Below are 144,179 nucleotides of genomic sequence, written 5' to 3' on the forward strand. Positions count from 1 at the left end.
CTTCAGAATGTATGAGCAACAGAGAAAAAAAAAATAAGGACATAATGAAAATGTCTATTTTGTGATTAATGTGGAAATTTCGGCTTTAAACTCGAAATGTCCACTTTAACCTCTTAGTTTACTTTATCATTAAAGTAGACCATCGTAAACGTCATCTTCAAACTGACCCAGTTGTTAATTGCTATGAGCTTCTGGGGCTTCCTCCTGATATGACAGCAGCAGCAAGCAGCAATAGATCGCCACACAGAGCACATAATGTTTCTGATATTCCAGCTCTCTGCACATTTAGAATTCTTAGATTTATACTTGATATCACTTTCATGATGAAATGCATTAAAGTATGTATGTTACATTTTACAGATAAATCGTTAACTTTGTTTAAATAATGAATACTGTTAATAGTTACACATATGGGGTGGCACGGTAGAAGAGTGGTAGCGCTGCTGTCTCGCAGGGTGTCACGTACCTTGTGATTCCTGCCTGGAGTTTGCATGTTTTCTAGGTGGGTTTCCACAGTGGGCTCAGTTTTCCATCCAAAGATATGAAGGTTTCGGGATTTGATGAAGCTGCAATGACGCCAGTGTATGTGTGTGCTTGTGTTCACCTTGCGATTAGCTGATGCCCCATCCAGGGATTTTGTTTCTGCCTCGTGTCCAATGCTGCTGGAATTGGCACATCCCCGAATTGATGGATGTAATCATTAAACATCCTTTTCAGAGATATTGTGGCAAGGTGTCCTCGGAATTTAATGGATGTTTCGGGCACACGCAACTCATCGCGAGAAGTATAAACCGACCTTAGGCGCCTTACTTTACAGCTGACGATCTTGACTAGGGCTTATTTTTGGGGTAGGGCTTATATTACAGAGCAGCCTGAAAATCATGCTAGGGCTTATTTTTAGAGTAGGTCTTATTTTCAGGGAAACACCGTACCAGTTGAAGCTCACCCCTAAACCAAGGTATAGGTGAATACTCAAGAGCTAATAGAACAAGGGAACAAGTAGATTATGAAGGAAGATTCTATTTTAGTTACAATGGTTTTGGGAAACATTTGTAAATTAACAATTAATCCTAAAGTGGAGTTAATTATGAAGTTAATTAGTGTGATTAAAAGGCACTATATTGCACCCTACCCGACACAGATTCACACTGGAGGCACATATAAAATAAACAAGACTTTTATTTTCTTCAGCTGGAGGGCACATCTTCCCCGTAATCTCTGCAGCCACAACACAACCCTCTTATTGCACACCCGGAAGTGCTCCTGGTGCTTGATCACCTGTTTCTGTTTTCACCTCTGGGCGGGGCTGAAGATTCGTCCAGCCAGGCTTAGGGACCCATGCAGCATCCCCTGACGGCCACCCCAGATCATAACAGGGCTGTGGAGAACTCCATCTCCCATGGAGCCCTGTGGGAAACTGAGGCACCCTTGTCAGCCAGGGAAGCTGCCAACAAGGGTCCCAGGGGAGGTACTGAGTAGCCCATGGTTGCTCCCCCGGAACATACGTTGAAGGGATCTCTTGGCCGGGCATGGGACCCAACCACCTGCCACAATAGCCACAATGCTTTTAGGAATCTCACCTCAGTTTGAGTGAGCTATGCAATGGTATAGCACTCTATGACTGCTCCCTACAGTGTTTCTGATGGTACTCAGATAGGATCTCAGCCCACCAACCCCAACAACCAGCGATTAGCTTGAGAATATTACTTTGTCTACATGATGTGATATGTGTATGTATACGGCATTCATTAATTATTTTTTGACTTCTGTTATAAGGTCCAAGGTAGAAGACAATCCTGAATGGGACATCATTCAACTACAAGACACATGGGCATAATGTCACAAATAAAGTTCCAAATTATAATGGTCAGTCAAATATAACAAAACAGACAAAAATAAAGTTAAAGGGTCGGGGACTGTCCCCGTTTAGTAGAGTAGACTGATGCAATGAATAAGTCTTTACAGACCTAAGTCCAGAAGTCCAGAATAGCACTGATTAATACAAAAATGACAAACACACACACATATGTAAACACATCAGATCTCAATGGGAAAAAGAAATCCTCCTGGATATCTATACTGATATAGACTGGGTAATGTGTTAGGAACGAAAGGATGCCACATCGTTTGATGGAAATGAAGATGATCAACCTACAGAGCCCTGAATTCAAAGACGCCCCAAAAATCAGAGTGAAAAAATTATGTGGCAGGCTAGTCCATTTTGCCAAAATTTAATTGCAGCAACTCAAAATTGTACGCAGCACTTTGTATGGCCCCTGTGTTCTTGTATACATGCCTGACAACATCGGTGCATGCTTCTAATGAGATGACAGATGGTGTTGTGGGGAATCTCCTCCCAGATCTGGACCAGGGCATCACTGAGCTACTGGACAGTCTGAGGTGCAACCTGGTGGCATTGGATGGACCAAAACATAATGTCCCAGAGGTGTTCTATTGGATTTAGGTCAGGAAAGTGTGGTGGCCAGTCAATGGTATCAATTTCTTCATCCTCCAGGAACTGCCTGCATACTCTCACCACATGAGGAATTCTCGTGCACCCGGAGCCACTGTACCAGCATAGGGTCTGACTATGGGTCCAAGAATTTCATCCTGATACCTAATGGCAGCCAAGGTGCCTTTGTCAAGCCTGTAGCGGTCTGTGTGACCCTCCATGGATATGCCTCCCCAGACAATCATTAACCCACCACCAAACTGCTCATGCTGAATGATGTTACAGGCAGCATAATGTTCTCCATGGCTTCTCCAGACCCTTTCACTTCTGTCACGTGCTCAGGGTGAACCTGCTCTCATCTGTAAAAGCACAGGGCACCAGTGGTGCATCTGCCAATTCTGGTATTCTATGGCGAATGCCAATCGAGCTGCATGCTGCTGGGCAGTGAGCTCAGGGCCCATTAGAGGACATGGGGCCCTTGGGTCACCCTCATGAAGTCTTTCTGGTTGTTTGGTCAGAGACATTCACACCAGTGGCCTGCTGGAGGTCATTTTGTAGGGCTCTGGCAGTGCTCATCCTGTTCCTCCTTGCCCAAAGGAGCAGATACTGGTCCTGCTGATGGGTTATGGACCTTCTATGGCCCTCTCCAGCTCTCCTAGAGTAACTGCTTGTCTCCTAGAATCTCCTCCATGCCCTTGAGACTGTGCAGGGAGACACAGCAAACCTTCTGGCAATGACACGTATTGATGTGCCATCCTGGAGAAGTTGGACTACCTGTGCAACCTCTGTAGGGTCCAGGTATCGCCTCATGCTACCAGTAGTGACACTGACTGTAGCCAAATGCAAAACTAGTGAAGAAACAGTCAGAAAAGATGAGGAGGGAAAAATGTCAGTGGCCTCCACCTGTTAAACCATTCCTGTTTTGGGGTCATCTCATTGTTGCCCCTCTAGTGCATCTGTTGTTAATTTCATTAACACCACAGCAGCTGAAACTGATTAACAACCCCTCTGCTACTTAACTGACCAGATTAATATCCCATAAGTTTCATTGACTTTATGCTATACTCTGATTAAAAGTGTTCCTTTAATTCTTTTGAGCAGTATATATATATATATATATATATATATATATATATATATATATATATATATATATATATATATATATATATATATATATATATAAATGAAATAGCAAGAGGTGATGTAACAAGAAAGTGGCTTTCTGGGATCAGAGTGACATTATCTGGAGGTGGGACCTTGAGGGGTGGAACCGGAAGTGACATCATAGGGTGTTCTTTAGCCGGAAGTGATTATTGGACTGTTTTTCAGTTGTTCTGTGGGTAAAAGAGGAGAAACAGTTAGACTACAGCACCATCCCCTGGTCTGGTGGGAACATACAATTATTTGAGCCTGTAAACTGTCTCCCAATTGCATGTGTGTGACACAAACTAATAAATAAAAACACTGGTAGAAAATTGTGATTTGAGATGAAGATGTAAACTACACATCTTCAATACCATGGTCAGCAGTTATACCACCTGCACTTCAGAACAGGTAATCCACCTGAAGCTAAGCTTGTTTGGCCAGGCCAATACTTGTTTGGGAGATCAACCAGGAAAGCTTGGGTTGCTGCTTGATGGGGTGTTGATGAGGCCATTGGGGGGTGCTTACCCTGTAGTCTGTGTGCAAATAATAATGCCCTTGTATGGTGATGGGAACACTGTGCTGAATAATGTTGCTTTCCTACAGATGAAACATAAAATCTGAGGTCCTGATTCTCTCGGGTTAAATTGCCCACCTCGGCCCGGTCATTCTGGAGCCCTAACCATCCCAAGTTTCTTATTGACTAACTGTGTCTCTCACCCTTTCATCACCGAACAGCTAATGTGTGGTGATTGTACAGACACATGAATTTCCATTGCATAATGTAGATTCTACACATTGGTGGTGATTAAAGTTGCTCCCAACGGTCTATGTAAAGTGCTTTGAGTTGGCTAGAAAAGTGCTATATAAATGTAATTAATTGTTAATTAATTATTTTAATTATTATTATTATTAAACACAGTGTACAGGATGAAATTCAAACACAGATCCTATGATTGGCTGGCTATACGTAAGTATATTGCACATTTAAAATGCTTTTAGAATACATATGTGTTGTTAAGGACAATAACAACATGTAAGAAATTCTATAAATAATGTAATATTTATCTCCAACTCTAGGATTATTTAACATTTGCCTCAAATTGTATAATTGCATTAGTTAATTAGCATTGTTTGGTATATATGATGCAGAACAGTAATTAATAGATAACTTTTTGTTTCCTAGCAATGTTAAGATAACGGAAGTAAATTAAATGAAATTAGAATCTTGCACATATTCATTAAATATTCATGAAAGGCAAACTTATAAATAATTAATAACTGCAAGAGGGCATACATAAAAAGATAAGCAAAGTTAGGTTTTGTATTGCTGCTTCATTGCATGCGTTCAGGGATGATGTAAATAAAGAAATCATAATAAACTGCTCTGGGGATATATTGATCCCTAACTTCACGTTTATTTGGCAAGTAATTGCCCTTAATTGAGCTTAATTAATGAGTTCTGCATCATCATAGTTTTTTATCGAAATATCACCACATTAATTGCATAGGAAGTGTATTAAATGCGCTGTCAATTTTCTTTTTTTAATAAAACGTCATAGCTTTGATTAAGTAAAAGAGAACTTACCATCTACTATTTGGAAAGAATGCAATAAGACACTACCCAACCATAGTGATTATTTGCATGCTTAATCATTGGCTTGAAAGAGTAGCTGGGTTTTTCTGCTGAACATAAAGGAAGTTCCTGGAGGGAATTTTTTACTGTGTGTCATAATGGGTGACCATTCTGCTTTTTATTGCTTGTGTTTGGAAGAGGCTGCTCTGTGAACTTGACTGGTTGGATCAGTTCTTTGTTTTGCAATACTGTGGTTTTCTTGCTTCAACAGGGTTCCCCTGATTTGCAGCCAAGCATTCAGTAACAGTTTATTTGTCTGACTAGAAGAGATCACTGCAGCTGCGGCTAGCAGGCAAAGACCATAAGGAGCAGTAAAGCATAATCTGGCCTTGAGCTCACTCATGGTGCCAACTTTAAGAAATATGAATTATTGCAGAAGATGTTATAAAGATGAATGTTGGAAGGCAGATACTATTGTAAAAACTGGGATTTTGGAAACCATTGATCCTTGTGAGATCTTCCAAGAGGAAATGAAGAATGAATCTTCAGGGGATGTAGACAATGTATAGTCGTGCCAGCACTACAAAATATAAAGTAGATACTTTACACTATTTTGAAAAATGAAAATTGGCCTACAGAGAAGCATAAATCAACGCAGAAAATAATTTGTAAAATCATAAAGTAAAGTGAAATAAATGTAATTTTCAGAATAAAAGCAAAGTCTTTATTTCTCACCCAGCAGAACATCTTCTGAAGTCTCCAAGAAAATTAGAGGTAATTATTAATTTATGAAAAAGAATCATAAAGGGACACTCTGAGAGTGTCAAAGTCCTGAAGGGCTACCGTAACTCTTTTCATGTCATTAGTTAGTAATTTATTACTGTGGCTAATGGAGTTTATGTCTTTTGGCCTAATTAATGTTTTTTTGAAGTCCCAATCGTTTCTTATTTTGAGTAAGCAGCCAAACAATTATGCAATACAAAGCAAGCCAGCAGATGACCAGACGACCGCTTTCACTCAATTCTTAAATGGAATGTATTTTTAAATATATAGATTATTATAAACCTCATTCTGTCACAAAAGACATGTCCAAAATTGTTGGTTTACATTTTGCTAAGAGCACCATCAACATGTTTATTTGACCAGAGTGGCTCAATATTTCACTTTTTCTTTTCAAATCCTATATAGAGACAGGTAACATATAATAGACGTATATTTGCAAAGGGAATTATGTTAGTTGGTTAATGAGATGACTACTGGAAAAAAACAATAAAGGGTTTGGAATCTTAAAACGCAAGCAATTTAAATTGAAGATGAAAGAAGGAAGAAGCAATGGGTTACTAATTAAGACAATGGCTGTAATGAAAATGTGTAGCTACTGCGGCTCTCCAGGATCTGAGTTTGACACGCCAGTGCTAACCAAAGAAATAAACATTGTAGTGTTCAAATGGCGTGCCCAGTCTGGCTAACAGTGAGTAGTAGGATAGTCGATAAAGCCTTTCTTTAAATGAATTAATCAAAGAAATGTTAAGGATGTTGCTGAGGTATACAGACTTTGTTCAATTGTTCAACCAAAGGTGAAAGGGCAAAACTAAAGTCAAAACCAGAAGCTTTTCTCCAAATGATTTATTTGCCTGAGCACAATTCTCTCATGAGGACTTTCCTTTAGTTACCTAAAGTTTAGATGCTGTTTCCTGTGCATGGCCAGCTGTTATAGCATCCCTGCCACAACATCATGCCCTCACACAACATGTGCATTACACTCATGATGAAGTGTTGGTTGCTCCTTTACCTTTTCTAAGGATGCTGAGCTGAGTTTGTTTGAATATACTTAATTTTAACTAGTTCTCATCACTTTATTTTAATTACCTTTTTTATTTCCTTTAGATTAGATAGTACAATGAACATAAAATATAAACACTATTGCTCTATTTACCTTTCATATCTATACCCAGAGTCACACATGTGCATATGGGAAACAGCTAAAGGGCCTAAATAATAGTAATTCTACAGCAGACCAGAGGGCGGTGGAGTGTGCTAACTGTTTCTCTCAGTCTCTTGCAGATCTTTCTCAGTAAATCTAGCTTGGTTCCGGCGCCGACGCTGATGTCACTTCCAGTCACGAAGATGTCATTTCCGGCTCTGGCTCCGATGACTTAATTTCCCATTATTTCTGTTAAAACCGCCATCTTCTCTCAATATTTTTTATTTTTTATTGTGTCTTCTATTTTTCTATTCTTCATTTTGTAGAGCACTTTGAGCTACATTTTTTTGTATGAAAATGTTCTATATAAATAAATGTTGTTGTTGTTGTTGTTCTGTCCTGGACTCTATTCAATGCACATTGTGCTACTTCAAATCAACTTTTGTAGCCAGGGCAGCCAGGAAAACAATACATGGGTGGCTGCCCCAAATCTTTATGATATCTGTGACTCATTCTTATGACAGTGGCAAAGTCATCAGTGCCGGAACCAAGCGGGATTTCCCGAGAAAGGTCTGCAAGAGACTGAGAGAGACAGTTAGCACACTCCACCACCCCCTGGTAGAATTACTATTATTTAGGCCCTTTAGCTGTTTCCCATGCACACGTGTGTGACACCAGTTAATATCAAAAACATACAATTTCTCAACTGATCAGTTTAAGTGTATGAATTCTTATTCACAGATATAGAACACTCACAGCACTGCACTCTAACGTGAGTCTGGTTGAAGTCAAAGTCAAATGAACATGAACGCTCCACTGTGGGATTGCATCATTGTTAAGCAACATGCCGTAGTGAGGTTTCTTTGGGCAGAGGAAATGAAACCTGTTGAAATTCACCAAGGGATGTTAGCTCAGTATAGAAGTGAAAACAGCATGACTCATTGAAAAGTTTACGAATGGGTAGAAATGTTTAAAGCTGGAAAAATAAATGTAACTGTCAAAGCTCAATCTGGTTGGCCAACAGTGTGCACAAAATCCCACATCGACATAGCGAAATCCTTAATCAGAGAAGAAAAGACCAATGAATTACATTGTCCGCTCTTATTGCACATATGATTTTAGCTATGGATCTGCAAATGTCATACTGCATGATGTGAAGTATTGTCTTCTTAAAATAAAAAGAAGCATCACAAAAACAAAGTTTTGGGGAACGTCCCCGTATATTGTCTGTAGGACAAGGAAAAAACCACAAAAAAAGATGTTTGGTTGATCAAAAGCAATTGTATATAGCAGTTGATAAATGGTACATGACAAGATGGCATTTATATACAGAAAACAAAATGGGGACAGGAAATGGTTGGTGGGATATGACATCGATGCTGTGGGACGGAAACGACATCATCAACATAGGACCAGAAGTGATGTCATCAGGGAGTGTTAAAGGTTTCGTCATGACGTGCACCGGAAGTGACATCTCGGTGGCCATTTTGGAACCCGTAAATACGTTCTTTATTTTTCTTCGGATTTCCTGCTGAGAAGAACAAGAGAATCAGGTTAGTACTATATAATAACCCCTTGTCTCGTGATATTTCACTCACCTTTAGCCTTTTTGACTGCCTCCTAAGCGCACGTGTGTGACAATGATTACCTGGGGTACTGTAAAGTCTGCACTAACAAACAGCTTATTGATCTGCACAAGCTAGCTTCTTTCGTTGAATTTCAGGAGGTTTCACTCTCTCTGCCCAAAGTAATCATGCAGAGGAGGCTCCATGTTCATTTGACCTTGGTTTCAACTAGATTAACAGCAGAACGTTGCTGTCTGTGTGTTAAAACTAGACATAAGCCATTGTGAACTTGTTGTATTACACCATTGTGTTTACCATGTAATTTTCAAATTGCCTTTACTTTTTGATTGTATTAATGACACATACGAATGTAAACTTGATGATATTAAATTAAAGTCCCTGAGATATATTAAATGTGACCCAAAAGGTCTTTACATGTGTTAGATGAAAATTAGTGCTTTTGTTTGAAAACACAATTAGATAAATAAGTGACCAAATCCCAGTTTTTCACTTATTCCAGCAAAAAGAAAACTGAAATGAAAACAGTACCACAAATAAAGCTTTGCAGGCCTGGTTGACAGTTATGAGTGGTGCAGCCAAAACAAGCAGCTTTTTCGCCCCGTAGAGTACACAGGAACTTCACTATGTTGTTCGCAGCCGAGGCAAGATGATCCATAAGGCTGGCATTATGTTAATGATATGCAGACAGTTGACCGTCAGCTGCAGGTTAGCCTGATTTCACCACCAAACTTCAATTTTCACTGTAGTCCCAGTTTGTCCATCCCCTAAAAGACAGCGTTTGTACAGTTCACCGGGTTGTCTCGTATCATCACTGTCCACAGAAACATTTAGCTTCTCGTTGGGAAAGGCTACTTTCTAAATAAACTTCTGGTTGAAGTTGATAACATTAACTTTAGTTATCTGGTTGACAATTTAACCATTCCTCATGTAATCTCTAAATGCATGTGCTACCCATCTAGAAACAACTTTTTTTTCCTCCGTCTCTTTCCTTGACTCCAGCTCCCTTTCTCCTTCACATATGCCTTTTCTCTACAACCTTTAACCTGCCCTATAATTTGTTACTATTACCTCATAGTTAAATTTTTAAAGAGCTACAGGTGGCATTAATAAAAAATAAACAAAAAATGGTGATTCCCATAAAGAATGATTATTATCAAAAACAAAAAGTAATAATTTGGTATTTGGTACACTGTATTAATTAAAGCACACTAAGTTCTAGAAACAATTCTAAAACACTTCCTGTCTGCCTCAAAGTGCATATTAATACTCTCATGGTAATTTGCAGTTGCCGACTAACCCAATATTGTGCATGTGGGCTGTAGAAGGAACAGCACTTTACAGATAAGACTATCTAGCTTGGAATCAGACCAGAACTGAAGCACTGCAAGCACAGGCATGCAAACGCTGTTAATATACAATTAAAAATTTTAAAATTACAATTTGTCCCATGAAATTAGATATGGAAGTTCAATGCAGACATTACTGTAGACGTGATTTTATCAAGAATTTCATTGGAATCAGCTGGCCTTGTTGACAATCAATTTTTTTTACTTTATTTTGTCAATATAATTGCTGGCAGCATCAGTTGATGTTAAGAATCCACTCCCATGATATTGTGTTTATCCATCCACCTATCCATTTTCAGAACATATTCCTTTTTCTTATTTATTTTTCTTGTTTTTAGCTAGCCTTTCAGAATGTGTTTTAACAGAACCTGTAAAGTCTTTATAGTTTAAAAATACCCCTACATTGTTTGTTTCAAATTGTCAAAGACTTTACAGATCCTATTTGTTTTCTAAGTTACTTTCATTTAATAGAGAACTTCTCTGTTCTTAAATTTTTTTATAATAGTGCGTGATAAATGGCCGGTAGCTGAACCCAGCTGGGGACGTCCTGAGGATGGAAAGAGTGGGGGAGGCAGCTGCTTTTGAACGCTGCCTCTCCCAAAATGGTAGATGGCAGCTACCCTGGAGTATAGCATCCTGGGACTTGGAGTTCTTTATCTCAGCCCTTTTGGGTACCATGGGTGCCGCCTGGAGGAGCTGTGAAAGGACCAGAGGACCCATGCCTCATCCATAGCCCGGACGTTCCCCCAGGTCTCAAGGACGGAAGCTCCAAAGTACTTCTGGGACAAAGAAAAAGCCAGTTCTCCATCCGGGTCATGGACTACTTAAAGGACTGCTGGGAACCCAGCAAGCGAGCCGGAGTCAGGAGGCAGAGGACAGAGATTATGAGGAGAGGCAAGGAGAGGAGACGAGTGGAGGCAGCTGAAGAGAAAGAAGAGAGTAGAAGAAAAGGGACTGAGCTTTATTATTGGTAATTTGTGCACTGTGTGCTGTACAGGAGAAGAGAGTTAATAAACGTATGTGTGTTTTGGACATTGTGTGTCTCAGTGTCTGTCTGTAGCCGGGCTGATCTTCCACAAGTGTAACATTTTTACTTTTAAATACCATAATATTCTTAGACTATGCATGCAGCATCATGTGAAAAGAAGGAAGCAACCCTGGACATAGCACCAGATCATTGCTGAGAATCTCAGGAAGGTGCATGCCTTTAAGATGTGGAGAAAAAACAAAAACAGAGAGCCTGCTGGGTACCAACAGCAACAAGGACTAGGGCAGTGGATTTGAACCTGGGCCACTAGATTCACAAGACAGCAGGACTGTCCACTGCGCTGCCACATCACCCGCTTCTACCTTATATAATAAAAAGAAATCAACAACGTATTATTATTTGTAATTTTTTTAGTTGATGTGTCAAGCAACATAAAGAAAGTATGTTTTGCCTGCCCAAGACAGGAGAATACAAATAGAGTACAAAGAAAAGTCTTTTTTTTTTCTTATTTTTATTAGGCAGTAAAAAATGCAATACACTGTCAATTGTGACATCATGCATGTTCTATTCCTAATAGACTGCTATTAACACATTTTTTTTCTTCTACACACTGCACTTGCATAAAACTAATGAAAATGTAACACCTAAAAGCTTTTCTTAATAAGGTATGACATCTTTAAATGTAGTGTGTGATAAGTGCAGAAAATGTTAGTTATTATTATGTTTCTTAGAACCCTAGAGATGCCCTTTAGTGTACTCTAAAGGTTAAGGCACTGGACTTTAATCCACAGAGCTGCTAGTTCAGTTTTCATCTCTGACTTACTGTGTGATCTTCTGAAAGTCAATAAGCGAGTGCTCTAGTTGTAAAAATTAATAAACAATTGTGCTAGGTCTCTGAATTTCTAAATTACCTTGAAGGATTTATTTTAAGTACAACCTGGTTCATCAGATTATTATTAGGATATTCATATTGTAAATAGGTTTTATTTACATTGGCTGCTGGTGTAAATAAATTGCTGCTTGTAGATAATAAAGCTCCTCTACTGCCCTGTACCATTAGGAAACAAGTCCACCACTGGCACACTAATTAATACATGCCAGTTGTTATCAACTTATCTAATAGCATGTGTAACATTTTGGAAAAAACCTGAGCACGTAGAGCTTCAAACATCACATAAAAGCCTCACCAGCTCTCAGCTAAAGAAGAGCTTACATATTCTCTCTTTTTTGTAAAAATGATGTGCAACAAAATAATGCATAGAGGGCTCACCAGAAAATATAGGCGAAACAGGCAATTACCGAGAGTGGCATATGAACAAGGATGGCCAAATGTACCTCATTGAACTATTGTGCAGCCTGTTTGGTATTTGAAGATACGGCAGGTCATCTTTTCTTGGCTCTCCCTAATCATGTTGAATGACCGAGGAGTGTGTCAGTCGCAGCTTGGGCCACCCACCCTGACTTTATCACACTAGTGCTAATTCTGATCACTAGGATGGGAGACTGTTGACCGACAATGATGGCAGCATGTTAAAACAACCAAATCTGTCTGCCTGAGAATACAAAAGAACAGGCCTTCCAAAAACACAAAGGCTCAATATTAAAGTACAGTGTTTTAGATTCATTTAGCTTGGATGGTAAATCCACCATTGTCAAGCATCAAGTCACTGATTCCACTAAAAGCTTTGCTTTGCTGCAAGCCACAGTGGATGTAGAAGATGTGCTCTGTTCCCAAAGACAGCAATATCTTATTCAAAAAAGACCCTGGCCAGCAGTTAACAGTATATGATAAGGAAAGGTGGAATGGTCCCAGTAGCTACAATTTCCAAAGGGCATGCACTGGCAAAGAAAATTAAAATAGAAGATGCAGTTAAAACATATTAGCCATGAAGAAATAGCATGTGTAGTTTTGAAAGATAAGCTGAATGAATATAATCAGGGTGAGGTCAGGTTGGGAAGCATGCACCTGTACAGTTTGTTGCTGCACCCACCGCACGACAAAACAACTCGGGATCCTGGTTGGCAGCCACACAGGCAGACAAACGGTCCAGTCCCACCCTCTAGAAATGACCATTTATCTGCTGCAACCAGATTTTATGTGGGCATCCCCTTGGCCTGTTCCAGCCACTCAAGTCCTCAACAATGAGGATCCTGTGAGCCAGATCACCCTCATAGAATGGCGCCACTTGGCTGTAGTGCCGTAACTGATGCTCCCTCACAATGCAGGTAATGTTTCTTATTTGGGACTCTGTGAGCAGCCACTTGTTTGATGCCAAGTCAAACCAGCGGTACCCAAGGATTCTTCGAAGAGACAGTACCGAAGCAGTCCAGTCTTCATCTCAGGTCACTGGATAGCATCCATGTCTCGCAACCATATAGCAAGACCAGAAGCACCAGGGCTCTAAAGACTTGGACCTTCGTCCTGTTGCATAGATATTGCAAGCACCACACACCACTTTCCATTGACCTCATGACACCCTGTGCTCTCCCAATCTGTATACTGACTTCATAGGTATAGTCACCAGAGACATGAATGTCGCTGCCAAGGTAAGTAAACCTCAAGGTTGACACTCTCTCTGCAGACAGACACACTGCTGATGGCTGTGCGCAAGAGGTCATTAAAGGCCTGGATCTTGTTTTTTTTTTTTTCCAGGACACTTGTAAGCCCAGACACTCAGACTCCTCATTCAGTTTCTTGAGAAAACCAAATCAGAGCCTCCATTGACTCCACAAAGATCACAGCATTGTCAGCCAAGTCAAGATCAGAGAATCTTTCTTCACCAACAGATGTCCCACAGCCGCTGGACCCAACGCCCTTGCTCAACACCCAGTCCAAGCAAGCATTGAACAGAGTAGGAGCAAGAACACACCCCTGAATATAATAATATGAATTAATATAACAATCCCTTTTAAGTTGTACAGTACCAAGTCTAGTTTATACAGAATTTTTACCTCCATAGACTTCAGGTTTGATGATTTGAGAGAGATGATGCCCTTCCTAGACTTTGCATTGATACAGGATGTGTGACTCAAACAATCCTTAAAGCTTTGGAAATCTTGCAGAACTCAAGCTGGCTACAACGTGTGTTGCATAGCCTAGTTGCGATGGTTGAAAGTGGAAGTGCACAGTGCCACAATATTTACTCTGTGCCCAACAACAGGCACTGGGTTGAATGCAGCTTTTACGTGTGTGTATATGTTGTGATCTTGCAGATTCAAAAGGATGGGACAACTGTGTTTTTCCTAAAGTGACAGATTGGCATAAGTGCCAGTCCTGCATACATACAGTATATTCTCAAAAGAGCATAGCCAATTAATTGTCATGGGCGTACAGAGCCTATACCAGCAGACCTAACAATAACTGTGGGAAATAACTGTATACAGCTCATTTTACAGCACACAAACACACTAAACTGGGCAAATTTACAGTCAGCCACAACCTAACCTGCACACCTTTAAAGTATGGAAAGAAACTCAAACAGACATGGAAATAACATTCAATGAATGGTCATGGGATTTGGACCTAGAATGGCAGGTCCAAGAGAAAGCAATGCTATTTTACACAACACCATAGTAATAAAATTTTATTGTCATCACAGCTTGTCAAGAAAATATAACTTATCTGCTCCAAAATGTAATTTTCAGACATAATCAAAAATGTTTGTTGGTAAAGTATAATGCTTAAAATAGGGCCCCAAAGTTTCCTTTTGTTTTCTTCCAAACTGCAGTAGATGAAGGTCATCAAGTCAGCCATCATGCTGTATGTTATAGCTGATCTTCTTTTTATTGCAGCATTTCCATCTAAATACCAATATTGTACACTCAGTCTCTGTTCAGCTGGGCTGCTGAGGTGTCAGGCAATCCAGCTGAAAAGACGCACCAGCAAAACAGATGAATAAATTGTAAAGGTACATTTAGAAAGAACTTGGAATGCAGATATCTCAAATAAGCCCTGAAGACAAGCAAAGCAGTGGTAGACACTGGGTTTGTAATATCTGAAGCATTTAAATCATTCCATTCTAAACAAAGGCTTCAATAATGACACTTCAGACAAGTTAATACATGCTAGATTTTCATTTCAGGACCTTTAATGAAGGTGAATCTCCGCTTCTGTAAAACACACATTATGTTACAGCAGCAGGTTTGCCATCTGCTGATTACACACTTTTGGAGACCAGACCTGCTGAGAATTATTGTTGACATATCAGTACTTCTTGGTGCTTTACAATGCATTTAGTTTTCGTTATCATATGATTGTGCTGAGACAGATATATTTGCATAAAGGGGATTCAGATGTCACAGCTGATCGAGCAATGGCCCTTGTAGACAAACTTGTGGAAAAGCCCCGCTACTATAATCTGTTCAAATAGCAAATGACAGAAGTAGTGCTCCTCCAACATGAAACCAACAGTAGAGCTGATTATCTTTGTGCTATCATTGCTCTTGTAGGCATGGCGGATCCACGTGGAAAGGAGCTGAACTCCGGTTCCTGCTGAACTGAGCCAGTTCTATACATTTACTGTTATCAGCTCAGTAGGCACAGGAGGTTAAGCCCAGTGATTCACTCGACCACAATAACATGCACTAGTAATTAAATGATCCAGATGTTTCCATCCTTTACAGCCTTCCTCTTTGTGAATGATAGCGAAGATGATGATCTAGATGTTTTCAACATTCAAAGCCTTCATTTTGGATGAGGATGATGATTGAAAATGCCAACTAAAGACAGTGGTGTGTCTAAACAACCTAAAATGGGGCGATAATCCTACCCTATCTAAGTACATGGCCTTCAAAACATCCGTGCAAACCTCCAGCACTGAAATTCATAGCCCATAAATGCAGCCACCGAATGAGTGATTAGGCTATATTTGAAAACAGAATAATTAAGCATCAATTTCTATTTAACACATTTTATTTTAATTGCATCATAAATTGCTCAACAAACTAAATGCTGATACTGGTATGGATCACCTCAGAGCATTATTACCTTTTACTACGTGAGACAGTGACTTAGGGTACCTCCAGCATAGGGTGTGCATATCTGGCTTTGACTTGTGTGGCTTTCCTATTATTGGCCAAAGATATACAGTAGCTGTTAGTGTTTTTATTCATTTTCTCTGGGACTATTTGAGCCCTGTAACCTGAAAGAGTGAACTATGCCTAGATCTGGGCTTTCACATGACTCCCACTAAGATAATGACTGGAACAAATAATGGATAAAAGTAATTTCTTCAATGCTTACTCCTATCCTGCTGTGTGGGCACATTTACATGCAAAGAGAATCAAGAATGCAGTTCCAGCTCGGTTTGTTTTTTTAAAACAATGAGTACTCCAATATTTCTAAAGTTTAAAAAACTATTAATCGTTTCCTCAAAGTCTGGTTTCAATGAGCAAACACACTTGGCCTTGCTCCAGATTTGTGAACCAGATTACATAATTGGTTTGTAGACCAATAAGTCCTGTAGTGACCTGGAATGTAGTAACACTGTTCAATAACCACAAGCACAAAATATTTTGTCCTCACTTAATAGAAACCAACTAAACCCCGACAGCAGCTGCTTAGCAATGATCTGTTAATGGGGCGGGGGTCTCATAAACAGAAGAGGATAGCAGTATATTTTTATATTGCATCATTCAGATTAATTTTCTAATATAGAATTCTGAACAGAGAACATAGTATTTATTTAAAGCAATTATTCTTTAAGTATTTAATAATGAAGCAGAAGTTTTTCTTCCCAATAAAACCAAAGGGAGAATTTTCCAGAGGTATAATAAGGCTTTGGGATGGCACTTTTCTTGAAGTTATCAACTTCTTGAGGTCATATTTTTCAATTAAATGAATTTCTCTGTATCTAGTACAGTCAAACGTATTTGATCAATACAATTATAGATAACTTCTGGTACAGATAACACTTTTAAAAACCCATGGGAAGCAATTATTGTCTAGCAGAAATAATAGGACCTCAAAACCAGTAGTTAAGAGTTGCCTAAAATGTACACTTACGGCTCTTGAACAGTAATTTGTCTGACTTGTGAGTCCCACTGGTGCTTTACATGTGTTAGTTTGAATTGTGGTACAATTAGATGCTAGTCTGCATGGAAAATTTAGCTTCCAGTCATTGATGTCTGAGCAGCTGCAAGGGAAAGCAGTGGGAAAAGGGCAATTCAAAAGCATTTATTCAAGGATAGTTTACCTAAAATAGAAGTACAGTAGAAAATGATATCCGGCACCATATTTCTTTGACTTTCCCATTCTTGCATTGGTCAAGGTCATTGCTGTAATAAGTTGGGGGAGAAAAATACAGATTCTGAAAAGAGGTCAATAAAAGACAAGTTTAAACACACACTACAACTGTAATTTTAAGGGATAAACATAATGAAAAAGTAACACCAATAAAGAGAATCGAACCATTTCAAAATTTTTATCTTAGAAAATTCCAAATTAAATATTCTGAATGGAAAGGAAAAAGAATGCTAAAAGAATGTTAACACTATTTTCACTATCACAGACATCAACATGATGCTTTATTTCTATTCAAGTCCTGTCAGCCGTGCCTAGTGTGATGTCTGCAATTGCTGTGATGATTCTCTCTCATTCATACCTCAAGTCACAGATTTGCTCAGCATAGACAACATTTTTCATTAACTCCTCAAATGAAGAAATTGAGAGGTTTTTGTGAAGTAGAAGTGGGAGATTACTCCTTTGTTAAGTGCCAGAGCTAGCTGTATTGATTGGTATGTTGAATGATAAGTGCAGGTAAGCAATTTTGACATCTGTTAAAGTATATTTTAGATTTGTTTTCTACTGAGATGACATTTCAAAAACATTATGTGTCTATGTGTGATGCCCCATGTGTCTTTAACCATTAGCTTCTTCCATATTCCGTAATTGTATCTCATAACTTAGATAAACTATGGCGAATGAGGACACAAACAGCAAGTGCATAGTGCATTTAGTTTAAGACAAACAATGTCCAACATGCAGTGGTTAAATAACATCTTCAATAAATTATTCATAAAAGAAACACTGCAATGCAGGAAGTTAAAAATCCAATTAATACTCAAAATCTATGATAAAAGCAGTCAGAATCGGTTTCCTTCAGTCAGACTCTGTCCCATCACACCCTGCTCATTCAACAAGCATACTCAGCAGAGCTTTGACACTGGTGAATGCAGCCCCCCATCCCTGCAACCTCTGTCGGCACCCTCTGGGATGCTGTGAGCCCGTCTCCCTGTCCTGTCAGTCTGCTATATAAGAGCAAGGCAATCCAGAAGTCTGCTTTAATTCTCAGGCCCACATCTGAAGAGGCCAGTACTGTGTCCTAATAAGCTACTTAATCAACAATTTCATGGATCACGATGGTCCCTTTTACTTTCTTAATCTTCTAGTAACCTTTATATTAAAAGGGGATTGTGTCCACTTTGTATACACACATAGACACACACAAACATGCTTTATATACTTAATGTTGACAAAAGGTCCTGAGCACCCTTTGGTTTCCATATGCGCATTCAATATCATTAGACTTTGAAGACCCCCTCCTTTGATGTTCAGAGTAACCCCGAGTTACCAAAATGACGGCCCTTGGTGTTTTGTTGTCCACAATGCACTGGGGGGATGGATTATGGAAGTCCATGTCACTGGAGTTACATAAACACTGTCCGTTGGTGTCCAGAGTCCACACTTCTTAACTTTCAGAAACTGCACCCTTGCTGGTCACCTATGATGTCTAATGAATTGATCAGCACTGTGTAAGAGTTACTGGGGCACTGAAAGAGAAATGGAATGATGAAACCCAAGACAAAAATAACAGAATTTAACTCAAAATACAGCACCGACCAAAAGTCCTTCCATAAAGTCTTCTCAAAAGCACCATTTATTTTTCACAGTTCTATAGTAAGAAAGCAGAATAAAGTAAGAGATGCAAAGCAAGAATGTCTAGGGAGTCACATCACCATCTTAAACATGTGGTACATGATGACACAGTACACCACATGATTTCTGTATGACCAGCAACAGGCATAGCAAAGTATAAACATGACCACTGCCATCAAAATTCCTCCCAAAATGGCAGAGACGGTATTAAAAATAAACAAAATGGCGTCAGCAGAATTATGAAAAAATTAAAACAAGAAAAACAAACTCAAAACATTCTAACATGAATTATACCAAATCTCAGACATTACAAACTTGGGCACGTTTCTTTGATTATTCCTACAGTGAGTAACATAAAAGGTTCATTAGAAGAATCATGAATTACTTTACTTGCTCAACCGCTCAGAAGTTGTCAACTTCAGGTAAAATCACTAAGCTCTGGCTCACTCCTCCCATCATTCCAGTCTGTTCCACATTCCTCTGGAACTCTGGTATTGAAGGACATCAATCACAAACTTACCCTACCTGTCTAAACTCTGCAAAGAAAGAAGGCTCCAATTACTTTGATGTGGCACTCATCCCTGGTCCTATTACATTCTCCACCTCCTACAGTGTCAATGCTATTAAACAGATTTTCCCTTTGGGACTGGACTCCAGCCTTTTTAGATTTCTCTGTTTCATTCTTTTTATGACATCCATAGATAGATAAATACACATGTAATTAGATTATGGTGGCTCTGAGGCTAGGAATCTACACTGGCAATTGGAAGGTTGCCGGTTCGAATCCCGTGAATGCCAATAGGGACTCTGCTCTGTTGGGCCCTTGAGCAAGGCCCTTAACCTGCAATTACTGAGCATTTTGAGTAGTGAGAAAAGCGCTATATGCATGCAAATACATATATTTTTTATCGAGTACTACTCAGAAATGAATCAATTTGTACATGAATACATTTCTTACCTACTCTTTTACATGACAGCTTCACTGGAAGCTGTCATTTAAGGTGCAAACCAAAATTTGAAACTTTGATGGTGAGTCATAAGGGATTTACTGTATTGTACTGTAAAAACTGTCACCTTCCTGTGAATGAGATGTAAAAACACAGTCCTAACTTTCTGTGGTCATAAAAGATCCCCAGTCATCAGCTGAAAAAGAGTAGGATGTTTTCCAATATCCTGGCTAAACTGCACACTACGGTCTGGCCATTCTGGCTCCCCTAATCATCCCCTGTCTCTTATTGGCTCCCTCTCTCTCACCACTTCATCACCCAACAGCAAATGTGTTTTGAGTCTATTAGCACAAAAATGGTTGCTGTTCCATCATCCAGGTGGGTGCTACGCATTGGTAGTGGTTGAAGGGATTGCCTGCTGTCTATGTAAACAGCATTAAGTAGGATGGAAAAGCGGTATATAAATACAATTAATTAAGTAAATATAGTAAATCAAACGGCACATATGTCAGTTGTGATCTTTAGAGGTGCCCGTGAGGCAAAAATGAGTAAAAAAATAAATAAATAAAAGGCGTCTCCATTAGATTTGGTACCTCTGTTTCAACCAGATTCTACATAAGTTCTATGTGCTAGATTACTACTGTGTGTATTATTCATGTTACTTCTGACATCATGCCTCAATGTATGTATTCATGTAAAGCGAGCTCTGCATGAGCACACAAAGGTAACGACTAGCACAAAAACATTAATTTGTATTAAATTGTCTTGGCCGTGGCTCACAACCATGAGTCAGTAGACAGTATAATCACACTGCAACAGTAAATTCTGGAAGACACTATTTTTTTCATTTATCGTCTTCTACTACTCCAGCTTCATGTACACCAACCCTTGGATAATTATTTAAGATATTCTCTGCAGTATATGATTCTAGAATAAGCACAATTTATGCATTTAAGGGACTTGAAGAGAACAGCAGATAATTTGAATGCAATTATTAGATGTGATACACGTATACAATCATAGATAAATAGATTGAGATGCATACATGTATCTACATAATGGAAATTGGTCAAGTGCTTGAAAAAATAGATAAAAAGATTAGAGTTGTGAGACTAGAATGAAAAAATACAGGTAACATATATAGACAGGCAAGGAGAGAAGAAAGTTAAGGGGGATGAAAGGAGTGAAAGACAAGAGAGGCTGCAAAAAAGAGCCATTAGAACAGATAAAGAGAGAAATCAAAGATCGACTTGGTGATTTAGCCCTGGTGCAATGTGTCATTGATGCTTAAGGATGAGCGTAGCTTCTTCATTTTTGTTTGACGTGTTTCCTTATAGCTCTGTGAAAAAATATCTCCAGAGAAATCAGTGTGGCTATGATCAAAGAACTAGAAAAATGTGTAAGATTTTTCATCTAAATGACTTAAACATGCTCCTAAAATGATCTGAGAGTAGTCAGCTTTTTTCACCATCGTGTATAGTTAAAAACCTTTGTTTTTTGAATGTTTCTGTTGGTTTATTTAGTGCTGATAAGTTTCTGTCATGGTTTGTTAAGCTTAGCATGACCATTTAATTTCACCTTTGCTTAAACATTGTCATTATTAGAAATGTGTTTATGCAAACACATCATGTCAGTTATATTGGGGCTTCCTTTACATAGCCATTTTCGTTTTGTTAATAATTTATGAACACTTGTGTATATGAAAATGATCAACATCATTGAAATCAATTGTCCATGTACAACAATAAAGGGAGAGCATTTGGATGCAGAATAGCAGGTTTTATATTATTATAATGACAGAACAATAAATCATCCCAGACTAAACAATTTTGAAATCAAAATAGTCTAGAGCAGGGATACTCAACTCTGGTCCTGGTGGTCCACAATGGCTACAAGTTTTCATTCCAATCAGTTTCTGAATTACATACCAGGCCTAGCAGATAATACAACAATGTATTTCATTATAGGGCATGTTCATTCTTTCAATCTTCTAAGACAAATGTTTATTACATTGTAGATTTTTTGTTATCTTAGAACATTATTCATATGTTTTGTGGTCTGGAACAGATTTACACCTCTTGGTTTTTCCCTCCTCATTCTTATATATTTCAAAACATCATATTAACACAGATACTTCATGATGTACATACACAGGCTTAAATGGTGGCACATTAGTTGGAGTGCTGGTGGTTCATTTATCATTTACACCTTGTTATTAACTGAGGGCTAGTTATGATAACAGGCAGCAATTTAAACCTTAATGCAGCTGCTTAAAACTAAAATAGATAAGGGTTCTGATTCGTAACAAACAAGTTAACGGAAACTGAACCCAACAAAACATATTCCTTTAGTAGGAAACAAATGGGTTCTAATTAAAAATGTAGTTAAAGTTGAAATCTGCAGCCTCTACAAATATCCAGGTCTGGAGTTGCATACCCCTGTCTAGGGCATAGTGCCTATGCAAACCTTTCAGCTGGCTCAGTGTTCCAACAAGCAGTGCAGTCTTGAATGGGACCTGGCAGACATGCCACTTCTGCAGCATTATCGTAAGATATTTCCTCAATACTCAAGACCAGCAAAAACATTCTGTCTCGCATTAACCTGCATTAAACATATTTTCATTATAGATAAAATCTTACTTCTTATCCAGGCTTATTAAGATTAAATTATTCTTGTCAACACTTAAAATATACTGGCTGTAAGATGATTTCAATTTTTGGACACCTATACCTGTCAGGAAAAACAGTAATTATTACAAAACATGTCGTTATAAAGACTGTAAAACATCATAGTAATACAACCAAACCTGCTATTGCCCCAAGGGGATATGACTTTTTTTTTTGTTATCATTTTTGGATTTTATTTACAAAAGAGTAAAGATCTAGAAAAATGTGCGTATTCATAAGTGCCAACCAAGGGCTTTTAGGCTTGACAACACTCCCAATATGGCATGCCGTGACTTTGAGTGTAAAACTTTTGGCTTGGAGCGATGGAGCTGGCTGCCTTCTTAACATACCAACATCAAAATGGCACAAGTTTTATAGATAATAGGCTGGTCCTGAAGTCAATAGGCCCCAACTGACACAAGACACTTACCTTAGGCAATTCACATAACTTACCCAAGCTACTATCCTCATTTAGGAAACAACTGGATGCAATTATTGGAACATTAACTAAATGTCTTACTGGAAAACTTAGACGGACTAAATCAAGTCTTGTCATTTGTAAGATTTTTTTCAGTTCCTACTCACTTGAAAATGTAGTTTTGTTTACAAAACTTGGGCATTTATTTCTGTTCAAGATGAAAGCCACAAACTCATTGAAGCTCTGACCTGTATGAATTTGGAAAATCTTACTTCTGCAAACCCTTTCAATTGATATTTCTTGCTGGAAGTACATCAGTCAATGTACAGGATGTTGCTCACAGGAAATTGCGTTTTGAGACGAGGTGGTTTCTGCCCTAAATATCCTGGTTGGTGTAGTTTTGCATTCTTCTGCAGAACTAGAGATTTGCCATTAGCATGTGTAAGTCTAGCGGAAGTGGTCTCAATCACTACATGCACAATGCAGAACATTCACTTTGACTGATTGTTTTGAACTGTGCAATTATTACCTTCCAATACATATTATTGTATTTAATAAAGACTGGTAAAGTGTAAATTAATGTGGTGCATTTAGACAGATAAAGAAATCTTTATTTTCAGAGAAAGCTAGTTAGGCATCTGTGATGGATTCTATCTCCTATATCTTTGCAAATAAATATCCACAATAAAAGATAAGACAGTTTGTTCAGTGCAGTAGTTGGTGCTCCTGCCTCAAATCTCCATGGTCCGTGGCGCACGTTTCTTCCTAGCTAACAAGGATGGCCAACTCTGATCTTGGGGAGCCACAGTGGCTAAAGGTATTCATTCTAACCATTTTCTTAATTTGTGACTAGTTTTTGCTACAAATTAACTTAATTTAATTGATTTGTTATTAATACTCAGACCTTTTAAATCAGGGCTAAGCATTGTTGGTCCAGGATGGCTGCTGTGGCTTCAGGTTTTTGTTCTAACTCAATTGCTTCAAGAGAAATCATTCATTGCTGGTAAGGCACTTATTGCTCAAGTGACATTTTTCTACTTCATTTTAGTTGTCTTGCTTGTAAGATTTTGAACCCTTAATTACTTATTTTAGTCTTAAATAGTGGTATTCATTGTTTTAACTGCTCCTTATTAAAGATAATATTTAAATGACAAGGGAACCAGCAGTTGCACATCTAGCTTGTCTCCATTTCCACTCTCCCTATTTGGTATAATTAAGTACTCAGAAGGAAACTGAGGAGAAAGTGAAGAACTGAAAATTACTCGTCCGTTTCAGGTTTCAAATCACTTGGATAATACATGAATCATTAGAAAGAAAAACAAAAATCTATGATTTAAAAATGAACTGATATGGTAGAGTTTCGACACAAACAAGCCATGAAATTAAATAAGATATGTTATTGGTGAGGATTGGCTTTCATTTAAATGACTGGGTTAGAACAAAAACTTGCAGCCACTGCAGCTCTCCAGGATCGGAGTTGGCCACCCCGGTACTATAAATATGAAGCTCTTGTCTATGGATGATTTACTCCTACATCCACAAAACAAGCACAGTATGTTAGGTGTAATGGTGACTAAAAATTGCCCAGGTTTAAGTAGGCGTGTTCCTTATTAGACCGACACACCATTCAGAACTAAAGCCAGTATTGCACCACATACTGCTCAACATGACCATTAAAGATGCAGCGGTTAGTAATGTGTGCTCACTGTTTCAGCGAGACCTGATTTTATTCTGGGCCCACATGCTCTGTGTGTGGAAAATGGTGGCCTTTACGGGTAGGCTGGTTTCCTCCCACAATTTGACATTATCCAAGTTGGCAAACCATTGACTTAAGTGTGAGATGAGTGTGTGTCTATGAGTGTCCTAATCCGGGGTGGATCCTGCCTTGTCTTTGGTGACTTCTTGCAGACCTGTAAATAAAAAAGCACATTAAGTAGACAGAAAATGGATTATGTCATATTTTATTACATAAATCCAGCACCTTTATATATGAATTGAACTATACTCAGTCAGAACAACATACTGACATATGTGATGCTGGACACGGCAGTGCGCAGTTGTCAACTGCCCAAGGCAAAACAGTACATCTGTGTTGCATAATGTATTAAAGTTGTTACTATCATTTATTATGAATTAAAGAATAACAAAACACAGTGAAAGCATAATCGTTCACATCAAATGCCAGTGATAATCTTGTTGTTTGATTTGAATATAATTCTAACTACAGTCTGACATGCATTAAAGCGTGAAGCTTTCAAACCTCAGCCGACAGAAGGTTTATATTTCAAAAGAACACAAAGAAGCAGTCAGATCCAAATATAGTTTTCTTGACAATTCACTCTGGTGAATTAGTTGGCTTGCAGGGGTTGTAAGTGCTGCCTTTCTTTAAATGATTCAAAAGGGGCCTTCTCTGGCTTTCATTAGATTCATTTGCATGCTTTTCTTTTAGCTGCTTTTTTTTTTTTTTAAGTTTTAAGGTAAGAGACCATTTGGTGTCTTTTTATTGCGGATAAGGCATGCAGTATATAGCATGCATGTTACTCGCTGTTCAAATTTTACAGGTGACTGAATTCTTCATATGTACTTAAAAAAGGGACCCTGCCAAAAGTGTTAAAAAGAGATTTCAGGGCACGGAAATTATATTCCATGCGTCCGGATTGTGGACTGTTAGAAACACTGTAGCGAGAGCTGAGAGTTTTATTTTCCACAGTTGAGACTTGTATATTACATTTCATTGTGGGTCTATAATGGAATGTAGTACACACATCTCTTCAGTGATGTATATGGTTAGCTGCTTTAAATGACTCTGTATTGCATTATCTTTTAAGCACTAATTTAATATATGTATTTGTGAAGTATACATCTCCAGAGACAGATAAAGAGAGAATTTCAAAGGCAGTGAATGTGTGTAAATAAGCCATTGAGCCACAAAGCTGGCAGTTCAGCCTCTGCCTTTGAATCACAGTGTAACCCTGATGAAGTCACTTAATCATCTTCTTCTTCAAACACAAAACAATCATGCTATAGTTCTGTGCTAAACAAAACCCTGCAGAAAAATTTGATGTAAATTTTATTTGCTATGTTGCAGTGACTTACCATTCACTTTGCACTGCTTTTCGGTTGGCATCTTTTCCTGCAGGAGTGATGCTTACAACCCCATAAGAATAGGAGGGTCTGAAAATGGATGAATGGATATTGATATTATTTACTTTTATTAAAATTTACTGTGCCATTGATTCAACAATCTGTGCTAACACTTTTAGACGTATGTCTACTATCAAGCATGGACGCTTAGGAGGCATTTTCAAAGCCCCGAGAAGGTAGGCAATACCAGCCTGGGCAGAGAGGGGGCATTGCCTTTAACTTCATCTTCCTTTTCATTGGCAGTTCAGAAGTTCATCAACCTCAGAATGACTAACCCAGTTTCTACAAACAAAGCTCTGCCACTGCCTGGTTGGCACTATACAAACCTTAGAGGCTAACAAAATTGCTGTTCAATGAGAACCTGCAGCTAAGGTGGTGAAAACTCTCTCACAGAGGCATCTTTTTATTTAAACAGCATCACGCTGTGTTTTGCACCCATGGATGACTGCATTTTTCTTTCCTATTTATTCAACCAACATATTTAGCACAGCTTCCGGCTGGTACCCCAACCCTTTGTTTTTTCCTGACCATTTTCATTCTCTTGCCTCGATCTATCTAAATTAGCAGTATAAAATAGGTGTCAAAAGTCAGCACACTCTCTCTTTGCAACATCATCCACCAATCAAGGCAGTTCATTTAGAAATCTTTTCACTTGCAGTACTGTATGTTGTTTGAAAAACAGGTTTTAACTAAACAAGAAAAAAATGCCTTTCCTATATGTGAAGTATTACAATAAAATTTAACAACAGAGATGAAAAATAGCTAATAAAATGTGTAAAATTGCACTTCATCATCAGTAACTCAAATCAAAAAGAACAGTGTTTAAGGACGGCTTAAGTGACCTTGATGGATTACAGTCTTTGGTAAAAAGTAAGCAAAGGTAAGCTTGGTGCGGATTGTTTGCGTGACTGGTATAGACTTAGTAAAAGGTGTGCTAATATTATAGACTTGTCTGATACTACCCTAGATAGATCTTGCACATTTTTTAAACACCTACCTCTTATCTTAAGCAATTAGAATGTTCAACTGCATCATGGAAAAAACTATATTTTCCAAGTGTGTGATAAAAAGAGCACACAAATCATGCCCAGCTGAACTTTTCCAACATGTGGGTCTTCTACATGACTCTTTTATCCCTGTTAATGTAGCAACCTGAAGTGCAGTGTGATACAGAATATTTCCAATCTGTTTTTCTTCCTGTATGACTGGACAGTAATTTCCAGGATGACATGTGTTATTTTTAAATCTAGTTAAATTCTTCAAGAAGGTCAGCAGTGACAGTTAAAATTTGGTTAAGAAGATGTTGCATGCATAACACAGAAATTCCTTTTCAACACAACTCATATCAGATATAAAATAAGAAACCAACTGCTAAAGTGTGGTTCAAAATATTGCTAAGAATTTTGAGGACATCACTCGATACAGCATTGTCATCACCATATTATTGTTACACAGATCATTTTATGTTCAGTTGATAGCCTTTTCTCATACAAAAAAATCTACACTTAAGTCAGCATTGTTACTTTCAAAATCAATTTCCTTCTAATATTAGCTACACATATCTAGCTTACCTCTTTTCTTGATGAAATCAGTATCAAAGGAGCGGAACTTAGCCACTGTGAACATGCAGTTTCCACAATCTGTTCACAGAACTAGCTAAGTCCTACACCTCTTGAAACATAGAAGGCAAATAGACTGAAGAATATGTGCTTACTCCTTTTACATATTATTACTACATTAAATACAATCAAAACATGCAATATACATTTTAAAGTAGTTGCAGACCTCTAATTCAGTACATTTATAAACCAATCAGGACTTGTAATTTTTAGTCGTTTTAATGCACTTCAGTAGTGTTCTCTCTTGAATTCCACATTCAGTGCTGCCTTCACTTTTAGGAATCTGACATTTACTTGACAAGTCACTGATGCAGCAAGATCTTTTTGCAGCCTGGCCACAGCCCTAAAGTAGAGTAATTCATTGACTGTTACCACTTCCTGCAAGTACGTCGACTGCTTTCAACAAGGTAAAGAATGTTAATGAAATGACCTGGCTTGTCACGTAAAGGAAACAGACTGCTAAAGCACAATGGCTTTTTGATCTTCAAAGCTGGTGAATGAATTACCAGATACCTAACAAAGTGTGAATGGAGCCATATTGATAGCAACAGGAGATAAAATGTGTTTTATTAATTGCCTTCTACAGACAAAGTAATATAAAACACAAAACATTTTAAAGAAATAATTTAGTATTTCTATGTAAATTTTAAGGACAGGTTTTTGCATTGTGAAAAGATTGATATGTATAAAAAATAACTAGACATGTCCTAAAATGGTACACAGTTATACACTCATGCAGGCGTTACTGTATGAAGATAAGATCAATTACACACACACACACAGACACGCACACCTCCCCACACATATATTTTTATATATACTTGTATAGAGAGAGAGAGTCAGGATAACCCTGTTCCCTTTCCTGGTGTGGAGACTGATACAATAGATAATCTGGAAGGGAGACATGGCATGCCCCGACTTAGGAGGCTGGCATGGGATGCCAACATGGTGGGAGAAACAGATGGACTGGCATCCCAGTGGGGGTTAACAGATAGGCCTTACCCGGCCGAAAGACCAGTATAAGAGTAGGATAGCATAATGGGTGCAGCATCTTGTCTGGGGTGGTTGGTATTCTCTTTCCTGATTGGGAGGCAAAAAGAAGTGAGGAGCAATTGGAGACTGCCTCTCACCTGGGCATCTGTCAATCAGAGTAGCATAACTCTGGGTGAGCCCAATTTGGATACCCACAGTGTAGTATGAGAGCTGTAGTTCACTTGGGACTGCCCATCAGGTTTGATGGGTGCTGCCAGAGGGAGCTGTTAGAAGGAGGATCCTCTGTCCGTATTGCCTTTGTAGTTGTCTGAAGGGTTTGGTGCTCAGTTACAGCCCCTAATGGCCCTAATATATTCATACAATCTATATGTAGTCCCTTGGCATGGTGAGAAGTGCTTGTTAACTATCTAGTGATCTCTAGAACCGTGCTGTTTGGAGATATTCACTCCAGTTGGTGCTATATTTGGCAAACTGGTCTAAGTAAAGAGTCCAGCTAAAGAACCATCTACAAGTGACACTTAAGCATGATGAAACCCAGCATTGGAGGACGATTCACCGTCAATTACCAGTTGGCCAAATAATCTATTTAGCCTGGTTGGGCACAGCCTGAAAGCTCTACGTTAAGCACCCATGTGGACTCACTACTGACAATGAGAAGAGTGAAGACCGGGTGCAGTGCCTGTCATCTTGACAGACCCAGGCATTGCAAACATCAATAAGGCAATGTGGATCATAATATCTCTGGCAGGAAAGAATGTGGAACCTGTTTATAAAGTGAACAAAATGTCAATAGATTAACTCACCACTACACAAAGCAAATGGATCTATTTCAAATTTAAGACACTCTTTCTATAAGCCTACAAAACATTATTTTCTCTATTGCTCATTATTGCTATTTATATTCCAATAAACATTTGATCACAAAAAATAAATAAATAACAGTGTAACAACCCAATCAACCCAAATGCATCCTAACCTATTCTGAGTTAAGGTGTAAACATTTTAGGATAACCCAATCACAAGAAAACGGGAAGGTAAAAGGATCACAACTGAACCAAACCAGGTAAAGTTAAGCATAGCAACTAACAAAAATGGAATTGGGGGCAGCATCAAACCAGGATTTAAACAAGTGAGCAGCAGTAGTCAAAATGTCAGTTGAACTGCTGGAGGCACCTTTAATCCGTTATGCAGATAATTCAATGTGGATTAAATTATAGAAGGAAGACTGCCAACTGTCCACAATAATATACTCAGGAGCTTTCCAGCAGGAGGCATGAATTAATTTTTTTGCCAGAGTATCAAGACAGAATAATTTACATTGAGGGGGTTAAGTGGAAGCATAGATAAGTCTAAAAGAAGGAAGAAGTGGAATATTTAATGAAAGAAAAGGAAATAACAAGTGGCATATATGGGTCCAAAATGAAAACACAGAAGGACAATGCCACAGGAAAAGAAAAGTACCATGTGAACCAAAAGGATATAACTGGCAAAGAGGATAGGGGTATGGCCCATCAGATGATGCTTATGAGCTGCAGGATAAAGTCAATGCAGAATTCTAAATTAGGAAGGCTGATAGTTCTGACTTTTTGGGTAATGTCTAACATTGGAGAATAGAGTGTCCCATTAGAGTGGGTGAAGAGTGAGGGGGCTGTCTCTGGACCAAAGAAAAATCAAGGCAAGAGGTTTATAAGATGCTTTACATGGTAAAGAGAAGACTGTAGACCGGTCCCAAGGTAGGTTTGGAGAGTTTAGGCTTTAGGAAGTTGAACAGAATACCCTGAAAAGAAAGATATAATTCAGTATCAGCCTTTAACATTGCTATCTAGTAATTTTACCCACTCTTCCTTGCAAAACAGCTTTCATTCAGAAACATTCTTGGGGTTTCAAGGACAGTCTGCTCATTATAGATCCTGTCACTAAATTTCTGTTGTGTTTAGGTCTGTAGCTTGGCCAGGCCAATCTAAAACTTTATTTTTTCTTATTTTAAATCATTATCATGTGTTGTTGCTTTTGAGTTTTGGTCTATGGTCTTGCTGTATGAACCAACTATACTTCAGGTCCAGATCATGGATGGTTGATTAGATATTGTCTTAAGACTTTTCAGATTTAGAGCACTTAGGTGTTGTACAGTGTTAGCCATTATGGGTGTAGTGAGAAGTCAAGCAAAATTACAGATTTTATAGGCTAACTAAAAACATTAGAATATGCCAGCTTTCGAGGCAACTCAGGCCCCTTCTTCAGGCAAGGGGCCTGAGTTGCCTTGAAAGCTGACATATTCTAATCTTTTTAGTTAGCCTATAAAATCTGTAATTTTGCTTGACTTCTCGCCGGATCTACAGTAGAATTCACTGTTATTTCTAATACAGAATGCCAGCCAGCTCCTGAAGCAATAAAGTACCTCTATACCATCTCTCTACCACTACCAGCATAGACACTTGTTTTCATGTATACAGTAACTCTACTCAGAAGTAGCATTTTAGATATACTAGTGTCAAATCAATATATATGTGTAAGGAAATCAGTCTGGATATAGAGTAAATAAATGAGAGAGATGTGAGCATGGAACAAGAATGATGCAAACATTTAAAACAGAAATTTATGAACTGGTGCATGTATTGAAGCAAAAGTAAATAATACTGTTGTGATGTCTTAATTAATGAGACTTTGAATCAAGCAAATCATTATCACAGAGGTTAAAGCTGAACATCTAGAGAGCTGAAATTCTCTTGTAATTCCCTGCCTTGCAATTAAATAATGCACAATAAACACACTGAATATCTACTACTTCTTTCTCACTCTTACACTTGCTTCAGCTATATAATGTGCCATGTGGTGTGGGAGTGTGGCATTGGCATAACATACATACATCAATCTTTTCTAAAATAGGTTCTTAAATAAAACAGATTCAGAAATTGCTCCGGAGCTTTACAGTAAATGAAAATAACTTCTATGCCACAAGGCGAGAAAGTGCTCAGTCTCGACAGACACAAAACAGCAACAAGAAAAGTTAATTGTTTGTAGCAAGTGTATAAAAATGATTTATCGGTATCTCTTACCTTTAGAAAAAAATAATGGCAAAGTACACCTCCATTTGATGAACAGGTGCATTAAATTAATATACCGATTATCAAACCCTGCTGCTTGTTTCAGTTTCACATAGTGATCTAACACGCACTGCTTATAGTACTTTAATTTTGTAAAAGCAAAATTGCAAGTAATAGAGTTTTTAAAGTGATAATGTAAAATGAGAGAGGCTGTGCAGCAGGATCACATTGCATCCAATAGCTTTTGAAATGTCAATTTGTTTTTTATTTTGTGTGTATTCAACAGGCCGGATTTTGAAAGGCATTTGTAAAAGTAATGGGAGGGGATGATGAGAGGCAAGTTGAATAGATAGATAGATAGATAGATAGATAGATAGATAGATAGATAGATAGATAGATAGATAGATAGATAGATAGAACGCCCCCATAAAATGCATACGAGAATTACAAAGAAAGGAGGAAAGAAATACAAAGTTTTGGTTTTGCTAATGATAATAGAGCAGAAAACTGAGGTGAAATGGGGGGAGAAGGTAGGGATTTTTAAATAATGAAAGACGTTTTTTTGTAAGTGGGGACCCAAACCAATATGAGTTTCAGAATGAAACTGGTCTGACAGGAATGCAGTTCTGGTATAAAAATATGAACAATAATGAAAGCAGTGTCATGACAACAGTAAAGCAACAAAACCAAGATACTATCATAGTATGATGGTGGCCATCATAGTTCTTGCCTGTAAATTCAAACTGATCCATTAAAGCAAATTTAGATATCTAACTATATTGACAGAGTTCTCCCCACTACCTTAGAAGGAAAATGCCAGGAACACAGAGAAATTCCAAAGGGAAAGAGTGAGGGAATGCTGTTCACTATCTTTATAGGTGAAAACCAGAAGCATTCAAAGGAAACCAAGCCTAGTGGAGCCACAAGAATGTCTGGTAGGTTGTATTACTCAAGAAGACATTACCAGATTGTGGAGTTCCTTTTCCAGTCATTTGACCCTAACACCAGAAAAGAAGAGCCTAGCACAAGGGACTCTCAGGTCACACTGAGTACTAAGAAAGAGAAGAACAACATCCTGAATTAGAGAAAGAGTTCTGAATCAAATTCACTAAATGACAAAGTTCCATCTTATAATTGGCAATTCTGCATCATTAATATTTCCCTTATTTTAGATTTTAAGATAAGTTCATTTTCTAGCAAAGAGCTGTTTTTCTTTAAAAGCTTTGAAAAACAACATGATGTTCCCCTCATACAAAACTACTTGTAATCTTAGCACTGTGCACAAGTAGCTATGGCAAAAGGTCTGAGTTTCTTGCTCTTGCGTGTAATGCAGTGATGTTAGTTGCAGAACTATAAAAGAGGTACCAGTCCAGTTTTCACATCAAAATATTTGGATGCCTGTTGATGTCAGACATATTCAGACTAGAAGCTAGAGGACTGAGGTAGGAGAACCCACAGTAACCATATCGTTCTGTTTATAGAGTAGTGAAAGAAATCCTGATTACACCTTTGGTATCACTCCCTTAAAATTAAACGAATACAAAAAAATAAAAATAATATAGCATTATACTCTGTATATTTATTTAAGGAATAAAAAGTAAAATTTTGTTGCAATTGGGCAGATGTCAAATAATCAATTCTTGATGTTTTCTATGGTCTTAGGTGTTCAGTGAATGCTTAGAAGGCCCAGAGTATTCTCCACAACACCGTATGCATTCTTCTTACCTGTTTGATTAAAATTTCTTAATGAAGACTTGTTGTGCTCACCCCATTTGGTTAAAGTGAGGTGTCGCTCATCAGGTTTTTTCACAACATTTATACTGTAAAAGTAAGTGGGGTATATAAAGTCCTCTGATATTTTGTTTTGTATAACCACTTAACTGAATATGCATCATTAACAAGGAATCTGTATAAGTGTGCTAAGGTTCTAATGCAGTTCATGTACCTTTACTAAATAAGGGTATAGAAAATAGTAACAGACACATATGTTGATATGTATATATCAATTTGTAGAAATTACTTTGATGAACAGAGCTTGCAGCTGGTTGGAAATCCCTGGCAATGTGATTTTTTTGCATAAAAACAAATCACTCTGCCAGGAATCCTTCCATCCACAGCAAATGTTTCAGTCAATAAAAGAATTAGCTGTAAAATTAAACCCAGTGTTGTTTCTACCATAGTGCTACAAGGTAAAAAAAAAAAAAAAAAATTAGTACAATCATTTTGCAGGGCATTCGGCTTGTACCATGACTGTGGTAATTTGGTTTTGTAATGAATCAGCCCTCTTCTTAGTCCTTGTGTTTCCTGTAAAAGAAAAGTTTGCTTGCTACCAAGGAAGCCTGATTAGTCACAGCTGACTTCAGCGCTCCTTTTAGATTTGTGTGTCATCTGCTCCCAGCGTCACTTTGCTGAAGACTCTGTCTAATCACGGCAACTTAATATTAAGGTTTTCGTTTTGTATACCAAGTATGGCTGCCATCCTCTGATAAACATTATCAGGTCTCTAGCTAAATGTTTTTCAAATACTATTATACAATGCAATAATATACAAAAAAATCAGACCAATAAGTCAAATTTATTATAGACAATAAATACTTATTGCACTTTTAAATAACTGAAGAATATCCATCCAAATAAAGGGAAAAAATGGAAAAAGGTTTTTAGTATTTTTGAAGCAGAAACAAAAATTAAAAAATGAAAAATAACAGAATAATAATATCTGACACACACACACATATATGTTACACTGCACCTTAAAACCATTGAGCTATTTCCATAATAATCTGAAATAACAATCTTCTTAAAAATGATTTCCTTCCCCTGTTGATGTCAATTTTTCTACGACTACTTGCTTTGCCCTTTCCGATAGACTGCAATAATCTGCAACCTCAAATAATAAGCACTAATTTCCTAATCATACAGCTGCAATAAGAATTGGCTTGTGACACATTTCGGCTCCATTAGTTGTCTTGGTTTTCTCTTTAAAATGACCAGAAATCCACTAGAAAGTGATGGCTCTAATTTAGACACTGTTTCATTCATGCTTTACAAAATGATTAAACGTGACTTAAGTCTTCAGCAAAGGAAAATTAAAAACAACAAACAAACAAATATTAGGGAGTTATTAAATGCTGCAGAATAGCTCACTTTTATTTTGCAGCAAATGGTAATTCTAGGCTAAAACCGTAAGTGGAAAGTTGAATATAGATTTAATTAAAAATGAATTAATAAATTCAAATTCACATTGAATCGCCCCTTTGTTGTACTTCCCTGGGTCCATGGGGCTGACGGCTAAATTATTTGTCCTGAAGTGACTTTAGTCTGTGGTATGTTTACTCTTTACGGTTTATTTATAAGCAAAAGATAACTTACTGTGTATGAAGTTTCAGAATATTGTGAAAGCTCTTCATTGAACAGCCAATTACAAAAATTCTTCACTACATAGGAACAGTGGTAATAAAAAACATACACATTCCATGCTCTTTATACAGTGGTCTACTTTCTTTTTTTTTTTTTTTTTGAGGAAGAATTTGCTCTTGATGATCACCTAGTGCATATTGGTTGACAAAATCACAAGTAAATGAGCACCCCCTGAAGAAGTGTTTTTTTTCTTTCTCAATTTTTGTTATAAATTTACACCAGGGGCTGAAACAGGGTATTAGGGTTAAAAAAAATAGTAATAACCTTCACAGTTACAACTGGATAACATCCATCGAGTGCCTAGCCTGCAAATTTCTTGCTATAAAATAAAAAAAGATCAAAATCTGTCCTTTTGAGATCTACTATCCTGTATTGCTTCACTGAAATGTCCTTATTAGTTCCTCTGATTGATATATGCTGTCTGATGCCTTTTACTCATTTTCTTAACAGCATTTTCCTTAATCAAGGCTGCAGAGATCCAGAATGTATCCTGCCAAAGGACAGTCTTTTTAATGGCTTTTTAAATTGTTTAATAATATTCTTTGCAATTTCGTGTAGAGGAGAATAATGTTTACTGTACATATAAGCCCCCCAAATAAATTAAGTGAATGTTATTCAGTATATAAAACATTACCCAAGCTCTTAATTTATTTATGAGTCTCAGGGAGCAGAACAAGCTTATCTTAGCAGTGCTGGGCAGAAGGCAGGTGCCAACCCTGGACAGAACACAAGTCCATCAAGTACATCAAGTACAAGGCATTATATTCAACACACATTTGACTTAGTAAGAGGTTTCTTACAATATAGCTGATAATGTATGTATTTTTGTGCCATTACCATGCTCGAACAGCAATTAATGAAAATGCTATTGTTTATGATGTGATCTTTGTTAAAATGCACATTTCATGTGATCTTTGTTAAAATAAAATACATTTAGTAGTTAAAGGAGCCACTTTGGGAAAGGAGACGATTTGGCTGGAAATAATACACATGGAATCTTTTTAATCTATGAGAGTTTTTACCTGTATAGTCATATTTCAGCACTGTTAAATGAGAAATGGTCATTTATGTTGTGTATATTTTGTGGAGACCCGAGACGACAGGAAAAGTATTTACAAGTTATGAAAAATTCAAAAAGCCAGTAGAAAAAATATTACCTCAAAAGTGTCTCTAACAAAATGAATTAGTTTGGAAGTGTTAGAGTGTATAGAAGCATTCTATGTCCTTTAAAGAAACTGGCACAAAAGAAAAAAAGGTTTTAAAACATGTCTGCTGTGATGATGCAATTTTCACATTTTTCAGATGCAACAAACCCAATATGTTGCATAATTACTATTCATGGCACTTGAAGTTGCATTTGGTTTAGTTAGAAAGACATATTGACAAATTGATCAATAAACATGCACAAAAACGCAGAAAGGAATGTAAAGGTTTATTGCTAGAAATTCCAATAAAGAATTGACCACAGGAAGCTACTTGAATATACAACTATCCAGGACTGAATTCATTTTTCTTGCACAAGGTAGCAAGTACAATGGGAGCAATTTTCGCATAAGTTAAACAGAAATAAATACATATTAAATATTTTAAAGAGAATAGCATCTGTATCATTGCATAGTTTTTCATGCTCGGTAATTCTCTGGATAATGAATGGAAATACTCAAGATAAAACCATAATCATTGAATACTCACTGCTAGTAGACACTTGTCTTTAAGCATTTCTTCCCAAGTAGAACAAACAGCTCCTGCAAAATAAAAAAGAGCTGCAGGTTAATTATGCACCTGTTATTTATGCAACATTGACCAACGCCTTTGCCTGTGCCTTCCTAAGCACACAGACTCACGCATATTGCAATGGGAAGGGAAACACCGGTTAATACTAGAAGCCTCCTACTTTTAGCTGGATTGACCTGTGGCATTCCATATTAAACCACAAGAACAAATGTAAAATTAAAACAAAAAGTGTTTGATGCCCTTCCTTTCATCCACACAAAGTAGAAGAGTTAACTGCACTAGATAAAGAAAAGGTTCAGGAAATAAGAAGACAGGACGCAGCTGGCAGGTAGGTGAGAAATGAACTCTGCACGCAACCGTGTGTCCAAAGTCAGGATTGGCAAAGAAACAACAAACAGACAACAGACAATTCTGTCGGCCAGACATTGAGGCTCTGGGTGGGATATTTGGCATGCAAACATTAATCTGCTCAGGCAGGCAATTTAAATGCATTTATTAAGAAAAGAGTCCTGAGTGGTACTAAGATTTATTACTAAAAATGATCACACTATTTGCTTTAAAATAAATGGACACACACTTGGTCCTCTTTAGCTTAATATGGAAATGTATAGACTTAATGCTCACTTACTATCAAGTGGATGACATCAGAGAGGTGCAAGAGTGATAGCTGTGGTTTCTTAAGAAAAAACAGTAAAAATCTACTGAATTTTCTTTAATTGACTGGTAACATCCATCCATGAATCCTTCTCATTTGCTATAAGCCTAGCCTATTCCACTTCCAAGCAGTTTAATGGTAAAAGATGGCAGATATTAAGAGGGCTAATTAAAAAATTAGCAAAATCATTTTATTTTTAAATATCCCACAGCGCACTAAAGTCAAAACAGTATAATTTCAAGGAGAAAAGAAAAAGATGGGTCAATACATTAAATGTAGTTTAAAGCTTGCCTTACAACAGACTAGATCTCTCCTCAGTGTTGGTATCTGCAGTTAATTATGCCATTACTAAAGGACATCATTTCTGTTCAATGTAACATATGGTTTTGGGATGATGAGGGTAATTGAAGTACCAGGAGAAAGTTCACAGAGAAACGGGAATAACATACAATCTTTATATGCTATCGCTACTGAGCTAAGCAGACTGACACCTGCATCTGGAGAAGTGTAGTTGCTAAAAGCCTTGGTTCTTTTACCCCACAGATCAGAGGATGAATCAGAAGAACATTGACATCATTTCTGGTTCGGCCCCAGAAGCCTCTTCCATCCCACAGTCTATTTAAAGTGTCACCAGAAGTTAATTATTAAAATATAAACCTAGGAAAAAGTTATACACCCATCCTTAATTCAGTAGCAGTAAAAACTACACCCCTATGCTGCCTCTGAAAACATAATTCTCTCTGTTTATTTAAAACTGAGTAACATAATTGTAAAATTATTAAAACAAATAAAAAAAAGACTAATTTGTACTGAAATGCTGACCACCATCTTAAGGTATTCGACACTGAAACCACAAATTTTCCCCCAAGTAAATTTATAAAGCATGTACTTGCTGCTTCTTAGATGCGTTTGAACCTTTTGTCACTGTCACGTGCGTTTTTCTGAATAAAACACATTGACTTCCAGCAGACCGTTTTCATCGTAATATCGTATGCTTATTCTTCATGGAAGTTTGTGAGGAAAGCTCAATTTTCATTACGTTAACATGAATAGAACACACTACATACATTTCTAAAATTTCAAAACCTCTTGTTTAAAAAGTTTTGATGATTTTTTGGAAATATCTATCTTAAAACAGAGAAACATTTTGAGTAGTCTAGTATTGAATGATTACTGCTTCAAATGTACATTGAAAGAACCTATTTCATGACATGTACTGATATCTGTAGTATATCACTAAATTGACAAAAAACAAAAAGGCTCCAAGTTTGAAAACAGTAAATTCCTGAAGGTTTCTGATTGTTGCACTAAGTGTATGTTATCAAATTGGCTATAAAGGTGGCACAGTGGATAACAAAACTAAAGAATACAAGTAGAATGAATTAAGAATTAACGTGCACTGCACTCAACAGAGCTCTTATAAATTTGCAGTTTGTTGATTTTCATTTCTGTGTGATTAAAACACTTATAGCGTGCTCATCTGTGAACTTAACAAATTGGATAACCACACAAAAAACAGTGGCGTGAAGATGATGACCGTTTGGCTCCGGACAGGAAGTCTTTGAAGATGTCTCCACCTACAGGGATCTAAGCCATTGCAATTTACCACAGAGGTGGCAAAGTGGAACCTGATATGGCAGACATTTTTAAAAACAGATTTTCTTTGTGTGCTATATCATGCCCAGTGGAGGAAGATAATCTCTTTAGGTCAAGATACCAGGAATTTTTCTTCCCTTTAGCGAATCGATGTGGTCTCATCAACCAAATCTTCCAATCAGTGTCCACACCAAAATGAAAATGCATGCATACATACATAAATACATACATACTGGTCCATACAGAGTAAAAGTAGAAACAGACAGTTCCTGCCAAGAGGCTAAAACGTCAATCTATAAAACACAACCTAGATTTGTCAATCCCAAAAGCAATCTCCCTGTTTGACCCTGAGACAGTCAGTTAAGCTACCAGTGATCAAACGGTACAGAGATGGAATAGTTTAACTTTCAAGCCATTTTGAATAAAAAAAATCACTAAAACAAACACATGTAAATGTGACAGATGTTTCTTTAAGAAGTGTAATTTGGGCAATAAAAGAAAAAATGAATATTTTACCAGACTGCCTGGATTTCCTTTTTTTATTCCACTAAATCCAACAACTGATCATAGGAGGCCAGTGACTATTCTGGCATTCTCAGACATAAAGCAGGAATCTACTGTGGAGAGGGCGCTGGTTCATGACAGGGCCCACCCACACTCACAAAAGGCCAACTTGGAATTTTCAGTTGACGTAACCTGCAGTCTTTGGGAACATAGGAGTAAAATCCATAAATACACTTTGAGAATTTGTGATTTTAACGAAGTACCATTGGACTTTTGAAGTACCAATACTAACCACTGTTCCATTCCCTGTTTTAGGCCAAAATTAAAACTGAGTTGATGAGCATCAGGTATGGCATTAGTGTATTAAAAGTTAGAACACTCTAGACGAGAAGAAACCATTCAGTCCAATAAAGCTTCACAGTCCTATCCACTTGGTTCTTCTAAAATAACATCAAGTCTAGTTATGAAAGTCCGTAAAGTCCTTCTGTCTACCACACTGCTTGGTAGTTTATTCTAAGTGTCTGCTTTTCTCTGTATAAAGAAACCATTCTTAATGTTTGTGCAAAATGTACCTTTAACAAGTGTCCAGCTTTGTCCCAGTGTTCTTGATGAGCTGGACTAATTCCCTTTATAACTTTAAACACTTCAATTATGTTTCCTCTTTTGCTTAAACTGTAAAGGTTCATCTCTTATAATCTTTCTTCATAATTCATCCTCTGAAGCCTAGAAATCAGCCTAGTCTTTCTTTTCTGGACTTTTTCTAGTTATGAAGTATTGCATGTTGATTGAATATACAAGAAAAGATTTCACTGTTCTCTGCACATATAACGATACTAGAACTGCTACTACTACTATTACTACTACTGGTATAATAGAAAAACTGTGATGGGAACAGGCCACTCAGTCCAGCGAGCTTGTCCATCCTTTTCATCTACTTTGTACAAACAGGCTTGATCTCAAGTGTCCAAGTGTTATTCCTTGGCTGTCTTAAGGGCCTTTAAACTACAATGTATTTAATTTTAACATAATACCCCTACCTACCCCATTTTAACATATACAGTATGCAATGGGGGCCATGCCTGGGGAAGCTCAATAAAGTAAAGTGACTAAAGAGGCTCTGCTACAAGACTCCTCTCCCCTGTCACACTGTCCGAGCCACTGGACTGTTGCAAAGTGGTTCATCATGTATAAATATGCACAGCAATAGGGCTTTATTATCACTGATGGAAGACGACAAGCTCTTGTTAACTGTAAGTGGCTTCAGTGTTATTTTTATCAAGTAACCTTAGAATCCTTGCATATCTCACATTTCATATTCTAAATAATTAAAAACTTAATATGTCTAATTAGCTATGTATCCAGACTGTCAGACACAATACCCTCCATTTCCAGTAAAAACAGTATAATTGCTGGAACATGCAAGAAGGATAGTGGAGTAAATAAAAATACAGTAATAGTGCAAAGTAAATTAACAATCTGTTTGACTTTCAAAAGGCCAGCAGCTGACGATGAGGCCTGTCAGTCACTAATTTATTTATTTATATATATTTATATATTTTTATGTGAATTTGCCCTTGGGATTAATAAAGTATCTATCTATCTATCTATCTATCTATCTATCTATCTATCTATCTATCTAATTTCATCAAAAACTAACTTGTAGTCATTTCCATATGGATATTAGTTAGCTCCTCAAAAATAATACATATGTGTAGGTGCATCATGGGCATGCAGGTCTTATCTCCTGACTTTGGGAATGGTCTGAGTTTATCTGTCCATGTGTCAGAAATGAGAGCATAAAGAGAGCAGCCAGAGGGAAAGAGAATGGTAATGAAAATAAGTTCACAACTGAAAGACAAAGTAATAGGAAAAGTGATATTAGATAAAAATGATGGCTAGCATCCACTAAATCTCAGTATTCCATGTCCTTTTATTTTTTGCACTGACCTGAAGTAATAAAATTATAAATGAAATGAATAAAATCTGTTTCACGTTTCCAGAAAATATTTTCCATAGTTTCTAAAATAACTACAGTACTGTGACCATACTGTACAAGTGTAATTACTGTGAAATGACAATTTGGGGCAAGGGAAATGGAAATTTTTGAAGCTCTGGTCAGAGTCACTTGGGACAATCTATTTTATGCATTTACTTGATGGAAATAAGTGAAAACGGCTGCAAAACTAAATGGAGCTTTTAATGTTTCTGTCTTGCACAGTAGCTAAAGCTTACTACGTGAGAAGATGAGAAAAACAGAAGACTTGACAGCGGTGAAGGTGTAGAGCAATGCTATGTTTAAGTTAACTACTCAATGTTAAGATCACTTTTAATAAGTGTGAACATGGCTCTCACACAAAGCGAATATTAACAAGGTTTATTCGATGTTACATGGAAAAACTGATATTTTACATATGTTTCAGGGCATGAAAAGAAGAAAAATATTGAAACTAATCTAAACTTGTACTAATTTTAAATATATCTGCGTACCTTACAGCACAACTAAGCTTTTTCAGAAGTAAAAATCTATTTACATTTTTTGCCCAAACAACCTGATTTGAAGGACTGACTTCCTAACAGTTCCAGACAGACTGCTTATTCTGCACACCATTTGTTTTTAATTATTCATGACTGCGTTTGAGTAAACAAGGTTGTCTGTACCAATTAGAAAGAAAGCCTTATTTATGCTTATGTCTTCAAGGCCCACTGAAATCATAAATTAATTATACTGATCAATTTTATTTGCCATATTTTACAGCTGAATAGTATAGTAAAAATATATCATTTAAATGATTTGTTTTCAAAAGAGAGAGCTCTTTGGGATCCCTAGAGAAATATGACTTTTGTTAAGTAAAGTAAGATGCGAGAGATACAAAACCCTTCCCTCTTCAGGTCTTTCCAGAAATTTTAGGAGAAGTGTGCCAGCTAACTGAAAAACTCACATCAGATTCACAAAGCAAAGTCTTTAGAAAAACAACTTTTAAGGGAAGTTTCAGTCTAAAGTCATAGGGGCCCAGTGTAGGGCAAAGCCTGAGACTGGATGAAATTAAAAGGATGCATTTAAAACGTCCTTTATAAAACATGCAACTGTAACTAATAGGATTACATTGGTAGAAATAAATAAGCACAAACTTGAATGTTGCTATGTAAATATCAATTGAAAACATTTAACTCATGCACAGTATGTGCAAAGGCAAACTGATACTTAAAGAACATTCTAAATGTTAATAAGGAAGTACAGCAAAATAAAAAAAGAAAAAAAAAAAACCAACAAAAAAGGTAAATGAGTGGAATGCACGCCATTGCTGCACTACTGAGACAGTGGAGACTTGTGGATCCATTGATCAGTGTATGCAATTTTCATTTCACAATCATTCCATTTATCTGTTTTCCAAGCCAGCGTCATCTGTTATTCCACTGCAGCATCTCAGTGAGCATAACGGGTCCAGCACAGGGTCCAATGATACCCAAACATACAAAACTTCACTCACACCAGATACATGTCAATTAACCAACCATGCTTTCAAGGTCAGAAATACATCTGTAGACTGAAATGGCAAAGATGTGGATGTGCATGGAAGTGGGCACGAAAAATGTGATGTCTGGGGAAGTTCTGCATAAACAGCATGAGACAGTGTTTTTTTCGACATTGCAGGAAGCAGGGCTCAACTGGCATTTTAAAAGGTAATTACCCAAACGCAGCCAGCCAGTCTCTTAATCCATTATATCCAGTACAGGGTCAAGGCAGGTGCAGGGCAGACATTGTCTCTGCACAAGACCAATATATCTCAAATTATATATTTTTAAACTATTTAAACAGCTCCCATTTCCTACTGATTCTTTTGTCTATGATTTCCTGTAGCTATTTTTAATCACTGGACGCATTTATAACCGTAATAGACACAATGTTATGTGTGAGATAAACCACCATCTGAGATAGTAAGGAGGTACACAAGATTTCAATCAAAGTTTGCATATTGAGCTTATGGAAAGCCAGAATAATTCATTTAATTCATTGTCATCAGTGTGTTCTCTTACAATTGCAAAGCATTTTGCAATAAAACCAACTTTCTCTTTGTACTGCATATAGGGCCTTCATAACGTGTTTTTCTGTGGAAACTATGAAACCATCAGAGGACAAGTGATCAGGAAGAAGAATGGCAATGTGGTGGCCTGGGATTTGTAAAATCTGAATATATCCTGTATTTAAATGTATCCTCACTAATATGTTAATTATACTATTCAACATTTCCCCATACTTGCTCTGTACTCTATGTATGGGTATACTGTATATGTTAATGCATATATACCTTACATGTTTAATTTAAAATTATCTTTAATATTTATACATTACAAATACAGTACATATTTTTTACAGCATAAGCCTTTGACATTAGGTGTTCACCTTTACTTAAATGTTTAAATATATGTCTGTTCTTCTTTCTGTTTATTTTAAGACACAACTATTTTCATTCTAATGATGGAGCATATCAAAGGTAGGAATTAATTGTGGGAAGCATATGTATGTCTGCATACACACACACACACACACACACACGCACATACACATATCTTCATTTACACATGTCAAATATAAAAGTCAAACACTAAAATACATGGACTCAATAATGACATGCTGAATGAACTGCCACGTTATGACGAGTGAGCAACAAGGCAGACCGAGAAGAAATCCACACAAGGAGAAACCGCAAACTGCACACAGACAGCAGCTATTGTTGGCCAGTAATCTCACACAGTTGCCTGTACAAACGCTGATCACTGCCCCCCCACCATGAAAAGCACTGAGCAGATTATCACTGGCCTGTGTTTCTTAAAAATCAACATCCTTCACAGACATTTTGTAATGCCTCTTTAGCACAAAGGGGCTTTTACAAGCCACACAAAAATTTCCTGGTGCTTGGTGGTATTTTCCGTGCCTTTTAATGGAGTCACTTTACAGTAATTCTTCTTTAATTTTTCTAGGTGTGGTAATTTTGCAGTATGACACAGATACCTTCTCTACTCACCTATAATGTGATAGTCTTCCAATCAAATGTAAATTTTTTATCACCTTGCCCATAATTGATCATCTGGAACTGAATATCTGCTAACTATTTTTGGCAATTTACTTTTATCAAATCCCAACTGCTTTCTCAGGAACTTTCTGATGCTGAATATATTATGGCACATGCAGTATAGTATATAAGATGCAGTAGCCAAATATTGTATTTCTGTGGGCACAATGTGAATTAATTATTCGATTTTTTTTCTCCAGGCACTCATATGTTCCATGCACATTTTCAAAGAGATGAGAATTAAGTTAACTGGTGACTCTACATAGACCGGCATGCTCACCAGGGCTGTTTCCTGCCTTGCACCAAGAGCGCTACAGCAGGCTATGGCCTCCGGTGGCACTGAGGTGGATTAAGCAGCTTTGCTAATTTAAGTGAGTACCAGTGATGTAAGAACAAGAACGTTTAGAGACCAGAAACAATAGAGGCAGCTGTCCACTGTTTGAAGAAATGATTGAAAATATCTTAAAATAGAAGCAGGTTGCTTCTTTGTATATTTCTGAAATTATGAGTTTACATAAACTATAAAATGTTGTTAGTATAAGAACATTTCTGAATTAAAACTAAACTGGCTACAAAGTCTCTTCAGAGCTGCCTATTTTTCCTTATCTGAGACCTTTTCTTTCAGCAGAGGTTGTTGGGTGGGATTAGGAATTACTTTGTTTTCCTGATTATTCTGAGGATAGGATAGACATTACTTATTCATTTTTAATCTTCTGAAAAACACACAAAAAAAAAAACATGTAGCATTAGTAATGTATCATCATTACCAGAACGACATGAGTGAAACGTCTTTGTGGTGTCATTTCTGTTTCTGTTGTTTGAAGCTGACAATTACTCTGCTCAGTTTAAAATATCACATCAATGATTTTTCATTAGGATGACCTCAGCCATCTGAAATAACTTTATATGCAAATAGTTATCTTGCAGTTAAGCAGAATTGTTTTTTTCCTAAATCACATTCAGTAGTATACATTTACTGCCTATTCAAGTTAAAGTGATATGCTCAGTGACTCCATAGTAGACAAACCTTAAAACAAATACTTGATCAGAGTACTGTACATGCACACCATGACTGTCTGAATATATTGCTTCCTGGTAAAATAGGCCAAGTTTTGATAATAAATTTTCATTTGAGTTTCAGGAACCTAAGCTGGCCCCACAGGGCAAAAGAAAAGAACAGATTGTACGCATAATAAATTATCCAAAAAAGAAAGCAAAAAAAAAAAAACGTGAATTCACCAAAAATGCCAAGGGTGTGAATTTTTCCAACAGTATTGGTTTACAATTAATACATAAACTTTATTTGTACCTGGAAGCTATAGCTTCTTAATTGTGTCTTTCTTAAGCTTCAATACTGCGTATTGGAGGAAACATCAAAAAAATTGTATTTCATTCACTTCAAATAACTTAATATGCAGAAAGTCAACAAATGTTACAGGGGTTGATATTCCTTCTTAACCATTTCCCTTACTTATCACATATTTACAGAAATAGAAGAGAATAATAATTATTAATAAATTGTAAGTAGTTTATTTTTTTTATTAATGTGCAAAAAACAACTGACTGATCTTACAGCTAAGACAGACATCGTTGCACAAACATGCACAGTCCCTATCCACTCTGTCCTGTAAGTTTTATGGTTGAAAGTGTTCAGAATGTCAATTTATTGATTTCATGGATTTTATCAGTATTTATTTTAGTTGTATCGTACTCTTTAGAACTACTGTACAGCTGCATACAATAAGTAGTGTCAGCCAACTGCAAAGACAAGGATGGAATGTTTCCTACCTTAATGTGTTTCATTAGCTCAGTCATAAGTAGACATTGAGAACATTTTTAAAGTTCTATTGTCACTGAGATGCTACGCTGTAGGACCTGAATAATCATTGTTATTATCTACTGGAGCAAAAATAACATGTAGAAATGAAAAATATGACAAACAGAGCTTGCTAGATTTATCTCTCTCTCTTTTTGTAAAGCATTTTGAGTTGCATTCTATTTATGAAAATGTGCTATAGAAATAAATGTTGTTCTTCTTCCCCTTTACTTACAGATGGGAACATATGCGTACATTTACACCCACTTTCATTTGTCCAGTTTTATGTAGAACAACAGTACTAACAGCAATTTAGTTGTCCAACCTTTGGGTGCCAACCACCCCATAACACAATATACCTTCTGATAATTTATGTGTGACTTCAATAATGCAGAGGCGGCCAGACCTGGTCATGGACGACTGCAGTAGCTGCTGCTTTTGCTCTCATTTCTTGGTGTTAGTAGAAAATGTCATTCATTTACACATTCTGTTACCATTACAAAAACTGTCAAAAATTCCTATTAGCGGAAATTTTATTTTTTGGAAAATTAACAAAATATTGTTTTTCCTTAATATTGGATTAAAAGAGTAATTTAATGATAATCAAAATGTTAAAATTGTAGGAATTCCACTAGCTGTTGACTACATTAATATTCGTGTCTCGCTATTAAGATTAAAGAAATTAACAATCCGTCCATTTCCCAAAGCTACATAATTATGTGGTGATGGAGCCTGTCATGGTGGAACTGGTCAAAAGGAACTATTCCAGTTGAGGCGCCAGTCCATGATAGGGTACTGTTATTCACAAACAGCCTGATTGTCTCCAGTTATTCCAACGTGCATATATGGAATACTTTTACAACACAATGCAATTCATTTTATTTTTTTGAGTGGCAGGAATGAGCCCCTGTACATATCATTAGGATATTGGAGAAAACTGGATTACCTGAAGAAAAATCCACACATGTAAAAGTTACACCTACTGGAACTACAGGCAGCTGTGACAAAAAAAAGTGAACATGAATTTCAGAAAGTATATCTAACAGTAACACAAAAACGAAGAAACGGAGTCTTCGACAGTAATAGCCATAGCAATATTTTCTGAATGTGTAAGAAAAGTAAAAGTTACACTGTTATTAACTTTTCAGATTACTGAGAGCTCCTGCAAGCCTAATGACTAAATAGGAAACTCCTGTAACAGAATTGATATCAAATTGTTGGAGCTAAAGCCAACAGCCACTGCAGCCTACCAGGATCAACATTTTACATGTGTACTTCTTCTTTATATGTCTGTTTATCTAACTTTATGAATTTTGTGTCCCTATAGCCAGCTTTAAAAAGCCTGGCTTATATTCGACAATCCCTTTTACAGTGTTTCCTCATATTTCAAGTTATCGTCTTTTTCTGTTTTTAGTCAAAGTCAACACTGAATATGCAAAATAACCTCAGACATATAAGCCAATGTTTCACTTTTACTGTCACACATATACGTTTGTGGGCACAAAACGTACCTTTGCCAGTGTATTATGAGGGATTTTTTTAAATGAGCTTTCCAAAATGTAACTGTCATATCTATGCACTATCACAAATGCAAATTGATGTATTGCAATCATTTAAATGTATTATATATTTTGGCAGGGCCTCACCTGCTTCAAATAAATGCCAGACACCAGGAAGAAGTATTGTGCTCTGTGTGGGTCTGCTTGCACATCTAAGTCTTCCCTCTTGGCCCCAGAACTAACTGGTATCTACTCTGCACACATTACTTAATGAAAGAATCTTTGGACAGGCCCGTATCCTCTCTAGAATATCAAGCATTGTATGCTATATTCCAGATGATTCCACTCTTCTGTTATTTTTCTTTCCTACTGGTGTATTATACCTATTCCCTGGCTTTAAAAAAATAAATAAATATGACAGACGTCTTTAGCAATGACCTGGCCCCATGTGTAAACCAACAGGGCAATTGAAACAGGAAATTAGAGCCTGTTTGACCCCAACGTTCTCCTCCCAGGGCTAACAAAATACGACATAGGACAGCCATATGGAAGGTCAATTCATCACTTTAAAATGTCCCAGTGTGAGTATACTTGTGCATTCCTTGGAATAGACGAGTGCCTTGCACAGAAAAGACGCTGCTTGAATCTCCTTATGTACACTGTCTAAACTATATTAATATGTTTAGTACAAGTGAGAAACATTTCATAAAAACATATGTGTTACTAAAACTCTAGGAGAATTTAAGCAGAAAAATATCATGTTTCCTCTCTTATAACAGTCTAATCATCCTCCAAGTCCGTCTGCTTATTCACAAGGTCATTTTACGAGGCTCATTAATTGGTGTATTCCACACAGCTAATCAGGACCACCTCAGGTTTTAAGCATTGACATGTTTGCTGCAGAAGGAATTAATTGAATTACAATTTTATAAACTCACATAGAGAAAAACCTGCAGTGGGCTGGCGCCCTGCCCGGGATTTGTTCCTGCCTTGCGCCCTGTGCTGGCTGAGATTGGCTCCAGCAGACCCCCCGTGACCCTGTGTTAGGATATAGCGGGTTGGACAATGACTGACTGACTGACATAGAGAAAAAAAAGACACTTGGCAGAAGAGACTCTGTCATTTATTAAATGAAAAGAATGAAGTTTACTCGCATTACAAACATGTAAAGCATCACCCAGTGACTTGTCACTGGTTTATTACTCATTGCAAAAGAAGTATGAAAGGAACTAGGCTGTCAAAACTGACAAAATGTTCCCTTTGATATTTCAGAGGCATACAATCAATTCTTCTAAACTGCTCAGACATTTTAGTATTTGTAGCCCCACACCTGTTTGTCTGCAGACCCTGCAGTTTTCAGCAGAGTTAAAGTTTTAATAGGGCAGGTGAACTAAGCATCTTATTCTTTTGTCCAAAGTTGGAATGCTGCACATAACATACGTGTTTTGACGCCCTCTGCAATAACTTGTGCAGTTTAATAACTGTCATTTAAAAGGCAAATTTGTCTTCTGAAAACCTATGCAAGCGATGTACATTTTTGCACCTAATTAACAGGCAATGTCAAGACCTTAAGGTCAAAAATTCCCCTTTATATAGCACCAGAAAGCAGAGAGTGGGTGAAGATATTGCTGTGTATGCTTTCAATTCTTCCATTACAGCTATGCATAAAAATAGACAAATCAATACTTTAAGTACACCATTATACACATAACTTAAAGCACATCCATTAAGAAAAAATGCTAAAGCAATCAATATCGACTTTTATATGTAATCCATAATGTGCACTGAAGTCCACTAATGACGGTTCAGATCCTGGCTGGGTCACTCTGTTTACATTCTCCACATTTACATTTACGTTTATTTGCCTGGCAGACATTTTTATCCAAAGTGAATTACGAAAGAGGTAAACATAATCGAGTAACAGCAGGCTTGGGCCTGTTTGTTCATCAAGTGTACTATGACAGGTAACACGTTGATTGCCACAAGTGACGAGATGCAATAACTCATAATTTACAATCATAGATTACAATCGTACAGTCCCCAAGTCTTGCATGTTTTGTTTTATTTGTTGTTTTTTTGGGTACACTTGTACCTTTCCCCATAGCAAAAACTTGTGTGGGCTAAATTAGCCCTGTTTGGCTGTGTAAGTGTGTGCAAAAGCATATGGTGTGATGGGCTTATGACACATTTAAGTTTGGTTTTTGCCTGGTGCCTGATGGTTTTGGGATAGGCTCCTGCTTTCACCAACTCCATACTTTTGTAAATGGGTTACGAAAGGGAATGAATGAATAATGCAGCTAATAATGATGGAAATCCTGTGTGAATTAACTCAAACATACAAAAATAATAAGCTTGTAATGTTAATTGAATACATATTATATATTCCATGACATAAAAAGCATCACATTTGTAGTTTTCAACATCGTAGCAAAAAACTTTCCGTAAGGGGAGTAAAGTGTACCTACCTACCCACACATACGTAAAATACATAACTATGAAAAAGTAAGTAACCCTCTTTCACTGTAGGGTTTACATAATAAGATATAAAAATAAATCATTTAGTCTTCACCAATCAGTTATGTTACACCAAACTAACCTCAGGTGACAAACAAGACAGAAAAGAGTTGACTTTGTGCATCTGATGAGACACACTCGGCTCTAATTACCTTCTTAACAAGGGTGAACTTACTTTTTTCACACGTAGCTTGCTTCACGTCAGTCTTTTGTTTTAAAACTAATAACAAAGTAAAATCTGCTCTGTGTCCTTTGCCACCTGAAGTTAGATTTATATCATTATAAAACTTGGTGACAAGACGATTATTAGTTTTATCCTGACACATCAAACCACAAAACTGAATAAGGGTGCAAATGACTGTATGCTATTTATATTTTGCTAAAGTGGAAGCAAGAAAGATTCAGTTTTTACATAAAAATACATTCACATACTGTAGACTGCCTATATGTTTTAGACATTTTTTTAATGATGACAAAATGATACATATTCATTTAATAATCAATGTAATTATACTTTTGCCTATTAATTACTTTTCATTCTCCAATAGTGAAAATATTGAAGTGAAAATTAATTTGATGCGTTTATATTTAGTACACCCAGTTTCATTTGGAATATCAGATAATATTAATCACAAAATGATCTTAAGTTCTAAATCACCTGGAGTGTTATTTTAATTATGCCTGTCACCACGCATGGAGTCACTTTACAGCATGCACATTCCAGTGCAATTCAGTGAATAAAAGCAATAAGGCCATCCTTGGCTGAAAATTTTTGCAGGCTGCAACTCACAGATTAAAAGCTACCAAATCTAAAGAGGCTTTTAATAGGTCCTTTTGAGACAAGTGTCGACCACCTCTTTTTCCCACACATAAATGTAGGTAGACAGGATTCAATGATTTTATTAGTCATGGAAGAATGCAATAAAATGGCTTTCTTTGAGTCCATCCCATCTGTTGGAATTTAAAGGGCTTCCTGTAAACAAGCGCCTCAGAACAAATCCCACACATTGAGTATGCATTCTTTCTTTCTTTCTGTCCTTTTTCTTTCTTTCTTTCTTGTCGTAGGCCAAAAAGCAAAAAGATAAGTCAAATGATAAAAAATGAAAATTGCATAGGCCAGCAGAAAAGTCTTTAACAGCACAGACTGAAGTAATCATACCGTAATCTTATCTTTCAGTTGAGAGAAACTGAAACTAAACTTTTATTTTAAAATACAGAGAATAACTCAGCAAAACAACCTTCATTTGCAATTTATCATTCCTTGCAAATCTGCTTTATTTCAATTAAAAAAATTAAAGAATAGTGGGGCACAGTGGGTAATGCCACTGCTTAACAGCATCAGGACATGGGTTTTAATTCCGTCTTTATAACAGTTTATAGATGGACTTTAAAGAATATTAATATTGAATGTTTCTCTCTTCTTCCACCCTCCATTTTCTTCTACTTCTAAACTTACATATACTGGGTGACTTTCATCATTAATCAGCCTGACAAGCATATCTTTGGGATCTGAGATGAATGCTTAGAGAAACCTCACGTGAAAACATGGAGACAAAGACAGAACATTAGACAAAAAACAAGCTAGAGACTCACAGCTGAAAGCCATGAGTGCTAAACACTTCTTTACAAAGCCAGCAAAGGTTTACCTTCTTATATTCTACGATTAAACATCTATATGAATAACAAAACAACATTTAGGGACCAAATTCCCTAAAAACTGTCATTCTTAACATCAACTCAACTGATCTAATTATAACAAAAATAGCATTTAAAACATAAGAGGTGATTAAAAAGAATAAAAAGAAAATGCTCAAAGCAAATACCTAGTTATTAATACCCTGTGAAGCTTTCTGAGAGCACTAGGACAGGATTGCTAGATTGATGGATGACTTTTTTATGTCTGTTGTGTTTACAGGTTAGCCTTCCATTCAGTTAACAACAAAACACTCTCCCTATGAGCAGTAATGTAATCCTTCATACATGTTAAGGAAAGAATTCACATTTTTAAAGCTCCTCAAGCTTTGAACCAGGCCCGGAGGAAAGAATGCGCAGCTGGACGGTGTAGTCCATGTGCGTGTGACGGTGGGAGGTGTCCCACACCTCGGGAAGTCGACTTCTTGCACCTGTCTTTAGGTTTATAGCCGGCACTCTGTTAGGTTTATGGCTATAGCATACTTCCCCACAGGTGAATGACTCTGGAATGATTCAGATTATAGAGAAGGTGGGAAGGCCACTTACCAAAGGCAAAAATCACATATGGTATGTAGTTTAGCCTTCTGTATCACTGATTTTTAAGAAATGAACAATAAGGAAATCATGATATAATAATGAAAAAAAAACTTGACAAAATATCTCTCTGTACAACTGCAAAAGTTAGCAAAGAACCAAGCTCAACCCCAAATGCAAAGCTAATCTGCTGTAAATTGTTATGAAAGTGTTTAAACTGTAAAGTATATATTCTAAGTTTTATGAGTAACTGTTCTGAAAAAGTCTTTTGAAGGTTGCCAAGTTCAGTGTGTTTGTGTGTGTCTTAAGCATGGGCAAGGTGCCATATAAATAAAATTTCTTATTCTTATTCTTCTTATTATTATTATACAATTCAATGAAACTAGGAAACTTTTACTCTGTCTGCTCAATACCATATGTGGCAACAAAGGTGTGAAAAAAATGACAAGGCAGATTAACATGTGGCAATGCAAACATTAAAAAAACAAAATGTCTTGTCACATTCTACTGTTTATCTTAACAAATGTAAAATCTGATGAATTCTTTACACTGAAAATACTGAATCTCTCTTTAACTTATTTTTATTTTAAATCCCATTGGTAAGTGCTTAATATTTGCTTTTAATTTCTGTGCAATTTATCTTTATCTCATTTTGCATTGGCAAAGTCATAGCACTGTACATATTCCATTCATTTTGTAAACAGAAACAAATAAAAAACAAAATAACATGCAACAAATACAGTAAACACAGAACACACACACGTTATATATATATAGTATATATCATTTAAATATATATATACATATATATACCAGTAACGGCGCACTGAAAGATAACGTGTAGTGAATACACTTGACTTGTGCATTCCTAGTTTTCATCCTCTTTCTCCGTACGTTTAGCATTCATTTGCTCAGAGATTGATGTGCTTGCTGCTTCCTGAGCAGCTCTTCTTTTCTTCACCCTAGTGGCCCGCTTCTTCTCTTCGTTTCATTAAAACTGATTAAGTCAGTGTTTGTATTGCAATTACTTAGTACGTTTACCTTAATTTTTCACTTAAGCTGGCACTTAAGTCTTCAATCTGCCTCAAGAATAATGTAAGATATGAAGAGGTATGGGAAGTGACGGCAAAGGTGGTAAGGATGAGAACAGTGCCTATATGCATGCACCGCACGGCCACCCTGTTGGCTGGTGCCAAGAGTTGATTCTACAATAAAATAAAATAAAGATAAAAAGAGGAATAACCTTGGAGGTCAATCATCACCCCGAAAGCAGATAGTAGACATCACGTAGTATATGTGTACCAAATTTCAGGTCAATAGGCCAAACGGTTTGCGAGCAACGGGTGATTTATAATCCTGGACAGACAAACGGACAGCCATGGTAGTGTATTATATATAAAGAAAGATATATATATTTATTCTGGTTGATCCAGCTTATTGTTGTGTACCACTCTTCACTGAATATTGGCTGTGAGTGCTTGAACATAATTAAAGCTGTAATAGTGTAACAGTAAAGCACTGCAATATATAGATATCTAATTTGGTTACTTGGCTTGACAAAAGATCGATTTATCAGATTCATGAGGATCCTACTATCAGTAGCTTAATATAAAAGATTTTAAAGTAAGAGACTGATTGAAAGAATAGTAACAAGCCACCATTCTATCATGACCATTTAACTGAATAAACAAGGCCCCAAAAATCATACACTTGATACTGTATATGATTGCTAGAACAAACACATGTATAAACATGACAATTGCAAAATTTAGTTTTGTTCATTTGGTAAAAATGTTTCATTTATACAAACTGTTATATTTTTATATAGGTGGAAAGAAATATTTCAGTGCAGTCCTTTGGAGAGACTTCATTTGCTGATTGTAAATGAACAGATAGTAGAAGAAGAGGAGGCTGTCATTGATGACTCTTCCTCTTCCTATTAAAAAAATGGTTGCTGTACACAACAGCTTTCATTCAGGATGCCCCAAACTAAGCATGGATGTGTGTTCTACTGAACACATCTGCGGAAAGCATTATAAAGCCATTTCCATAAAATATTAAGGATTGGGAATATGATTATTTATGTGTCCAGAACTAAAATGCTGTCTTCAGTTACTATAAATATACCAAAAGGAACGCACCAAACTACTGTTCTAAATACATTCTTATTACACTGTAACTTTGGAGCTGTGGCACTGTTTGTTATTATGGTTTATCCTTTTGATCAGCTGAATTCGTAAAAATACTACTTTAGCAGCACACGTTTGATAGAAATGTCAGCATGTTCTAATAAGCACTTCTGGAACTAATGTAGTCAAAATTAAATATCATTGTCCTATTAGTATTCTTAAAAGTGTCAAAGAAAAAATACAAGAAGGTATGTGTCTTTAGCCAGTGAAAACATTACAATTTTAAAGAACTAGCATTACCATCATTATTTACAAGTATTGTCTGATGATCACAAGCTTTCAAATAGTTGATAAGGTCATCTGAAATGTCACAATTAATGCTGTGCAATGCATTTGTCTTGCAATGATAACTTTTGGCTCATATTTAGTTTAGGTCACCTGTATCAATTCTCATAAATGCAAAAACTGAAGCATTTATGACGTTTCTAGTTCTCAAAGAATTTGGATCAATAAATTGAGTGAAGGATTCTCAGGTGCACATTGCTAGGCTGAAACGTATACATTCTTGTATTTATTGCTTGAAAAATAAAGCTTGGAATATATTGCCACAGAATGTCTATCTAACCAGTCTGACACTTACCTGAAGGCTTTTTTTGTGTGAGAGGCTAAATTACATTTAGGCTACTAGAGTGTAATGGTGTCAGCTGTTTGAACATATCAAGGTTATCTTAAAAAATATTTATTTACAAATAGTGCATTATTTATTCAATGTCTTTACCCAATAAATGATTCATTGAAGTCACATGACATTGCAGGTAAAACTGCACTTAAAAAATAAAATATTATTTTAACAAAATAACAAAGCTTGATTTATTTTTGCATTGTTTGTATATAAAACCAAGAAGCGTCATACTAAACAACCCATGGTATTGACAGTTTATTTCTAAGAATTGTTGGCTATCTCTTACTATTTCACCTTACGCTGACTGGATTCTACAACATTACAGCCTGGAACACCTCACACTGGTGAGAAGGGAATTACGCCAGTCAGAAGCACTTGTGAGAATCTTACTGGCTTTCTTAAAAAGAGTGACACCCATGGCCATACATGACAATCAGTGTTTGAATCTAGAGAGTTCTCATCCTGTTTGTCAATGGAAATTGGTTGTTTAACTACACGTCATGATTTTAAGATACAAATATTCTTAAACAGAGACAAAGAACATAAGAAAATGAAAAAGAATCTGTGTCTCGATTTCACATTCTTTTCTCTATTAAAAATATATATTGACAGAGTGAGGCAGAAATATTATTAATTTACCCTCTGGCCCTCCATTAGAAGATATGCAAGATGGAAGTGCCCTTAACAACAGAAGTCTTGGTTGTTGTATGATACCTTGCTAATGGTTCTTTTCAGACTCTTCTTGTCGTTACACTACAAACGAGGACTTCCTCAGTTATGCACTCATTTGTCTCATTTGTCAGTATATGCAGTGCACTGTATATAACATGGCACTCAAAGGTTTTATACACTTTGTGGCTATTCAAATGTGATTGGTGTTATTAATGTCAGACAAATTTAGACCAAATTCACAACCTTTAAAATTCTGCTTGTAGAAATACACATCTGTGGTGACGAGCACATTACAAGGAACAGTGTGGTGAAGTGACCAGTTGCTACACAAGCTGTAGCAGTATGGGCAAACTACAGGCTAAGTGTCTGGATGAAGGTGGCTGTTGCGAGGAACCAGGTATCTCCTACACTGCCTACACCTCCAACGTCCTTGTCATTCTTGGCAGAAGAGTCAAGTCATTGAGTCATTTATTGGTTTGTTAAAAGGTCATGTCTGAGCTTTGAATCAGTCAGGTGGCCTACAGTGTTCTCCTAAAAAATATGTGAATATGATCTCTGCTGCCAGTGTACTACACAACATTGCTCAGCTCTGCAGTATATCACTTGGACAAACTGACTTAGAAGAACTCAAGGATGATCAACTTGACAATAATGAATTTGACAAAAAACTCCACAGGATCAGAAACACACTCATATGAAATAAATATGGCTCACCTTAAGGACTTCCCATCCCAGGAATATGAATAAACACACTCCCCTTGGTCTGAAAGTGTGCACTCTGGGTGTGTCCCATCACCTTTTTTCCCACACTCTCTCTTCAATTACATTAATTTTCATTTAATGGCCTTGCTTCAGTCCACCCATGTTTTTTTTTTTGCCAGATGCCAACAAATCAGTCTTCCACTGCCAGTCTTTGTGGTCTATTTCTATCTATAGCTGTGGTCTCTTCGACACTACATGAATTCCTTTACCTCTAATTACTAAGGTATCCTTGGCTTTTTTACTTCTGCCACTAATAAAGAAATAACACTTTCCATGTACTTTTTTTAGATTGCTTGTACTATCTCTCTCTTACCCCCACTAGAACTTATTTATACATGTTAACAATATGTTGAAAATGACAATTATTTCATCAATGCAGTGTTTAAAAATGACAGCTTTTTGTGCCATTCAGAATTGTTTCTAGAGATCTGCTTACAATTTCCAGTGCATATTAGCATTTTTAATTTAATATAATATTAACTCTATCTATATTTGAAATGCCTTCTTATTATGTTGCTTAATCTGCATGGCTTTACATTAGGTCCCCATTTTAAACTGCTACTTTCATCAAAGCTTTAGGTGACCACACCTCTTACAGGTACATTTTTGGGTGTGCTTTCATTTCACCAGTGTGAAGCTCTCCCTTCTCATCAAATAAAAGCTTTTAATAAGTCTTCCTGAAAATGACGAATGAGTGAGTGAGAAAACAAGTGAGAAGAGCACGAGTGAACCTCTAATAATTCATTATCGATAAAATAATAAATGAATAAGTCAGTAATAAAAAAGAAAAATCATTTAAATTATATAACTTAGAATGTCTGCATTTAAATTTACAAATTCAGAATATCTAACATATCACTTATATTTATAAGCTTTCATTCATTCATTTTTGAGACTGATTTTTCCAGTAAAGTGTCAGGTGTAATGAGCCTGTACCAGCAGCTCCAGGCACATCCAGTACAGGGGTCCACACTAGCCATGGGCATAGCCTCTCCCATTGAGTTAATCTGAAATACACAGTCAACATCACCTGCCTCTGTCTGGGATGCAGGAGAAAATCAAAGTACCCCTACAAAATGTTTATGGACATAGAGTGAAAAGTGTCATTTCCATAAAGACGGTGAACTGTGAGACAGCGGTGAAAGCCAGTTGGCTATGGTGCCAACCTAAAAGATAAAACACTTCAAAATTTTTTTTTAGTAATTTATCTTCTATAAACAGCAGGGATCTTGAGCACTAAAGGGGTCAACCAAAGCAAATAAAGTTATGTGAATGAGTCAAAAAACTGTCTAAATATTATACAAGGATATGTAATTGAAGTTACATCTCATTGATTGCCTATCTCAGCAATCACCAGGCACAAGGCAGGAACAATTCCTGAGTGTTTGCCAGTCCATACATTTATGAATTTGACAGGTTTGAACATGTTATGTTGCATACAGATGACAGGATCAAGGTTTCCAATGTTTCAGATCAGCACCTGTTCTAGACGGTTATTTTTCTTTTTACCTAATAATGTGGAAAGGAATTCAAAATGGAACATACATGAGCTTTTTATACCTTTCCAGATAATATTGTTTTTGGAAGACCTGTCTTTTCATTGTTTTGCAAGTATTGTTTTCTCCATTCTAATTAAAATTTTCTCTTAGCTTGTATTCAAGTGCTCTTAACTGTCTGAAATGTTACCTGCAGTATTTCAGTTAACAAAATTTGCATTATTGATAGGCCTAGTAATCCTTAAAATGATATGAAAACAATTAATAGCAAAAAAGTGCTTACAATGAAAGCCAGAAGACACAGTGGTCCGTTAGTAATGACAAGATGTTAATGATTGATTTTGCTTTCCCTTCTTTGTTAGCAGCTGGCTTGTCTTTGCATATTAAAAAACTACTATTTATTATTACAAGTAATGATGTTTAATTCATGTTTTTTAAATATATGTGGTCTCCAGCTCCTTGTGATCAAAAGGGGTGGATGGATATATATTTTATACAGTATATACATAATGTTCAGTTTGTTATTTCCATTTTAAAAATAAAGTAAAGCAAAACACAAATTGCCATGTAATAAAATATAAAGTTTAACACACAAACACAAATTAATATTTACATAGAAACATACAAAATATATGTGCAGATATAATTTACATTTACATACAGATCTATGGAACATTTATAGGTACATAATACGGGGTGTTTTATCACAATACTATATGTAAACGTGCCCAGTGATTAAACTGAATATTTGAAACCTTATGAGGTAATGCTGTACACCATTAAACTCAAAGTGATTAGACATCATTTAATCATTATTCTTTTTTGGTAGAGCTAATGTGCATTTCTGTTACCCAAATGAGTAACAACCCACAAAGGTTTTAGTTTGGTGGCCTCCGAAGACGATATGGGCATTGCCATGGCAACTGGCATGATGGCACAATATGATATGATGTCTGCACCAGACAGAAGCTTTAAAATCCTGCCCTTATTAAGCTGTGCAATAGAAATGAACAACGTCCAGATAAATCATCCGTCCTTATTGGGGTTTCTGTTCATTTCGGATGTTTTACCTAAGAACATCATCGCCTTTCTGCTTTGTACCCCCTAATTCACTGAACATATTTAAAGTCATTCCTAAATGGTAACATTGCTTATTGAAAGCACACAAGCAGGTTTCACAGAGCTTGAACTGCTGTCAAAGAGCTCTTGTAACTACATCTTTTGCTCTCAATAAATGAGTATAAACTGATCCAATGCAATATTTTACACTATTGTGCCTCAATTAATTTTAAATATTATACAAAAACTGTAAATCCAAATTTACCATGTAAGGTCACTCTTAGGTATGTGAAATTGTGAAGATCCTGCAGATAAAATATATAACATTGCTTTAGGGATTCAGTTAGATGACAAAAAATGTATACATTTCCTTGGTGAATATTGATCCTAGATGTAAACCTTAATGTAATATTTGAGCTCATTTAATGCATTTTTAATCATATTTAGGATAGCTACAGTATTTTAAATTTAAAATATAAATTGTTCTGACTTCTTCCAAGTTTATAATTACTACTCAGAATCAAAGAAATATAAAATATTTTACACTTATAAACTAATAATTTAATAATTTTAATATTTTACTAATACTCCAAGGTATGCCACATACAAAGAAAAATGATTAAAGGATTTGGACTCCGTAACTCTTTCATTTTTGGAAATGCTTTTTGACAAATAACATATACCCTTTGTCTCCTGTGCAATGTGATCAGCTTGAAAATGAGTGATCTGTACCTTATGAATTGAATGTCAAATCCATGCATGTACTTTCATGTTTGCTTTCTTTCCGCCTTTTTCAGACATATGACAAAGGGGACAGGACTTCAAATACCTCGCACTCCATTGTTAGACAGGGAACTAACGACTCATAAATCTACGTCATTGTCTAAAGCAGACAAAGGGCGTAGATGTACAGAATGACAGAAGCATGCATCTGCCATTTGTAATAGTCAAAGAAAATATGTTGTTTATTTGTAGCTTTAAAGATTATATTTCTAGCCATAATGCAATAAATCTGCCAAAAAAACTGGTCTTATTACTTGGTTTGTTAAATGTGCATAAAATCAGCACATTATTTTCTTTATGTCAGCATATAATATAATATGTAACATATTTCAATTTAAAATGCATAAAAGTCTAATAAATGAGTAAATGAACACAATATAGAGCAGATGTTTTAGAATAGTCAGACATGTTGCTCTTTCTCAGCTCCTTGACCAAGAATTGAAATGCTGCTTGTAATACCACCTAGGTAACAAGTATTTCTAGAGTTTGAGTGATGTTTTTCCCCACGACATACTGCTTTACTTCCATAAGTCAATGACCTTATTCTAAACCTAGCACATCATAACGTGTGCTTTTCTGGATGTGTGTGCTCTACAAAGAAGACAGTTCTTACTGAAGGTGTGGTGCAGTCTTGTGCTCTTTACCAATACGCAATGAAAATGTCTGAAAAAAAAGACATTCTGGTGTTATTCTGAATAGTGACTTGGACTCCACTCAATCAGGTTTTCTAGACCGGTTATATGACAAGTTTCAGTTCCAGTTAAGAGATTGCAAAATACACCAAATAGTCTATAATCAGGGTGTAAGAAAAAAGAAAAACAAATTTTCATTGTGACTACAAACCAAATTATGCAAATGCATGATACTTTAATAACTTAGATTAGAAATTGGTAAAATATGTAATGTGTGGTAATCTTTCAATAAACATAAAATGTACAATATTACAGAGTTTAGTTTGGTTGTTATGTTAGTGAACTATACAGTACCAGGCGTAATAATTCAGATGTGCGATAGATCCTAAGGATCTCCGATTCTCATCCAGGAACTTTTTTGATATCACAATAAGAATCGATGAGAACATGTGAACAACTTTTCCATTGAAAGTAGAAAGAGGAGAAAAATCAAAGTAGCAGAAATAATAGTGTCTGCATGGATACCCGCTTACTTTATGAATGATTGTTAACTGTGATGAAATGAAACTAGATTATGAAGTTGTGGTCAAGACATTCATGTGCTGCCATTTCATATTGTACCTTTACCCAGCTTTCCCTCTAAACCATTTTTATTTGCTATGCCTAGATTCTAGGGTGTAAAAATAAAATAAACGTCAACAAAATATCTACTTCAGATTAATATTCACCTTAATGAAAGTTCTAACTTGACATATAACAAAAACACGAAAACAGAATTACCATAGGCACTAAATTACAAAACAAAAAACTGCAAGCATCAGCACTCCACTATTAAATGTCAATATTTTTGAGTTACATTTAGATATCACGTTATTATTTAAATTAGACTGAGCAACATAGCACATTAAAAAGTAAAATAAATCTGCTAAATGTGATAAATAAAAAAAATATGATAAATACAATGTTTTGTCAATTTATGAACTGATTCCCTCCTGATGTCTTATACATGAAATTTAGACTGAAACCTATTTTTTTGCAAAGCTAGTTTTAACAGAGTACTACGAGAGGGTTAAAGATTTTTAGATAAAAATCATTTAAAAAACTAACCACATAAAACATGCATTTTATTCATGATGTCAGTTTTATATGTCTCTAACTGTGTTCATGTTGTTGAATGAAATGAGGTGACTTAAGATCTGCTGGTGTCACTTTCTTGTGCTAGTGCTGGGCAGTTTCTTTTCTGAGCTTTTCTCTTTAATTGGAAATGAGAAAACAAAACTCAAACGCTTCTATTTTTAGCAATTCATCATATCTGTTCTGTTTTTAAATATAATTATAAATAATATACATTATATATTAAGTATAATTTTGATCATGAGACCTGTACCATTTTATTTTTCGATCTTCATTAGTTCTGTTTAATAAAAAGTTTTGAGAATGCCTTGCAGTTTTTAAAGAACAGTCTCATCTACTTCTTTGTTCTTCATATTCTGTATATTTCAGCTCGTAAGAATTCCGTATGATGATGTCATTCCAACAAGCGTGTTTATGTAATGTCTTAAAAATTAATTCAATATATTGGATACTTTGTATAAGAATTATTGAGGAAATCATATAATATACTGTTTAAAATTGGCCTTCTGAAAACTGCCTTTGTAAAAGAGTCGTAATTCCCAGCAACTCCATGTAGGAATCATTGATTCAGATCCGTACATAGTAGTGCCTTATAACTGCAGGGGACTGGGCTGGAATCCTGACCCCAGGTTCTACATGTTCTCCTTGTGTTAGCATGGATTTTTCTTCAGGTACCCCATATTTGTGTGTGTGCTGTTCTGTGTGAATGCGTGACTGTGGGAGGGTCTTCTACGGTGGACTGTTGCTCTGTCTGGAACAGATTCCTGCCTTGTGGCCATTACTACCATGATAGACTCCAGTTCACTGTAATCCTATAATAAAATTAAGCAAGTTCTGGAAATGGATAGAGTCTGGAAATGGCTAGTACACACATATACAACTATTTATGATTGTTATGGCACTACTATTTAATTTTGTTCTGCAGAAAAAAATCTCATTAAGAAAAGAAATCTCAAATACAGCATGGGCGTTTCATGCATTGCTGCTCCTGTAATTATCTAATAATATTCTCACTGGTTGAGTTAAAAATAATTCACCCTCTACTAACAACATTGGAAATATCCTTATTTGAACAGAGCTTAACTGTAGATGTCTCTTTTAATTTTTTAGCATTAGGCATTTTTTTTTAAATTTTGAATCAGGTTAATTGGTATTAGCTACCTAGGATATCTAACAAATATGCAATACTTTCCCCTGCTTATTCTGTTCAGCGTATCTGGGAGCTGGTGTCCATCCAGATAGCACTAGGTACAAGACAGGAACCAAGCCTGGACTATTGTTGTGTACACATCCATACTTACTCAAAATGTCATACTAGGCCAATTTCAAGTTAAACATGCACATCTTTGGGGCGTGAGACGAAAACGGTAGTACCTGGAGAGAACACATCTGCAAGCATACGGGGAAGAAGCAAACTGCACACATGAAGAGCTTAGAGGGATATAAACCCCAAAATCAGAAGCTGTGAGGCAGCTATTCTGCCCACTTCAGTACCATGCCGTCCTCCAAAACCATTTTTTAAAAATTATTCATTAAGTTCTCTGACATATGGTTATCCTAGACGTAATAGGTTCAATACATGAAACAAACCAGCTACACTCGCTCAGCCTTACCCATAATCACTTACACCACCCACTTTAGAGTTACCAGTCAACTTTACCCTCATTTCCACAGGAAATGGGAGAAAACCAGAATACAAGCAGAAGTATCTCATGGGTACAGGGAGAATATGTAAACTACTCAGAGAAAGAACAAGACAGACTCCACTTTGAACCTAGGACTTCTCTTGGTAACTTAGTATAAATTATAAATATGTAAAGTATAAGTAGTTAGAGATAATACAAAAGCAAACAGGCACATGGTCTACTAAATTATAAGTATGTATATAAGGTAGTCATAGAATACGCAGAATAGAGTAAAAACACAGGGTTCAGATGGAGTAGGGCCTTCCTCCTTCATGTACATTAATAAAAAATGGGTGGTGTAAGATCTATGCGACATAAAGTAAATTAGAACAGGTGTCTAGTTAAACTTGAAAATAATTTTTCTTACTTACATAAAAAACATACAAATGGAGGATTTTTGACAGAATATGAAATAATTACTTTACAACACTTAAACACCCTTCCATCCATTTTCTAATCCTCTTTAGGTTTGCAGGGTGCTGAAACCAATCTAAGCAGCATTGCATGCATGCCAGGTACCAACCCTCTTAACACTTGAATATTTTAAATTACTTTATAAAAAAAAGGTGTAATGAAATTAGGAACTTAATAAATTAAATACAAACCTAAATCTAATATGAGTGCAGGGAGTTAGAAACTGGTAAATAATGTGAAAGACACAAAAAATAATTAATAAAGTGTATCCATGAATATAAAATTCACACTCGTGCGCCCTTGTTATTTTTTGTAATTTTAGTTAATTTTTTTTTTTTTGTAATTAGTTTAAATGTGTAATGTATTTCAAGGCTATGTAATTGAAGGTATGTGCTTATTTTTCAATTACTATCTTAAAAAAGGGTTTTCAAAGCTCTCAGTTTTTTGAAAAAATATCTTATATGGTTTGCTGGTTGAAACTTGTTAGCTCTTGTGTAGGTAGAGATCTCAGACAAAGACGATGGTTGATCAATATGAAAGGCACAGCTTTCAGCTCTGCACTCTATAAGACAAACTGCATCTACAATTGGTAATTACAGGGTCTTTGACGCATCTCATGGAAAATTCCATTTCCAGAGTTCTAACGTTTGCCAGCACTACTTTAAGTGTGGCAACAGCAAATGATTATTAACTTTGGTGACTGCACTGTTTGCCACAACCAACAGAACAAAAATGAGCTTTTTCAACAAATGTTTAAGTAAATATATCTGTCAACATATACAGATTTGGCCGGTGCATACGCTACCTAATGTTTTTGATAGATAATGAAAACTAATTCATAGAAAAAAGTCTTGCGGTTAAGTTTAGATGACTGTGAAAAATATATAGTCATTTCCAGTGAATGGCTTTTCTGTCTCCCCTTTGACCAAACAAGACAAATGGGAGTATTCCAGATGCTGTTAATCTTTTCGTTGCTGAAAGACTGTACTTAATCATGCTTTTCCAGTTTATTTTAATGAACATTTCAGGCCTAACATTTACTTGGATTATTAACAACTCTATGAAGGGTAAATTTAAACTCATCAAGATGCTTTCCTTATGCTCAGTAGTTCACGACTACACTGACTTTAAGCACATCTTGATATTATTCATGGTGAAAATACCTTATGATGTAAGTAAGAATGCCAGATTTCAGTTTCACCTCATAACTCAGTATATACTTTCAATGCACAATATGCTTCACTCTTGTGATAAGTAATTTTATTATAAAATGACTTACTTGTTTTTTTCTGGCTTGCCCGTAATTTTATTTCATTGGACACTATTGCTAATGGTGTATTGCACTCACATTTATTATCTTCTGAAATTCACATGAATTCTTGTATGCCAGAATATCACTTTGTCTTTATATAAATGCATTCTTTGCAATTCATTATTTGATCTGCTTATTTACTTATAGGTTACGCAAAAATCTACCCTATACGCTGACGTGGCACCATTTTATTTGTCGCACTCTTAATACACCTTCAATATCAGTTAATACATTTTATTCTTTTGACATTTATTAGTCTCATCTTCTATTATTACAGAGCTACATCTAAACTAAATTAAAATAGCTTAGAAATGTAGTATTACTGTAAATTGGTTAGGAGCATCTAAAAATATATTGTGCATTTAATTTGAGTTTGCATGATTAACATTCTACTTTTTACGGTTTTACAAAGCCTTTGTCTTCAGTTTTTCAAAAAAATATGATTTTTTCCTTCTACTGTTTTGATTCCCATCTCAGTAAATTTCAGTGTGGAGTCTATGTGCTCTCCCCATGTCTGTGTGCTTTTGCTACAGTTTTCCCCAACATCTCAAAGACGTACGCGTTGGGTTAATAGGTGTGCAGCTTGGCCACTGCAGGTGAGCGCAAGTGTATGTGTGCTGCGCTGAAAATGTTCAAATCCAGAGCCATTTTGTGTCCCGTCACCCTCAGTGCTTAGAAAATGGGTAGATTGTACTATTATTTGAATCAATAAATGTAAAAATTGCTGGGAAAAATAACATAAACTACAATGAAAAACAGTGTCTAATGTTAGTGTTCTAGGTTTTGTAAGTGGTTTTTGAAAATATAGTACATTACTTGTATCATTATTACTATGGCATGAGCAGTTTGTTATTTATAATGTGTTAAAATCAATATACCTGAGTCACAAAATGTGAATTTTATGTTCAGTAAATTCCAAAATAAAAAAAAATATTTAAATATCAGTTTTTCTTATGATAACAGGTTCTAATTTTAGGGTTTTACAAGACTCATTTTGACATTTTTTATCATGCTTTTTTTTAGTTTTAATCTTAATGATATTAAAATGTCTTAAACTTATCAATGTCATGTTATACATTCAGTGAAAAGAAATTGATAATAGTTTCTTTATTTTAGTGCTGCTGGCAAAAATTCAGCATGATGTCTGAAAATCAAATCCAATTTCCCCTCCAGCCTTCGTGCATGAACTATTTTGTAAGTGTAGGTGATTAGTGAGAATCTGGAGAAAAGGCCCATTATATTTAGAAGAATTAAAATGATGTAAGATGGAAAAGTCTGGCTTCCTTTTGCAGTGTCTCAATGGAACATGTCTGTGAGTAAAAATGAATGCTGATTACATGATAATAAAATAAAAAAGGCTTATTTCATCTTTTATACTTTTTCAAACTGTAAAGGATAATGGAAGACTTTTTAAAGTAGTATTTTCAGTTTTCTTTAAATATGGTCAAATATAAAGATAGTTTAGTAAGTCATACCAATCCTGTGGAAGCCGTAGCAATTTATTGACTCTGTCACTCACTTATGTCAAGCTTATTTTTTAAACAGCAAATTTGTGCTAAATATTCCTGAAAGTATGTACTGTCATAGTTGGAGTCATACTGCTTTCACATATTTGAAAATTTGACATGTACCTTTAAGGTATACAGTAAGATAGTTAATATCTTTAATAATAATACTCTTACACTAATAATGAAAGCAGATATAGATATATACACATTTCTGCTGTGTTTTTTGCTTTGGAAGTTCATTAAAAGTAATTTGGTATTCTAGATGGATCAACATCAAAACACCAAGTTCAAGTGTCGCATTTTAAAGAGAACAGTTTCTGCTGTATTAAGAAACGATGAAATAACCCATTTAAATTTAGTACATGAGTATTATGGCTCATGGTCATGGGATGCCTTAGCTGACCCAATTTTGAAAAAAAAAATGTTTTTGCACTGCCAAGTTAACAAACAGTAAAACAGCATAGCAGATTTTAGGCATGGCAAAACACGCAAAGAAAATTCAAGATGCGTACCAGTTATTAATAAGCCTAAGTTGAAATGAGAATCATTTGAAATAGTGGGAGTTTAGGGATAGCTAAACTTTTTCTTTATAAAAATAAATAAATAAATAAAATAACTCATTTTTCATGTAATAAAACTGACTATCCGTTTATCACCATTATAATAATAGGAAATCATTGAATGATATTTGGTTCAGATTCAAATATAGTTCTTTTTTATATTATTTAATCAACCTGATTTGAAAAATATAATGTTTGGCTCTAAAACTACATATTAAATTTAATTGGATTTTTAAAAAAATAATACCAAGATGTGTTCTTTGTTCTTGAAATAAGAAAGTAAGGTTAGTAATATCTTCCTAAACATTAGCTCACTTTGCAAAAAAGTTTTACACAGACTGTCCATCTAACTGCCTATAATATGCTATCTATCTATCTATCTATCTATCTATCTATCTATCTATCTATCTATCGCTTGTAAGTTGAAAAATAGAACATGGAATCATGGTACGACAAATACCAAAAGAATTATGGATGATCGCTTAAAAAAATTAAAGAGCAAACTGGCATGGTTTAAGAATATCATTTCTGTGCTAAGACGGAAAGTTCAGACAATCCGATTAAAAAAATTGCTATCTGAAACCAAACCATAATTCTAAAAACATTGCACGTAATCTTCTTTCCTTAGAACTCTGGCTTTATGTCTGGCACCACAATGCACAATGAATTTTACAGCATTTAACATTATAAGGAATGAGTACTTTTAACTAGAAGAGAGACGTCCATCCCGGCCTCATGGATCCGCATGCCAAAAAATGGGAAAGAAAAGAGCAGGAAAAAGAAAACCAAATTCATATTCTTTACTTTATTATTCACAATCAGGAAAAGTCATTGATTACAAGATTTTTCATTGTATTAGTACAAAGCCACAGTTATCCTGCTGCTGCTTTTAATAGCCATGTGAGTTGCTTGAAATGCCTGCTGAAGCAAATCTCCCTCTCGGACTTGACTTTTCAGAACACTGATATTTTTCCCAATCTCACTGTAAGCTTTCAAGATTCTAAAGCTATTTCTCTTTCAATTAAAACAGTTTTATTATTCAGCAAATCAGCATCACTCTTTTCTCTCTTAATAGCATTAACAGATGCTCGGCACTGTAATAATAAATTCATTTAAAAACTTTAACTTTAGCTGAAATTATTAAAAGTCCTTATAGTTTTAGCTGTTTTAGAAGGAACAATATGTCTTATAGGAGTACACAGTTTTATTGAGAAAACTACAAGCAGATGTCAGCAACCTTCTGCTCCGATTCAACATCTTCAAATCCAACCTGTTGCCTCAGCGTTAGCTGTCTTTTAATACATGAAATATAAGCTTCATGAAAAAAATAACAACATTAGAGACACTTACTTGTAAATATCAAGGTTGCTTCGTCTTAATTTGAAACAGGAACATTTGTATGCCACACCACGAGAGAACCACAATATCCTTTTTGGTTGTTTCTAAGCTTACAATACAAAACTAAAATAACAAAAAGAAAAAGAAAACAAGTTGCAGCTTTACTTAGCACAGAAAGACGTCTACTGAGTGGTTGCCTCTCTTTCTTTCTCTTACCCTCTGCTCTCTCAAGTCAGGCACTGAATCAAAGACATACACATCATTCACACAACTTTGTCTTTCAAAACCACACCCAGGCCGGGGCTTAGAGGAGGGGAAACACTGCCTTTCCTTAAATAAGAGCAGAAACAGCTTCAAAGTTGTGTTCTCCGCTCTTCAGTTTTATTTGAAAAGGAACTGCAGTGGGGATAACATTTAAAGTGGACTTACTGGAATATTTGCCCCTGGCAGCTTTCTTAATAAAGACTTTCAAATGTGATCTACTGGGCCAGCTCTCCCAGACTGCAGGTGAAACTTGTCTCGCAGTTCTGGAGCAAAAGAGAAGCAGCCTTGCTGACTGTCGAGTTATTAGAGCTGCTTTCCATTCCTTCTCTGCTTTTACTTAAAGGTTGCGTGCCACGCTTGAGTTTATCTGGAGAGTCAGCTGTAGCAGGCAGTCCTGCTGTGTGTGTTTACTAGTACTGCCTCCCAAAGACCTAGAAAAAGAACGCAGCTCTGTTGACTGGTGTTCGCACTCGGTTCCTGCAGCGCATGCAACTGTGACCCACACCCCCGCTGACCCTCTCCCCCTCCAACCCAACAGGTGCAAGACATGTGAGCTGAAATTGTTCCAAGGCTGTTATAAAGAGCCGACTGCAGTCTGGCTTGTCATTTTTTTGCTAGTCATTGAACAGTAGTCCACTAGGGAGAACAGTGACAGCAGCAGAGTACAGAAAATGGTCTTGCCGTTTTCCACTCTACGGGATAATCGGAGCTGGGTTCTTTTGCTTATGGCTAATACTGTGCACGGGTGTATGTGCGATTTTTGATTATTATTTCAAGCATCCTGTCAGAAGAAAGTAAAATAAAACTGCACAAGGTTTACACTGACTGAGGTCTGGTCTTTCTCTGCTTCATTTGTATTATAAACAGTTGTCTTCATTCAGTTAGGTGGGTGTGTGATAGTGCTGACATATGGCTCGGCTCTGTCAAGGCAAAACAAACAAATGAATCATCCATCTGACCATTGATGGGTTGTGGAGAACCTGAGCCGATCTCAACAGCTTTGGGCACAAGACAAGAAGAAGCCAGGGATATGTTGCCAGTGCTTTGTAATGCATATCCAGGACAATTTAGATTTGTCCACTAATGTAAATAATGGGAAGAAACCCATGTGGATTCAGAGTGCAACCATCAAAGGAGCAAGGAATTGAATTTAAATTCCTGGAGTCTACTATACAGCAGTTAACCCCTTGTGTCGCCATGTTACTCCATAAATGAGACTAAACCTTTTGAAAATAAACTTCTTTTCTTGTAATTATCAACCAAGCAAATGTAGTTTTTTTCATGTCCTGTTTAAGTTTGCTGTGAGGTCAGCTCAATAAAGCACACAGCCCCGTCTGAGCCCTCATCTCCTCATTAGTCGTGCATGTCACTCTTTTTTAAAAAGGCAAAAAATCGAGGTCTAATTGGCAGTGACACGTAAGAAACAAGGCGATCAGAACTTCACCCATTATCCCCAGAATAAACTACAAATTATTCAGGAGGTGCAATTACGATCAGATTCTTAAAATAATCAACCTCATTTCAGTCTAGGTAAGGTGTGGATGAAATTAGGATTCACCAGACCTATAAATAAATTGTGAGTTCTTTAATGCTAATTTGAGTTAAAAGTCTGGGAGCACAGCTGCTAAAACTTGTTTGTTTTAAATGAGGGCTGACTGCTCCTTTACTTACGCAGGATTACGAACTCAGGTAGCATTGGGAGGAAAGTTCTAGAAGTCTCATTTGATAGCTTCTAGCTGGTGTGCAGATGTGAGCCATGCTTACGTCTAAAATATAACGCTGCCTTTTCTGAAGAATGGTAACCCATTTATAGCCAGAGGTTTAATTTAGCTTTCTTTCCCGGCAATAGCTGCTTAACATTTTATCCTTACATATCAGTTAATTAAGGGACATACGAATTGGAAACCAATTGACACATTTTTATATACATGTACAGCAACTTTCGTAGTAACATTGATTTGAAGTATTTCATATTATTGCAGTAGCGAGAAGTAAAGCAAAATGACACCCATTATTGGCTAACTAAAAAGATTACAAAATGCAAGCTTTCGAGGTAACTCAGGCCCATCTCTAGCAAGATGGCCTGAGTTGCCTCGAAAGCTTGCATATTGTAATCTTTTTCGTTAGCTAATAATGGGTGTCATTTCACTTGACTTCTCACTACATTCATGGCTAACACGGTACAACACCCTAGTACTACATAATTAATTCAAAAATATATAGCAAGAAGCCATAGGCTATATCTTAACTTTAATAATTCTTAACATTAAATACATTAATAATTATAACTACATATTATTGCAGTGAAAGAATATTACCTACCCATCGAGACTCTGAGTACTCATGTTGAAAATAAACCATAGTGAAATGTTTTCTCCCTTTATATTACTACAATCTATACAGAAGTCATTGTTTCTGTACAACTAAGTAATGGACCTCAGGTCATTTGCAGACCTGCATTATCTAATTTTCATGTATTTTTCACAAAACAATAATCACTTTGAATACTTGACAGGTTTCTGGCTCTCTGTAGTCAATACAACAGCAACTTTAAAAACCACTTCAGTAGTAACCATTTTAAAGATGGGAATTGAAGGACAGCATAAAGATGTAAATCCAATCACACAAACCTTTTTTTTTTACTAAAAATATGTTTGGTTCATATTTGTTAGAATTACCTTACAAATTGTATTATCAAATGCATATTGTATGTCTAATGCAATACAAAACTTCTACAGCAATGCAAAACTTCATGTTTGTGAGTCAAATTAGAGTTAAATACACTATGACATTTTATGTGCCACACAAGTGCAAGGAAAAACAGGGTGAGAACACAAAAGATATATACTATAACACAAAACAAAATCAAACAAACATCAACAACCTGCTTCACTGGAGCCAGATCAATCTCAGCTCTGTTCACTCTCTCCATTAGGTACTTAATTGTCCTCCAAACAAGTATTTCCAAATTCTTCCCCTAATCCTTGCTAATTTAGCCTTCTATTTTCTTTAGTAATCTGGCTAGGCCACGTCTTTGTTGGTGAGAAATTTTCCTTCTCCCCTGCACAGTCAAGTGCTTTTTATGTAAACCTATAATGGTCACTTGTGATAAAACACAGCAAAAATTATGTCTTACATTGTACGGTCTACATTCACCATAAGATATTGCCTTCTTTCAGCCCCAGGCAGTATCACCAGTACCCCTGCCAAATCCAGTAAACTTATTTAAAGACACTACTGTACAAGAAAGCAATTCTACATCTTGGTCAGCAGTACATTGTTGCAAATTATATTCAAATTATCGGTGCCACCTGGTGGTTATTGTTTATGCATAATCTGCATAAATGGCATTGGTCATGATTTAGTTGGTGTGTAATTTACATGATAATGGTGCCTTATGTTCAGGACACATATAAAACACATGCTGCCTTAGAAAAGAAAACCGTGTAATCAAAGCCATGCTATACAGTCGCTTTTCCTACGGTAAATGATACAGGATCTATACGGCACATATACATACTGTATATTTATGTAAGTATATGCATACTATGTGTATTTATTGTGTGTTTGTGTATCCTTTGTTGGTATTGTATTTTTGTGAACTGGTCTAAGAAGACATGCAAGTAACAAGTTAATTGTACTGAGTGCACAATGTACTACCTATATGTCGATCCATCCATTATCCAACCCGCTGAATCTGAACACAGGGTCACGGGGGTCTGCTGGAGCCAATCCCAGCCAACACAGGGCACAAGGCAGGAACTAGTCCCGGGCAGGGTGCCAACCCACCGCAGCTACCTATATGTACACATGATAATAAAACTTGACTTGATGAAGTGGTAACAGCTTTAAAGAATATAAACGAGAAGGCTTTGCTGACTGATGTACTGGACAGTCTCTTCTCTTTTGTGAATTTTCATAGTCTTAATTTACAAATAATTGGGTTCACTCATATTAACGCACTATAATCTATATAGCATTCTTTTACATTTAATGCCTTTATAAAGGACTTTTTTTCTTTAAAAATAACCATCAGAGAAACTTTCTTAAGCTTGCATCACTGATCCTCCATTTTTCAAATCTGCTTAATCCACATGAGGGTTTCAGGGGGTGACATAACTGTTACTGGATGTCCTTTCCTGTCTGTGCAATGCTCTTTTGTCTCTTGCACAGTTCAAAACAGGCCAGTTTGGAGTCAATTACCCTAATCTGCTTATTTTAAAAGATGTGGGAGGAATATCTGCGTATTCACAGAAAAACCGACATTAATAGATGAGGAACATACAAATGCCACAGTGATGATAACTGGACCAGGATATGAACCAACTCTTAAGCAATTCTGCAGGAATAATAGCCTAGATATTGTGCCACTCTAAACTTATGTTATTAAAATATAACTAGTTGGCACACTTTTGAATATATTTATAAAGCACACTCTTGCTTGAGAAACAACTTTACATTTGCTTAAAATTAAGAAATGTTTAGTATACTTTTATCAAAAGGCAAATGCTGGTTTAATTTTTTGAAATTGAGGCACAGTGATTAAATGACGTAACTACATTTTAAATAACCATTTTCTGAATTCACCAAATCTAAATTCATGCCAATGGTGGAGAGGGCATTTAAAGTCATAATAATTAATTCCAATGCATGTCCATCATGTGTGCATATTTTATTTACAGTGCTTTATAGAATTACATATACAGTTTAAAGCAAAGGTTTTATTACAGGGTCCTACAAAGCAGTCTGGACTGGTTATTAATTCTTTAGAGACCTACAAGCTAAAAATAACCAGGTCACTGCAAAATGTAGAAACATGCACCTTTCTCATGGAAAAAACACATTTTTAAAGTCCCTGATTCATGTCAAACTTGTTAAAATGTTTCTTTGTTTAAACTGATAGAATTTCATGTAAATGTAAATTTACTGAAAAATAGTTTTTTCTCTTAAAGTCTGTGACGCCTACGCCAGTTAAAAAAAAAAAAATGGAAACAAAACCCAAAGACTCTATTTGGTCTGGATGGTTGCCCAGAGACCAAGTCAAAACAAATACTGCCCAACTACTACCCAAAGCTCAGTGCCAGCCCCTCCCTCACACACACCTTGGATTTGCTACACAGTCAGCCAAATGTGTAAAGCTAGACGGGCAGGCCTGCTGTAAAACTTTCACCTGTGTGTCACAGTGAAAGGAAATCCTATCAAAAAAAAAAAAAAAATCACGCCTGCATGCATATGACTCAGACGAGGCAGACCCCGCCCTGCGTGGGAGGAATATTAGGGCCTGTCAATTAAGACTGACTTATGAAGTGCTGGTAAGACAACTGCCTTCTTTGTTATGCTGTCATTTAAAAGATTCTTGCCCTTTTTTTTTTAACCCACAATGACTTCACAGTGTGCTATCCTGATACCATTAAGTCTAACATCTTCGGAGTTTCAAATTATGCTATTTACATTTTTTATACCTACAAAGAATCAGCTTAGTATAAATCTTATCTTTTGCAGTAGGAACATGAACATATTTTTATCTTTATTTGACATTCCACAAAATAATTAGGTTATAAAGATTTCCAAATCAAAATTTCTTCTCTTTTATACAATCTACCAGATGCCCTACTAACCTTGCTGAAGACACCTTTATTACATTAATCTTTTTCTTCCACACTGTTTCAGCAGTTTCTGGAAACCATTAGTATGTAGAAGCATTAGAATATGTTGACTGCTGAATTTCTTTAAAGAGAAATTAAAAACACAGAGTATAGTATGAACTGCTACATATTTGATGTTCACTTGATTACGAGTGAGTTTGGACAATCAATTAACATTTGTCAAGGTTTGTGTGTCCCTCTGCTGAATTAAATAGGTGCGTAAATAGAGAGATGGGTAGAATTATCAACACTACAAATTACAATAACAGCATGTGTTTTCAAATATTATGAATATAAATGATTATAAAATAACATTTAGTGCAACTGAGTGCTAAGATATTTGCAATATTTGTAAATATTGTTAAAACAATAAAGTACACAATATAATCTTTCTCTGCTGTGATGCTTAATTCTTTTTGACTCTAAAAGATGATACATTTTCAGCCTCTCTCAGGTTACAATCCTGTTATTCTACAACTCCCTATGTAAATTGTTTTTTAAAAACAGCATTTAAAAATAACATTCTAAATATTTTGTTTATTATTTAGAATGTTTTCTATATATATTTTAAATTAATGATAGAAATAAATTGAAAACTCAATAAAATACTGTATGTTTAGTTAAATTAATAGCAGCTACTTTGTTAGATAGATAGATAGATAGATAGATAGATAGATAGATCTTTATTTGTTCCCAAGGGACAATTTGGCTTTTTACAGACAATAAATAAATAAATACATACTTACATAAATAAATTAATTAATTAAATACACACTATGGCCTGAACACACACCAGAATGACTAAAAAGAAAGAACACTTCTATCTTGGCAGTTTCAGTTGCAGTGAAGCATTTTCCTGTTCTTAAACTTTTAAATTTTTTGGTTAATGAAAACCAAAAGGCCTTAATAGAAATATGTGATGTATCTGAATATGGCCTATTGTTACTACAATGAAAATATAAACTGAACTTACTGTATGGATCAGGGAGTAAATTTAAAAATAAATGTCATAATTTTGTGGACAGTCAACGTATCAATTGTGTGGTGAATGTCAAATGAAAACTACAAATACAACATTTTATACAAAAAAAACTGAAATTCATACTTAAAGGAGAAAAGGTGCAAATGCAGCTCTGAAATGCAAGCAGCTAAACTGCCTCCACAAAGCTCACGAAATTATAAACAGTGCAATAATAACTTTTGATAATTTTAAAAACAAACTGAAATCTTCTGGGCTGATATTTTGTTGAGAGAAATTGTGTGTTTTAATTTAATTCTAATATATTTTTAATAGGGAATATAATCGGGCAGTGCGCTTTATCAGAATGAGTCTACTTGAGCCGAGTTGTGTTGTATATCCTGGATTCTTACAGTGCCTATATACTCCAAATCCACTAGTAGATCAAATAATAGGGAACTTTCTCATTTGTCTTTATATAAAAAAGTCTTTTTAAATAAAATTTAATAGAAGTAATCTAATGAGCTGAACAGTTTGGCATAACATTAATTTTTTAAGTAATTTGGTTTTAAAATTGCAGTACTAAGTATCATCTGGAGAAAACAAACTCCTTTAGCATCATTAGATTTATATTTTTGCTAAAGATGTACCTTCTATACATAAATATGCAGATCCTTTTCAGAGACCCTTTTTTACACTTTACTGCATGCTTGTACAAAAGTGCTAAAAATAGCATTCCGCGTTAATACAAAATATCTTGTTAAGAACAAAAATCAGTGGTTTAAGAGAAATAATTTTTATTTAAAGATTAAAATCCACATTGATCTTAAATTTATCCTTTTCTCCCCTAAAATTAAAAGGGTTCCAAATAATTCAACTTTGATTAATACGTCAACCATGATTAAACACTTTTGCTTCACTTTTACCCTTGAATATCATCATATTTTAATAAACTTTTACTTTTTTATTTCTTAGGTCCAATTATTTCACTGCCTTTTCAATGGCCTTGAACAGTGTATATTTATAATTCAGTATTTGTTGCAAAGCAATTTTTGTTCAAGTTTTTCTAAATTAATAAAAATATTCAAAAAGAAGGTAAAATAAAAAGCATGATTAGAACAGAGAGTGTGTTACTTGTCTAAGCTTGAAAGATCTGCAATGATAATAGAAAAGCACATTCCTAAAAGAATTATGTTTAGCTTCAAATCAAAATTGTTCTACTTTTTAGCATGTAGAATTAAAATAGTAAAGAAAAAAAAAGTAAATATAGGGCTTCAGTTGCTGAAAGTACATATATATTACAAAAACACAGCTACTGTGTTAAACAAAGTAAAAGTTGGAAGCAGGTATAAGATAGAGGTAAATATCTTTGTTGGAAAAGGGTAGAGCCAAATGAAATATTCCAAGAAAACAAAAACCAGGCTCTACAATGCTAAACAATGAGCAAGTTCTGCTGTGTATGAATCATAAATAAAGACATTTGTGTTGTCTTCTAGTTTTATCTTTCAAACAAGCCAATTGCCGCCTGCAGCTTGAAGCAAATTTTAAGTCTCGTGTTAACACTTTTTCTTTCTCAGCCGCTGATATGTTTAAGGAGAGATAAGCTTTTCAGTGAATTCAGCTGAACTTGCTGAAGTTTCCTTGGCTCAAAATTCAACTGTTTTTCTTAGTTTCTATATTAATATTACTTTTCATCTAGACAAATGCTTGCTAAAAATCTGATTATTGCTTTTTTGTATTACCCATACTTTTGTTTAACTAATATTTACATATTCTCTGCCTTTCTAAAAAAATTATATGTTATTTTGATATATGGCGATGCTGTCCATTTGGCTGAAAGTGCTTAAATCATTAATTTTCAGTTTAGTATAGAAAGGTACATTTTCCTTCCTACCAAAAAAAATGTTATAAATAAATCCAAAAAAGACAACAAGTTTAACTTTACTGTATATTGATCTTTTTATCTTGTTGGCTTAGGGTGCTGCACAATTCTAAATGGCACAAGCATTGACAACTGGTAGTGGATAAATAAAAAACTTAAACCTTGCTATACACTTATGTGCTTGTTAGATTACTTTGTTAATATAATACAGAAACACAGCTGACTTATTAGGGTGTATGAAAAATAATAGTGAGATAAATAAATAAATAAATCTTCTATATTACATGTATATGTATAAACATTTTAGTTAGCTGTATATGCTCAAGCTACATCAGCAAGAATGATTAACATCAAAGATAACACTGTATATGCATTGGAAAGGAGTGAATAGTGTAGCCTTACCCAGTATTTGCATTGTATCAGGAAATTAGATTAAACATATATGTTGCCAATTTCCTGAACAATAGTAAAAGAGATTAGATGCTCTACCATGTCCTACCATGCACTTTCAACACACAGTTTAAGTGGACCTGCCATTTTAACTTTAGAACAAGCTCCGTATGACGATTTAATGAAATACATCACAGTCCAGTAACCTCAGATCAAAGGCACTTCTGTTGTGCAGCGTCGTCTTGTACAGGGCAGTTCTGTTACCAATTAGATTTCTAAGCCTGTGCTGAAAATGTTCCGTTGTCTGTTTGAAGTTTAAAAAGTAGGGGAAACCTAAAACTAGGACTGTATTAAGGAAATGAACTACATGTGGTCCTTTGTGCTTCCTAATTTTGGTTCAGCAGCAAGCATTAAACTTCAGACGCTTGTATTCCAAACAGGCCAGACCTACTTTAACAAAAAAAAAAAAAAAACATAACAAATTTCATCATTTACAGCAACTTTACGGGCTAGGCATTTAAAAACGTGCCTACATGCCCTGCCATTGTTTACCTTTTAGGTAATTATTCTCAGGCAAGTTTAGCAATGGATGGATCGCATGTTTACTGCTATAATTGGAAAGAAAGCAAAAACTTCACATGTTGCAAAGAAGAAGGTTATATGAAGATTTGAAGATAAAGGACGATCAAAAGATAGAATCCTCTACTCGTGTCAAATAGTATTATTCTTAAGTCTTAAGTAAAGTGCTGAAGGGTAATTTTTTTTTCTCACAACACATTTGATTCCTCTCCACAAAACCAGTTTATTATTTTCAGATGACATTTACGATGGAACTGGGCATTTAATTACTGAACACTGGGAACAGAAAGGGGAAGTTCAGCACAATATTAATAATAATAACATGCTTAGTACGTTGTAGCCACTAATATAAAAAGGCACATTTCATGCTAAAAATATTTTTATTTTAACTTTATAGCCAAGCACAGGGATTTATTTAAAATATGCTGTTCGTATATTGCTAATCTTGACAGTATGACACATTGGGTTGAGATGTGAACGCACTCTGTCTCTCTCTCTCTCCTCTTTAGCAGATTCCCATGGTTAGTGATCCTGGCATTTTGTCACTCTCAGTTTATCAAAACCCTAATTTGTTAATCACATTTTTCAATATTTCTAGTATTTTCTAATGTATCGCTCTGGTGTAATTCTAATACTGTGCATGCTGAGCACCAACTGAGCCCATCGGGATCAGATTCTACGTATTACCCTTTCAAAAATGATGTCCACTTCTCAATAGCTCAGCTGCTTGTGTTATATCAGTGGCACAGTAGCTATTTAGATAAATTTAAAACAGTAAAAGGCCATTGTGATTGGCTGCCGAGTAATTGTGTTGCATATTGTGATATCACAGTTCCAAATTGCTGACTTTAACCATAACTGGCTTGGTTTCAGCTTACAAAGTTTTATTTAGCCTACAAACCATTTTGGATTCTGGCCACTTCAGGAAGCATTTTTACTCCTTCTGACTTACAATCATTTAAAGGTATTTTCCTTTAATTGTGCCTAAGAAACAAGTCCAGGAAATTCAGAGCACATAAATGGACAAACTGGCACGATGCCAGACATCTTAAAAACACCATTCACACTTCCACATTAGGGTCCATGTTTACCGAGAGTGGTCTAAATTAGAGTGAAGGAAAGAGTAAATTGCAGACCTGTTCCTTTCTGGATCTGCTGGATACCTACAAGTAGTATGTTCAGTATGAGCCTCGGCTGCCACTGTTGACTTTGATGGTATCTTTACACATTAGGCAGCATTGCATTTGTGGGATCAACCAAGGAAAATGCCTGTTTTTTACATTTACATTATTTTATTTAGCTGAAACCTTTACCTAAAGTGATTTTTAAATCATCAGTGGTTATTATAATTGCTTCCATATTTATACAGACAAAGTGACTTACTCTGGGCAACATAATAGATATAAAACGGCGACTTTGTGGTTTACAGTCTGACAATGCAGCCATCCAAATACGCTGCCTAACTGTTTTTGGACTGCAGAGGACTACACTCTACTGTATACTATATATATATATTTTTCTGTATACTATATATATATATATATTTATATACAGTATAAAAGGTCAATCAGATATCCATGGGTTCCTTTTGTTCCTGGAACAAAATGAAACTACATTCCATTCAACCAGTCAGCTTTAACCTTCTTTTCTGACATCATAAAGCAAAGAGTGTATGCAGAAAGGCACGCCATTTCACAGCCTTTAATAGTCTAAAGAAATCTCCTTAACCTCAGAATCCAAATGATGACAGTTTGGTTTTTTTCATGCTTAGGGGGATTTTGCACATGTTTTACTGAATGACGAAGGATGGGTTTCTTTTTTTGCTTTCCAACGGGATATTTGACATGCCTTATCGTGCAGTACTTACATTATGATGTTGGAGGCTAGCTTTAAAGCTGATTGGTTAAAGGTATATGAATGTTCTAGAATGACAACTTTGATGTAGTTCCAGTAACAACAGAGACCTGAGGAAATAAAAATCCACAACACACAACATATCAAAGCCTTTGGATTCTTTTCTGTGTTACCTTTCAGCTACATTTCTTTATGAAAAGTACAGTATATGTTTATTTTTAAGCAGATGTGGCTACCTTAGTTCGGTATGGTAATACCTAAAATTAATGTTTAAGTTGCACCCATTTTCATAACTGCATATTTATTTTCTGCATTACCAGGTGGTTCAACAGCTAATGGAGAAAAATATCAACTGCCTGTGTTGCTTGGGTAATCCCTCCATCTCTTAATCCAATTTAGGCCTGCAGGGGACACAGCCTATCCTAGCAGCAGCATTGGGCACAAGGAACCAATCCACTCTCACTTACACCAGATAAAGACTAATGTTTTTTATGTATTTAGTACATATCTTTGGAATTACTAACACTAAAAAGACAAGAGAAAGTGATTTTTGTTTTAAAACTTAAAAAAAAAAAAATCTGATGTTGATTCTTCAGTGTGTTTAGAGAAGATGCAAAAGTGAGCCTGTAGAATGAATAGGGGGCACTTAAAAATGATATGTAAATAGTCGAAGGCCAAAAGAGAGTAGAAAAAAAATCAATAAATAAGAACAAGACTAAAAGAGTAGCCATTTTTTTGGTGCTGTGAGAACAGTTTGAGGGTCTACTTTAAAAATGAATCTGGTTTCTATATTTTTCTTTGATTCTTGTATTAAAAGTTAAAACACACATATCAGTGTTCCTTTGACTTAATTGAGCATGGGAAAGGTGCTATATACGAAGGACGTTCAAAAAGTTTCCCCACTTTCTTTAACTCTATTTATTAAAAATTTAAAAAACAAATTACATCATTTTTCTACATAGTCATCTTCGTTTGAAATGCAATTTTCCTAGCGTCATACCAACTTTTTAATGCCCAATTACTACTCCTCCTGCCTTCACCGTTTCTAATGAAAATATATAAGTGTGGAAACTTTTTGAACACCCCTCATAAATAAAATGAATTATTATTATTATTATTATTTATTATGATACAAAATGCAGGAAGAGGTTTTTGATCCAGGTCATTAGAGTGTGTTTCCTGAAGTATTTGGATCTAGAGGTTTTACTATTTTCCAGAATTATATACATTATGGAATTAAGTACTAGGGAAGGATATACTGTACAAAAAGTCGGAATGCCAAGTACAAAGTGAAGAAAACCCCAATGTTTTGTGCCCTGTTTGCCAAATGAAGATCTGCCTCTTCCCCTCATTCACTGACCAAGAATCTTGTCTTCAATTCAAAAGTGTGATTCTGTGTAAACCCATTTCTTCTGCATGTACTGTTTTGATTTTCCAGAAATATTTAATTAACAATATTTAAGCAAAAATAAATGCATGCATTTTGCCCATTGTAAGCATGCAACTGGATGACTTGGCATACGGATTATGTGATATGAATAAAATAAAATTTCATGGCCATAACTACAAATTACATTCAGTAAATAGCATAAAAAATATTTTTGGGTGGAGCATTTCTTTAAATGACCACTGCTTATGGCAATTTAGTAGAAACTGTCCAGCAATTTATAAAAGCAAAACTGAAAAAAAATCTTACATATTATTTTAGGAAAAACGTCAACGGCAGAAGATCAAGTTAACTTCTAATTCTTGATGCCAGGCTTGATTGCGGTCATACAGATCTATTTTTTCCTGTCTCAAAGATTCAAAATGAAATATCCAAACAAAACAGCAGAACACACACAAATGCTGTATACTTAAATAAATTGCACCTTTCTTTATGTACTACCATTCCATAGTCCTTTATACTGTAAGTGCATTGCTATCAGTTTCACATATTTTCAAGTCATCAAACAAGTATTGATTGATAAAAATGTAAAAACAAAACTGTGATTGAGTCTAACAGCAAAGTTATTAATGATTCTCACCGTCCCTAGCAAGAAAAAAAGGACTATTTTTTACAAAAACATATAACTTGATGAATTATTTAATAAACCCATGAGACATTTTAGATATCCTGCTTCTTTTCATACAGCTTTGTTGCACCTGCCCTTTAAAAGTCTATCCTGTGGAGTACCTGGAGAAACACACTGAGTACATGGGCTTACATTAAAAGAAATGTAATATTTATCAATATAGACAGAACAATTTTTATCAAAAATTTTAGACATAATCCTAATTAGACATAATCCAGAAAATCATAATCAGATGATATAAACTGCTTAATGCAAATATATCAAGGTTACATAGACACATACGCATTCACACTTACATGTAAAGGTTTAGTAAAATGTTCTGTGACTTGGATGAATCAGGTTTTGTATTTTAATTTTATATTGCAATAAACACTTCACGTAATCATAGTCAGAATAACTCTTGTTATCATTAAGGGATGGACGGTTAAGCAATATTTTTTTACAGTTCAGGCGGCCTTTAAAACTCTAAAAATTATTATTCTTTTAGTTGCAAATGTAGGCATTTTGAACACCAACGTTATGCTAAAATCAATTGCCTTATATTGTGAACCATACTAGTACTCTTATCATGCACATTATAAGTATTGATTAGCACCCATATTAAACACATATACAGTATCAGCATGAGTATATAGTTTATGATTACACTTCTGGGCATGCATATATAATAATCAAGAAAATGATGTTAATACAGTATTCAAAAAAGAGTTCTTGTTTATCTGACATCAGAAATTAAATGAAGTAGAGCCAGAATGAATTATTTAATATAATTATTTCAATGTTTTAAAATTATTGAATGACAAACTTTAAAAAAATCTCACCTCTGACATGCAACCTATCAAACACAAATATTGACATGATTCCACCTTTGCTGGACCTTTTCACAAAAAAAGAAAATTCATGACTATGAAAAGAATGACATTCTTAATAAAATGACCAACCTTTGTTGCTGCTCAGAAATGTTTCGCTAAAATGGACAAAGAGAAAAAAGTCTTCTCAGAGCTGGAACACAGCTGCTGCACTTTGTGTTTTGCTACTCCTTCTAGGTCTGTTTTTTTTTTAACTTCCCAGTGACTGGTGAGAAGCAAGGAATTTGAGGTAAAAATGCAAACATCTCTTATTCACATGAGAGCACATGCCAAGAAAACAAAAGAAATGACATGCTGTGTATGAGTCAGTGCTACTTTACCCCATGTATTGGGATGTTTTCTCACTATTCAGATCTATACATTTCTATTAGTGAATTATTAAGTTAAAATGATTTTTCACAAATGGCCAGGCAAGGTGGCAGAAAGTTTAGCAATGTTGCATCTCAGATCCAGTATTGTCAGGTTGAGTACCTCTTCCACGCCCAAAAAATTTGTTTTAGGTTAACCGTTGTGGCATTGTTCCTCATGTGAAGTTGCAGGTTCCATCCATTAATTTTCTTCCACGATTCCCAAAAAAATTTGTTTTAGGTTAACCGTTGAATACAAATTGGTCTGGTGTGAAGATATTTGTGTGAGTAGGCCCTGCAATGGACTAGCACCTGACTAAGAGTGTTCCTGCCTTGTGGCCAGATCTGGGGGTTTCAGAGTAGTATATCATGTTCTGTGTAGAAATGGCCAGTCTAGTTATTGTTCAGAACTTCACATTATTTTCTCTTTTCAAATTAAACTTTGGAGTGGTACAGTAATCACAGTCATGGATTCAGCAGCCTGGGTTTGAATCCCCCAATGGATCATTACTAGTATGGAGTGTGCAAGTTCTCGCTATACCTACATGGGTGTTCCACTGGATGCTCTGATCTTCCTCCTATTTCTTAATGATTTACAGGTTGGACAAATCGGTAAGTTTAAATTGGTCTCAGTATGAATATGGATGCTTTCCCTGCAATGCAAAGGAGATCTGCCCAATTTTACTTCCCAGCATAACTCCAGTTCCACCAAGATAGAAGTCAGCCACTGATACCCTAATTCTGATTAAGCAAGTTTTAGAATAAATGTATGTAAACACATTAATTAATTATGGATAACTAAAACAAGGGGCAGTATGCTGGCAAAGGATACCTTTTTTTATCTTAGAAACCATATTGATATGGACATTAAATGTTTCTACCATGTTCAGATGGGATGGCTTCTAGCAATTCCAACTTCATTTCACAGTATAAAATATGCCGTTAAACCTCTCGATGTCTCCATATTGACCCAATGAGAATGGGTGTGGGTGTGTGCGTGACTTTGCCCCAGGGTGCATTGGCATCCCATCCAGGACTGAGTCTTGCCTTGTGTCTGCATGCCTGGTTTTTGCCTTGTGCCTTTTGCTGCCAGATTGCCCGCAGCTTCCCTCCACCTTGTAAGCAATGGGGTGTGTTTTAAAAATTAAATAAAAACATAAAGGTGGGTAGGTCTACAGCTAATATTCAATTGTGTTGAATTTACTGAAGTCCTTATAAGGAGTATAATGTAAGGGTTATGGAATATGTCCATCACCATTGATGACAAAGGTTTCCAACCACTCTGACATCTTGTTCCCTGATCAGGAGCAGAAGCTTTGTTAAAGCATCAAGAAGACAATCATAATGGCAAAGGATTAATGCTTGATACTAATGAAAATTACTATAGTTTTGTGAAACGAAAATTATATATATTTCTGAGGTATTAGCAGATTAACCAGGTTTAATAAATGTACACTTTGTTAAAGTTGTGGGTCTTCATGCTGGAATTAAATGCTGAGAGCAATGAACAATTTCATGCACTTGCAGGGAGATGATCCCAAGTCAGAGGGTCCTGCAGATAAAAGCTATACCTCATACAATATGCCTACAGTATACATTAAATGCCTTGTAAATTTCAGAAGACTTGCATCTTGCAGTAACAAAATGTGATCCAAAATGTGTGCATTAATCAGTTCAGTTAGTTTAAAGGGGTTGAAACCTTTGACAGCTTTATATATTGAAAGGCGAATTTTGAAATCAGTCCTAAAATTAACTGGAAGCCAATATTGAGTTATTAAGAGGGGTTATATGGACAGGTTTCCCAATCAAGTCAAAAATCCTTGAAATAGCCTTTAGAATTAACTGCAGGTTAGTCAAAGAGTAAATCAAGTAATGCTGAAGTTACTTCTTTTTCATACAAATGGATTAATACAGTCTTCCGTAGCCTGAACAATGGCTGAACACCTCAGTTTTTGTAGATTACAAAAATGAAAAATGTTGGCCTTGAAAACTACAGTAATGTGAATGCTAAATGAGAGATCAGGGCTAAAGATAACTGCAAACGTGTGTGCAAATTTAGAATTGTTATTGTCTGGAAATAGAAATTCTATTTATAATTTGTTTAAGGACTGCCAGTTCTCCCTCATCTGATGTTTTAACTCACTAATGTAAAAGTCAATAACAAAATTGGAGAAAATCACTGGGTTTGATTGATAAGTATGGGTGGTCTGTATAGTAGAAAACATTAGTATTATGGTAGAATAGAGAAAGAAAGTAGTAATGATCTCAGTACTGAGCATTGAGAAACTCTAATTAACTTCAGACTGTGATGGTGTTATGGGTGCCTTATAAAATTGGACTTCTCTCCATCTGTATACATCGTGAGGGCAGTTTCACTAGTGTAGTTCATCTCTAGTGATTCAATGCTAAAACTGTATAGAGCTCACTATAAAACAGGTCTAAACTGCCCCAGTTTGGATTACTTATGTGATTTACTAAGACCTTCTTTTAAGGGACTTTCTGCTTTGAACTCACTGCTCTTATAGTAAGGCTTGGGTTTCCCCCAACCTTGACCTGGCTAAAACAGTTATGCTATTGTTTAGTCAAATACAAGTCTACCAAACAAGTTTGAAGCTTGCACATTTTTGTTAGCCTTCTAGTTTTCCAAGTAAGGCTGTTGCCTTTGAAATAGTTGGCTAAAAGTATTGAATATACAAGTATATAAGTTGTTTACTAGGTTCTTATGCAATTGAAAAGTCTTTGTTCTTATTAGGATATGATGTATGTAAAAGAAAGCCGACCAAGAGTAGGCTAGAAGTAGTAGACAAGATAATGGATGTGAATTTAGGCACAAGAAAAAGGACACTCACTTTGCTTGTATCATGAAGACACTTATCTTACTGTAATTGCAATGTGCACTCCATCAACTATATAAAAAGAAAACAATGAACTTTAAATGTTCAACATATGTGATGCTTCATTTCAATGTATCTGATTTGCTTTGTTTATATGCCAAATGTGCATTTTTATCGTAAGTATACCTATTTTTAATGAAGTATACCAGTTTATGATTTAGGATTTCCCAAACTTTCTCAGTCTACATTTGGTTTTTTTTAAATGATATTAGGAACAGGTACTGTATGTGCTCTTGAGATGGGTTTATAAATTAGAACAGAGTTTTACCAAACTAACAAAGGCTAGTTGTTAACACTATACATCTAGGAATTCCCAAAAGAAACTCAAACATTATTCTCTTTTATGTTAATCTTTGGACTGAATCTTAAGAAATATGTTGTTCTGTTATGATACATCACATTTTTATCAGGATTAATGGCAGTAAATTTTATTGATCTATTGATAGCAGCTGATACAGATGTGTACAAAATACATATTAGAACAGGATTCTGCCTTGAGCTGTCTCTTCCTGCAGGATGCAAAAATGTGACCTTGTGCTCCCCAGGCTATTCCATGAAGCAACATGTCTGCTAAGTTAAATGATAGAGGGCTGAGTTCCAAACCAGCCCCTGCCTCCCATTACCAAGTGATATTTTTTTTAAAAGTATTGAATCACATGAGGGTGAAAGGATTCCAGGTCTATCAAAGTTATAATTTTGGAATGCAGGCAAATCTTCTGCTCTGGAAAACAGTCAAAGCATTTTCTTAAATATATTTGCAATATCTTGTAATAGTTCATGTGTAATAAATTAATACAATAACTTTTTGAAATAATGTTTTTCTTGAATTATATTTTAATGCCTTTGGGAGGAACATAGGTAAGGCTGCACAGATCAAGTTGCACAAGTATATTAGAGGGTGTGGTTGTCTCTCATTTTCAGCTGCAGTTCAGTAGCTGCCAGCAAGCTGCTCCCTTTGGCCTAAGTGAGGTGTTGAGATGGACACTTAACTGGATTACATAGGTATTGGAGTTATCCTTTAGTTACACATTGTAAAATAAACCTGGGGAATTTAGGAAAAATATATTAAATGTAAAGGGCAGCTTCACTCCTGTTTCCATCTGCCAAGGTCTAACATATTATAGACCATTACTGTCCCTTGACTATCACCATTCACTCTTCTGATGGTGAGTTTACATTACAGTACCCTGTTTCTAACTCAGGCTGGTTGGATGTCTAGCTTGACATGGACACCAGGTGTTTGCCTGCAAACTCCACCCTAAGGTCTGGCTCCAGCACTGAGTCTCAATATATTGTGATACTGAAATGGAGGCTTAAGTCATTACTTGAAACTTCAGACTCGGGAAGAAATGTTGCTGACTCCATTCAAGCTGTGGAAAGGTGGATCAACACTTTGTCCTTGTGCAGATGTGTGTGAGCCATTCTGCTGCTCTATTTTTAAGAGTCATGACTTCCAATCACAGACTTGTTATTAAACTATGTCTGTTTACAACAGCAAAGGTTTGCAGATAATGTTGTTCTTATGAGACTGTGAGAATGCGTACTGGCGATGGTCACATTGGAGTATGATGTTGTTAGAAGCAGCATCTCCAGAACTAAGGCAGGTATCCTCTGCTGGAAAACAGTAATATGCTTCTTGCTGTAATAGCAAAGCATGACCTAGGGCAGGGGCAGATCCACCGTCAATGGTGTTCAGGGGCCAATGCTGAAAAGGGGCCTTTTTATGAATCCTCCCTTTCCCTGGGATGTTGAGTCTCCACATGCCAAAATGACAAAGGGGGAACGAAACAATTGAGACTTTGCTCACCGAGTTGGAAATACCTCAAAGCATTAAACTATGGAGTGTCCTCGCACTGCACTGTTAAAAGTAAGATCAGTTCTTTGTTAAGGAATTAAATCACCCAGGGGCCTGAGGAAGTCTTAATCCAGGCTTGATCTAGGGTGTCAGATTCAGATTCTGAACAACTGCAGTTTTTGCCTATTTCCATTTCATCCACTTCCATAATAATAAAGCAATCAATTACAACTTCGAATGGAACATACTTTGTGGCTATAATTATAAGTGATTTGCTTTTAAACATTCAGAACTATTAATTGACTTTTTTTCTCATAAACTGCAGCCAAACAATAATGAGACACAGAGTGAGCCAGCAGACACCTAGCTAACTAACTTTTAGACTCAGTTTCAGGATGACCACCATTCTATGGCTTCTTAGTGCTCTCATGTGTTCAGAAACTTTCAGGTTTTTGGATTTTTTTTTTCTGAAAGTATTATCAAAATGTTTTGTGGACCACAGCAGACCATTGTTTTTTTAATTTTACTTTTTTTTTATCAAAACAGATACCATGTTGACACATAACATAGGTGCAAATTGAATTAAGTTAGCTGGATATATGATGGTGTGCTTTACATCTCTTTTTTTTTTTGTTGCTGGTTAAGGAAAAAAAAGATGATTAATTGCTGTCTGAATGGAGTTTGTATATTCTTCTTATGTCTGTGTTGTTTAATCTCTGGATAATCTGGTTGTTCTCCCACATCAGAAAAGTCTGCATGTTACGTTAACTGGTGAGTCTTAATTTGCCCGAAGTAAGTGTGTTTTAATTGTGTGAGATGGCCTTATGATAGAAAGGCACTCCATTCAAGATTGGATCCCACTTTGCTCCCAATAAATCTGCAATCTGCAACTTTCTAAACTTGAACTGGATTAAGCAAAACTGAGAATGTCACGATTTTGAACTACCTATTAATTTCTCTAACACCAATGAAAGGACCCTCATACCTGCTTGTCCCTGTCTAAGAGAGACAAAAAATTAACCCAACAGTAGGATCCAGAATAAAAGGCTAATGGTGTGACACAGTCTGACGGCAAATGTGTAGATGTAGGAGTGTCAAGACATCACCAATCATTCAGTGATCAAAGAATATTGTTTTAAGTTACACATTATTTTTTAAAGCTGCTTAAGGACTGGTAAGCACAAGTTTGTAGGTTAAAGTCTTTGAAAGATAATACATGATGTGGCATGGCTGTGAGAAGGAAGATGTCCTTTTTTTCTGGATGACCACTATAATAAATGCCTATAAATTGTATGGCCATCCTTTTACTGAATAAGAATGACAGTTGCATCCTAGAGTTGGCAATGATATCTTACCTTGTCCTGATTTTATGCAGGTCTCATCAAATAGGTTTTGTTTCTTGCTCTTTTTGAACTGATTTTTTGTTTAAGTAGTTCTGTTTAAGGTCAATTTCTTTTAAACGTTGTAGTAGTAGGGTGGTGTACTGTGTTAGCCATTATGGATGCAATGAAAGGTCAAGCGAAATTACACCTTTTATTGGCTAACTGAACCAATTGCAATGTGCAAGCTTTTAAGGCAACTGAGACCCCCTTTTTTGGCAGGTTGATTAGGCAGGTTGTAATCATAATAATAAAGATAATAATGATTACAACCTGCCTGAAAAAGGGGCCTCAGTTGCCTCGAAAGCTTGCACATTGTAATCAGTTCAAGATAGCATAGTATAGTATATATATATACTCAGCAAAAAATTCCTCTGACTTTCAACTGTTTTTACTTTCAGTAAATTTAATGTGTAAATATTTGTATGAACACTAAAAGAGTCAACACCATAAGACATAAATTAAAAATGTTTCACAATGTGTCCCTGAATGAAGGGAGGCTCAAAATCAAAAGTACCAGTCAGTATCTGGTGTGGCCACCAGCTGCTTGAAGTACTGCAGTGCATCTCCTCCTCATGGACTGAACCAGATTTGTCAGTTCTTGCTGTGAGATGTTACCCCACTCTTCCACCAAGGCACCTGCAAGTTCCTGGACATTTCTGGGGAATGGCCTAGCCCTCACCCTGCGATCCAACAGGTCCCAGACGTGCTCAATGGGATTGAGATCCGGGCTCTTCGCTGGCCATGGCAGAACACTGACATTGCTGTCATGCAGAAAGAGCACTTTTTGCCACTCCTGTCTGGTCCAGCGAAGGTGGGTTTGTGCCCATAGGCGGCATTGTTGCTGGTGATGTCTGGTAAGGACCTGCCTTACAACAGGCCTACAAGCCCTCAGTCCAGCCTCTCTCAGCCTATTGCGGACAGTCTGAGCACTGATGGAGGGATTGTGTTTTCCTGGTGTGCAGTTGTTGTGGCCATCCTGTACCTGTCACGCAGGTGTGATATTCGGATGTACCGATCCTGTGCAGGTGTTGTTACACGTGGTCTTCCACTGCGAGGATGATCAGCTGTCCTTCCTGTCTCCCTGTAGCGCTGTCTTAGGCGTCTCACAGTGCGGACATGGCAATTTATTGCCCTAGCCACATCAGCAGTCCTCATGCCTCCTGCAGCATGCCTAATGCACGTTCACGCAGATGAGCAGGGACCCTGGGCATCTTTCTTTGGGTGTTTTTCACAGTCGGTAGACAAGTCTCTTTAGTGTCCTGCGTTTTAGAACTGTGACCTTAAATGCCTACTTTCTGTAAGCTGTTATGGTCTTAACGACCATTCCACAGGTGCATGTTAATTAATTGATTATGGTTAATTGAAAATGCATGGAAAACATTGTTTAAACCCTTTACAATGAAGATCTGTAAAGTTATTTGGATTTTTAAAACATTATTGTTGAAATACACAGTCCTGAAAAAGGAACGTTTCTTTTTTTGCTGAGTATATATATATATATATATGTATATATATATATATATATATATATATATAAACACACATATATACACACACATATATATATATATACTGTATATACAGGTAAAATTCCGTTACAACGAACTCCCAGGGACCTAAAAAATATTTCATTGTAATGAGATTCTGTATTTGTTACTATAGTGCTTTCTTTAACTTGCATCCAGGTATTTGCAATCATTTTAATAGCTTCTTTCACATTAATTTTAATCTCCTCCTGCCTACAAGTTATGCTGATGAGAATTTTTCTCAGTATTTCCTTGCGATAATACACTTTCAGGGTGCGAATGATGCCCAAATCCAATGGCTAATGATGCCTAAATCCAATGGGTGGGAGGAATTCAACACAAACATTATCTAAATGTAGAAGCATGTTGTGGGCAGCACAGTTATCAATCAGGAGCCAAATCATCCTTTTTTTCTTCATATTGTGAGGTTTCTGAACTCTTTTGAGGCCCCCCCCACTCCCCACCCAATGGGAATGACGTCCCGAAGCGAGATTGCAGCTTCTGTGGAAGATTGTTTGTCCGTTGCTGGGGCAGGGCAACATCAGACTCATAGTGCTGCAGTGAAGCGACACAGAAGCAAATCATAAAAGATCGGGGTTGTACTATAAGTCCCTGTCTTGCACCCCAAAACACGAGTCTTAGTCTCAGTACTTTAGCAAAACCAGCTTTATTCAGATTGAAACAGGAACGGCACACTTATTTATTGTAGCGTGATCTGCCACTGCTATACACAGACACAGGAGTCAGGCAGGGTCGTGGCCAGGTCAGTGACCAAGTAATCTTGTTATCTGCACTTACAATGTACCTTGCATCATCCATCAATATCTTTTCTGTTTGCTTTGGCGGAGAGATGCAGCATAGCTTTGAGCCTGCTGTTGCCCATAGACACGGAGATCAGATTTCGGGATGCTCTTTGGCATGCTGTCTAGTTGGGCGAGGTCCGAAGAAAGTTTACAAACCTCACATTTTCTTGAATGAGTGCCGCATTAATAGGAATGTTTCTTGAACGAGCATCACTGAACAACATAAAAACTGCTTTTTTGACATCTTCAGATGCAGCAGTTCACATACGTTTGCAACCTGAGATTTTTCTTCTTTTTTTGCTTGGTCTTTCAAGAAAGTTGACAGCGTCGAATTCGGCGAAATTCCAAATTCACTGACAATGTCATTTTTCTTTTTGCCGCAATCGAGAGCTATAACAACGTAAATTATTTTTTTTTGGTAATATGAACTGCTATCGTTTTTCCGTGTCTGCCGTTTCTATAGGAGGGTGACCATGAGTTAAATTCCAATGGATGTTTTTCAAATTTTGATGAGCAATAAGCAAAAAGTATCACTGAAAACCGCAGGAAACAAAAAAGACAAAAAAAAAAAAAAAACTGTATGAGGAAAGTTCAGAGAAAGAAAAAAAAATTACAATGTTTCTGTTTGGGGGATCGTTGTGCATTTACATATGTGCATACGTCTGATTACAATCTGATATTTGGGTGGTTACCTCTCAGGTAACGCTTGTGGTTGGTCGGACGGTTGGCAGACATCTGCCATGCCCTCTCAGTTGCGACAAGCAGATTATAGAAAATCAAATAAAAGTGCTGATAGAGGGTGCTGCTAGGGATGGACACCCCTGGTTTCCACATGTACGAATTGGCTTGAGATGGGCCGTGTCCACTTGTAAGGGTATTGGTGAGGAAAAAAAATCTCTGATTTGAACCCGGCAATGTGTTATATATAGTTGATTGATCCTTTCTTTGTTTGTTGTTTCATGATAACAACTTTGGAATGTTAGAATTTAATAATTATTTGCATTGTCTCCTGAGTGACAGTTCATTGCTAAGGTAATGTACATAGCTACAATTTTAAAATAGCTTCCTTGTCTGTTACATGTGATATTGTTATTTGCTTCAAAGGCTGACAAATTAATCCATAAATAAAAGATAAGCATAAAAGAACAATCCGAACGAAAACATAAATTGGGGAATATGTGTTTGTCAATGGTTAGCACTAAGATCCTACTGTCACTACACAGAAAATGAAAACAGAAATAACAAAAAGAAAGTTAATAAACATACAGATAAGAAATACTCACAAAAGCCATATTATTTTCCAATCTAGACAAGGTCCTGAGCATGAATGAACTCTCTGAAGGATAGCAAAAAGATACATTGTCAGCTGATGTTTGGACATGGTATTGCATTAAATGAGTTTAGAGATGGCTTTGATCTATGAAATATAGCTAAATCAAATAAAAATTTTGAAATGTTTGGCAGCTAGACTTAGAAGTTGTGCATAAAACAACATGGTAAAGTAAGAAATTGAATGTTACAAATAGAAGCCACAATCAAAAGAATAAGCGAGAACATTATTAAAATATCCCTGTCTGTCCATGTTTAGGAAATGTGAAATGAATATATTACTAAAGGAAATATGAGTATTACATAAAAACATGGTATTCTTTTATGATAGCATTACAACATTTTGTAAGGTTAACACATCAATCAAGACAAATCAGTGCAGGTCAACCCATTAGGCAATACAGATGCCATCTTCTGAGGGGACGCCGACTTACTGTGCCATTTTCTGTTTTTATCATGGACAGTGCATATGTGCTCTACATACTTTTTGTGCTCTTAAGAACATGTGCCTTCTTTAATCAAGATGTATGAAAAAACATTTGCTCTTTGCTTTTCAAAGAAATGTTCCTATTGCTAGAGTGGCAAATCCAGCCCTCTTTAAACCCTTTACCTTTATCTCTAAGTTAGGTCATCCATTGCTAGTCACATGTGCCCTCTCGTCCTCGAGTTTACATGTCTCCAGTGAACTGCAGGCAGTGATGGAGGGTGGCTGTTGAACAGCATTTGTAGAAGCAGGAGAGATGAAAATGGCCTGTCAAGATCATGAAGAAAAAAGTGATTTGTAACGTTATAATAGTGACAGCATTATTTATAGGTTATAGTTTTAGTCATAGTGAAGCAACCAAGGTGATATTTTTGCTTATACAGTGAACTCTGATATGACTTCTAAATATGTGTGTATTAAAAAGAGCTCCGGGCCCCTTTCAAAGATGCTGTTCACTGATCTCCAAGATGCAAGACAGATATATCTGCTACAAATGATTTGTTCATAAGTGATAGCATTTCAATGTAATTGTGATTGAGCTAAACAGACATGCGTAGAAACTCAAACAGTACCACACTTTGAAACAAATTTCCACATAGGCTACTCATTTACTGTAGTTTAAGGTCAATCGTGATGAGTTACTGGCTTTCTTTGTATGTAATAATTCAAAATTTTGAGGCTGGAATGTACTGCTCAACAAAACTTTCCTTAAGACAGCATATGGACAATCCTGGACGTGGATCATGAGTGAAAAATGTTTCAGCTTATTTGTCAGCTGTTTGAATTTTGTTGACAACAATTACTTTTCACTTTTCACAGTAATGAGAAATCCTTTTTGATACTGTGGTGCCTGCTTATTCCTTTGGATTTTACTGAGGGTGCTGACATGTTCCTTTCAATATACTCAATCTTACTATATTTCGCAAGTTTATTTTAGATTGAAAGATACATATTTGATTTAATTCGTCTTTCCTCTTTTTTCGTTTGTCTAGATTTGAAGGTACTATAAAGTTTTAATCTAAACACATTTCTTCACACCTTGGCAGAGCTGCAATACGCTGTTCACCTCTTAAGTCTATACCCATTTAATATCGAAAATGCACAATTGTTCACTTTAAATGTATGATATACAGTATACCAATAACACCTACATTCAAAATTTTATATATATATTAATGACACACACAAACATAACTTGGAAACATTAAATGAAAGTTTAATTAAACAACACCCACATGTTCTTTACATATACTGCAAGAATAAAAAAGTCACACAAATAAATTAAATAAATTCCACTTTTCAGTAATGTTGACAAAAAAAAACTGAAATTAAAATGGTACCACAAAATAAAATGTTTGCAGGCCTGGATGCCATTTGTGAGCACTGCAGTAGAAAAAAGCATCTCCTTCACCCCTGTACAGTTCATTGGAAACTCCACTTCACTGTCTGAAGCGGAGACAAAGTGATTAATATGGCCCACACTGTGTTAACAATATGCTCAGCTCCAGCTGACAGTCAGCTACAGGTAAGTCTGACGTTCCTCAGGACTTCAGCTTTCACTGAGTTTGTTCAGCCTCTAAGACACAGTGCCTGCCGGCTCAGTTTGGAATCAACCGTGACACCCTGTAGTGCATCAAACCAGTTAGCTTCCTGTTGGAATAGGTTACTTACTAAATAAACTTCTGAATGAAGTTCACAACAAAAATCAGCAAGTTCCCTCTCCTGTAACTTAACTTTAGCTATCTATCTGGTCAACAATGTAACCATTCCTTGTGCAATTTCTAAATGTATGCCCTACCCATCTAGAAATTTCTTTCCTTGTCTCTACCTCTTTTTCTACATAATCTTTGACCTCCCTTATCGTTCGTCAACATCCAGGCAAGTAAAATAAATGAAAACAAAAATAAGCTTTTACTATTAACCTTGGAGCATTTTAAATACTATCACAAAACATTTTATCAATATTCATAACAAAGTAAACTATCTTAATCTACAGTATTTACAGTTATAAAAAGTACATTACTATTGCTACCTCATATCTCAATTTTAATTGGCTACAACATAAAGTAGTTCTCCACACTTTATACACACAAAATGAGAATAATGTTGTTCTTGACAAACCACAAATTGGACCTCATACGATCACTCAGTTGTATATTGAACAACATGTAAAGGTTATTGGTAGCTGGACAAAAGTGGCCAGCATGTGAAAACTGGGGTAACACTAAACCCATTGATATGCTTTTTATTTTTATTTCATTGTTTACACCAACACTGTGTACAGTGGAGATGGGGCCCTGCTGACTTCAACTGCAGACGTTATTGACCGGTGGAAGGTAAACTTTTGAGGATCTTCTCAATGCCACCAGCATGTCTTCCTTAGAGGAAGCAGAGCTAGAGGAATCAGGGGGACGGCCCGTCCATATCAGGGGCCGAGGTTGCCAAGGTAGTTAAAAAGCTCCAAGGTGGCAGAGCCCCTGGGGTGGACGAGGTTCACCCTGGGTTCCTCAAGGCTCTGGATGTTGTGGGGCTGTCCTGTTTGACATGTCTCTGCAACATCACATGGACATCGGGGCCAGTGCCTCTGGATTGGCAAACCGGGGTGGTGGTCCCCCTTTTTAAGAAGGGTGACTGGAGAATGTGCTCCAACTATAGGGGGATCACACTCCTCAGCCTCCCTGGTAAGGTCTATTCAGGGGTGCTGAAGAAGAGAGTTTGGTCGATGGTCGAATCTTGGATTCAAGAGGAACAATGCGGATTCCGTCCTGGGCGTGGAACACTGGACCAGCTCTACACCCTGGCCAGTATTCTGGAGGGGGCTTGGGAGTTTGCACAACCAGTCCATATGTGTTTTGTGGATTTAGAGAAGGCATTCAACCCTCAAAGCATCCTGTGGGGTGTGCTCCAAGAGTACAGGGTACAAGGCTCGTTGTTACGAGCCATTCAATCCCTGTACAGGAGGAGCAGGAGCTTGGTCCGCATTACCGGTAAAAAGTCGAACTCGTTTCCAGTTGAGGCTGGACTCTGCCAGGGCTGCCCTTTGTCACTGATTCTGTTCATAAGTTATATGGACAGAATTTCTAGGTGCAGCCAAGGAGCGGTGGGGATCTGGTTTGGTGACCTCAGAATCTCGTCTCTGCTATTTGCAGATGACGTGGTTCTGTTGGCTTCATCGGACAGGGACAGCCGAGTTTGAAGCGGCGGGGATGAGAGTCAGCACCTCTAAATCCGAGGCCATGGTTCTCAGCTAGAAAAGGGTGGAATGCTCTCTCTGGGTTGGGAACACATTACTGCCTCGAGTGGAGGAGTTCAAGTATCTCGGGGTCTTGTTCACTAGTGAGGGAAGAATAGAGTGGGAGGTTGACAGACAGATCGGTTTGGCATCCGCAGTAATGTGGGCTCTGCAACGGTCCGTCGTGGTGAAGAGAGAGCTGAGCCAAAAGGTGAGGCTGTCAATTTACCAGTGGATCTACATTCCTACCTTCACCTATGGCCACGAGCTTTGGGTAGTCACCGAAAGAGCAAGATCGGGGATACAAGCGGCCGAAATGAGTTTTCTCTGCAGGGTGGCTGGACTTTCCCTTTGAGATAGGGTGAGGAGATCAGTTATCCGGGAGAGACTCGGCATAAAGTCGCTGCTCCTCCGCATTGAGAGGAGTCAGTTGAGGTGGTTTGGGCATCTGGCCAGGATACCCCCTGGACGCATCCCTGGAGGGGTGTTCTGGGCATGTCCCACTGGGAGAAGGCCACGGAGCAGACCCAGGACATGCTGGAGGGATTATATCTACCGGCTGGCCTGGGAACGCCTCTGGGTCCTTCCAGAGGAGCTGGAGGAGGTGGCTGGGAAGAGGGAGGTCTGGGCTTCCCTGCTTAGGCTGCTTGCCCTCACGACCCGACCTCGGATAAGAGGTGGATAATGAATGGATGGGTGGATAGATGTTTACATTTATTTTTATTTTGTTTTCAGAATCTTCTTTTTTTATCTTAATAGCTAAAAATACTTGATATTATGAAAATAACTAGGTGCCAAAACATTGTTTTAAACATGTTTCCTCCCTTTCTTCTTCACTGGCTCTTTTTCTCTCAAAACAGATAGCTGATGGATCAGAGTCTCTCTGTTTTTGACATTTGACATAGTGTATTGTGCTCTGATGGCAAAGCTTTGCCAATGCATACTCTTGTCTGTTTTTCTATCACTCCTAATCCTGGATGCAATAATACAAGGAAATAATGGTATTGGTAAGCAAACATTCAAGTACAGCATAGTAAAGAAGATGATGACCTATCTGATTTAATTTCTTTTCAGCGAAATACAAGGTGTGATAATAAAGTGGGTTATGGAACACAAACATTTGGCCAATCTGTTTCGAACATTATTTTGTTAATCTTGACTTGCATGTATGGAATGTTATCTGATTTTAATAAAATGAATAAAATGTTATTTAAAAAAGAGGAACACAAACACTGGAGGGCTGGAAACATATGTGGTTAGATAAACTGAAGTTCTTGCTAAATTACACTACATGGAAAAATGCAATAGGGCAAAAATCACATGAACCTGTGATCCATTGAGCTGGAGGTCAACAGTACAAGCTGATCGTGGCTGGGTAAACCTGTAGAGGAAGTATTCGTGGCACATACTGGGTTTCTTGATGCTGGTCCATGAATTTTTGAATGTCAAGGATCATTTTTGATCTGTTGCATTCCTTCATCGTAGTAGTCTACCCATTTGGAAACAGGCAATGTTCCATGACAGATCTATGAAGGTCATGAAATGTTTGCAAAATCATGACAGTGAATTTAACTTAATGCAGCAGCATCATGACTCACAAGATCTTAAATTACAATTAAACATTTCTGGGATGAGATGGGATATGGTATTCAGAGTAAAGATTCACCACTAGCATATTTATAGCATCTATGGGACATGTTGGAGTCAACAGGGGCTATCACCTCTGACATCATGTTGAATTTGTGTTCTGAAGAAATCAGCCTTTCTAAAGGCACATAAAAGAACAACTTACTGTACAATACTTAACAGCTACGACTTCTTTCTTGTCTGGTGCTTGCTTACAAGTTGGATGTTCTTTTTTTTCCCAGTGCTTCACTTCTTTCTGTTGTGACCCTTTAAAAGGTCAGAGAAATCACAAAAGTTATGTCTTCAACATCAAATCAGGCTACTGATTGTAGTCTGAAAGAAGTAGCCTTTACAACTGAGAAGCAGGTAGAAGTCACTTGGTGCCAGATTTGAATAGGATGCGTGTGGCATATCTTTAAATTTATAGTTTCGCAAAGCAGTGTATGTAACCTGTGTAGTCTGCATAGGATGATTGAATGCTTTACTTTTATCTTTTCCCTGAATGAAATGCTAAATTCCAACCGATTATGTTGATCTTTGAAGCCTGTAGTCAATATGGCCGACCCCCGTAATCTCAGAAAAATTGTCCACATGATCATGATGGCACTGGCTTAGAACTTGAATTTCTTTAGTGTTAAATACTTGTCCTGCTTCCATTGTTTCAGCTATAACTTTGACTTCCAATCCCTAGTTACAAAGCACTACTTCAATTTCATGAAGTTTGAAATTTTTAACCTGACATTTTTTTGCTAAAAGTGAATATGGCAATATATATTTTTAAGGACTTAAAATTCTGGGTCCCATGTGTGCACAAAATTCATCTGACCCATAAATAAACCTCCATAGTACCTACTGTATTATCTGACATGCCATCTCACTTAAATTAACCATTACAATTCACTTCACAGTGGCACTATTTTCTTCTGTCATTGATTGTGAAGTCTGGCAACACCTTGACCCATCTTTGAGAGAATTCTGCAACTCGTCTGTTGACTGTAGCACTTAATGGGGACTAATCACTACATCTTGACTAGACAAAAATTAATCTGCAAAGGTGTGTTTTACTCTAGTGTTCAATACGTGTACAATACTTCATTTTGCAGTTGGAATCATCTTTGTTGTCTTTATTTGCGAACAAAAAATGGATCCTATAAACCTCAAATGGTAGAAACCTGAGGTTATGGTACAAAGGAACTGGTATTTTACAAAATCAACATTATACAATACCCTTTCAGGTTTTTTGATCACCCTCACATCTTGCACTGTATTTGTTGAAGCTTTCTGAATTGGGAATAATGATGGTCTGGGGTTGGCTGGTGCCCTGCCCGGGGTTTGTTTCCTGCCTTGCACCCTGTGTTGATTGGGATTGGCTCCAGCAGTCCTCTGTGATAATGGTGAAACATACATTGAAGAATACTAGTGAAAGCACTTCTGTTTTATCTTTTGTCCATTTTAACAGGGTGAGCAGTCGAGTTGCTCCCACAGCACTTTGAGTAGCTGCCACCTTATCTGTCAAGTGCTTTGTGTATTATGTTTGTTGATGTATATTGTGATAGATAACACACATGGGTGGGTGTCCCAGGTGGGATGGGGTAAAATTCATTACCTGGACATGAAGCAACTCTTTGGAGGCACAAGATGGAAGGGAAGGATCATATTGTCTCAGCAAGGAGACAGGTGGGGGATGTCAATGTGGAAGTGGGTATGCTGGCAAGGGTAGACTGAAGAATAAACCCCAGCCTGGAGGCCAGTGTGATGGAAGGACAGGGTGAGACAACCTATCAGGGCTGCATACTCCCCTAACATGCTAGGTGGTAGCATCCCTGGGCAACACTACCTGCATGGACACCATCAAGGTATGGTGGGAACTGGTGCAGCCTTGATGGGTTCCATTTGTGCCACCAGGGTGTGCTGCAAGTATCTTTGATGCATGTTTGTGGGGCTTCCACTTGAAACGGAAAGTTTTCTCAGGTGTAAAACAAAGGTAGCCACTTGATCTTGTTTATTATTACAAAGAAACCTGTTGTTGAGGTAGTTTATTATAATAAACCTTTTATTTGAACCTGGGGCGTTGTGGTTGTGTCTGGAGACTGGCTGCAACACCCCCTACTGGTCACAATATATATAATGCTATAATTTCTCTTCATTGTAGAGTAAATTCTGTATCCTAATTAAAAATTGTCTCTGGAGCCTCTCCACTCTTATTGAGAACACATACTTCACATAACATCCATCCTCTATTATCAGACTCACATAATGCATGTCAGAGTTTCAGGGGTCAGGATTATTTTTTGGGGGGACACTGTGTAAAAGACAGGAACCAAACCCTTGAGATCCACAATAGAATACTGATTAACTTTGTTTGGCAATAACCCTGAGAGAGCATGTACTATTAAAAAAAACTAAATTATACAGTATGGGGAGTGCATAGGAAAAATATATAAAAATGCACTTTTAAATGGTTTCTAAAACATTTCCCAGAAATAATAAAAAAAAATCTACCCAATAAAATTGCTTATTGAATTTTAAAATGTTTTCCCATTAGTGTTTTGTTATGTTTATTTTTTATATAAAAAATACAGTTCACAATATTCTATCCCAGGTCAATTATATTGTCTTGTTGTTTGCATTCATTTTTGCTGTTATATCTAAACAGAAAAATAAACATCTCTAGATTAAATTTGCGCTAAGCATCTCTTATTGCGTAAAACAGTAGCTTTAGAAGAAAACAACAATCAACACTTGCTTTGGATAAATTCAAAAATCTGGTGCAAGACCATAAATGCCTTTGTGAAATCATTATGTATTACCTATCTATTTTATGTATGTACACAGAGCAGCATTTGTGGTCACAGATTGAATCGGTAACGAGACTGAAAACCCACTACGCATCTCATTAGGAGATGGTGCACAATTCTATTTTTATCTTTCATTTTGTAGTCATTATTATTATTATTGCAAATGATCAGTGCAGCAGAGGTTAGGCTACTTCAGTTATTGGGAAACAGCTGCATGAGTAGCGATTGTTATGGTTGTCATGTTTATCAGTTTTTATTTAAACTTTCAGGACACTTTTTCTATCTTAGGTCTTTCTTAAAAATATGAGAAGTCCCAAAATTCTATGAATAAGAGCGATCACAGAGGGCATGCTGTCCCATTTCTCTGGAAGTTCCTAATCCCTTATTATCTGTTTAGGATAGACAGCTGTGCAGAACAGTGGAATTCTGCCAGCAATATGTAAAGGAAAATATTCAAAAGTCAAGGTACAGTTTCAAGGTACAAAATGGCATTAAGAAATATGTCCATAAATGGGAGGAGCTTATGAACAATCAAGTACAAGTTTATTGTCATGAGTCCATAGTATAAAGAAATTCTTACTTGCATGTCTCTCTCAAAATAGTGACTGGATTATAATATTAACAATAGACAATAAAACGAAAAAAAAAATGCAATGAATAAAACATCACATGCCAAATACATCAGACAATTCATGTAAAAAAACATTCCTGTAATTGTCACTATGAGTACTTACAGTACACTGCACAGTAAAAGCGGCTACATTCTCACTCTCAGTGGTGTCCAGTAAAAAGTTACTAAATCTGACTGGAGCATCAATGGAAAAATGTATCCCTTAGGGCAGCAGATGGTAACGGAGTGGAGTCTGTTATGCTGTACGGATGCAGGAAGCGGACATCAAAAAGCCACAAGCCACAGTGTGATTGTCAGCAGCCTCAGTGCAATGGGGAAAAGAGGCCTCCCACTGGAAAGGAAAACCAGTACTGCTATTTACAGAGAGACAAAGCAATTCAGAGCTGGGGCTTTTGGGGGTGCTGCCTGCAGAAGCAATGCTGTGCAGACTTCCCATCTAAGCACTGATTCTAGCTGACTATCCATTAATATATTGGAGATGAATGTCTGCACATAGCCAGTATTTTGGAGTCTGTCCTCATGAGGAAGAACTCTTGGGAGAAAAATAAACGTAATTAGGAACTGTGACACTTATAGGCTAATCCACAAGCATTAACAATTTATTCAAATCTCAATTAGCATGTCCCTCTAGTGCAACAACTTTAATCAATAGAAATAAAAACTGCTGTGTGCAAAATCTTGAGTAAGAATTAAACAAGGCATAGTATCTGAAGTATACTATAAAGAAGACATTTGCCACCAGTTCTGAACCCAATCCATTTGGCAGTGGATCAGTGAATGACAGAAAGCAAGATTTTGCTTTACCACCTGTAAATGTCTTATGGTGTATGTTTCTGTCGGACACAGTAAAATGACAAAAACAGTTTGTTGCAGAGTACTTTGATTTGAGCTCCTTGACTAACCAAAAAACTGAATTATATTAAATAACAAAATCAGACTATATTTAGTTATTATTTTACTGAAAAGGGGGTATATTACATTTGTAACAAATGCATTAAAAATTTCAGAACAGCTATTGCATTTGAAATGTATACACAAAAAGGGACAAACTGTGCTGCTTTTATAACTTAAATACTTTAGTCAGCAGTACTTGCACTCTGCGTGATCTCAGGCAATTTGTGTGCACATCCCGGCATTTGAATGTGGTCTCTTTTTCAAAACTTAATGTTTTATGACTGTTCTGATTTAGTATAATTGAATGATTGCTGGGATAGACCCCCAGCTGCCCCACAACCCTGCCCTGGATGAATGGGTACAGAAGATGGATGGATGAATGGATCAATGCATAAACTTCACTGGCAAATGTAAAATGTAATATATTTGTATCTGACAAGCAGATATTTAGTTATTTACAAGTGACTATCAATGATGATGCCAGAACTTCAATTAGCTGAAATTTATATCCACTTACATAATGCCTCTAGCACGATATGGTAATGTGTTGTTGTGGTTTCTAAGTATTTTCTATGCATTGTAGCAGAGATGACTGAGGTGATTCGAAACTGTTTACCAAATTCATTTGTCGGGCTTAAGAAGTGCAGTGTGTGGCAGTGCAGCTTTGTACACTGAGTCTTGGTGACAAAAGTACCATCCACACTGCTTCTAACTTTATAACTGGCTTTCTGTCTATTAAAAACTTGCATGTGATATCTTTAGCAAAGAGTGAAGTCCTACTGACAGAATCATTTGGGCTTAGGTGAGCTGGTTTTATCAAGCTAACAAAAAGTCTTCCTTTGACATACAGTAAAGTTCACACAATTAAAAAGCGCATGGATCACCTTTAGAAAAGACAGCTACCAAAATCAGGCGACTGCACCCTGATGATATTACATGCGTGCATACAAGTAGGACACACTGCCAATTTGCACATATTGCCATAGCAACAAAAAAGCTGAAATGGCGGCCTTTGATGATATTGCCACCTAAAATAATGGTATAAATAAATAAAATCTGAAAATAAATGAATATAACATTAAGATAACACTTTATGTTAGGTATATTCAGTGGAAACTTAGAGTTACCAGTTAAATAGTCTTACAGAGCCAGAGATATAATGAATACGCCTGGAGACAACCATGACTGAATTTTGCTTAAAAGTGGAGAGGAACAATTAGAAGGCTCATGGCGCGTCACATTTCTAAACCAATCTAATGCCTCATGAAGGTGGCGCCATTCAAAGCATGGGCAGTGATATTGAACTGTAAAGAGAAGCAGTACCCTCATTAACCTTGTATGACAGAGAAAAAGCTTTTGATCACCTAAAACTGTCTACAGCCGAAAATCCTCCTAAAAAGAACCATAATAAACATATAAATGTGTGTCACGTACACAGAAAGCACATTGCGTTTCTTAAAAATAAACATAACCTGTTCGAAGGGAAAAACTTTCTGTGAAATCAAATTTTACATTGCCGTTCGAAAATATCAATGGACTAGTAGTATAAATGAACAATTTAGGTGCTCTCTGTAATAGTGCCAGAATAGATAAGGTTGAAAGAACTGGCAGCTAGGTAAATTAAAGTACAGACTGTAAAAGAAGCATTCGAAGTAAACAGTGTGTTACACTTCATCAAAAAGAGGTGAAGAGGACTGCCGCTAAGAACGTCGGTAACGAAGAGCCACAGGAGATGCAGATTCTGGTAATCAAAACACCCAAATCAACAAATTTGCCTTACAACACCAGTAAAGCATTGACAAGGATACACAGCAACTACCTTCTAACTGCACATCTAAATAAAAAACTAAAGAAAGTTGAGTTTACTGTCTAATTGTAAAAGCAAACGTGTCATGCCATAATATAGCCACATCATTTTAACCGATTCTGTATCAACAGATCACCATGCTTATTTAAACTCTATTTACTGTTGTTATGCCATATAGTAAAACAATAGTCAAAATGACAGAAACATATTGTAGCAGACAAATAGCAGTTGTCAAACGCATGGGGCCAAGTAGCTGCAGTGGTCTACATGTGTCTGTCTCTTTTGTTGCTATGCTCATAATAAGGAAAAAAAAATATATTTTTTAGTCTCTTTTACCTTGTGCTACTGAGCTCCTGAACTGATAACAGCAATTTAGCTTTTTATTTTCTGTCAGCATCAAGTCATTTGTTTGGTTTCTGATGCTCCTTCCTTGCAACCGTGGCTGTTTCAATCACACAGACTGAAGGAACTGGAGACAGGTGTTTAGGAGGAAATCCTGTAGGCATAGCTTTTACAGCAGCAGATTTTAAATGATTTGTCTCCAAACATGTATTCTCGTTCAAGAATCACATCTGGTCCTGCAAAACTACCACTTGAACAATCTTATATGTCTTAGGGATGAAGGAGCAACACCAGAGTATTTCCAGAAAAATCCACACAGTTTGAACTAGAAATTGAAAAGACATCTGACAATCCAACCCAGAAACTGTGAAGCAGAAATTTGAACCAAAGCATCACCAAAGCATTTACCCAAAATTCAAATGCTCATATTTCCTTACATACACTAAGATTCCCTTACCTTATATGCTGAAATGGAAAAGCTGTGGGATATTTCAGACAGATCATGTACTGTGCCATTAAAATTCAGTCAGGGATTTTGAAATGGAGCTCACTGTGAAAGTTATTATATCAGAATGGATTGTGGGATTAATTATTGCAGTGGGTGATCATATTACAAAAGCTTGATTCATTTTGATAGTTAGGTATTCACTTTCAAGAACAGGTAATTGATAAAAAACAGTAATTATACAGTGCTTTTCACTGTAAATAAAAGATACAGTGCATAAAAGAATAAAATATTATGACACCCGATCACAAAGAAAAATGATTGCACTGTTCACAAAGTGTCTCCTGGCTCTTCTACGGTTAATTTAATATTTTAATCTGTTCAACTAAAAAAACATACTTAAACTTAATGGTTACCAGTTGTGAAACAAAGCGTGTAAATGGTGTATTGAGAGCATGCTTTTCTGAAGTGTGTTGCGCTAAACTGGGACTGCAAAACTTGTTCAGATTCCAGTTCTGTTCATCACATGATTTTAGGGAGACTTCTTTTTTTTGCACTATCGCCTTGCTTCTTTTCTTTCAAATTTTAAGAGCTTTTAAACACACATCCATATTTTTTTCATGACAGCACAAGCCTTATTTTTCTTTTTTCTTGCCTTTAAGCACATTTAAATGAACAGGTTTGCACATACAAGTTACCTACATATAGATCTAACAGACATTGGAGTAAGATTCCACAGATCGTATTAAGATTCCTTTTGAAGTGAGTTGTGAGATTTTGTTTGCTTCTCAGCATCTGGTCTCCATTCCTCTCCTATAGAGAGAATGAATAAACATCAAACACATCTCTGTACTACATGCATTGTCTAGGGCCTAAGGCATTATTAAGTTATGTCTTTTGTGGAAGGTTAATGGTCAGCTTTTGCATTGTTATAGCCATTGTCTTTGTGAGTAAATGCCATAAAAGCAAACCAATCACTCATTAATTGTAAATGGAGCAAGATGGCAACCACCCACTTCTAAATTTCCATCTAAAAATACTGTATGTGCTCATTTGCTAGCTAGATGTGCCATACATGCTGACAAATGATCATGCTGATGTTATTTTCTCTGTTATAGATTAATTCAAACAAAATGAACACCAAATAGTGTTTCTGTATATAGCATGTTTTATAATATGCACCATCTTTAATTAAATAACATATCAATAAAGATGTTGTTTTTAATTAAAAAAAACCAAACATACAGATTCACACAAGGAGCCAGAGACTTTCTCAGCAAGTGTCACACAGTTTAAAAAGCAAACGTCAAGGCCAGCAAGCAACAGGTTCAATCCCCATTGCTGACTCACTGTATGACTACGAGGAAGTCCATAAATTACTGGTGCAACACTTGATACCATCTGTAAAAAATGAGCTATGCTATGCATTTGAAACAGTTTGCTATGTATTTTTTGAGGAAGTGTACTCAACAAAACTAAGAATATGCATTAATCAATCACCAACTAGGTTGTTTGAATGTGACATAGATCTAAATATACAACACATTTTATTTATGAGCGAGTAAAAGAAAATAAAAGTTGTACTTTCACATGGTTAGTGGAATAATTTCAAAAATGTATAGCAGTGTATCAAAAGATTAACAACAAGCAGAAAAATTAAAAAGATTCATATATACAAAATGAAATGGTTCAGTCATTGAGTACAGATTTGTAGGATATTAAAAATGGATTAGATGCATCATCATTTATAATGGATCTGTTTTCAGGTGTCTTCATATATTATTTTTGCCCTTTGTTTATTGAAATCTTGTTAACAGAATGAAGCTGATATATGTAGAAGAGTTGAAATTTACTTATAGTAAATATATGTGTGCATCTTTGCTTATCATTCAGGATGTTTCTTTGTTTGGATACATCATTATAGTTTGCATTTTTGCTGCAATTCTTTTCTTGTAGTATATTTGTAATTATTGTATAGCACATTGGCCTCATACTGTATGTAGAAATGCACTTAGAGTAAATTAAAATTGAAAATAAGTTAGATATATCTACGTATATACACATATAGCAAAAGAGTGTCTAGCAAGTATCAGAGTGAAGCAGGCAATGATTTGTTCATTTGAGAATTGTCAATGTTTTCGCCAGAACTTTTGTCTCTTTTTTGTAGCCACTAAATTATAACCAAACCATTCCCACATATCATGAATCTTTCACATTTTCCTCTGCTTAATTTAGTCTTTTTCTCCACTTTTAGAGTATTATTATATGGAAAACTGGATTTGTTTAGAAGTGCATAAATATTTTTCACTAGTTGCCATGCTGCCATTTTGTTTTTCTTGTGAGTGCAACTATTTTCTATTATTGTTTGTGTACTGTTGCTGCCACTACTACTACAGGGACAACTTGAACTTCTGACTCGGGATGACATCTCTGCAACAGAATAAAGGTTAGTGTTGCTCACTTTTGGGTTGACTAAGATTATGGATTCAAAGACTACTGAAAGTTGTGGTGTTGTTGTTATGTGAGTGTGTGTGTACATTTATGATTTTGAAAAGTTGATATACTGTACATGCTTCAACGTTGACTTTGTCTTTGAGATTTTTGCTAGAATTATTTGGTACGTTTGACTTTCATTAATTGTCTTTGCTACAGGATTTTAAATTTTGGAACACCCGTCTCCCAGTCTGATGATTCAATGTGCTTCTACCTGTTCTTTTTCAGCTCTGACAGGACAGCATAGTCTTTAGTCCTGCACTTTCCCTTTTATATCCTCATTTTCTACTTTCAATTATTCTACTCTTCTCTACTACCAAAACCTTATGCAAATGACAAATTTGCTATTTTGTATTTTAAGAATTTGCAATAAAACAAATTGCATAACATTAGAGCTAATGGGAATCTTAAATAAAACAACTACTTTTTTCTTCTTTTTTAGGTGAGATATAAAATGTATTTCTCCATTTAAAATAATAATGTTCCTAGTGTGGACGCGGCCCGGACACAGACAGGCAGACATGTTGTTCATCACCACCACACGTTTATTTACAACTATATTTACAAGTTCAAAAGAGCACACACGAAACCCCCACACAGTCCTGGCCACACAATGCCTTCCTCTTCGGGCTGCCTCCAATCTCTCTCCTGCTTTGTCCTGCTTCCACCCGACTCCAGCCTCGAATGAAGGGAGACGGCCCCTTTTATTTCACCCCGGATGGGCTCCAGGTGTTTCCCGGCACTACTCCCTGGACACGCCCCAGTGTGGCGGAAGTGCCGGCTGTTCTCCCAGAAGCTCTCCAGGTGTCCCTGCTCCTCTTCCCTCCAGCACTTCCACCCAAGGGTGATTCAGGGATGGTGGCCCCCACGTGATCCAGGGCGTAGACCCTCTTCCGGTCCCTCAAGGCGTCCCGGCCGGGTCGTTGCCCTGGCATCTCTGACACTAGTCAGAGACCTGTAGCCTAAACCAAATACAATGAATGTAATATAGAAATCAACTATGGAGAGGATAACAGAACACACTATGACTTTACCTGTTTTTAAAAATATGTACCTCATGCAGTTCTTTTTGGTGCTTAAATATAGTGCATTAAGGATACTAGATGGCACTGTCCTACAAATAGCCATGAACAGTCTCATATATAAACATTTACGTGTGGAAGTGTGTCTGTCTGTCCAGCCTGGAAGTGCAAAGCTACAGCATGAAGCTCAAAGTTAATGAGTCGGAAGAAGACATAAGTACAAGGCTACAGCATGAACCTGAAAGAAAGCGACTCCGTCTCCAAAGTAAAACCACCAGCGAAAGACAAACTTGCTGAGCCGCTAGTACACAAGCAAGACAAGCACATTGGCAAAACGAAACCTCAGAGAAGAGAGAAACTTGCTTAGCTGATGATAGACAAGGGGGGACAGCACGTCCGCAAAACGAAACTGCTGACTCTGTAATTCAATTTTTTTTCTGACGATTTCAGTAGTTTCTAAGTGCTCGGGCTTTTTACAGCACATGCTTAAACAGTTAGTATTTAATAAAAACTCAAAATATACCTGAAAAGATCACCGAGTAAATTGATTGGGATGAAAATGATATCAACTAATCAAACTTGCATTTCTACACAATTTTAATGCCTTCACAACAAGTGTGTGGTTCGTCCTGGATTTTCCAAGAGTCACGTTAGTCTTTGAGCAGATCTGAACAAGGCTAGGACTTATACAATGCAACAATAGTAGGAGGAATCAGGAACAAGCAGTAAAAATGCAAAATGACAGCTTTATATTTTTACTACCTCTAAATACAAAGGTCATTTTTAATGATTATGGCATTACCATCCCCAACCTTCTTTTTTTCAGAAGTGCAATATTTGTGAATGTATTATCTATTTCAAAACCCCTTCACGATTATATTTAAACAAGTAAAAAATTCTCACAGACATATGCTTTTATATAATGCTGAAATACCCATTGTTGCCTGGGTATGTTTGTGTAATGGGTTAAGGTAAGAAAGGAAATATTTATGTGGTATTTAAATGCTGATCCTTTTGCTAATCTATACTAATAAAAGGCAAAGCCTTCACTGACTCACTCACTCACTCACTCACTGACTGACTCATCACTAATTATCCAACTTCCTGTGTAGGTGGAAGGCTGAAATTTGGCAGGCTTATTCCTTACAGCTTACTTACAAAAGTTAGGCAGGTTTCATTTAGAAATTCTACGCATAACGGCCATAACTGGAACATACTTTCGTCCATATATATGGCTATAGCCTGCAGCTCGGTCGCCGTGTGAGGCGGAGTTGCGTCCCGCATCATCACGCCTCCCACGTAATTGAGTGCCTGCCGATATGAGGCCGTCCGTCAGCAGCTATCCAATAGACACGCTGCTGCGAAATATTCCTGGGTGAAGGACTGTGCTTATGCAAACGAAGATGAGATGGTCAGGGATAGACTAGTGTTTGGCACAAACTCAGCAAAAGTGCGAGAGAAACTTTTAAGTGCCGGGTCTTAGCTAACATTAAATAAAGCTGTGGACATCGCGAGATTGCACGATATAGCACAAGCACAGCTGAGAACCTTCGATGCATGTACTCCGAGTGGCTCACATGAACTGACTTTGCACGACTGGGAAAGGTAAACCCATGCATGCAGTGTGTCATGTATTGCACTCCGAGCGGCTCACGTGAAATGACTTTGCAGGCCTGGGAAAGGTAAACCCATGCATGCAGTGTGTGATGTCTCAGACACACTACTTCTCCACTGCGAAGCGCGGGTATCTGAGCTAACATTAAATAAAGACGTGGACATCAGGAGATCGCACAGGATAGCACAAGCACAGCTGAGAAGCTTCGATGTGTGTGTGTATGTGTATATATATATATATATATGTGTGTGTGTGTATATATATATATATATATATATATAGTATATGTGTATATATAATGAAACCTGTTATCTTTATAACGGTTGACAAACACGGAATGTAACTTGAGCACAACACGTCCTCCAAATACGAACCAGATTGAAAGAAATAATGATAATCAAATCCTTGATGACAGCAACACTCATAACAGTCACAAAACAATTACATTGACAATCAGGATATGTTATTTTTTAAATGTTTCCTTTTCTTTTTCATAACTTCTTTAACACACTACTTCTCCGCTGTGAAGTGTGGGTATTTTGCTAGTGCTTAATGAAACTCTGGTGTCCCATCTGTCATCTGCACTACCTCCCTGATAACTATCAATTTCTTTGCTCTTATGAATTATTTGTACTTTGTTCTTTTTGCGTATGGTTGGATACTGTAGTTGCTGTAACTTCTTGTTGGGTTGCAACCATGAATGTTACTTCTTTGTACAGTATTTCCTGGTTTAGTGTTGCTTTACAAATAAAGGTTTAATCACACATTAATAAACTAGACGGTTGGTTCAACTTTTGAATAAATGCATTGTGAAAAGCATTTGTAGTAGGGGGAGCCGGGGGGATTGGGGTTCACAGACTTTGTTGCAGGTCTCTGTATTATTACAGGAGAGATCGCTACTGGCAGTATTTGATACTGTTATATAGATGATTCAAAGTCGATTCATTCAACATTGATTTAATATTGCTACAAATCACAATGCTGTATAAAGTTAATAATAAAATTACTATTGGTGAACTTGCAGAGGTGTTAGCTAAGTGGGCCGGTACAGGTTGTATCTTGTCTGAGACAGACATGTAGTTGAGTGTAGTTGTAGTAGAAATTGAGCGAGACAGGCTGGAACCAATCTCAGGCAAACGTATGGTAGTTTGTTTTGTGAACGTCCAGCGTGCATGTACCACAAAGCTGAGTTTGTGTGCTTGGGTTGAATGAGAAGTGAGGTACGTGCAATCATTGAAAAAATTTAAAGGTGCATGCATGTACCATCACACCTGTATGAGCTTCTTTTTTTTTTCAAAACTGAAAGTTTTTGCTTTGATATAAAATGTAGTGTTATGGAGTTATGGTCACATATACACAATGCAAGGAAATTCCTGTCAGTATGGACCAAGCTGCCACTGTCCTTGGCTGGTACCCTAAACACAGCTCTGTTGGTTACGTATAATATAACTTCACAAAATAAGAGTTAGTGATGAGGAAAACAGCAAGAGTGCCCTTTTGCATACAGTTTTGTAAAGTTGATTGTAAACTTCATTACAAGTGTTATTTTGCAATTACAAAACATACTAAAAAGGGTGTTTAGGTGTTTTAAATGGAGTTGTCCCCCTCCATTACAACCCTTCTCCCCGATTTTTTTTTATTTTGTGAAAATCAGTTCCGACGTTTTTGTGTGATTGGCAAACAAACAAACAGGCAAACAGATTATCATTTCATTTATAAAGATGGTTGGGTAACTTTGATGATAGCCTGGGTCTGTTTAATATAAATAGGTAAATAATGTACAGAAGACTCACAACTTGTTTATCCAAAGCTAAGCTGTATTTTCAGTACACATGCCTTTGAAAAATGATTTGATTTCTATTCTGCTTTCAGATGGCCTGTATCCTTCCATATGCTGATGCTAAAGTTTATCAGACCTAAATCCAATATTTTAGGGTTTTTAGATATGGCCTTTCATTTCACCATTCCAAAAAAAAAGAATGTGCTTTATTCATGTCTTAAGCTTTCTTAAGTGTTAGACATTGCAGTCTTTCTGCGTATTCAAACTGTACTTCAGCTTTTGCTTACAGATACTGTCAAATTATCCCATACAGTCTTCTGATTTATCTAACAATATAGATTTCAAAGACATCTTCTGCAATTCTGAGTCATGAGGAAATTCTCAGATACAAAGCAAAATTTGCCACCTCTGGAAGTGGGACCATTTGTGAGAATAAAGGACATTAGAACAAAACCATTTGAAGCACTGTTTATGCTTGGAATCTGTTCTGAGGTTCTGGGAGCTAGAAATGGCAGAAAGAAACAATACTTAAAAGTAGCCAAATCTATAAGTAACAACAAGCTTAAATGAGTATAGTAAGAGTAATGGCAACAGTCAAGGCTCACTAGCTGTGGAAACTCAATCTGAGTGTTGCCTGAGAAGATGAGTGAAGGATATAAGGCAAGCAGATGGCTGTGTCCTGGGTAAGCAGAATATGACGTGACTAGTCTAGGACCTCCATTGAGAATAAGTTTAGGTAGAGTTTCTGTAAGTCCTCTGGAAATTATAAACTAGGAACTTGAAGAATGGGCCACTGATGTGATGTTTTGGGTAAATTTAAGTCTGTCATCAGGAATTTCTTCCAGACTGATTTTAAGCATTTCACTGTGGTTATTACAGTGACGACATTTCAACAAAGGCTAGCCTAGTGTTAGAGTATGTATTTCCTGGAGATGCTGAATAGTATACTGTACATGCATTCACGGCAATAAATATTTAAGGCAGGGAGAGATTTGAAAGAGTGATACAAAAAAGTGGAATGACAAAAACAACAAAATTTCTAATTATGTGACAATGATAGGAATGAGTGGAGTTGCATATGAGAAAATACTGATTAACTGAGAGTTTACTGGTTAACCTCAGTTGAAGTGGCATTTGTACACCAAATTGAATTCAGATGAAGTGGTTCTCATTGAACTTGATGAGGGCAGATACAGTAGAGTGACGCCCAGAGTAGTTTTATAGTAGTTTAATGTTAAGAGACTGCAGAGAGGCCAAGACTCAGGATTCCAAGGTGCCTCTGGCAGACTGGAGTGTGAAGTAATTTGTACAAGTGCTGTCTTGATTGAACATCTGCACTGTTCCTTCCAGGTACTCTGGTTTCCTCCCTGCTTTTTAAACATGTCTGGTTTGTTAACTGACAACTCTTGATTGGTTTGCTGTGAATTTGGACTTATATTTGAATGTTTCCTGTGACAGACTGACTTCCCATATAGGGGATGGTCTTCTACTTGGTGATATAAGGACAGACACCAGCTCCCATGATCCTGAAATTGACACAGTAAATTTGGAAAATATATTCATGGATGGAGTATTTGCACACATTGGCCTCCAAAGAAAATTACATCACATTTTAACCGTGTCACTGAACTGAAAGAAGTAAATAATCAAAAGCTAGAAGGGTCTCAAAATGAAAACACATTGAAAAGAGTCTTTTCAGAAGTAAAAATATATCATAATGATCTCAGGGAAGTAAAAATATGTAATGAAGCAACTATTTCAGAGAAGTAAAAATAAATAATCAAGCAATGATTGCATATAACATGATTGTCAAGTTTTTTTTTCCCCCAAGGGAATCACCAGAGATACCCAGACTAAAACTTACCATCTTATAGTGGAATGCTGAGAATCGAGTCCACCTGCAGTCTCTCACTGACAGCAGCAAATTCCTCTTCAGGATTTGTGGTATTTATTATTTTCTTAGATTGTGTGCCAACTCAATGTGCAGCACCAGTTAAGAACATTTGAGTGCCACTAGGTACTTGGAAATTGTGTTTTCTTCAGCTTCCAGTACACAACTTAAGAAGAGCTGGTGTATGGTTTATAACAGCTAAAATAAAAAAAAAAAAAAGCATTTACATATAAAATTAGTTAATGTCTCTTTTCTCTCTTTCCTGTAGATCGCTCAGACAAGTCAGTGAACATGTGATGTGCCTCCCCTGATTTCCTGGAGTAGCATCTCAGGGACATTTACTTCTCTTGGATAAAAGACAAACAAATTTGAGGGGCTGTAAGTGATGACTTCCTTCATATCTCTCTAGAGGAGTGTAACCTGAAGGTGTAATCCCCTTACATGCCTAGAAGTGATGGAACTTTAGACCCTTCTGTCCCTTTGAGATTTTCATTTTCTTTTCTACAGCATGTCCTTAGGCACATATTTCTGGTTTCATCCTGGATAAAGAAAGTGCAAGACTTGAGCAATAACAAAAGTGATTTCTAAGAAAATTGTAGGATGTCTGAATGAATACAAACAAATGGTACTCAGTATCATCATGGTAAAGTTCTTTGAAAGACTGATTACTTAGACACGTTCAATCAAAACATCAGATATTCACACTCACCAGCAGTTTGCATAACATCACCCCTACTGGGCCATAGAGAATGCCATATCCCTTGACCTCTATATCAACCTTCCACATTTGGATAACAAAATACCTTTATAGCAGTGCCTTGTTTATAGACTGCAGCTGAGCATTTAACTCTTTTGAACCATCAAAGCTGACCACCAAACTCCTCGATTTTGGCCTTAGTGCCATTCTCTGCAACTGAATGTTGGACTTCCTAACCAAAAAGCAATAACATTTGCAGATTGACAGCATTAAGTCTTCCATGTTGACCTTCAACACAGGCACTCCACATGGTAGTGTGCTGAGCCCCCGTCACTACTCCTTGTTAACCTGTGGCCGGACAAAGCTCTTACACCATCATTAAATTTTCTGATGCCACCACCATAAGAGGCCTGGTTACCAAAAATAACAAGGCAGTTTACAGTACAGAGAACAGATTTACATGCCTATTCAGTGGTGTCAAAGCAACAATGCCAACTTTAGTGTCTGTAAAATCAAGGAATTAGTCATATAATTAAAGAAGCAGAAGGCAGGCCACACCGCCACCAAAACTGGAGGGGATCCTTTACATTTTCTCATAATAAGTATCCCAAATGAACTGAAGGGGGAAAAAACACATGAACACATGCTAAGGAGAAGCGGTTGGATCATCTGCTGGTTTGCTGCTGCTGCTCCTGGCGAGCTGCGTGTCCTGCTTGTCGTTGTTTTAAGAGCTGGGAGCACATGAAGTGTGTCTGCCAAAAGCATTCCAACAACTGCTAGGTTAGATGTCCGTGAACTTTTTTTAAATGTTGTATCATTGCCTTGTCTCAGGGACGTCAAATTGTCTTCCGAGAAGATCACGTCTCGTCTCCCTCCCAAGATTTTTTTTATAATAAAGAGAGATATATACAGTATACTGTATATTTTTTTGCAAGTTAAGTGTTATTTCACGTATGTGTCCTTGTATTGAATTACTGTCACATCAAGCAAGAACGCCATTCTAAAATTTACACATGACAATATCCCCTCAACTTGAGCTTTTACTCTTTTATTTTGTAGGTTATCTTGTGCTCTCCCAGCATTCTGTATGTCTGTGGTACACATACAGTATTGTTTGCCTTAGAATGAATATATTTATTAACTTATAACTAGTGATGTGTGAACCCTGCAGAGTTCAATTTGCCATGAGTTCACCAAAATCATGAACATGTTTGTGAACTTTGTCAATCTCCATAAAATGCATTGAAATCAATGGGGAATGGGGAACTGAACTGGTTCTAAGTGGGTCAAAATGGTGCAATTTTCTTTTTAAATGTCCAGGAGAGCTAGGAGAGCATCTGCCAGCTATGCTTGATCACTCATTATGCACAAGATGTGATCCGAGCTGTGAGGCAACAGTACTGGAACGTCTTTTTTAGTTTCCCATCCTCTTGTGTACATACTGTCCACTTTTTTCTTCCATCAAGAAGATAGAAACAATTTGTAAATAGTAATAAATCTTTAGTTATTATAGTTATTTAAAAGGTCTCATTCAGATTCAAAGAGAAGGAGGAGGAGGTTTCCTTTAAGGCCTGTTTTCACTTCAAGATGTGGCACGTGGCTAATTATGCATGCATAATCAGACAGATGAGCGCACAGGGATCAGTTATTTTATATATATACCTGTATATATATATATATATATATATATATATGTATATATATATATATATATACTAGCAAAATACCAGCTTACAGTGGAGAAGTAGTGTGTTAAAGAAGTTATGAAAAGAAAAGGAAACATTTTAAAAATAACGTAACATGATTGTTAATGTATAGTTTTGTCACTGTTATGAGTGTTGTTGTCATCAAGGATTTGATTATCATTATTTCTTTCAATCAGGTTCGTATTTGGAGGATGTGTTGTGTACAAGTTATATTCCGTGTTTGTCAATCGTTGTAAAGATAACAGGTTTCATTCATCAAGTGTTCACTACCCAAATCGGTACTCATGAATCTAAGCTGTTTAACAGGCATTCCCGGCATTAAGTTGTGGATTTGCCTGTGAATATTTAGCGTAGCGTGTCAATGAATTTAATTTAACCTTTCCCAGTCCTGCAAAGTCAGTTCACGTGAGCTGCTCGTAGTACATGCATCGAAACTTCTCAGCTATGCTTGTGCTATCTCGCGCGATCTCGCGATGTCCACGGCTTTATTTAATGTTAGCTCTGACCTGGCACTTAAAAGTTGTATCTCGCGAATATCGTATTCGTCGTGGGCATGACAAACGCCAGCGGCAGCGTGTCTATGAACTTAATTTAAAGTTAAGCTTTACACCCTGCTTTCCTATTCGTTTGCATAAGCACAGTCCTTTACCAGCAATTTAAACTCCGTTACAGCAATTTTAAGTCTGTTACAAAGTGATCAAAAGTCTTGTTTACACCCTGCGTCTTCTTATTAAACTTGTATCTCGCGAATATCGATTCGTCATGGGCATGACAAGCCAGCGCAGCCTGTCTATGAACTTAATTTAAACTTTAGGTTTACACCGTGCTTTATTTCTGAAGTAGCTGCACTCATGAATATGCTTGAATGCGCCACTCGCTTCATATTCTTTTGCTGCCTTCTCAATTGTGTAATGTCTTTTTGAACAGGTTTCATTCATCGTGATCACTACCCAAATCGGTACTCATGAATCTAAGATGTTTAACAGGCATTCCCGGTATTAAGTTGTGGATTTGCCTGTGAATATTTAGCGGCAGCGTGTCTCTGAACGTAATTTAAACAAGCTTTACACCTTGCTTTCCTATTGATATGTGTACAAAAGCTTGTTCAGTGACAGAGGGTTTCCGCAGTAGCTGCACTTATGAATATGCTAAGCACAGTCCTTCATCCGCTAATATGTAGTGGCAGCGTGTCTCCCTCACCCTCTCATCTTCGTTTGCATAAGCACAGCCTTCACCCACGAATATTTGCCTTATATGGGCAGGCACCCAATTACGTGGGAGCGTGATGATGCGGAACGCAACTCTGCCTCACATGGCGACCGAGCTGCAGGCTATGGCCGTATATATGGACAAAAGTAGGTTCCAGTTATGACTGTTACACGTATTGAATTTCGAAATGAAACCTGCCTAACTTTTGTAAGTAAGCTGTAAGGAATGAGCCTGCCAAATTTCAGCCTTCCACCTACACGGAAGTTGGATAATTAGTGATGAGTGAGTCAGTCAGTCAGTCAGTGAGGGCTTTGCCTTTTATTAGTATAGATTTTATATATATATATATATATATATATATATATATATATATATATATATAGTGGTGTGAAAAACTATTTGCCCCTTCCTGATTTCTTATTCTTTTGTATGTTTGTCACACAAAATGTTTCTGATCACCAAACACATTTAACCATTAGTCAAATATAACACAAGTAAACACAAAATGCAGTTTTAAATGATGGTTTTATTATTTAGGAGAAAAAAATCCAAACCTACATGGCCCTGTGTGAAAAAGTAATTGCCCCTTGTTAAAAAATAACCTAACTGTGGTGTATCACACCTGAGTTCAATTTCCGTAGCCACCCCCAGGCCTGATTACTGCCACACCTGTTTCAATCAAGAAATCACTTAAATAGGAGCTGCCTGACACAGAGAAGTAGACCAAAAGCACCTCAAAAGCTAGACATCATGCCAAGATCCAAAGAAATTCAGGAACAAATGAGAACAGAAGTAATTATAAAGCCATTTCTAAAGCTTTGGGACTCCAGCGAACCACAGTGAGAGCCATTATCCACAAATGGCAAAACATGGAACAGTGGTGAACTTTCTCAGGAGTGGCCGCCGACCAAAATTACCCCAAGAGCGCAGAGACGACTCATCCGAGAGGTCACAAAAGACCCCAGGACAACGTCTAAAGAACTGCAGGCCTCACTTGCCTCATTTAAGGTCAGTGTTCACGACTCCACCATAAGAAAGAGACTGGGCAAAAACGGCCTGCATGGCAGATTTCCAAGACACAAACCACTGTTCATAAAAATCTAATAATAACAAGAAACAGCGGAGAACCGTGTTAAAAAAAAGGCTGCTTCAGGCAAGGAAAAAGGACTTTTATATATCGTCGTTATAAAATGCAGAAGCTCTGAAAGCTGCTTCCTTCGCAAAGAAGGAACGACTAAAGAGCGGGCGCGGTAGTAACGCAAGGCAGCTGAAGCGCTGCATTATGGGATCTGTAGTTTATTGTGTTACCAGTGCTTCATATCCCGGCCATTAATAACAATAATACAGTATATAAAATGATCTCGCGGGCGGATATAATTACACCGGGGCCGGATGTTGCCTGCGGGCCTTGAGTTTGACACATATGGAGTAAATAGAACTTGAAAAGATATATTTTTTCGTACATCGAGCTTGCGTGCTATTGTTGTTTTGCTTGCATGCCTCAATAAGTCATCCTCCCCTCGCTCTTACTTTTTTACCATTCATCTAATGAATACACTGAGTATGGCTTTACCAAAACAATCATTGATGGCGAATAAAGTATCCATTATTCGTGTATGTAGATCGATATATATATATACCCGCGTATCGCATGAGAAGTAGTGTGTTAAAAAGCTAGAAAAGAAAAGGGAACTTTTTAAAAAATAACGTAATATGACTGTCAATATACAGTATTTGTTTTGTGAGTGTTACTGAGTGTTGCTGTCATCAAGGATTTGATTATCATTATTTCTTTCAATCAGGTTCAGATTTGTAGGATGTGTTGTGTTCAAGTTACATTCCGTGTTTGTCAATCGTTGTAAAGATGACAGGTTTCATTCATCGATTCGTTTCTTACTGCATCAATAAACAGCTCGTCTTCTTCTTTATCTGAGACCTGACACACTGCATGACTGGGTTTTTTACACTGTCTTCCTTTAGGGGGACATTGACTTTTTCCAACGTGTGCTTTGTTTCCGCAGTAGTTGGATTTATGAACATGCTTGTATGTATCAGACGCCATATTTTTGCTGCCTTTTCAATTGTGTAATTCGGTTTTATTCAGCGCTGTTTGGAACTGTTGCTTTTTATCTGTGCACTGCGTCAGTTAACGTGAGCCACTCGGTGTACATGCATCGAACGTTCCCAGCTGTGCTGGTGCCATCTCGTGCTATGTCCATGGCTGTATTTAATGTTACCTTAGTCCTGGCACTTAAAACTTTCTCTTGCAGTTTCGCTGAGTTTGTGTCAAACACCACCCTGACCATCTCATCTTCCTCTCCATAAGCACAGTCCTTCACCCGTGAATATATACCCGTGGCAGTTTGCTATTGGATTGCCGCTGACGGACGGCCTTATATGGGCAGGCACTAAATTACAAACGCCAGCGCAGCCTGTCTATGAACTTAATTTAAAGTGTAGGTTTACATCGTGCTTTGTTTCTGAAGTAGCAGAACTCATGAATATGGTTGATATGTCACGCCGCTTCTTATTGTTTTGCTGCCTTCTCAATTATATAATGCATGTTTTCTTCAGCGCTTTTTCAGGTCTTCCTGGTTTTCAATTACGTGGAGGCGGATGATGCGAACGCAATCGCCTCACATGGCGACCGAGCTGCAGGCTATGGCCGTATATGGACAAAAGTAGGTTCCAGTTATGACTGTTACACGTAGAATTTCGAAATGAAACTTGCCTAACTTTTGTAAGTAAGCTGTAAGGAATGAGCCTGCCAAATTTCAGCCTTCCACCTACACGGGAAGTTGGATAATTAGTGATGAGTGAGTCAGTCAGTCAGTCAGTGAGGGCTTTGCCTTTTATTAGTATAGATTTTATATATATATATATATATATATATATATATATATATATATATATATAGTGGTGTGAAAAACTATTTGCCCCTTCCTGATTTCTTATTCTTTTGTATGTTTGTCACACAAAATGTTTCTGATCACCAAACACATTTAACCATTAGTCAAATATAACACAAGTAAACACAAAATGCAGTTTTAAATGATGGTTTTATTATTTAGGAGAAAAAAATCCAAACCTACATGGCCCTGTGTGAAAAAGTAATTGCCCCTTGTTAAAAAATAACCTAACTGTGGTGTATCACACCTGAGTTCAATTTCCAGCCACCCCAGGCCTGATTACTGCCACACCTGTTTCAATCAAGAAATCACTTAAATAGGAGCTGCCTGACACAGAGAAGTAGACCAAAAGCACCTCAAAAGCTAGACATCATGCCAAGATCCAAAGAAATTCAGGAACAAATGAGAACAGAAGTAATTATAAAGCCATTTCTAAAGCTTTGGGACTCCAGCGAACCACAGTGAGAGCCATTATCCACAAATGGCAAAAACATGGAACAGTGGTGAACTTTCTCAGGAGTGGCGGCCGACCAAAATTACCCCAAGAGCGCAGAGGCGACTCATCCGAGAGGTCACAAAGACCCCAGGACAACGTCTAAAGAACTGCAGGCCTCACTTGCCTCATTTAAGGTCAGTGTTCACGACTCCACCATAAGAAAGAGACTGGGCAAAACGGCCTGCATGGCAGATTTCAAGACACAAACCACTGTTAAGCAAAAAGAACATTAGGGCTCGTCTCAATTTTGCTAAGAAACATCTCAATGATTGCCAAGACATTTGGGAAAATACCTTGTGGACTGATGAGACAAAAGTTGAACTTTTTGGAAGGCAAATGTCCTGTTACATCTGGCGTAAAAGGAACACAGCATTTCAGAAAAAGAACATCATACCAACAATAAAATATGGTGGTGGTAGTGTGATGGTCTGGGGTTGTTTTGCTGCTTCAGGACCTGGAAGGCTTGCTGTGATAGATGGAACCATGAATTCTACTGTCTACCAAAAATCCTGAAGGAGAATGTCCGCCATCTGTTCGTCAACTCAAGCTGAAGCGATCTTGGTGCTGCAACAGGACAATGACCCAAAACACACCAGCAAATCCACCTCTGAATGGCTGAAGAAAAACAAAATGAAGACTTTGGAGTGGCCTAGTCAAAGTCCTGACCTGAATCCAATTGAGATGCTATGGCATGACCTTAAAAGGCGGTTCATGCTAGAAAACCCTCAAATAAAGCTGAATTACAACAATTCTGCAAAGATGAGGGCCAAAATTCCTCCAGAGCGCTGTAAAAGACTCATTTCAAGTTATAAATGCTTGATTGCAGTTATTGCTGCTAAGGGTGGCCCAACCAGTTATTAGGTTCAGGGGCAATTACTTTTTCACACAGGGCCATGTAGGTTTGGATTTTTTCTCCTAAATAATAAAACCATCATTTAAAAACTGCATTTTGTGTTTACTTGTGTTATATTTGACTAATGGTTAAATGTGTTTGATGATCAGAAACATTTTGTGTGACAAACATGCAAAAGAATAAGAAATCAGGAAGGGGCAAATAGTTTTTCACACCACTATATATATATACACATAATGGTGGCAGTACTCATCATATTTTCATTATGGCCAGTTAAGGTGCCCCGCACTGCACTGCAGGTTTATTTTATTTTTTTTTTTTTTAAACATGCATGTTACAAAGCAGATCGGGCCCGATCTCATAGTAAAAAAAGCATCATGGAGTGCTAGGAAAAAATATTTATTTAAGATGGCGAGTTTTCAGGAAAATATTTAGTTAACAAGGTCACTGGTGAACACAGCATATTATTATTTTTTGTGTCTTCTGAATAAATTCTGTTGGAATTCATTGGTCTGTTCTGGGAAATACTGACAAAGACTATAGGGATATAGATTACATGAAGTTTAGCTTTTGCATTTATCTTTGCAAATAATCAATCATTTCACAATAACCTTTCTTGAATGATATACAAATATCTGACTAATTTATCAGAGAGTTGTAATAAAATTTTACATATCCTCCATTCATCATTTTAATTAAGAGCCTAATGTAGAAAGCTCTAATATTTATTAAACTTCTTAACAGATAGTTATCTTACACATTCATACTCAAAAGATTGTTATCTAAAATCAAGTGAGTCTCATTAACTGAAACACATTCTTTACTTCATCATTACACGTCTTAATAACAAGTTGTTATGCTCCAGGCCAACTCATAAATCCAGAGGCTTTTCTTCCATAAAGGTGCAAATACTTAGTTGACATTCAATCAGTATTTATTTAAATTAAATTACAATGCTTATGTGAAATCATGTCGTTCACAGTTCGAAGTGTTAAAAACTATATTGTTCAAGTTTGTCACCACCTTGCACCACTAAATACTGCAGTCCTCAGAGATGGAAAAGTACATCAGGTATTACTTTCATCAAGATGATTTCACTTCTTATGAGTTCAGTGACTCGAGGCTATTATTTGTGAACAGTCTGACCCATTTATATAAAATGTTGTCAGCTATAAAGTGTTAAAAATTCAATCTTAACTTTTTTCTACTTACTAGACTCCCTCATCAGCAATTAAACTGAACTGAATAAAAACTAAATATTCCTCTGCACATCACAGGGCATTTACTTATTTTCATTTTTTTTATATTCTCAAACTGCTCATGTTTAAGAAGACACATGCCTTTGGCGACTTGGGAGAAAAACTGAAGTACCTGCAAACACACCAATTTCAAATGTAAGTTCCAAATCAAGGGCCATGAGATAACAGTACAAATCTCAGTACCACCTTAAATGGCTGTGCTATTAACTTATTAATTTTAAAATTGATATAACTTAAACATTACAATTGTGTATTTTAAAAGAAAGGAAATGACAATGATGAAGAGTTTGTGTATCAGCTTAGTCACCCTTATATAACTAAACTGCGATGGGAAGAGAAGAGAAAGAAAAGAGAAAAACACACACACACACAATAATTGTGGAGATGTCCTTTCAGACACAAGTTCAGGATAAAACTGACAAAGATCACAGAGTTTCTGGTTTTCAGTCCTTCCAGCAGCAAGAGGCGGGTCCAGCGGGACAGACACCAGAAGTGACATCAGAGATGTTATAGCCATCAAACATCCAGTGCCAACTCCTGGAGCTGCAGTAGAATTACAGCCACTAGAGCCCTTCAGCTGTTCCTTATGCTCACACAATATGTATTTTTTTTAAAAAATAATACTTATTTACTTTGGTAGAAATATACAGAAACAAAATTGTATGAAGACTACATCAGGCCTGTTATTTTTTCCAGTGCACAGTTTAAATTTCACATAATAACTGTACACTTAACTACACCATTTCAATAATATGTTCATCATAAAAGGCACGTGGAAAATCTGACTTTTTCTGCAAAGGATAAATACAGTACAATACTTTTAAAATACAAATACCCTAGATTAACACTCTCAATGCAGAAGAGCTTGATAAATCTCTGAGATTTTCCGAAATACAAGATAACATAAGTACACTGCACAGTGGAAAAACCACAGGCCCAGATGGTTATCAAGTGGAATTTTATAAAATATTTTCAACTTAGCTCCATTTTTGGTTACTCCTAATTGGTTTGTAATGGAAAAGAAATCCTGCTTTAAATCTATTTTGCATGCTGTCCTATGTGCTTCATTCAACACTGCTTATCGTTAATTTACAATCAACCTAGTATTCACCACTTACTAAAGCTATGGAACCAATATCAGACACATTTTATGGTAAACAAGCTGTTACATATTGTTTTGTATATTGTAAACTCCTTTTTCAACCTTCTATAACTTATGCAATTTTCAAACTATGGAAAACATTTGGGATATGTAGAGATCAATATATTGATAATTTTTTAGTATTTTGCATCCATACTGTTTTTTTCCAGTGTACAAGTTAGAAACTTTGTTAAAAGTACCTTAGGCGATAAAGATTTATTATATATAAATATCTGAAGGAATTTACGCTTTTGTGATCTTAGGGAACAGGGAAAGGGATCTCTCAATTAAAGTTTCTGATAAGGTCTAGGACTCAGCTTTACAGAAAATACATTCTAGATTAATTTGTACCAAACAAGACATAGCTCAACTAGAATTTTTTACATTGCATGCTGTATAACTTGTTTAAAATTGAAAAAATGTACCCATGACTGATGAGTGCTGTCATCAAATGCCAGCATAGCTAAGCCATTTGTTTTTGGAATGCCCTACACTTAAATTCTTTTGGCCAAAACATTTTGCATATCATTCAAAACACATTAGCGCAGACTTATTTTATTCAGATAGAATTCAGAAGAATCTCAATCCAATGATGGATCTCCAATCAAATGATGTACCATATACGTATATCAAATTGGAAAAATTCAAATTCGCTTTATAAGGATCTGTTCAAAGTATTTTCAGATATAATTCTAAAATAAGCACACAAGATATGTGATTGATTTTTTAACTCTACCTGGTGTGTTTTCCTACATAAAGACTTATTTTAGATGAGGTAACCTATTTGCCATTGTGATGGACGGCCGGCATTTCAGAAAGTAGCCTTTTTTGGGCACTACATGCCCCGGGACGGTAGATGGCAGCTCCACTGGATGGAAATGGTTCCTCGGATTCCTGTAGGGCAGCATGGGATATGGAGTCAGTCTCATCAGCCCTGTTGGGTGCCATGGGTGCTACCAGGGGGAGCTCACCAAGAACCTGGAGACTATTACGGTTATGCCAACCCGGAAGTACTTCGAGGTCACGAGGACGGAAGCACGAAGTACTTCCGGGACACTTGATAAAGGACTATGTGGCGTATGACCCGGAGAAGGAATACTTCCGGGTCATGGATTTTAAAAGGATTGTGGGAAACCCAGCAGATGGAGCCGGAGTTGGGTGGTAGAGGAACGGAGCTGTTGGGAGTGGGGAGTGGAGGATTGTTTATTTGTTTGATTATTGTTTATTGGAGAATTGTGGAGTGTGTGGTGCTTTGTGCACTTTAGTCAAAAGAATTATTAAATATTATTCTTGGTGCTTTTAAACGTGTGTCCTGGACGTCTTTCTGATAGGTTCAACGGGGCAACAGCGCCTCTAGCGTCCATACCATGTTTTCTTTTTGGTACAGAGTTCTAATGAGTTCTTTTCTTGGATTAATGCTGAAGAACATTATTGTACTTTAATCTTATTTGTTTCATGGAGTTTTTTCTATTGTAATGATTTGTTTTCAAATAAAGGAAAACCATCTTACTAAACAGTTAACTGATGAATAAAATTTTTTAATTTAAAGTTATATGGTGTACACTTTAACCTAACATCATAATATATACAGCTTTGCGTAAAGATATCGGACATCAGCTACAGTTCATGGTGAGTCTGTTATCTTCCAAATTAATTCTTCATTTTTTTCCTAAGCATAACAAATTAAGCCTTTTCTTTTAGTTTATTGGTTTATGGCAGTTTCTGTACTAATCTCTTGCCTTGTGCATTTTCTTCTTTTTTACAATACCTAACAAAGGAATTCATGAACCTCCTGGACTCTTTTGATTTGAGGCAGCTCGTTAATCAGCCTACACATAAAGCAGGTCATACGTTAGACTTAGTGATTACTAAAGGACTTAAAGTTGATATAAAGCAGGTCATTGATATGGTCTATCAGACCATTTCCTTCTACTATTTAATATAGAAATAAAGATAGAAAACACTCATGAGAAGCATTTTGTTAAAAAACGCTTCTTTGACTCATCAGCAGCTTTAAAGCTTACAACTATTCTAAGCAATCAGTCCGCTTATAATGCCAACTATAATAGCGAGGATAATGTAAATAGTAAAGTGGAAAACTTTAATTCTAAAGTAAGAACTGCTGTTGACATAGTTGCACCTGAAAAGACAGTTAAAAAATCTTCTAGTATTGTTATTCCATGGAAGACCCAAAGAGTGTCTGATTTAAAAGAACATGTCGTAGAGCTGAGCGTAAATGGAGGAAAACTAAACTAACTATCCATTATGAGATATTGAAGGTTAAAATAACAGAATACAATAACACTGTCCGTCTTGAGAGGCGCTGCTATTTCTCTAATATTATAAATAACAATGCTAGTAATCCCAGAGTCTTATTTTCTACAATTGATCGTCTGTTAAACCCAGGTAACACAAAGGAATGCCCCCAGAATACTTCCAGTGAAACCTGTGAGAACATTGCTGTATTTTTCAATCAAAAAATTAATGATATTAGAGATAACATAGTATATCTCCCCAACACTGCAGAACCTCCAAAGCCCCGGTACTCCATTATAAACAAATTAAATGCTTTCACCAGGATAGATTTACCTGAATTACATAGTATAATCTCTCAACTGAAACCCTCCACCATCGTCCTTGACCCAATACCAACCAGGTTTTTCAAAGAAATATCAGGCGTGCTAATTGACAATATTCTGGACATAGTTAATTCGTCATTAGATACGGGGGTCTTTCCAGACTGTCTTAAGACTGCTGTAGTTAAACCCCTGCTCAAGAAAATAATCTTGACCCTCTGCCTTTGAAAATTTTAGACCCATCTCTAACCTGCCCTTCTTAAGTAAAATTCTAGAGAAGGCAGTCATTATGCAGTTAAATGACCACCTCAATAAACATGCTATTCTTGATAAATTTCAGTCAGGCTTCAGAACAAATCACAGCACAGAAACTGCACTTGTTAAAGTAGTAAATGACTTGTGGGTAAATGCAGACAGAGGCCATTTATCTGTTCTCATCCTCTTAGATCTGAGTGCTGCATTTGACACCATTGATCACAATATTCTTAGAAATCGCCTTAGTCAATGGGTGGGCCTCTCTGGCAGTGTCTTAAATTGGTTTGAATCCTACCTGGCAGGAGAAAATTCTTTGTGAGTTGTGGTAATCAAATCTCAAAGACACATGATATCCGATATGGTGTTCCACAAGGCTCTATCCTGGGTCCGCTGCTTTTCTCAATCTACATGCTTCCGTTAGGTCAGATTATCTCAGGTTACAACGTGAGCTACCACAGCTATGCTGATGACACACAGCTGTACTTATCAATAGCACCTGATGACTCCGACTCTTCGATACACTAACACAATGTCTTACTGGTATTTCTGAATGGATGAATAGTAATTTTCTCAAACTAAATAAAGAGAAAACTGAAATTTTAGTAATTGGCAATAATGGATTCAATGAGGTTATCAGAAATAAACTTGATGCACTAGGATTAAAAGTTAAGACGGAAGTAAAAATTTAGGGGTAACTTGACTGTAATCTGAATTTTAAATCGCATATTCATCAGACCACTAGGACAGCATTTTTCACTTAAGAAACATAGCAAAAGTTAGACCTCTTATATCATTGAAAGATGCTGAGAAATTAATTCACGCTTTTGTTTTCAGTAGACTAGATTACTGTAACGCACTCCTCTCAGGACTACCCAAAAAAGACATAAATCATTTGCAACGAGTGCAGAATGCAGCTGCTAGAATCCTAACTGGGAAAAGAAAATCCAACACATTTCTCCAGTTTTGATGTCACTACACTGGTTGCCTGTGTCATTCAGGATTGACTTTAAAATACTGCTTATGGTTTATAAAGCCTTAAATAATCTCGCCCATCTTATATATCGGAATGCCTGACACGTTATATTCCAAATCGTAACCTTAGATCTTCAAATGAGTGTCTCCTTATAATTCCAAAAGCTAAACTTAAAAGAAGTGGTGAGGCGGCCTTCTGCTGTTATGCACCTAAAATCTGGAATAGCCTGCCAATAGGAATTCGCCAGGCAAATACAGTAGAGCACTTTAAAACACTGCTGAAAACACATTACTTTAACATGGCCTTTTATAACTTCACTTTAACTTAATACTGATACTCTGTATGTTCAATTCATCATAATAACTATTCATAGTGGCTCTAAAATCCGTACTGACCCCTACTCTCTCTTCTGTTTCTTTTTCCGTTTCTTTGTGGTGGCGGCCTGCCACCACCACCTACTCAAAGCATCATGATGCACCAACATTGATGGACTGAAAGCCAGAAGTCTACGTGACCATCATCATCAGGTCCTTCCATGAAAACCCTAAATACAAAGAGGACTGTTTGATTTATGTTAGGTAGATTGCCCAGAGGGGACTGGCGGTCTCTTGTCTGGAACCCTACAGATTTTATTTTTTCTCCAGCCTTTGGAGTTTTTTGTTTTTCTGTCCACCCTGGCCATCGGACCTTACTTATTCTATGTTAATTAATGTTGACTTATGTTTATTTTTATTGTGTCTTCTATTTTTCTATTCATTTTGTAAAGCACTTTGAGCTACATTTTTTGTATGAATATGTGCTATATAAATAAATGTTGATTGATTGATTGATTGATTGAACAAACTTTAACAATTTTCTGGAACTGTTTGTTAGGTAAAAAAATACCAGGTATTCCTACATTAACACAGTCTCTGTAGCAGAAATAACTAATAGTATGAGAAACACATTGTTTTGATCTGTACTGAAGTAAAGCGTACAGAAATGCCACTACATTTTTCATTTAGCAATTAATTAACTAATTAATTTACTGTTAGCTTTTTATTGCTCCCTGAAGTAGCTAGTGTTACAGTTGTAACAGGAAAAAGCCCTCTTGATGTGTCTCCACATCTTGAATAAATGACCCACAACTGGGGTCCTTATTTTAGATAAACTAGAGATCAATTAAAATGGAGAAAATTATGAAATACCAATGGAAAAAAACAATCACATCCTTACTGCCAAGCCCAATATGCAGACGTTGAGCTCAAAGTATCTGATGAGGTAGCTTGCCCAAATATCCACAAACCTAAATACCACCTCAAAGCACTCTCACTCTCACCTTATCTTTCCCCTGCTGCCTGTGTATGTTTCTCTCTGCTCCTTTTCCTATCAGTATATTTCTCGTCCCAATTATCTTTTTAACTCTAGACTTATAACTGTTATAAAATGCTTCAGTTTTTAATTTGTCTTTGCCTCTGGTTTATGTTATTTTCCTATGCTTGTGATCATTTAGAGGTTTTGGACATGAAGATTCTGCTTACCTGATTATTTTAGCATCTGAACTATTTTTTTTTTTGTTGTTGTTTTGGGTGACATTTTGTTTTTTATTACAGGTGCCACCATTTTATGAAGCCAGTTGTCATAACACAGGTCCCAGTTGCCAAGGATGTGGTTTCAAAGTTCACAATCTCCAGGGGTTAATTTGTGAGGAGCTAAGAGATAGCCGATTTGGTACTCAGGTTTGCAGATAAAAAAAAAAAAATCAAAGAATGCTTTCCTCACTAGTTCTTTACTTTTAAAATACTTTTTGGTATTAAACTTTTGCCACGACATTTTCATTAATGAAAGAATGGCCTGGGGGCATTTTCCGTACATCGCTTATGTCATCCGAGATCAGGTGCCTCATCTTGATAAGTTAATGCCGGTGACACTCATCCAGGATAGGTCGGTTTTCAAACGCAGCGTTGTAGTAGATTAGTCTAGCTGGATCTAATCATTTGAGATGATTGCGCGCTTTCCACGCTGATTGAAAAGCCCATATATATTGAGTCTAGAAAACGTGATCAGCAAGTCTTTGATAGGCTGCAAAAAAAAGACGAAAGAACAGACGCATTCTTTCACACAAGCGAGCAGGACCTGTTACTGAAGGATATGAAGAATTTCAAGAGTTAATATGTACAAGGCGTAACACTGCAAAAGCAGCCCAAACTAGAAAAGATGGCTGGCAAAAAGTGTCCGACAAATTAAATGCGTAAGTAGTGTGTATTGTATTTATTGAATGCAGCATTTCATTTCACATTAATTATTATTGAATATGTCATAATTCCTGATCAAACATGAGCACAAGGAGAACATGGGAACAGGTTAAAGTACAAGAATATACTTCAAACTGGTAAATATTGGTATATAACTATTTAAAGAATTGTTGACATAAAGAATCAGATGTAATATGAGATGGGAGTAGACTCACACCTGCTGGCATGGATTGTGGACTATTTTACAGACAGACCTCAATATGCGCCTTGGGAACTGCAGGTCTGACATTGTGTTCAGCAATACAGGGGCGCCGCAGGTGACTGTACTTTCTCCGGTCCTGTTCAATCTATATACATCAGACTTCCAATATGACTCGGAGTCCTGCCACGTGCAAAAGTTTGCTGATGACACTGCTATTGTGGGCTGCATCAGGAGTGGGCAGGAGGAGGAGTACAGGAAGCTAATCAAAGACTTTGTTAAATGCGACTCAAACCACTTACATCTTAACACCAGCAAAACCAAGGAGCTGGTGGTGGATTTTAGGAGGCCCAGGCCCCTCATGGACCCTGTGATCATCAGAGGTGACTGTGTGCAGAGGGTGCAGACCTATAAATATCTGGGAGTGCAGCTGTATGACAAATTGGACTGGACTGCCAATACTGATGCTCTATGTAAGAAAGGTCAGAGCAGACTATACTTTCTGAGAAGGTTGGCATCCTTCAACATCTGCAGTAAGATGCTGCAGATGTTCTACCAGACGGTTGTGGCGAGTGCCCTCTTCTGCGGTGGTGTGCTGGGGTGGCAGCATAAAGATGAAAGATGCCTCACGCCTGGACAAACTTGTTTAGAAGGCAGGCTCTATTGTAGGAGTAAAGTTGGACAGTTTAACATCTGTGGCAGAGCGATCGGGCATTAAGCAAACTCCTGTCAATCATGAATAATCCACTGCATCCACTGAACAGTGTCATCTCCAGGCAGAGGAGTAGCTTCAGTGACAGACTTTGTCACTGTCCTGCTCCACTGACAGACTGAGGAGATCGTTCCTTCCCCACACTATGCGACTCTTCAGTTCCACCCGGGGGAGTAAATGCTAACATTACTCAGTTATTGTCTGCTTTTTTTATTTTTATTTATTATTTTTCATTTTTCTTTTTATTACTATTTAATTTAATATTGTTTCTTTGTATCAGTATACTGCTGCTGGATTATGTGAATTTCCCCTTGGGATTAATAAAGTATCTATCTATCTATCTATCTAGAAAAACCATTAATTTCAAAGCTAATAAGAAGAAGGCAGACAAGCAAAAACAGGTGGAGGTCCACGCGTCCAGACATAACCCCTGCAGAAGAGTTGGCTTTCCAGCAAAATGGACATCGCCTGTTTCTAAGGGCATTCCAGGGGAATCTCCTCCTCAGAACCAGTGGCAGGATGCAGTGGTAACTTCATTTCAGGTAAAAGATGGTCATTGCATATATTTCGTCCTCAATGTGTGCCATAGGTATGTCCCATTTAGCCCTCTTTTTATTTTGTTTTTTGTTAGGTCAGTTGCAGGGAATGTCATATCTCTAGAACCTGTGTCTGACCATCGAGCTATTGACGAATGTCAAATATTTGATGAAGACACTGTGTCTGATTATTCATCAGGAGGAGAGGTAAATGTTCCAAATGTTTGAACTAACTCTACTCTTATCAGTCCTATGTGCTAATCGTGATATAACTGTGTTGCAGCAGCCTGTAGCCAGCACACATGTACCTTTTGGAACATCCACTTCAAAAAAGGAGATGGTGAGATTGGTTGAGCCATCTGTTGTACTTGATACTAAATGATTCAAAATGATATACTGTGTATACAATATAGAGGAAAAAAAGGCATTTGTAATTGTGTATTTATTTGCAGCAAAATGTAAAGGGGTCTGTACAAGAGATATCTTCAGCAGAAAGTCACGTACAGGAAACTAAAAATGAGGAAAATACAGCAGGACATGGAACTTCATAAACTGAAGACAACCAAAATGAAGTTGCACATAAAAATACTACTGTAGAAAACAATTGGTAACAAAATTCTCTTCTCCCATGATGTGTATGCGGAGTGTATCCTTAATTTATGTTGTCCTCCTTATAGGCTGAAGGTCCGTAATATATAATAAATCAGTTTTATGTGAAACCACTGTTGTCTTTTTTCATTGAAAATGTTGGGCCACAATTCTGTCTCTGGCAGCTCTGCCACTGGTTTGCTCAAGGTGCACTGGGTCAAGGTCATCATCAGGCTGCACCAAAACGCCAGGGACTCTCTTTTTCTGATGGTCGCTATGTTGTGTAAGACAGAGCATGCAACAATTACGCCACATGCTCTGTCAGGTGCAATCCTCAGCCTTTTTAGACATTGAAATCTCTCCTTCAGGTGGACAAAGGTCATTTCAATTCGTGCCCTTGCCCTAGACAGAGCTGCATTATATCGAGTTTGTGGCCCAGGGTTGGGGTCAGGAAACGGGTCATTAGAAAATTCCTACAGGCATATCCCTGTCCCCAAGCAGGATTCCATCATGATGACCTGTGGAATATGTAAAATTGTGAATACAATACACACATCACCATGATTAATAATTAGATTATTACATTGTTCAAATGTCCGATACAGGTGTGACTTCTTAAAAAATTCTACAGTAGAGTCATGAACAGACCCTCGCCATTTAGCCTCCACATTTGAAACAAGGTAGGATGCATCACAGATCATCTGAGAATTGATAGCATGTAGGTCAAACAATTTTACTGTCAACATACTTATTGGCTATTTTCAACTCTTTCAAAAAGTGATACTACCTGCACGCTAATACTGTGGAAGCCTTTTCTGTTCACGTAATCTGGCTCATTTGGACCTGATGGGGCCTTTATTCGATCTGCGCATAATCCAGTGCCCCAGTCACATTTGGAAATCCTAGGTAATGAGAATGTTAGGCTGATTGTGAGATTCTTTATGGAACTGTGGGTGTTTTTTCCTGTGTATTACCTACCTGCAATGGCATGAAACGCTCTTTTATGGTCTGCACACGCAGGGGTCCAGGAAACACTATGAAAACCCGAAGGAAATGTTTCAGAGCCAAACAGACTTTATGAATTGCCTGGCAAACTGCACTTTTCGATAAGATGTTCTGCATCGCCTACAGTATATAAAAAGTGCCACTTGCAAGAAACCTCAAAGCAAGACATACTGTCTGTGTGGTTGTGAGAGCCTGACTCTCTGCCAAGTTTGACTTTGAATATAAGGTGTGTCACGCGATGGGCGAGTAGGAGGCCACGGCGGACCGAAATCACTTCAAGGACGTTTGTCGTAGGGAATGGCGGGTGACTAACCTTTCTGCTTCTCTTTCAGGAAAAAAGACGCTCCGCCACCATAACCTGACCGCACCGCGTCCACTTCCGCCCTTCCTCCGCCATCTTCCCTGACGCCACGGATCCCGTCCATCCCTCACGCCTCCTTCCCAGCATTCCTCCACTTCCGCTCCTCCTGTATAAAATGGCCACCGGCGCATGTAAAGACGTCCAAGCATAAAGTGTTTTGTTTATCTTTGACCTTATTTGTAATAGAAACTTTGAGTTGTTACAGTATACGGGCCGGAAACCCCAACCCTTTATGCTGTGTTGTCTTCTTCATTTTACAGTGGCGTAGTCGGCAGGATAACTGCACTGAAGAAACGACAATTATGACTGAAAGGCAGGACCTCAACACCGTGCTGCAGGGCATGAATGCCCAGATCCAGTCCCTGCAGCAAGCACAGGCTACTACTACCCGGGAGCTGGAGGCCGCGAAGGCGAAACTCGCGGATGCCGAGAGGGTAAGGGCCGAACCGCCTCGTCCAAAGCCTCCGTCCCTTGTACCGATGACGGAGGCGCGACGACATCGAGTCCTACTTAGGGATCTTTGAGAGGACGGCCACCCGAACGAAAGTGGCAGCGGGTCCGAGTGGGCGCCCCTCCTGGCGCCTCTACCTAAAGGGCCAGCGCGAAAGCCTATTATGACCTCCCTGAGGAGGAGGCCGCGGACTATAAGCTCCTGAAACGGGAGATCCTGGCGCCACGGCATACGCCGAGCCAGCAGGCGAAAGTGAATGGCGGGCTGGCAGTTTGACCCGGAAGCCGCCCGAGCACAGGCCTTCACTTCTGGGGCAAATGGGCGGTGTGCTACGCCCGAGGGCCCTCAAGCCCGAAGGTCGTTGAACAGGTGGCCTGTGAGGGCCTGGTCAACGCACTGCCCGCCCCGCCCAGCAGGTTCGGGCGCCACCCTATACGGACATGCCAGGACTCCTGGAAGTCCTGGGCGCCAGCTCGCGGTCTTCCGAGCCGGGGCAGAAAGGCAAGCTCGCTGGAACCGGCCGGGACGGGCGGCCACCCCCGAGCCCTCTCGGCGCGCTGCAGAAGCACCTCCCAGATCCCGAGAAAGCCGGCCTCCGCTGTTACAAGTGTGGGGAGACCGCCACCTGCTACCAAGCTGCCCGCTGAACACCCCCATGGAGCCGATGGACTGCACCTGGACCTCGGCGAAAGGTACTGTACTCCGCACGCACTTTGGCAAGTCCAACACGGGAGTGGTGTTAGTAAACGGGCACTCGGTGGTGGCTCTCTCGACTCTGGCAGCAACATAACTATTGTCGCTCGCCGTTATGTCTTACCGCGACAGTGGCTAAACAAACATGTACGGGTCACTTGTGTACACGGAGAGACCAGGGCTTACCGTTCCGCAGCATGCTATCTTTCCTGGAGGGGGGATTTGTCCAAACTGATGGTCGCGGTGTTGCCCGAACCCCCCTTTCCAGTGATCCTGGGACAAGACTGGTCGCAAAGAAAAAGCGGTAAGCCACGCACCACTCCTGGGGCCTCACTGGGTCTGGCTATGGAGGGACAAGGCACCCTTCCCGCGGTCTCCACGCCATGCACTGAGGCAAGCCAAAATGGCGCAGGCACAAGGGGGGTGGTTTCTCAGGCCACGCTTCTGAGCCGGACCTCCCACCGCGAAGGGACGAGCCAAGGAGCTCATCCCCCAGCCCTTCCTTAGATCCCTGAGCGGCCTGGACCACCAGTTTCGCTCCACGCCTGCCTCATTTAAGAGGGAACAATGGAATGACGATTCCCTGCGGTTTGCCAGGAATGCGATTGTTTTGCCAGGCAGCTCACAAGCGGACGGTTCCATACCACGTGGCCCCTTCTTTGTCTTGGAAAATGATCTGTTGTATCGGGTGGCAACTCACGAGGGCGAGGTGCGGAAGCTGCTGCTAGTTCCGCTGCCTTCCGGGCGGGAGGTATGCGAGCTGGCTCACGCACACCTCTTAGGCGCCATCTCGGGCCGAAAACACTGGAGAGGATCAAGCTCGGTTTTACTGGCCCGGGATCAACGAGGTCGGCGCTTCTGTCAGTCCTGTCCGGACTGCCAGATTCGCCAGATTCCTAGGAGGGACCGTGCTCCTCTTGTCCCGATACCCCTGATAGATGTTCCCTTTGACCGGATAGGGGTCGACTTAGTAGGACCTCTGGAGCCTCCAACCGGGCCACAAGTATATATTGGTCATGGTTGATTATGCGACCCGATACCCAGAGGCGGTTCCCCGCGCTCCGCTACCACCAAAAACATTGCACGGAACTTGTCAACCTCTTCTCGCGAGTGGGTATCCCTAAAGAAGTCCTCACGGACCAGGGTACTCCCTTCCCTTCAGATACGCTCAGGGAGGTTGCCAGATTACTGAGAATAAAGCACCTGAAGACGTCTGTCTACCACCCCCAAACAGACGGTCTGGTAGAACGTTTTAACCAGACGCTTAAACAGATGCTTCGAAGGTAGTCAACGCTGATGGCAGGAATTGGGACCAACTCCTTCCGCCTGCTCTTTGCCTACCGGGAGGTACCCCAGGCCTCTACGGGCTTCTCCCTTTGAACTGTTATATGGGCTTACAACCCCGGGACTATTGGACATCCTAAAAGAAGGTTGGGAGGCCGAGGCCCTTCCCTCCTCTAATATATTGGAATATGTAGCGCAACTGCGCCGACAGGCTCACCAAAATCAGGCCTCTCCTCAAAGAACACGTGACTCGTGGGCGCAGGCAGCGCAGGCCCGTGCTACAACCGCAACTCCGTCCTCCGGGAGTTCCACCCGGGGATCGAGTGATGGTACTCGCTCCCACCTCCCACTCCAAATTACTAGCTCACTGGCTGGGGCCATACGAGGTTAAGGAAAGAAAGGGGCTCGCCGACTATTTAGTCAAGCAACCTAATCGCGAATCGACGGCGAGAGGATCTATCATGTTAATTTGTTAAAGCCATGGAAGGAGCGGGAGGAGACTCAAACAACATAGATCCCTCTCCTGTTCGCTAGCACGTTGCCCTTAACCTCGGCGAGCTAGCGCCCATACAACGGCAGGAGATTGCCCAGGCCATCTTCGCCATCCCCGAGGTGGTGAGCGAGTCCCCAGGCCGGACTGCGCTGATTGCCCACGATATAGTCACGGAGCCGGGTAGTCGTCCGGGAGGCCATACAGACTCCCGAGGCAAAGCGCGCCGAGGTGGAACTGGAGGTACAGCGGATGCTGGACTCGGACATCATCGAGGAGAACCACAGTCCCTGGTCCAGTCCAATTGTCCTCGCTCCTAAGCCGGACGGGTCTTGGAGATTCTGTAACGACTTTAGACGCCTGAACCAGGTCTCCAAGTTCGATGCCTACCCTATGCCCCGCATTGATACCTCCTCGAGCGGCTGGGTGCGGCTCGATATCTGACTACTCTTGATATGACAAAAGGGTATTGGCAAATTCCCTTAACGGCATCTGCAAAAGAAAAAACTGCCTTTAGCACCCCTAGCGGACACTGGCAATACAAGGTCCTCCCATTTGGGCTGCACGGGCCCCTGCGACCTTTCAACATCTGGTGGATAGAGTGCTGAAGCCCCACCAGTCCTATAGTGCCGCCTACCTGGATGACGCCGTCATCTATTCCGCACCTGGGAGGAACATCTATTGCAGCTCTCGGCTGTCCTCGCGACACTGGCTAAAGCCGGCCTCCGTATTAACCCCGTAAGTGTTTTTTGGCTTAAAGGAGGCCAAGTATTTAGGCTACCTTGTGGGACGAGGACAGGTGAGACCCCAGTGTTCCAAAGTCAAAGACATCCTGGAATGGCCCCGTCCGAATACCAAGAGACAGGTGCAGGCTTTCTTGGGGCTAGCGGGTACTACCGCCGTTCGTGCCCGTTTCTCGAAAGGGCAGCACCCTTGACTAGTTTGACAAAGAAGGGCGCCCCTGCATGTGGTATGGGGCGACAGAGCAGAACACGCATTTAGTGACCTAAAACAGGCCCTTACGCCGGCACCGTATTGCGGACCCCAGATTTTGGGCTACCCTTTATCCTCCAGACCGACGCCGACACAGGCCTCGGCGCCGTGTTGAGCCAAAGCGTTGATGGTGTCAAACACCCCGTGATGTACCTAAGCCGGAAATTGTTGGACCGAGAGACCAGGTACGCGGAGGTGGAGAGGGAAGCCCTGGCCATTAAGTGGGCCGTGACTTATCTCCGGTATTATTTGTTGGGTCGCGAATTCACTCTGGTGACTGACCACGCTGCGCTTCAGTGGATGTCCCTTCACAAGGAGTCGAATCCAGCGGGTCACCAGGTGGTTCCTGGACTTGCAGCCCTATAAGTTCACGGTCACTTATCGCCACGGGCCCTCTCCCGCATCCACGACCTCTCGGTTAGGTCCGCCCGACCGGATGGTCTTGGGCTGAGGGGGTCGTGTCACGCATGGGCGAGTAGGAGGCCGCGGGCGGACCCGAAATCACTTCGAAGGACGTTTGTCGGTAGGGAATGGCGGGGTACTAACCTTTCTGCTTTCTCTTTCAGGAAAAAAGACGCTCCGCCACCATAACCTGACCGCACGCGTCCACTTCCGCCCTTCCTCCGCCATCTTCCCTGACGCCACGGATCCCGCCATCCCTCACGCCTCCTTCCCAGCATTCCTCCACTTCCGCTCCTCCTGTATAAAAATAGCGCGCATGTAAAGACGCTGGCGCATAAGCAAAGTGTTTTGTTTATCTTTGACCTTATTTGTAATAGAAACTTTGAGTTGTTACAGTATACGGGGCCGAAACCCCAACCCTTTATGCTGTGTTGTCTTCTTCATTTTACAGGAGCTAATAAATCTTTGAGGTACAATATTCCCCCTCAGCCAAAGCGGTATCTTTTGAAAAGAATTTCCTCCGGGAGCAAAAAAGGATCTTGTCGATCATGCAAAACCCTCTCTATATGAAATTCTCTTCGTATAATTTGCACACCAATATTAATTGGTTGCTTGTTCATGAATGGCGAAGCCATGACTGGATGAATTCCACGCACCGTCACTGATTACGTCTGTGAGCTAATCCTTGTTTACATAGAACAAATCTTCTCCAAGCAGGTTTGAGGATTAGGATGTGTTGCTATGACAGCACTTCCAGCAAGAGTTTTGAAAAACTGACAGATCCAAGATGAGGCCAAATCGTTAACAATTACATCCGGCTAAGCAAGTAATCCACGTACGAAAAATACCCCCCTGATGTAGCAGATTTCAATTCCTGTTTGTTTGTTTTCGTTTAACTATGTCTTGTTCCTTGGTGCTTCTCTTTATAGTACTACCTCTTCCATTTCAGATAGAACATTAACAGTGTACAAACATTTAAAAAAGATTGCGTGGGGGGAAAAACTAATAAAGACAAAGAAAAACAGCCACACACCCCAAAGAAAAGCTGACCAAAAAAGCAGTTAAGTATCTCTCCCTATTTAAGATGCTTATTTCTAAACGCTGCTAGCATTAGAAAAAAAATGTATGAATTAGTGACAACAGTATTGACTTTAGATTGTGATATTGTACAAATTACATGAGGGTCTAATCCAGGTTTTTAGAATTCTCAGAGGCATTGACAAAGTTGATCAAGTAGAATTCTTTCAAATTAATGCTTAAGCATGTAGTACTCAAGGACACCATGTTGAAATTAAAGTGAAGGGTTTATAGGGCTGAAGTCAGGAAGCACGTTTTTATGAAAGGAGTTGTGGGAATCAGGAACACGTTACCAAGACATGTAGCTGAAGCAGAAACCTTGACAACCAAGAAAAATTTAAGTGAGATATTGGGACAGCTTAGCTATTAATTAAGCAAATGACCTTGATGGACCGAATGGTCTCCTCCCATTTTTTCAAATTTCCTGTGTTCTTAACAGCTCTTTCCTGTATTCTAATATCCACCATAATAGAAGAACAAAAATGAATGTAGGTATCCAACGACCTACACATAAAAGTCCAGACTAATCCAGATTCTGGCAGGACCCAGGAAGAGGCCTCACTGCAGGCAGCTTAACTCCAATCTCAACAGGCAGCAGAGACGGTCTTATGGGTGGGCGGGGCTTAGGGCTGACTAACCCCACGCGGGGCTGGTTATATCAAACACTGTTACTGGTATGTGTGGACTGTTCCGCATGAATTTAATAAAAATAATGTTAACACATACCAGGGGCCTCATGTTGCGTAAGCCCATTTCCAAGCTCAAATGTATAAAACCTAAACTTGGCGTAAAGCCACACACATTTTCACGCTAGCTTAAACCATTGCATACGCAAGTTCTCCACTCAGTTTTGCAAACTGGCGGCACTCAGCATCAAAGCAGTGCTTTTTGTTCCAGTGTGGTTTCCCTTTCTTTTTTAGATCCACATCCCTGACACGGCTTTGTCAAATACATTGAAATTAACCGCATATTGTTTATTAGTTTAAGGCATGATTGTAATTAACCTGTAACAATATGATCCATGGAATGGCCAAACTATTCCAAATATCATAGCTGCTTTAGCGTTGTTACTTTCAAGTGTTTATCCCACTGTATCTGAGTGTGGAATCACAGCTGTACAGCAGCTGATCGGAAATAGAATTATCGGTATACAGCATCAAGCACACACTGCCTCAGCCATGCTCTCTATTTGAACTGCTCTCATACGACAAATGCTTCAGAGCCTAGAGACATCGCAGTTCAAAAACAGTTTCATGCCAAGACCTACAAATGCACTCAATCAGCCCATTAGGTGCTCCTTTTACAACTGTTTGCACTTGTAAGTACAATTACCTCACTGTAAACTTGCAGTACAGTTATAATATTGCACAACCTGAGCCACTTTTTAAAGTGCATATTTACATATGATGACAATATCATTTTAAGATGAAATGCAGCAAAATATGTTTATTACATTATACAGATAAAATGTAAAAATTTTTTAAATAATCTATATTGTCACTAATTACACATGTGATGACACGGTGATGCAGCACTAGCTTGTGCCGGTTCAGGAATTGTTCCTGCCTAGCCCTGTGTTCTTGCTGGGACTGGCGCGACACTGGATGGATAGAAGGATAGAATAATTAAACATGTACTATGAAGATATTTCAATGTTCCTTAAAAGTTTTGAAGAATCGGCGTTCTAAGCCTACAGATGACTTGACATCTATTACAGAGCTGATTGTATGGTTACTTGGAGAAAGAAAAGGAAAGACAGGAATTGGAGGTTAGTATGTTTGAAAGAAACAGTACTGCTCCAATAAATTATTTCATCAAAGGTTGCGCATGGCGCAGCAAGCATCTTGCGTGATGCAGGAACAATCTCTGGACGAGGTGCCAGCTCGTCACTATCACTGCACCACCGTGTTCCCATGTTTAATAACATGCTTTAATTCCTATCATCATGAAAATAACAAGTATACATCTTAGTATCTACATTTTTCAGAGAGCTATAATATTACGAATGTAATGGATTCTCTGTCCTGTCAGAGGAAGAGAAAGCCCGTTTAAGAATCACATAGTGATTCACACACATAGAGCATATAGTAGAACAAGTACAATACAAAGCATTTAACGTGCTACTTTAGTTACGATGGTATTTGAAAAACTAGTAAATTAAATGATTTTAAGATGAAGTTTATGATGTTCTACTTTAATGACAAAATAAACTACATGATTAAAGTGGATATTTCAAGATTAAAGTTGACATTTCATGCTTTTTTTTCCCATTGTGTGCCTATTTTTTTTTTTCTTTTCTCTGTACCCTAATAAGCTTTCATATGACACTCAGACGGTGGAATATGAGTTGCCTTTTCACTGCGACTTTGATATCTGACAATTTATTTATTTATTTTGGGCACTGTGAGACTTTGTAAACTTGAGCTTTCGAGTTTCTCCAACACTCTGTGTCACTTGATCAACTTCCTTTTGTTGATTATACCACTGTTTAAACCAACAAATAGTATGTTTTCCCTTGCCTCCACTTGGTATTCGCTGAAATTCTTCTATTTTCCCCCGTGCTTTTGCCATTGCCTTTTCACAGAAGGCTGAGCTTAAGGGCTGTTTATATTGATTTGCATATTCAAAGAGGCATAATTCTGGGAGGAGTTGGAGAGTGGCAGCAGGCACATGCACATGCACATGCACATGCGCTACTTTTCACGCTGACCGGGATTTATGGAGCAGAAGACCGTGGAAGTTGGTGTTCACACAGATTTATGCATCTGGATTTTTTTGTGCGTACACACATTTCTGCTTTTGTCCGTACACAATGTTAGAGTGTGAATTCTATGCACGGCATTATGTATGAGGCCCCAAATGTTCTCATTACAATATTCAGCTAAATTTTTACAATACGAACCCAACCCATCGACTAATGGGCTATACCTATTTTAGGAAGGGATTATACTGGCAACCCTTTTTGGGCAATGAACGTGGACAATGGAATGTTTTCAAAGACATACAGTACATGTATGGAGTTTGACCTTCAGAAATTTTAAAAGGGTTCCTCTTAGAAGCATCTCAAATATACATATACTAGAGAATATAACTTGACAAATCCACTCGAACGGGACACACAAACCTAAAAAATGGGACCCCCGTAAGCATGAGGCCTGGGGCAGGCACCCCACTTGCCACCCCGATACGCCGCTCTTGACAGGCAGTCTTCAGCCTTCACAGGCGCAAAACGGGGTATAGACTTTTAAAGTTCAACAGGAGTCAAAAATAATATTAAGAGAAGCAGGAAGAACATTGTCAAACTTGAGGCCCACACTAAAGGAACAAAGGTGCTTTTAAAATTTAAAATTAAATTAAAGGTGCATTTAAAATGTTTTAAATAAAATTAAGGGGAAGAAGGAAAAAGGAGCAAAATAGGTTTTATCTTTAGGACAAAACCTAAAAACAAAGAAAACCAAGAACATAAATCTAAGGATAGTACCATGAATTGTAGCAGGGGCCAAAAACCAGGAAATCCACAGAGAATAAAAAAAGTCAGAAAAAAAAAGAGTATCAATCATAATCGCAAAGCTTCTCTTTTTATGCAGGTGGCCTTCTTTCCTTGGTGTTCACTTTAAGAAAGCAGGGCTGATGACTGAAACTAAAACATCCATCATTAACATTAACACAGAATGGAAAAACAATGAATTAAAGCAAATAATAAAAACCATGATGTGCACACACAACCAATAGAATATACAAAGTAATATTTAAAATACAACAAAAATATTAAATCAAAGAAAACTGTACTGGACAAAGACATGGCTAAACTTTAAGAGCCTGAGGCATTTTAAACCCCTTTCTTTAATGAAAACCATGAGAATAAAAGGTGCTCTCTTGATAAAAGCAGAATTACATTAAGGGCAAAACATAATATTTTGGGGAACAGGCTAAAGTTGTAGTCAGTGGGATGGCCACAGAAAGTAGAAAAACCTAGCATCAAAATCCTAACAAAGCTCTAAAGCAAAAGACAAAATTTTAGCAAAAACAGAGTCAAAGCTAAAAAGAGAAGGGCCCGTAACAGAAGCTACTAGTCATTTCCTCTTCAAATGTATCTAAAAGCCTGATGTCTGAAGCGGTGCACAGCCATTTTAAATACAGTAGGTGTGAGGTTAAAAAATAACCTGGAACAACACCAACAGTAAACAGTGTGGTAAAGGTCTTGACAGGGCTCGCACAAAATGTTTTGATCATACTAAACCCAAAAAACAAACTGGCATCACTTCCATAATAATAAAAAAATAAATAGCTGGAAAACTAAATATTCAAAATTATTAGAAATGATAAATAACACAAAAAATAACATGGATCATTACACTTTCAATGTTATTCCAGAATCAAATCCAGGGCAGGGTTAACCCATCTCTAACAGCGCAAACATTACTCTTAGTGGTCTCAATCCTGGAATACCTTTTAAAATAACCAGATCTTAATGTGGGCCTCCAGATGTCTGTTTTCTTAA

The 144,179-nt window shown here is 37.4% G+C and overlaps 2 long non-coding RNA genes across 4 annotated transcripts; both read right to left on the minus strand.

Moving 5' to 3' along the window:
- Window positions 1-14,587: 14,587 nt before the first annotated feature.
- Window positions 14,588-19,664, minus strand: LOC120514863. The gene is made up of 2 exons (XR_005630529.1): window positions 17,213-19,664; window positions 14,588-14,884 (listed from the first exon to the last, which is right to left on the minus strand). It is a non-coding gene; the product is annotated as an uncharacterized LOC120514863 (long non-coding RNA).
- A 4,953-nt stretch (window positions 19,665-24,617) lies between these two features.
- LOC120515168 lies at window positions 24,618-83,570 on the minus strand. Of its 3 annotated transcripts, none has more exons than XR_005630609.1 (5): window positions 69,357-69,700; window positions 68,940-69,050; window positions 36,838-36,890; window positions 26,022-26,099; window positions 24,618-24,835 (listed from the first exon to the last, which is right to left on the minus strand). It is a non-coding gene; the product is annotated as an uncharacterized LOC120515168 (long non-coding RNA). The 3 variants fall into 3 exon arrangements; XR_005630608.1 differs by lacking the exon at window positions 69,357-69,700 and adding an exon at window positions 69,144-69,283; XR_005630610.1 differs by lacking the exons at window positions 68,940-69,050; window positions 69,357-69,700 and adding an exon at window positions 83,516-83,570.
- Between the last annotated feature and the right edge of the window lie 60,609 nt (window positions 83,571-144,179).

The sequence above is a fragment of the Polypterus senegalus genome, chromosome 14, assembly GCF_016835505.1.
Source record: "Polypterus senegalus isolate Bchr_013 chromosome 14, ASM1683550v1, whole genome shotgun sequence".
Classification (NCBI taxonomy): Eukaryota; Metazoa; Chordata; class Cladistia; order Polypteriformes; family Polypteridae; genus Polypterus; species Polypterus senegalus.